The following is a 144179-nucleotide window of genomic DNA, read 5'->3' as shown; positions in this document are numbered from 1 at the left end:
GAGGGGTGTGAGGATGAGGGGTGTGAGGATGAGGGGTGTGAGGATGAGGGGTGTGAGTGAGGGGTGTGAGAGTGAGGGGTTGTGTGTGAGGGTGAGGAGGTGTGTGAGGGTGAAGAGGTGTGTGAGGGTGAGGAGGGGTGTGAGGGTGAGGAGGGGTGTGAGGGTGAGGAGGTGTGTGAGGGTGAGGGTGTGTGTGAGGGTGAGGGTGTGTGAGGGTGTGTGAGGGTGTGTGAGGGTGAGGGTGAGGGGTGTGAGGGTGAGGGGGTGTGAGGGTGAGGGAGTGTGAGAGTGAGGGGGTGTGAGGGTGAGGGGATGTGAGGTGATGTGAGGGGGTGAGAGGGTGAGTGAGGGTGAGGCGGTGTGAGGGCGAGGGGGTGTGAAGGCGAGGGGGTGTGAGGGCGAGGGGGTGTGAGGGTGAGTCGGTGTGAGGGTGTGTGTGGGGTGAGGGTGAGTGGGTGAGTCAGGGTGAGAGGTTGGTGAGGGTGTGTGAGGGTGTGTGTGAGGGTGTGTGTGAGGGTGTGTGTGAGGGTGAGGGTGTGTGAGGGTGAGGGTGAGGGGGTGTGAGGGTGAGGGGGGTGAGGGTGAGGGGGTGTGAGGGTGAGGGGGTGTGAGGGTGAGGGTGTGTGAGGGTGAGAGGGTGAGAGGGGGTGTGAGTGTGTGTGTGAGGTGAGGGGGTGTGTGAGGGTGAGGGGGTGAGTGAGGGTGTGTGAGGGTGAGGGGGTGTGTGAGGGGGTGTGAGGGTGAGGGGTGTGTGAGGGTGAGGGGTGTGTGAGGGTGAGGGGGTGTGAGGTTGAGGGTGAGGGTGGGTGAGGGTGAGGGGGTGTGAGGGTGAGAATGAGGGGGTGTGAGGGTGAGGGAGGGTGAGGTGTGTGAGGGTGAGGGGGTGTGAGGGAGGGTGAGGTGTGTGAGGGTGAGGGTGGGGGTGTGAGGGTGAGGGGGTGTGAGAGTGAGGGGGTGAGGGTTAGGGGTGTGAGGGTGAGGGAATATGAGGGTGAGGGGATGTGAGGGGGTGAGAGGGTGAGTGAGGGTGAGAGGGTGAGGGTGTGTGAGGGCGAGGGGGTGTAAGGGCGAGGGGGTGTGAGATAAAGGGGGTGTGAGGGTGAGCGGGTGTGAGGGTGAGTCGGTGTGAGGGTGTGGGGGTGTGAGGGTGAGGAGGTGTGTGAGGGTGAGGGGGTGTGAGGGTGAGGGGGTGTGAGGGTACGGGTGAGGGGGTGTGTGAGGGTGTGTGAGGGTGAGGGGGTGTGTGAGGGGGTGTGAGGGTGAGGGGTGTGTGAGGGTGAGGGGGTGTGAGGGTGAGGGGGTGTGAGGTTGAGGGTGAGGGTGGGTGAGGGTGAGGGGGTGTGAGGGTGAGAATGAGGGTGTGTGAGGGTGAGGGAGGGTGAGGTGTGTGAGGGTGAGGGGGTGTGAGGGAGGGTGAGGTGTGTGAGAGTGAGGGTGGGGGTGTGAGGGTGAGGGGGTGTGAGAGTGAGGGGGTGAGGGTTAGGGGTGTGAGGGTGAGGGAATATGAGTGTGAGGGGATGTGAGGGGGTGAGAGGGTGAGTGAGGGTGAGAGGGTGAGGGTGTGTGAGGGCGAGGGGGTGTAAGGGCGAGGGGGTGTGAGAGCGAGGGGGTGTGAGGGTGAGGGGGTGTGAGGGTGAGTCAGTGTGAGGGTGAGTCAGGGTGAGAGGTTGGTGAGGGTGTGTGAGGGTGAGTGTGAAAGGGTGTGAGGGTGAAAGGGTGTGAGGGTGTGTGTGAGGGTGTGTGTGAGGGCGAGGGTGTGTGAGGGGGTGTGAGGGTGAGGGAGTGTGAGAGTGAGGGGGTGTGAGGGTGAGGGGATGTGAGGTGATGTGAGGGGGTGAGAGGGTGAGTGAGGGCGAGGGGGTGTGAGGGCGAGGGGGTGTGAGGGCGAGGGGGTGTGAGGGTGAGTCGGTGTGAGGGTGTGTGTGGGGTGAGGGTGAGTGGGTGAGTCAGGGTGAGAGGTTGGTGAGGGTGTGTGTGAGGGTGTGTGTGAGGGTGAGGGTGTGTGAGGGTGAGGGGGTGTGAGGGTGAGGGGGTGTGAGGGTGAGGGGGTGTGAGGGTGAGGGGGTGTGAGGGTGAGGGTGTGTGAGGGTGAGAGGGTGAGAGGGGGTGTGAGTGTGTGTGTGAGGTGAGGGGGTGTGTGAGGGTGAGGGGGTGTGTGAGGGTGTGTGAGGGTGAGGGGGTGTGTGAGGGGGTGTGAGGGTGAGGGGGTGTGAGGTTGAGGGTGAGGGTGGGTGAGGGTGAGGGGGTGTGAGGGTGAGAATGAGGGGGTGTGAGGGTGAGGGAGGGTGAGGTGTGTGAGGGTGAGGGGGTGTGAGGGAGGGTGAGGTGTGTGAGGGTGAGGATGGGGGTGTGAGGGTGAGGGGGTGTGAGAGTGAGGGGGTGAGGGTTAGGGGTGTGAGGGTGAGGGAATATGAGGGTGAGGGGATGTGAGGGGGTGAGAGGGTGAGTGAGGGTGAGAGGGTGAGGGTGTGTGAGGGCGAGGGGGTGTAAGGGCGAGGGGGTGTGAGAGCGAGGGGGTGTGAGGGTGAGGGGGTGTGAGGGTGAGTCGGTGTGAGGGTGTGGGGGTGTGAGTGGGTGAGTCAGGGTGAGAGGGTTGTGAGGGTGAATGAGGGTGTGTGAGGGTGGGGGGGTTGTGAAGGTGAGGGGTGAGAGGGTGAGGGTGAGGGTGAAAGGGGGTGAGGGGGTGTGAGGGTGAGAGTGACGGGGGTGAGGGTGACGAGGGTGTGAGGGTGAGGGGTTGTGTGGGGGTGAGACGGTTTGAGGGTGAGGGTGAGAGGGTGTGTGAGGGGGTGGGTGAGGGTGTGAGGGTGTGTGAGGGTGAGGGTGGGGGGGTGTGAGGGTGGGGGTTTTTGAGGGTGAGGGGGTGAGAGGGTGTGTGAGGGTGAAGGGTAGAGGGTGTGTGAGGGTGAGAGGGGGTGTGAGGGTGAGGGGGAGAGAGGGTGTGTGAGGGTAAGGGTGAGGGGGGTGAGGGGGTGTGAGGGTGAGGGGGGTGTGAGGGTGAGGAGGTGTGTGAGGGTAAGGGGGTGTGAGGGTGAGGGGGTGTGAGGGTAAGGGTGAGGGGGTGTGTGAGGGTGTGTGAGGGTGAGGGGGTGTGTGAGGGGGTGTGAGGGTGAGGGGTGTGTGAGGGTGAGGGGGTGTGAGGGTGAGGGGGTGTGAGGTTGAGGGTGAGGGTGGGTGAGGGTGAGGGGGGTGAGGGTGAGAATGAGGGGGTGTGAGGGTGAGGGAGGGTGAGGTGTGTGAGGGTGAGGAGGTGTGAGGGAGGGTGAGGTGTGTGAGGGTGAGGGTGAGGGTGGGGGTGTGAGGGTGAGGGGGTGTGAGAGTGAGGGGGTGAGTGTTAGGGGTGTGAGGGTGAGGGAATATGAGGGTGAGGGGATGTGAGGGGGTGAGAGGGTGAGTGAGGGTGAGAGGGTGAGGGAGTGTGAGGGCGAGGGGGTGTGAGGGCGAGGGGGTGTGAGAGCGAGGGGGTGTGAGGGTGAGGGGGTGTGAGGGTGAGTCGGTGTGAGGGTGTGGGGGGGTGAGTGGGTGAGTCAGGGTGAGAGGGTTGTGAGGGTGAATGAGGGTGTGTGAGGGTGGGGGGGGTGTGAAGGTGAGGGGTGAGAGGGTGAGGGTGAGGGTGAAAGGGGGTGAGGGGGTGTGAGGGTGAGAGTGACGGGGGTGAGGGTGACGAGGGTGTGAGGGTGAGGGGTTGTGTGGGGGTGAGATGGTTTGAGGGTGAGGGTGAGAGGGTGTGTGAGGGGGTGGGTGAGGGTGTGTGAGGGTGAGGGTGGGGGGTGTGAGGGTGGGGGTTTGTGAGGGTGAGGGGGTGAGAGGGTGTGTGAGGGTGAAGGGTAGAGGGTGTGTGAGGGTGAGAGGGTGTGTGAGGGTGAGGGGGAGAGAGGGTGTGTAAGGGTGAGGGGGTGAGGGGGTGTGAGGGTGAGCGGGGTGTGGGGGTGAGGAGGTGTGTGAGGGTGAGGGGGTGTGAGGGTGAGGGTGAGGGGGTGTGAGGGTAAGGGTGAGGAGGTGTGAGGATGAGGGGGTGTGAGGGTGACGGAGGGTGAGGTGTGTGAGGGGGTGTGAGGGTAAGGGTGGGGGTGTGAGGGTGAGGGGGGATGTGAGGGTGAGGGGGTGTGAGAGTGAGGGGGTGTGAGGGTGAGGGAATGTGAGGGTGAGGGAATGTGAGGGTGAGGGGATGTGAGGGTGAGGGGGTGAGAGGGTGAGGGTGTGCGAGGGTGTGTGAGGGCGAGGGGGTGTGAGGGGGTGAGAGCGAGGGGGTATGAGAGCGAGGGGGTGTGAGGGGGTGAGAGCGAGGGGGTATGAGAGCGAGGGGGTGTGAGGGTGAGTCGGTGTGGGGGTGTGAGTGGGTGTGGGGGTGTGAGTGGGTGAGTCAGGGTGAGAGGGTTGTGAGGGTGAGTGAGGGTGGGGGGGTTGTGGGGGTGAGGGGTGTGAGGGTATAAGGGTGAGGGTGAGGGTGAAAGGGTGTGAGGGTGAGGGGGTGTGAGGGTGAGGGTGACAGGGTTGAGGGTGACAAGGGTATGAGGGTGAGGGGTTGTGTGGGGGTGAGGCGGATTGAGGGTGAGGGTGTGTGAGGGTGGGAGGATGAGGGGGTGAGAGGGTGTGTGAGGGTGAAGGGGAGAGGGTGTGTGAGGGTGAGGGGGGAGAGGGTGTGTGAGGGTAAGGGTGAGGGGGTGTGAGAGTGTGAGAGTGGGAGAGTGGGAGTGTGTGAGGGTGAAGGGTTGTGTGAGGGTGAGAGGGTGTGTGAGGGTGAGGGTGTGTGAGGGTGAGGATGAGGGGGTGTGCGGGTGAGGGGGTTTGAGAGTGAGGGGGTGTGAGGGTGATGGGGTGTGAGGGTGAGTCAGGTGAGGGTGTGTGGGGGTGTGAGGGTGAGGGTGAGGGTGGGTGAGATGACTTGTGAGGGTGAGAGCATGTGTGAGGGTGAGTGAGGGTGAGGGGGTGTGAGGGTAAGGGTGAGAGGTTGTGAGGGTAAGGGTGAGGGGTGTGAGAGAGTGAGGGGGTGTGAGTGAGAGTGAGGGCGTGAGAGAGTGAGGTGGTGTGAGTGAGAGTGAGGGGGTGAGGGAGGGTGAGGGGATTTGAGGGGATGTGTGAGGGTGAGAGGGTGTGTGAGGGTGAGAGGGTGTGTGAGGGTGAGAGGGTGTGTGAGGGTGAGAGGTTGTGTGAGGGTGAGAGGTTGTGTGAGGGTGAGAGGTTGTGAGAGGGTGTGTGAGGGTGAGGGTGTGTGAGGGTGAGGGTGAGGATGAGGGGGTGTGAGGGTGAGTCTTGTGAGGGGGTGAGGGTGAGTGAGGGTTGTGAGGGTGGGTGAGGGTGTGAGGGTGTGTGAGGGTGAGGAAATGTGAGGGTCCAAAATAAATGGTGGCAGGGCAGACATCATAAGACAGAGAGAAGAGACTGCGTGGTGACTGCGTTGGTCAGTTTCGGAATCAGGAGGGGCAGAGTCAGCACAGTCTGCGAGGGATCAATGTGTCTAGAGGCAAAGCATAGCGGATGTAGCATTGCAGCTAGCAAGTCGAGTGTTTTCAAGCTGAGTGTCCCTAGAGAGATGGCAACACAGCAACAGCATTTGAGGAGCAAGGCTACTGTAAACAAGCACGGTAGGCTTTCACTTTCATCCAGAAAAAAAACCAAGAAAGGTGCAGAGAATTCTGAACAAAGCGCGGCTTCCCCGCGAAATGGATGCAAAAAAACCAAGCTCTCTGCATTGCTGTGGCGGGGGGGGGGGCGTGGGAGCGGGAGCGCATTCCTTTGAAGTCTGATGGGGGAGCGGCTTGGGAGTGGATTCCTTTGAAGTCTGATGTAGAGGCCGATGGTGTTTGATGTGCACGCGCCTGCCTCACACGAACTGTACGCGATCCGCAGGCTAGGTAGACTTTTCAGACTGCTTACTATAATCTCGCCTATTCAATCCCTAACAGGGATAGAATAGTCGAGACCTAAAAATAGGAATTCAAGCTTGGACCAGGTTGCGCCGGCTGGAGGAGGAGGTGGGCCCTGAGGACCTGGAAGAACCGTGGCCTGACGAGTTAAATTGCACATCTTTCGTACACACCATGCTAACGTTTTCTTTTTGTGTTTAGACGCATGTATCTGTTTCGTATCTTATATGTAATTCTTGTACTCTGAAGTCCTTATGTAATGTAACTGGTTCTATTGTAAAGCGTTCTGACACCTTCAGGTATTTTACGCACTATATAAAAACACATAAACCCAGTCCTGGGGAATGTGATTGACTTCACCTGGACATTAAAGTGTGCAGAGCTTTAAGTGGAATGAAAAAACTGGGGGCTTGTTTCCAAGGATCGTGGCCGATGTAATTAAGGGCGTGGCTTAAAAACTTGTAAGCTCAAAATCTGTGGTTAACAAAGTGTCCTGCCCAACTGGTATTTTGCTGCTTCTGTCATTGCATTCAAATATATAATACAACAAGTAACAATACACCTACATCAAGCCAGAACTGTTCACTTTGTCAAGGGTTTTTAATTGCCTAAGACAAGCAGCAACTATGGCTTCGTTGTACAGAACATTGAAAATGCTTCAGTTTTGAAATGATGAGACTGAAAGCGATTCTTTGAAATTACATCACACGCAGTGAAGGGTGGTACTGCTTAAGAGTTAAGATTTTTTTTCACCCTCCAGGTAAAGGCAAAAATAAAGAGCCCAATAGCTACCCATCTCAGAACCTGATTTTTAGGAGTGCCTGTGCTGAACACCGGCAGGACCCGGCCAGCTTAAAGCCATGTGTGGCACTCTGGTGCACCAATGTTATTGTAGAGAGCCGCTTCCCACCGCTGAGCCTGTGCTGTCCCCCAGGTAACTCTCACTAGCGGTCCGTCCCCTGTCAAAGTGGCAGGGCGGGTCGAAGGAGGGGGGATTTCCGGGACAAAAAAAACGTACCTGAACACAGACACCCACCGCATCACATTTTTCTGGGCACAGGCTCCCAGACTGCACTCTGGCCAATCATGACACTGCAGGAAAGGCAACTTTTGCTCCCAGGCTGACTGGGAGCCTGTGCCTGCTCTCTCCAGCAGCACAGCTGGGGCTGGAGAGAGATTCACTGCTCATGAGGGTTTGGCGGGCCTAAAATGGTAGGCCAAACCCTCATGCGCAGTTAAGTGAGTGCACTACCCATCTCCACCAGCAGTGTCATACCCCTGGAACCACCCCCAAGACTCGTCAGAGTCCTGGGGCCGGGTCCAGGGGATTAAAATAAAACGATAATAAAACTGGTTTAAAACCCGTTTTTTTATAGTTTTATTTGAGTGTGGTGGCAGGGGTGGCTGCACTCCTCTGGACTAATGGAGGGGCCGCCACTGCTCAGTTGGCCAGGCTCGGTAGTTGACAATCGATTAGATGCGGCAATGCACAGTGTTGGCAGTCAGTAAGTCCTATCGCACCTCACATCAAATGATCCCCTCCATGACTCAGATTGCCCTCAGTGTCGAGAGGGTAATGAAGGATTTGTGAGCTCAGACAGGAGCTCTCAATTTAGGTGGCCGCCATGATGGTTGCCAAGCCATTCCCCCTCTTATATTTATTTTTCCAATCACTCATTCACATCCTCCCATTCCTTCTGTTATATTTTTAAAAAGCAAATGATAGCTAAAGTAAGCTCCCAGCAGCCATCTTGCCTTCAACTCTTGATTTAACATTAAATGGCCATAGTTGTGTGTCTGCATATAGGGGTGCCTAAGCAAGCTCCTTTAGGCAGTCTACGCCCCGCAGTCAGCATTCTGCACTTCGACTTGCAGCTGCATTGATTTGGTTTGGGCATTATTTTCTTATGTCCCAGCACAGTTTGAACCATACTATTATTATTATTAAGGGAAATTTATAAAGCGCCTGGTTACGCACAGATGGCGTGTCCCCGCGCTGTGGCGAGTGGGGTTAGCAGAGTCGTGCCGCAAGGTCAGCTCGGCCTACTGTGTGTAAAGGTGGGTTTTTAATTTCTTCCTGAAGCCGAGTTCAGATGGCTCCAGGCGGAGGTCCAGTGGCAGGGCGTTCCAGCTTTTCGCGGCCAGGTATCTAAATGACCTACCTCCCATGCGTGCCTTTTTTATCCTGGGGACCTTTAGTAGCCCTACACAGGAAGATCGCAAAGTACGCGCAGGCGCGTACCGGGTGATCAAACCCTGAAGGGGAGCTGGTGCCTTACCACCCAAGATGCGGTGGCATGTGCAAAGGGCCTTAAATTCGACCCTGCTCCTTACTGGGAGCCAGTGAAGGGCCTGAAGGGCTGCCTTGGATGCTGATCTCTTGGGGAATTTCAGAATCAGGCGAGCCGCTGCATTCTGCAACACCTGGAGGCGGTTAATCACCTTACTGGTGGCTCCCAGATACAGCAGATTGCCATAATCCAGGCGCAATGTGACGAGGGCATGCACCAGCGTCCTGCGGGCTGACGTGGGGAGAAGATCTAATACCTTCCGCAGGCTTTTTAGGACACTGAAGCAGACCCCCACCAGACGGCCTATCTGGGGTCCAAAAGACAGGTCTTCGTCAAGCCACACTCCCGGATTCCTGGCTTCTTGACAGGGTATAGGGACCTCCCCTAGACATGATGGCCACCATGCCGATGACCAGACAGATGGGCTCCCACCCACCACGAGCACCTCAGTCTTGCTGCCATTTAGCTTAAGACAGTTGGTGGACATCCAGGTAGCCAATTCCTGCATGCAGGCCCTGAATCTGTCCACCGCAAGACCGGACGTGCGCGACAGGAAGATGACCAACTGCGTGTCATCGGCATAGGACACTATGTGCAGACCATGGCTTTCAGCGATGGGCGCCACCGGGGAGACATAGAGATTAAATAGGGTTGGGCTCAGGGACGAGCCCTGAGGCACGCCCTGGCCCAGGCCAATCTCCCTAGAATAACAATCACCCCGGCAAACCTGAAAGCCTCTCCCTGTCAGGAAGGACTGGATCCATTCAAGTGCAGCTCCTGATATCCCACCATTATTCAGACACTGTAGCAAGATGGTATGAGCTACAGTGTCGAATGCTGCACTTAGATCCAGTAGGATGAGAGCCATAGTCTGGCCCTCATGCACCCCCTGACGTAAGGTCTCCACTGCCATCAGAAGCGCTGATTCAGTCGAGTGGCGGGGACGGAAACCAAACTGGGTCTCGTGCAGGAGGGCAGCCTCTTCCACGAAATCCATCAGTTGTATGTTTACCGTTTTCTCCGCCACTTTAGCCAAGTATGGTAGGAGGGAGATTGGCCGGAGGTTCTCCAATTTTTCGAAGCTGATGTTAGGCTTCTTTTGAAGAGGTAGCACCACCGCCTGTTTCCAATCTCTGGGCACAATCTTGGTCCTGAAGGAAACGTCCAAAAGATGTCTGATGTATGGTTCCAGCACTGGCAAGCTGTCGGCTAGCCGTTTGGGCGTGGTGGGGTCCCGCGGGGAGCCTGACTTAACAGACCTACAGATCTTCAAGAGAGTCTCCAGGGATGGGGTGACGAAGTTGGTCAAGATGTGTCTATCCCCCCAGTCCCTCGGGGTTTCCACAAACTCCGACCCTATGGTAGGATGGCTAGGGAAGGCCGAGTAAATTTTCGATACTTTTTCGGCAAAGAAGTCCGCAATCCTATTACAGGATTCCACTGAACAATCATCTGGAGCAGTGGAGGGTATCCCGCCCGAAAGAGTTTTATATAGCAAAAACAGTTCCTTCGTGGAGTTACCAGCTTCCATAATCCTAGTGGCATAGTGTGCCGCCTTGGACTTCCTAATTAGCCCGTGATAGGCGCGCCTCTCAGTTAGATAGATCACCTTGGCATCCGTGGCAAAAACCCCTTGCCACTGCCTTTCAGCCCGCTTCAGTGCTGCTTTAGCCACTCGAAGCTCATCACTATACCACGGGGCTGTTTTTTGAGTGCGGCCACCCAATTTTGCAAGGGAGAGTGGGGCAGTGCAGTCAAGTGCCTCGGTGATGCGTTTACAGAGGTTGGTATTAGCTGTATCCGCATCATCCCCCCCAGGGCTCCCCCCTCTGGTAAGTGCCACACTGAACTTAGCCTGGGAAAAGGTGGCCCATTTCCGCCTAGGGTGGTACAGTGGTGCTGGCTCCGGTAATCTAACCCCCGGGATGCGTATGGAAAAAGGTACTAGGTGATGGTCCGACCAGGGAATGGGAATGGAAGTCAGGGCGTCTACTTCCCCCCAGTTGACGAATATGGGGTCTAGCAAGTGGCCCAGCTGGTGAGTGGGGCCACTTACTATCTGATTCAACTGAAGTGACCCCAATGCCTGGCGGAAATCCATGGCTGCTTTATCCGTGGGGTCCTCTAGGTGCATGTTGAGGTCCCCCAGTACCAAAAACTTGTCCCTACGCAGCGCAGCCTCAATAATGCCTTCTACCAGGCTCTCCCCAAACCTGGCCATGGGGCCAGGGGGTCTGTAGATCAAAAGACCTCTCAACGTGTAGCCGTCATTTACCTTAATGGTAAAGCTACCCGCCTCGCTGTTCAGGATGGGGGAGTAGTCTAGGTGGCAACGTAGGTGTTGCTTGGCTACAATAGCAATGCCCCCTCCTCTTCCGATAGGTCTGTCCTGCCTAAGCATTGTGTAGCCTTCTGGTAACGCCTCCAGAGCATCAGAGGTAGAGCACTCGTCTAACCAAGTCTCTGTGAGAAACACAAGATCCCACTGCTTCTCAGTGAGTAGATCGTAAAGATCCAGCTTGTGTTTCCGCAGGGAGCGTACATTTAGCAGACCGCAGGCCAGGTTGTGGTGCTTACGGCCCACATCCCTGTCCAAGTTGTAGGAAAAGTGGCAGTACTCGCAGCCCGTATTCTCCTCCACTCTCATACTATGTAAACATGGGCTGGTGGTGGTACTGCGGAGAGCCATCAGCTCCCTTCTGCTCCACTGTAAGTGCCCCCCCCCGTAGGGGATCACAGGCACAAATATGGTGACAATCACATAGAGATGCTGCAACATGCACCTCCAGACAAGGAACCCTTCTGGTTCCTTCCAAGGTTATTAGCATCTGAAGTATTTTGGACCCCTACCATGCCATTCAGTTCCTCGGTATTGAATGATAAATCATGATTCCACTTCAGACTCCAGGCAACCAGCTTTGAAACATGAGTCTTTGAAGTCTGGTATATCTATGAGATGTACTTTGGATGAAAGTGCAGCACGAGCTCTAGTAGTCGACTAGCAGTTACTAAGACTGAGACCATAGTCGACCCTAAACGTTTTCCTCTTGGACTGTGCCGTCCTCCTTCGCTACTAATTACTGAAACCCTGTACTCCCGTTAACGGAACACTGAGCCTGTGAACTAATCGTTGTCTCCTTGAATCATTACACTGGGTTTTGCTGGGATCTCTTATTCATTTTGTAGCCATTCTTTATTCGAGTCCATTTATAGTGTAATATCAAATCCATCTTTTAATTTGATGTATGTGCACCTAGACACGTCTTCATCAAACATAATGACACACTTCCCATTTTCGTTTTTGCTACCTTTTTCTTTTTAGAAACAAAACAACCCCGAAGGCTCCATTATCCCACCCTTTCTTGAATCCACAAGTAAACAGTGGGTCAAACACTCTCCAAACTAATCTCCCTGGATGAACTTCCATTTCTTGAATAAAGTAGTTTAAAAAAAAATCTAATAGCTTTATTCGAGAATTAAATGATGTTCATAAAAGCATGCACAATTCATTTTTGAACGTAATAAGTAATATAAATCTAACCATGTCAGTATTAAAAGACATAAATAGATCATTCTGATAGTTAAAAAAAACTCAATAATAGATAATACGTTCCATTAGAAGGGGACCCCCTACCTCCCTCATTCAGAAAAGCATGGACTTCCTTACATAAAGAGCATTTTTTTTAAAAGATACGAATGATAAGGCAAATTTCGGGTGTGCTCAACAATTGCAAATACAATAACGCGGGTCTGCACTTGGACTGACCCAAGCGCCTCAGGACAGTAATAAGGTAGATAATGGTAAAAGTATAGTAAAACTTAGAAAAAAAAGTAAAGGTAAGGAGGCTCTGGGGGGATCTTTCATCAAATGGGCAAATGAGTATGGACGAATGATCGTACTGCCCCAGGGGAAAGCAAAGATAACATCTAATGAACTTCATCCTCAATCTAGATAGTCACAAAATCCAGTATGGCTCGAGTCCTAAAGTTGTTTGAATTAAAACGTATTCCCCATTCTGGGTCTTGAGCAACTCCACCCCTCCCTTTTCCGCTTCCTCCTGTCCAAATAAGATCTTTCGATCCAAGTACTTATCCATTTTAGATAATTAGTTTGGCTTAGAGAAGATGGAATGTCTGCCCGGAGTTAGACATGCTGACTTTATATAATCCACCCAGGGAATGCTGTGGCCCATCTCACAGGACAATTGTCGATCACCTCCCTGTTGAATGAAGCGTGGAGGTTACACTGAACTAAGCACCACAGTAGTATTAGGGCCAGATTAATCTGATCTTCCACACAATCTAAACCAAGCTCCTGATGGTTAGCCTAGGTGGGGAAGCTGGGAAGGAGGCACAGGAACTGTCTGCAGGCTTTATTCTCCTCAGTCTGCAGGCCGATTACAGTTTTGTAAACCCAAAAACCTGCCCCTTAGGTTACCACAGATAAGCACCTCCTCCTACACACTTCTAGAAGAAGCGCAATGGGTGCTTACAACGGTTGTAGCCCAATTGACCACAAACCCCACAGTTTGAAAAACATCTGCTACCCTTTGCAATACATGGTGACCAAGTAATGTCTGAATCAAAGATAACTCCAATATCGGAGAACTCACTGATTCTCACACCTGGGTTGCCCTGGATGGTCACGGATCTCATTTTAGTGTTCCTCGGTCCACAAACCATAACAAACGTTTTGGTGGAATTAACCTCCAGATTCAACGTGGCCTTAAAGGCGATGTAGCCATCCAGGAGGGTTCTAAGGCCAATAGATCTTCTAGCCAATACATTGGTGTCATCTGCATATGTTAACATGGGGACAGGCCTGTGCAAAATAACAGGCACATCGCAATTCTATGCAGTCAAGACATAATCTAGGCTGTTTACATATCATAGCAATAGAATTGGGACAAGAACGCAACCCTGCAACACCCCAAAACCCAGGCCAAACGATTTGATGCATTCTTCATTTTCCCCATATCTGACAGAGGCTGTGAGGTCATAATGGAAGGCCCACAAAAAAAGTCCACCAGTCCCTTATTGTAATTGTAATTGCATTTATATAGCGCTTACTACCCCTGACGAGGCTTCAAAGCATTTTTTCGGCGGGTAGCACGCTACTCCAGGACCCACAGAGGATTAGCGTTGAATTAGTATAGTGAAACATGGAAGTACATTTTAAGTGGTGGATAGGTTAATCAGTTATTTGGAATGATAGCAGAAGGATAGAGTAGGACAAAGGTTTGTATTTATTTATCGCTCGCTTGTTGACGCATGCTATTCAGGGAGCCTATAAAGGATTAGTGGTGAATTAATATGGTGAAGTATGAGGTAATTTCAGTGGTGGATATTAGTCTGTTACTTGGAGTGAGAAGGATAGCGGATGGATAAAAGGGGAAGAAAGATTTGCATTGATATAGCACTTGTTACCCCTGATGGGTGTTGAAGCACTTTTTCTGCGAGTAGCACGCCACTCTGGAACTCATAAAGGATTAGTGTTGAAAATTAGTATAGTATAAATATGAAGTAATTTGAGTAGTAGATATGTTATTCAGTTATTTGGGCAGTATATTAGTATAGTTGAATATGGAATATGGAATTTGAGAAGTGAACATGTTAGTCTGTTAATTTTGATAGAAAAAGGATAGTGGAGGGATAAACGAGTGAAGGTTTTTTTTTTTTAAAGTCAACTGATGGAAGGATCATTATATATTTGTTAGTGGTAAAAGGTGGACTGTTAGGTGTAATTACAGCAGGGAGAGTGTGTCTGAGTGGGATGTAGTTATTTATGGTGTTGATTGGCGTTGTGTTAGTAATGAGTGTATTGGTTAGTGGTATAGGATAGAGTTGTGTACTGTTTGTGGGTGATGGTGGATATGTGTGGTAGTTGGGATAGTAGGGTGTGTAGATGTGGTTTGGTTGGGTTGGTGGTGCATGCTGGTACATTAATCTGTGCATAGTGTTGTGCGTGGTGTATATTTGGTGTGAGTGTGTTGCTCTGTTTGTGGTTGTGGATGGTGTGGGCTGGGTATTGTTAAATAAGAAAAAGGGCACCATTTCTGACCCTAGTCCCGACCAGTTTCGAACAGGCCCAAACAGGCAACTACCCTTGTCCTCTCCGCCCTTCGCTTGTAGTGTGTTTATCTAGGTACCTGTATCGAAATTCCTATTCTTGGCCCTTGTCCGGTTATAAATCAATAATATCCCTACAACGGCACAGAAACCCGTTTCATATATTAGTCATAGCGCATGCTGTCACATTAAGCAAGCACTATTCCTCCAGGCCCCTAGAAAGCACACCGAGTTCTTAAACAAATCCAAACCTCGAGTAACCTGGGAAATCCCCGCCTGCGATTGTTTTGATTCCGTTCGAGAACTCCTGTAGAGCACTGTAAGAACGACCAGTTCTTAGTGACATCTTTATTGACGTCTTATGTCCATTCTTACGTCAAACCCGGCACCTTTCAGGTATAAATATACCAACGCTGCCTTAAGCAAACACACGGTGGTGATGAACCTGGAGCAGCGACTACTTGCCGGAGAGCCCAGCTGATGCGAGAGCCCACGGACGCTGCCCCTCCCTTTTGACGCGCTGAGAGAGACGCTGTCTTTTCTCTTGCCGAGAAATCCAGCTTCCAGCGTTTCCAGCCCACCTTTGCGGGTGACTGGGATACCGAGTCCTGAGAAAGAGATACCAGCCCTCCTGCCTTCTAAATCCCAGGTGCTGAGCTGACTAACCCTTACAGAGAATTCTTGAGTCAGATCCTTGGCAAAACAAACTTAACTTAAACTGCTACTTACTTACTCCTTCCCACGTATTAGGCTTAGGTCAGGTACGCCGGGGTAGGCGTAGTTAGAAGCACCAGTTGAGTATGATTAGTCAATGTATCTATTTTATCCATTTTAAAGTATTATATGGCTAAGAAACCATATCCATGCTTTTACAGTATTATTTCATAATCCTGCTTTTACTATATGCACTTTACTTAACTATAAGTATTGCAATTGTAGCGATTCATTTCTCTTGTATGAGAACAGAGACTGCTCAATAAATAACACCTTTTATTGAAAACGCCCGTCTCTTCTTTTCTCTACAATCTGGTGAAACTAAGTACGCACGTATTGACTGAGTGAAATAGCTGTCTTTTGTTTTCACACGACTCTAAAGATACAATCTTAATCAGGGAGAGCAAAGTTATCATGTTTTATGGTTGTCAGAAACTAAATCCCTTCTTGTCTATCCAGGGAGGTTAAACTCCTCCTCGCCTATTCGAGAAAGTTTCTAGTGAACTCTGAGCTAGCTGGCACACAAAACTTAAGTCTAATATAGTCAGTAAAAGACCTAGTTAACCTCTGTCCTACGTCTACACTACTGAATATATTATTCCAATGCGCAGAGCCTATTGGGAATATAGGAACTACACTACATGGCGCCCAACGGTTTGGTAAGGCGATAAATCTAACGCAAGGCATTAGAGTAACTCAGTCGTGCTTTTTCACACAGACACTTTCTCCCATAAATACTCCAAAGACGTCTGGAGTGGGTAAAAGGTTAAAATCAGCCGGAACTTAGTAGAAAGAGATGTCTATGTATAGTTTTTGGTTTATTCAACATTGAAGGATACAGTGTTCCAAAATATTGTGCACCTAATCTTTGTTTCCTTTAAACTTGATCTGCAACAAAAAACCTTCCTGTCAGTAAAATGTCAGACAGCGAAGGAGAAAGGGAGGCAGCTAGAATAGCAGCTCAACTCCTAGCGGATGACACAAGTCTCCTACAGACTGACCTGGATGCAATACTCATCCCGGTCAACATAAGAAAAACTATAACTATTAAACTTATAGAAAATGGACTGACATCGAGAGGTGGTACAGTCATATTCGTAATTGAGGCACACGAATATCGACAGACAGAGGTATTCTATTCATGGATAAACTTTCTAGCAGCAAACGCTGTCACACGTGTGTTCCACTATTACAAAATAGAGGAACCTCCGGATGACTACACTCCTTTCGAGGAGGGGGAAATCCCATTAAAATACCAAGAGCACCTGCTCTGGTTTAAAGGCGCCCTAAAACATAATAATCACATCACCAGGCTCGGTCCACTAGGTAGACCAGGAGCAACGTGGCCGGTTCTAGCCAGCTACACACCACATCCTGACATTAATAAAATGTCAAGCGAAGAACTCTTAGTTAAAATAAAAGAATTAACACAGGCATATAGAGACTTGGTTCAATTTGCAACTGAGGATATAACTTTCCTCCAGAAGTTGAAAGAAACAGATATAGCAGAACAACCATTTGAACTTGCCAGAATCATAGAAAAATCCTATGAAGAACTAGGAAGAGATAGTTTGGGTGGGAAACCAGTAAAACCCCAACTAACTGAAAATCCTGAAAAAGCATTTATTAAAAATAATCTAAACACTCCAAAAAAGAGCTGGGATGGAAATAGACAATCCACTCCCAAAGAAAAAAGATTCCAGTCCAGAGGAAAGTCTCCTCGGCGGAGAGAAAGATCTCCGGACCAAGGACACAAGTCTCCCCAGAGGGAGCCCTCTGAGAAAAGATACAACCTTAGAAATAGGGATAATTTGAAGAAACCTGATAGATATCAAGATACTGATACACGTCCCTCTCGATCTTTTCAGACTTCCTCGCAGAAATCGGAAAGAAGAGGACGGTCAGAACAAAGGGAAGAGCACGTCAAGTCCAAAGACAAGGAACCTGCTCATCAAAATAAAAAATTACAATTTTCAAAAAAGAAGGTAGCCAGTATCAAAGTAATCAAACATGCCGAAGATACTGAGGACACAGCTGAAAAACGGAGAGTGGGCTCAGACAATGCTAGACAGCGCAGCAGAAGTGAGCATAGCTCGCAAGATCCTGATGAATCATCTGGAGACAGTGGGCACGAATGAATACATTCAGGTGGAAACTGCAGATACCAGAGTTAGCAAACCTCATAAAATATACGAAATAACATTAGGTATAGAGGGGGATAAGACTAGGAAAATAAGGGGTCTATTTTGGGATAACCTCTCCAAAGGCTATGACATCCTTTTAGCTGAAAAAGACTGGCCACCGGAGTTTGTCAGGGAGTGCCCTCATGGCGATGAAATGATTATGCCTGCCTTCTCAAATCACATTCCAATTCATAAAAAATATACACTTGCAAGAAAGTGGGCAGTAGCCCAGGCTCCTGCATTATATAAAAACCATGTAGGATGGGATGAGGACTCTCCTCCTCACAAAATCCAGTTAAAATCTCAACCAACTGCACAGAGGCAGTACCCAATTAAGCAAGAAGCTAAAAAACAGGTCAGGGAGATCTTAGATCAACTTGAATACCAGGGGGTGATTGAAACATGCACCTCACAAATGAACAATCCTTTGTTTCCTGTCTCCAAGCCAGACGATTCATATCGTCTAGTTTTGGACTACAGACATCTAAACTCATGTTGCAAAACTTTTGCAGTACAAAACTCGCACAGTGCAGCATTAATGAATAACACCGTGCGCAAAAAATACAAAACAACATTAGACATCTCTAATGGATTCTTTTGTCAAAATATAGCAACTGAAAGCAGATATTTGACCGCGTTCTCAATAAATGGCTCGCAGAAAAATTTCTGTTGTTTGCCCCAGGGGTTCAAGAACAGCCCAGGATTATTCTCAGCGAGAGTAACAGAGTTACTACAAATGTATGATGATGAGGCATTATCTTATGTCGATGACATCTATCTAACAGATGATGACTTGGATACTTACTTGAAAAGAGTGAACACCATAATACTTGGGTTCGCAGCAGAGGGTTACAAATTCAACTTTAAAAAGTCACGAATTGCCCATCTAACTGTCCTGTTTTTAGGATATGAATTATCAAGTGAAGGCAAAAGCCTGGCTGACAATTTCTTAGAGAAATGCGCTGTAATCCAAGCACCAAGAACGCTGAAAAACTTACAATCAATTCTAGGTTTCCTGAATTTCTGAAGAACGTACATTCTAAATTATGCAGAGAGGGTTAAACCCCTCTATGAACTAATAAGACCAGATTTTAAAACAATCAATTGGACTCAAAAACACACAGAAATGTTGAGATCATTGCAAACAGACATGTTAGCTAAAACAAAATTGCAAACACGCGATAACACACGCAACCTTGTGATCCGGGTCATCCCAGGAAGATGCGGATTCACATACCTGACCTCTAATGAGGGAGAAACGTTACCAATAGCATACAAATCACATTTGTACACAGAAGCTGAAAAAACATTCAGAATTAAGGAAAACATTGTTCATGCGGTTCAAACAGCTGCAGCAAAAGAAAGAGACCAAGCTGATGGCAAACAGATTACTGTTAGAACAGCAGAATCAGCCTTTGAGGCATTAACATGCCCATGTAATTTACCTACTGTGGCATTAAATCCAAAATGGATACAATGGGAAAATTCTCTTGCTACAGACAAAGTGAAATACTATTTTGATCCGGAAATGAAATTTTTTTAAAATCTAGAATATGAAAGAGAATATCCTCCGCCAATCGACATTCTGCCCATACGACAATACGCCTGTGTAATATATACAGACGGACATGCACAACCCTCAGTTTGGGGAAAGCAAGCCTATAACGCCACATGCGAGATAGTTAAAAGCGTGTGGCGTGGAGGTAAATTGAGACCTCAGGTAACAAAATCACACTCGGTAGAAAACAACTCAGATAAACAAACTGAAATAATAGCGTTAAAAATGGCGCTAGATAATGCGGATCGCGAATTCCCGATACTAATAGTGTGCGATTCATATTACTGCGTCAAATCATACAATAACGACTTGCAGAAATGGGTTCAAAACGGTTATAAAGATGACACAAGTGCCACAATAAAGCAAAAATCGCTTTGGGAACAAGTAGTTCTTTTACAGAAAGAACTACCAAAGACTCACGTGATACATTCATTGAGTCTTGAACGTGATGGCGTTCACGTTTCAGGGAATTCATTGGCTGAGACAGCCACAGCGGAAGCAACTAAATCGGCTTCCGTAGCTACAAAAAAGCGTTCAAAACAATACGTAGACGGGGAAACGATGCTGGCAGTAAAAACTTCATCAAAAGGCGACTGTTCAGCGCTACCCGTCCACTATCCACTCAATTATACATACATAATCGATGCAAACTCCGTTCCTTTTGCTCAAATCCCTGGAGTGGGGGATAGAGTGATTCCAAACACGAACAGGAGAGTCTTGTTAATAGCAGACGCACACATGGGTGAGGGTCTTAGACACCTTAAGATTAAGGAATCTCTGGAAGAATTACAATCAATATGCTGGTGGCCAGGAATGAGGCTGCAACATACCAAATTCGCTATAAACTGCCCAGACTGCAACAGAGATCGCAGTGGCTAACGAGACGGTGTATTGCCATGGCATTCCGCTTAAAGATAGGATAAGGCTATCGACATGCAAAACCCAGTAGGAATAATGCGTCATATTAACAAATAGAGACTAGATTCACTTAAAATGTAGACCACAGCTCTCGGCTGACGTCTGAACTGTTATAAAAAGATTTGCGAGTCTAAAAACGGCATATACGCAATGGGCATGCTACATTCTGACCAGTGTCCTGCTTTTAAGCTCTCGAGCTTGTGGGGAGGCAATGGCCAGCATGGGCATTGCATTGCGGGACTCTTATCACTTCCTTCCTGAGGGAGATGGGATGGTGGAAAGAAAAAACCGAGGCATAGAGCAATCTATAACGGCAAAGGTATTAGGTTCGGGGGCTGGGTGGGTCAAACATTTAATAAGTGTCCAACGTAGTCTTAATAATCTGCCAAGAAATTCTCTAAGAGGTTTCAGTCCGTACGAACTATTGTTCGGGACTAGAATGCTAACCCAGGACCTCGATAGTCAAACTTCAGTGGTAAAAGGAAACTGCTTTGATATCAAAGATCGTTTGGCTATTTTACAGGACTTAAACGAAACAAGAAAAAACCTGAGCAACATAAAGTTGAAACAACAGCCAACAGCCACTGAAGAGAAACCACCTGTCCCAGCAAGGCCTGTCTGGATTCCAAAGATTGGGGATCTGGTCAGAGAGAAAATCGCGGTGAAGAAGGAATTTGGGCCTTCTTACAGAAAAGCAGTACCTGTCTTAGCTGTCAACGGAACAAGATCAGTTGTACTACCGCCCCTTGCTGGTAAAAAGGAGAACCGAGTTGTATCCATCGACCTGGGTAAACCACAATCATGTGGCCGATAATAAGTAGTAGGCCAAGTGGACTCCCAAGAAATAGCAGAACACCAAAGTTTGCTACAAATCAAGAGGTTCAAACTGAGAGACTAATCACATTTGATAAACCTACAGTAAATCAACAAGGACTATGCAACAAAGCTATGGAACTTATGCCTCTTGAAACCCAAATTGCAACAATTCGTCAAGAAACACCAATCTACAATGATGTAGCCACAGACTATGCTAATGAAACAAAGAAAATTCCAAAAGCAAAAAGAAATCCAGAAGCAATTGAAACAATTGACAGAACTGCATCAGGCTACTTCATCAATTTCGATGACTTTTCTGAGGATCCGAGCGAACCTGAGGAACAGCCGACAACAACAAAGACTTTTAAAGACGAAGCCAAAGAACTCTCATCAACTTTCATCTTTCATCAACTCCAAGAAACCTATCTGATTTCTCCATGGATTGAATTTTGGGTGGTGCTAGGTGTATTTTTCCTCCTACTTTGGCTCATCATGGTACTATGCTTGGGACATTTCATTGAGGGAAAATGTTACAATGGACACAGCAAGTCAGAAAATCAACTTGGTCCTAAAGCCACACAAGTCTTCACACATTGAGAAAAGAGAACTTTCTTCAGTAAACTTCACAGCCAATCCTATAACCGGTGGGGTAGCATGGGACAAAACTGATTACGATATATATGGCCCGGTCGAGCTCTTGAAGTATCCACATCAATTTAAGATTTCTTTAAGTGACTTTGTAAAACCAAGCACATTTTCTGATGATTGGGACTTTGAAAGTATTAATGATATGATGTCAGACCTAGTTATGTCAGCTAAATTTACAGAACATGATTATTTGCAGGGTTCATCTAATTATGACCAAATGTACTGCTGCAACCACTATGCTAACCATTACTTGCATAAATCTGCTCAACCTAGAAATGTTTTTAATTATAATCAATGGGAACATTGTGCAACTCCACCAAAAGGCAGTTCAAAAACATTTTATGATAAATTTTCATACTTCTCAGGGTTTAACACAAGTGATGCAGAAACATTTTATTTCAAACTGTTAAATAAGACAGGAATGAAAACCATGCTGACAAACACAAAATTAATCTATTCAGAATTTTTTTTGGAAAAAATGAATACATTCGGTTTTGATTTCTGGAACAATAATATTGAAACAAAAACCATCTGGGGTACAAGAGATTGGCAGGTCCAAGGTATAGAATCATTATTCAGAGCCTGCATGATCCCAGAACAAATTATATTCTTGAATGAGACAATTCAACAGACAACCTGTCTTGGCCTAGCCAAAATTAAAGACTTAAACAAACCGTCTATTCCAAAGCCAACACCTGAAAGTAATAGCACTACAGATGTTGAGATAGACGTATCCCATATTTTAAACCAAAACAGAACACATCCTGATTGGAAAAAATGGTTGATCTGGCCCACAGACACAAATAACTGTCAAGACAGATTCCTGAACAAAATACAGGGGTTCAAATTGACCAGGCCAGACCCTAGATACTCCCAGAGACAACATCCAGGGATTGTAACAACATACAGTGTAGGAAAACTCTGCCTCGAATGGCTACAGATATCCACACTGGCAGAAATTAAGCAACACTTGACTGTACTTAAAGAAGGTGCTGACTTGCGTGATTTCATTATGGGACCACGCAAACACCGTCAAAAACGTTTCATAGCGGCCTCTATAAATGCAGCTTACAACGAAGCTTGGAAAGAAACTCAAATTGAGACAGCAGAGAAAATACGGGAAATTGACCGTATTAATTTGGAAAAATCACTTTCTGTTGTGGACAATGGGTTAATGTCTTCCAGAATATATTCACTGGACAGTATTGTATCATCTGCAATCGATATAATAGAGCAGGACTTACTAATGTTACAACATGGTCAGTCTCAATTGCGTTCTATTGTACAGCTTGGCTGGGCGTTACAAAATCTGCGTTCAGGCTACGTGCCTTGGCGTTTAATCAACACAACGTCATTATTCTCTATCTATAACCTTACTGATACGCAAATCAGCTTGGCACAAAAGGGGGCAGAATATACAATTCTGAGCATTGAAAAACTTGAGAGATTACCATTGACAATGTCAGAACGACCTGTCATTGAATGGATAATACACGGAATCATAACTATTCCGATAACAACTTTCCAATTTCGATACTGCCAAAAGTATATACAGGCAGGCCAGTATGAAAGGTTGGGTAAAGGATACATTAAGTCAACATGGAAATTACCTTACACACACACATGTTATAGTGAAAAAGGACAGAATATATTTCTTAGTGGTAATAATTGTGAAAAATCATTAAGTGGTATACTTCTGTGTCAGGGTATAAATTTGCATGGGGCCTGTGAGGGAACTTCAAATAACCTTTCATGTCACCAGCTTGGCACACCTGCAACTCGAATAGAGCCATTCTTTAGACGGCTTTCTAACGAGAGCTATGTTCTAATTGTGGACCACAGATGTGGTGGCCTGGTGCCAGGAAAAGCTTATCTAGTAAGCGTAAGTTCCATGGTCACTTGCTGTGAGCAAGTATTGTTCCCAAACGACACTCCAGACAGGGAGGGAAAAATTTGGCCCAGTTTGAAAATCTCTTCTATTCGAATTGATACTTTAAGCAGAATGAAGACTGTGCTTCTACAGACGCCAGTTCACTTGACGTCATCGAAAGAAACGTATGATCTCCAAGTTGCAAGGACAACGACAGAGATACATTCATTATTATCAACAAATTGCCCCCTACACTTCGCAGAAATGCTAAACGAAATCTTAAATATTTCTGATACGAATGGTATCGCGAGTGTATTTAAGCCAATTTGTTCGGGACTATTGACACCATTCAAAGCTGTCCTGGGCATTTTTCCTAACTTTGTCCATTCGGTCTTTGGCGGCCTTCCACTCCTGTTGGGACTCGTAGCAGGCATTTTATTTTTGATACTCCTGCTTCGTTATGGCAAGCCATGTCACAGACAAGACTCCAGCAACAATGGAAGAAACTTTCCTAGCTATACGCTATCGGGACCGCATAACTAAAGTCCTTGGATTAGCCCGGCTAAGAGATCTAAATATGACCTGGTTTCTTTCATTCAGACCCACCTGGCAGAATTGTATCTTACCTGTGTTAAGATGTATGCTATGCGGAGAAGAATGCGTGTTAGACACCTGTCTTACACTACAATCGGAAGTACCATTGGATACAGATACTTTGCTAAGTCCAGGAAAGGCTCATGCATCGTGTTGTCCCCAGCGGTTACCTATCCTGATGACGGCATTCGTGGAAACTTCACCACTGCGATTAAAGGGTAGTGAAGTACAAGATGAGAGCAGCATCAACCAGGTACAACCTTCTGTAAGCAATGCTGATCAAAACACCAATGAAAACGATCATGCGCCCGACTGCATGGTAGTGGCATTCTCCAACTTGGTCGAACTTTCACCTGAGGCGGTAAACTTTTTTTTTGAAAGTCTGTCTGAAATGATGTTTTCCCCCGAACCAAAAGAATAACTTTAAGCAAACGAGCACACAGCGTTCCCTGAACTCTGAATTCGGCCTTCAGCTTTGTAAAACAAAGCTACTGAGACTATTTGGACCTATTTTTTTCTTCTTCCCCTGAGAACGAAAACCTTTTTCCTGATTCCAAAATATTTACTTTTTTTTTGGCACTCATCTTCTGCTTAAGGTAGAACTATTCTTAGAGAACAGAGCTTCTATTTTTAGGAACTCTAGAGACAATATATTACCTCAACCTCTAGCATAATTACAGATAACTATATTTATATGTGATGAAGTGGTCTCGAACTTTTTTTCTGTAATAAGAGCCATTTCATGTGTAATTTCGCAAAATCATTCCGCTGATATATGCATCCTATTTAATGAATGATTACTCTGCTTGATATGTTGTACCTATACTCATGTTTCGTGTATTTCGCATACGCCATTTTACAATGCAAAAATGTATTTTGGGGTGGATCGGTATACACATGCACTATTAGATATGTTTACTATTGCTCAGATTAGTAATTATGGACATGAATTCGTGGAGTGGGTGTAGTGTGTTTATCTAGGTACCTGTATCGATATTCCTATTCTTGGCCCTTGTCCGGTTATAAATCAATAATATCCCTACAACGGCACAGAAACCCGTTTCATATATTAGTCATAGCGCATGCTGTCACATTAAGCAAGCACTGTTCCTCCAGCCCCCTAGAAAGCACAACGAGTTCTTAAACAAATCCAAACCTCGAGTAACCTGGGAAATCCCCGCCTGCGATTGTTTTGATTCCGTTCGAGAACTCCTGTAGAGCACTGTAAGAACGACCAGTTCTTAGTGACATCTTTATTGACGTCTTATGTCCATTCTTACGTCAAACCCGGCACCTTTCAGGTATAAATATACCAACGCTGCCTTAGCAAACACACGGTGGTGATGAACCTGGAGCAGCGACTACTTGCCGGAGAGCCCAGCTGATGCGAGAGCCCACGGACGCTGCCCCTCCCTTTTGACGCGCTGAGAGAGACGCTGTCTTTTCTCTTGCCGAGAAATCCAGCTTCCAGCGTTTCCAGCCCACCTTTGCGGGTGACTGGGATACCGAGTCCTGAGAAAGAGATACCAGCCCTCCTGCCTTCTAAATCCCAGGTACTGAGCTGACTAAACCCTTACAGAGAATTCTTGAGTCAGATCCTTGGCAAAACAAACTTAACTTAAACTGCTTCTTACTTACTCCTTCCCACGTATTAGGCTTAGCTCAGGTACACCGGGGTAGGCGTAGTTAGAAGCACCAGTTGAGTATGATTAGTCAATGTATATATGTATGTATCTATTTTATCCATTTTAAAGTATCATATGGCTAAGAAACCATATCCATGCTTTTACAGTATTATTTCATAATCCTGCTTTTACTATATGCACTTTACTTAACTATAAGTATTGCAATTGTAGCGATTCATTTCTCTTGTATGAGAAAAGAGACTGCTCAATAAATAACACCTTTTATTGAAAACGCCCGTCTCTTCTTTTCTCTACAATCTGGTGAAACTAAGTACGCACGTATTGACTGAGTGAAATAGCTGTCTTTTGTTTTCACACGACTCTAGAGATACACTCTTAATCAGGGAGAGCAAAGTTGTCATGTTTTATGGTTGTCAGAAACTAAATCCCTTCTTGTCTATCCAGGGAGGTTAAACTCCTCCTCGCCTATTCGAGAAAGTTTCTAGTGAAATCTGAGCTAGCTGGCACACAAAACTTAAGTCTAATATAGTCAGTAAAAGACCTAGTTAACCTCTGTCTTACGTCTACACTACTGAATATATTATTCCAATGCGCAGAGCCTATTGGGAATATAGGAACTACACTACACGCTGAGACGCCCAGGCTGACACGCCCTAAACCTGGCCTTTTTTGTAGCCCTAGTAATCAGGTGACCCCTTCAGCCAATGGGAACCCTAGCCCTAACACTATCCTATCACAACACTAGCCCTAACATCTAGAACCAATAGGAGACCAGGACCCAATCAGTTCAAAAACCCTGATCTCTACGTCCAATAAAGGCCTTAGCCCTACCAGTAGTCCCAACCCAAGTCCAAGCAGCCAATGGTACAGGTAGCCCTTGTGAGAAGTTGGCCTGGTATATGATGTTCACTATTCTAGTGAACACCTTACACCAGTCCAAACAACCCTTATGTTGATGGTTGTAAGTCAACCTTATAGACCAGCTATCCTAGTTTTAGCGTGGACAGAACAGTCTTAGGCTAAAAGACTCTTGAGGGCGTGTAAAGCCAGCTGTTTTACCATATGTAACCCCTTGAATATCAAATGAAAGGACACCACACAGGATATATATAAAATATATATGTATTTATTCACTAACACACTCCTCTGAACTCTTGAGGTCAGAGGCAAAAGCACATAACAAGTTACACTTAGACATACTTTAAATAGCACAATTTACAGTTAGGCCCTAGGGGCGCGTAAAACCATATATTAAGTAAGTGGTATAAGAACCACGACTTGGGAAAGGAGAAGGCCTAGGGCCTAGAGATTCGCTGGGGCTACACTATCTGACCCTTAGGTTAGGAGTAGGAGGCCCACAGGCGGCGTGTGCAGTGTCAGTACACTCACGCGAGAGTCAATAGAAAGTCATGGGGAACTTTAAAGGTAAGTAATCGAAGATTTAGGACACTTCCGGTCTAACTAGGAATGTACACCTAACAAAACTAGACACTAGGATAGTCAATCCCTACTGGAGCACCAAAGTACTCGCGTTACCTCACCCACGGGCTGCGGGTTCATAGGTGTCAAAGTGTGTCGGGTTTTCTCGTTGATTCCTATGGAGCCTTGGTAGAAGATGCTGCAGGTGACCAGGAGGAAGATGTCCGGGTGGATCTAGGATGAAGAGGACCTGAAAGCAGAGGGGACAGAGTCTAGGTCACTAGCCAGTGACCGGGTGGAACCAGGGAGGAACCAGACGTCGTCGAGGAGAAATCAGGTCCGGATGTCAAGCTTGTCGTTGCAGCGACGCGGACCGGGAGGCATCGAGGACGACCAGGTGCTGGAGAGGAGCTGTCCCACGAAGGTTCTGGCAGATGGAGGGGGTCGACTTCAAGATTGGAGCCAACAAGCCTAAGCAAAGGCAACTCACGCAGGATACACAAGGAGCTTCTGGTGCAGACCAGGAGGGTCTGAGGTACTTCACCTTTTCAGGGAAGCAAGTGCCAGTCTGGGGCAACCAGACCAGCGATGGATTTTCTCAAGGATCGTCGTCAGAGGGCTACTAGCCAACGGGCCAGCAACCGGAGAATGCGTCGAGCAGAACACAAGCAGAAGGGCCCCATGCAGATCTCGTGGAGTGTGGAGGGCTGGTCTTTGGTGCAAGTGGAGCTCGGTGTCGGGGTGTCTCAGTCCCCAGTGCACAGCTTCGAGGATGCCTCAGGAGCTGCGCGGGTTGCAAGTTGAAGACTTTCCAAGATGCCTGGTTCCACGGATTCCGACGCCTTCCACGAGGCTCAGCTGTGCTGGAGTCATGCAGTGGGGTCAGAGGAGTCCTGGAGTCGAGGTCTTGTCAGGCTCTGCGCTCGAGTTCAAAGCAAGCAGTCGAGTTGCTGGATGGTGCCTGGTTGCCCAGGGTGGTCACTCCTTGGCCACAAGGGAGATTCTTCAGTCTTCAAGTCGGTTTGAATGCCGAAGAGTCCAGAGTTTCGTATCAAAGTTTCATCAGGATAAATCTAAAGTCTCCTGGGTCAGCTCCTACCTTTATACAACTAAAGGGGGCTGGTTTACTCACTAGGTCCCTCCTATGGGTGGGACCAGGAAGGGGGGTGGTTACACCCCCTTTCCTTTGTCCAGTTTCATGCCAGAGCTGGGGCTGGAATGCCCCAGCACCGGTTTGAACTGGACTATGCATGGAGCACTTAGTGTGCCCCAGGCAGTGTCTGTTTCTTTTCAGCCCTCCCTGTCCCAATACACAAAATCCTGTCTGGGGTGGTGCTCGCACCTCTCCAGGCAGGAAACCTATTGTCCAGGCCTCCCTCGCGGGAAGGACTCCCAGCAGCAGGAGGTCAGACTTGTGTCTGTGGCAGCAGCATCCATTTTGTGATGCTGGGGCTCTGGTTAACTTTAACCGGGTACAGTAGTTTCAACATGTCTTCTCCCTCTAGAAGGGTGGAATGCTACCCCGTCGCCATAATTGGCGAGGGGGTAGTATTCCAAAGTGTATGACACCTTACACGACATGTTTAGATAAAGCCAAACCAAAGTTAGCATTTAACCGCGAGGTTCATAATGAACTTAAGAGTATATGGTATGGCACTATCATAGAACAGCTATAGGGACATGGTTCCAAAAGCTGCAGACAGGCTCAGCTCATGCTAGAGCACCATCTCACACATAACCAAGCACTCTGCCTCCAGGATTGTTAAGGCCTGCCATAGGAGTGACTTATAGGTTACTACGTGTCTATATATAAGGTAGGTATAGGGATACTATTCCTAAGCAAGGGGTGGTTACACAACCTTGCCCCAGCTGAGTGATCAGCCAGTTGTGTCAATTTAGGTGGCCAGCCAGGGGTGGCATAATGCATGCTGCAGCCCCTGGTAGGCCTTGGATGCACCTATGCCCTGGGTACCTATAGTACACTGTACAGGGGCTCAGAAGGTGACCCAATTCCCAATTGGAGATGTACCTAAGGTACATGGAATCCATTTTACAGAGAGAGCAGATAGCCTGGGGTCCTGAATAGCAGGATCCCAGGCCAACTAAGTCGAAAACCAGCTAAACACTAGGCAAAAAATCTGGGGTAACCATAGTCTGGTATCCACCTTCCTACAGCCCTAGTCCCTACTTCCAATAGAAAGCCTAGCCCTACTCTGAGTCCCACAACTGGTCCTACAACCAATCACACCAGAAGCCCTTAATAGCTACTTCCAATTAAAGGTCTAACCCTAGCCCTAGTCCCACCCTACTCCCAACAACCAATAACATAGAAAGCCCTAGTCCCAATAGAAATCTTAACCCTAGCCCTAGTCCCAACCCTGCAATGATTGAATCACAGACCGAGAAACCAATCAGAACCCTCAAATACCCAACCAATGAGGACATTAACCCTAACCCAAAAGAAACACCAGCTACAACCACCAATCAGTGTACACATGTCCCAACCACTAGCACACCATATAAGGTCCCAGCAACCTCAGACAAGGTTTGCTGGCCAGGGAGTTGGAAGCTGCTTGCTCCTGTTCAGAATCTCCTAGGAGACAGACAGGCTCAATCCACAACTTTGGACTTCACTAAAGGCTTCACTAACTCGAAATCTAACAATACTGTTTGAATAAAGCTTTATTCCCCCTGCTGGCCAAAAAACGAAGTGCACAGGCCCCAGTAAATACAGTTTAAACAGCTCACAGAAGCACACTCTGATGTAGAAAATCCCTGTTGCTTGGGGGGGGGTGCAGGGGGGCTGGCCTCACTGGCTTGTGAATACAAAATGGTGGCTGAGGGTGCACTGTTTGAGCACACAGGCCTAAGCACAGAGCAAAGGAGAAATTTGGAGGGAAAACAGATTTGTCACCAAGGAATGAGAGGGACAAACTACAGAGGTTGGACTGCAAATCCCACAATTCAACACACTAAATGAAAGCAATCATGGGCAGGGACAACCACACATTTAAAACACAACACAGGTGATAAAATATGTAATTACAGGCAGGCTAAAACTACAATTTTTAACTGTAACAGCCACAGGCATAGACAGTAAACACAAAGTGAAAATCGTTTTTTAAACAACTTTTTGTCTTGGGAAGAGACAGCACTAGTCTGTCTCCTTACCACTTCCTGGATTCTGCTCACTGCAATCTGGGGCACATGTGGGCTGCAACTCACAAGATGGAGGAGGCCCAAAGTTCAGACCTGACCACTAGGTCGAAAGTGCAGGAGAGAGCCATATTAAAGTACTTATAAAAATAATACGGTCTTGGTCAGATCCCTCATTCAGTCAACGAGCGCCAGTACTCACAGTCACTGGTCCAAGGCTTCCATACAGTCCTTGGCAAATTAATCTAGCATTGGCAGCTAAACCAATAGAATTTTTTGCCCAAACCTGACTCCTTGTGTGAGAATCTATTCATTGCCATTACCTCCCTCACTTTACTTTTCCACATACCTAGTCTTTCAGTTTTTAGCACTGACCAACCTTTTAAATAATTAGGCCTGATAAAATTCAAATTACACCGGCTTTAAATTGTAAAATTTTGTGAATCTTCCTTCACACTTGGTATGTGAGATCCGTGAAATTATGGTACATCACGTAATTATGCTGAAGTTACAGAAAAATGATAGCGGGGGATCAAGGGGACTACTAGAAGGACTAGAACACGAGGGCCTGTTGATTATGGCACTTGTGTTTTTTGCGCTATTTTGTTGTGCAAAATTCGTCTTTGCACGTATTTATGCTGGAATATAGCCCTAATTGCCAGCTCTGCATTTCATGTAATTACGCACAATGTTTCATAATTTTCTGAGATTGTGAGTAATTATGCGACCTCTACTAATAAAAGGAATTGAGCTCATCAGAGATGACACCTTAGGATTCATACCCAACAACCCCCCTAATTGCTGATAGGCTCTCCTTCCAAAATACGCTGAGTTTACAGCATTTGCCTCTGTCCGGAGGACAGTACCACAGAGACAGAATCTGAAGTCTTTCCCGTTTGCCTCACTTTGGGTTTTGGTCTCAGATTCTCAACCACCTGCTGGTTTGCCTCTCTTTGTACGCAGGTTTCCAGAGAAACTAAAGTAGAGGGCGGCGATATTATACCAAGGGTGGCATATTGTAGCATTTTCTCTGCTGCATTAGTCATTTTCCAAACAAGAGTTCATAGTGACACTTTTAAAGCCAGGCCTTGAGCCTTCAAGCCAAAGATTCCGTCATGCGGTACATTTTGCCCTATTCTTTTTTAAACAATTTCGTTAAACGAATGGGGAAGTCGGTTTTTTTCGCTTATCACGTTACCACAGCCTGGAACACACTTCCTCTACCTTTGAAACCACCTCTCATGAAAAGTTCATTAGAAAAAAAAAACGTTCCAATTCTAAGATGGCTGCCCAGCTGATCTTGTCTGTCAGCACCATGAGACCTAATGGTGACCGAGCCCTCTATGAAGCTCAACATGCTTATATACTGCTCGCTCTTGCTATCCTTAAGAGATGATAGAACAAAGAAACCAGTGGTAAATGTGAACACCCTTTACAACCAAGCGCGTTCACTATCCATCATACCATGGGTGCACATCCGAATATTCATAGCAGCAGTCGGGAGGTGGTTACACTTAAATAGTAAGGTGTAGCTCGAATCAGAAATGAAAGAATGATGCAAGTAAAACGTTGCAAAGTGCAGGGATTATAAGGTGATGTACCGCACACAATACACAACGTCTAAAATGACCAATGTATTCTTGCCTATTGAGGGGCAGGTGATATTTCAGTTTCTTTAATGTTTTTTTGCGCCCGTAGGCTGACCCAGCGTAAGCTTCAATTGTTTTTTTGGCCTCATGAGATGCTTTTTCATTTAGCCTGTTCCTGGTAATATTTACTACGAAACAAGTAAGACGATATCAATCCACTTTGTTGCGCACCATGTCCCTCTGATGCATTCTCAAATCTGGTGCAAAAAGGACCAGGTTAGTAACAGAGGCATACGCAGAGTAGCGTTACATCTCAAAGTCCTTTCCATGACACGTGAGCTCATCGGTGTTGAGGCGACCTGGCACTGTCATTCTGATCACAGGAGTTCCCCAGGGGCTGTTACAAAGGCCCTTGCAGCCCCCGCTCACTTGTGGGCCCCCTCAGCAGAGTACCCTGGTCTGAGAGCTCATTAGTGAGTCTGGGGGGCGCTTCATGTACTTTGCAGGGGGCCCCCCTCAAGTTTCGTTCAGCCGCTGGAGTTCCCACACTGGGAGTGGCAGTTGTAACAAGAATGTTCCATGCGCAGAGGTGACATAGCAGATGTAGCCAAGTAGTGTCTTTTAAGTTATTTATTAAGTCCAGAAGAACAGTGGTAGCAGCCCACCAGGAGCCCCAGCCAGCTGCTCAGCCCATCTTCCAACTGTCAACACTCACACCAGGCACCCAAGCATTCCACTCATGTCATTCACACCAACATTCCATACAGAACACTCACACTAGCTGAGCAGCTAGGAACTAGGTAAAAGGGAACATATTGAATTGAACAGGAAGATACTACACAGCTCCTTGGTGTGACATTCTGGTGCGCGATCAGCACATTATTGTCCTGTACTGGGCCAATTCCGCAGACCTTCAGGTAAACCTGCAACAGGCCACAGCAGCTTCAAACTGCGCACGCCTAGGCATACTTCTTTGGGTACACCTGAATCAACTTCCTTGTGTGTCTGAAAATATTATAATTAGGCCAGTCTTTCATTTTGGGGAGCACATCAACATGGAGCCTGGAAAATCCTAGCCCTTCTTTTTCTCCTATTGGGTACCAAAGTTCTTTACAATTGGGCCACTACATTTGTGCTGGTTTGAAGTCTGGCTGTACTCACGGCATGTAGGTATCCAACCAAGAGTGAGGAGAGGGGCTTATAGTCAGCACTGTACTAGGGGATTTGAACGGCACCTTTCCCTTCTTATACTGTTCCTGGTTCTGTCCTTGAGTGGAGTATTTCTCCCAGGAAATCTCTCTGCTTATTCTACTGGCACGCCATAGGGCCAGGGCAGTCATCTTTGTTGCTGGTATCATTTTCTTTATTTCTGAACTGCTTGTGTGGATAGACGCCCTCCACTGAGTCGGCACTGGCAGAAGTCCAATCAACAGTTCTTAATTTGTAAAAAATGAATTAAATAAGGTCCAGGGCTCAAAGTTTTATTTTTTAACAGCTCTGCCGAATGCAGGGTTGATATGTTTTCTTTTTGGTTCTCTTTCTTCTGCAGATAATGAGGCATGTATTGAACCTATTTCCATGGTTTCTGCTGGAGCACTGGTACTTCCTCCTGGTACTCTGCCCCTCCACCCCCCGAAAAAAGGGTCTTTCTGTTCTACGTTTTTCCCCTCTTTGTTCGGTTAACCGATGAACCAATCGTAACGTTAAATTAATTAAATCCATACAATTGGAAGGTTGGGGGTCTATTTGGGTCAAAACGTCTTTTAAGTCGTCCTTCAATCCCTGATAAAAAAGGGCTACCCTTTTTTGTTCCGGCCATTGTGTTGCTGCTATTAACCTCTGGAAAGTGTTGATATACACCACTAGCTCTCGGGACCCTTGCTTTAAATCTAGTAACTCTATCTGCCTAAAGAGTTGTAGCCCTTCGGTCAAATACTTTTTCTAACTCAACGCGGAACTCATCCCAGTCATATAGTAATGGGTCGACCATTCTTACTAATGGCACCACCCATAATGCCGCGTCACTTGCCAAGTAGGATATCATAAATGCCACCCGAGCCTGGTTAGTGGGAAAAGCTTTAGGACGACAATTAAAGTGCAACATCACTTGGGTTAGAAAGACCTGAACCTTGTTAACTTCCCCATGATACCGTTCAGGGGTGCCAACGGAATAGAAGTGGGGATTTCCACTGAAATAGGGGGGATCGACTGAGCCCCTCCTCTATTAGGCCATGCACTCCAACCGCCAGATCAAGTAGTGGAAAAATCAAAGGGATTTCTTTGGAACCTGTCAAATCTGTCCTGTAAGGCTGCAGTTTCAACTCTGGATGCAACTTCCTCTTGTTGGACTACGGCTAAGACTGCTAACATATCTTTTAAGGTGGCCTCTTATCCCAGAATCGATCAGGAGTACCATATTTCTTGGGCAGATTATTCTGTCATATTGTATCCTTGTAGCATTCTCTGGATCGATTTGTGGCTTGTGAGTCCACCCCTTGAAAGTCTCAATTCTGAATGGTATAAAAGCACAGAAGATTAAGATGATCAAGTGAGGGAAGGAAAGGAAGGGAACAGCGGGAAAGGACACCTGTAAAAATAAGTAACACCATGAGCCGTAATCCAATTTAAGTCACAGTCTGAAGTAATATGGACCTCACTCTTATTACCTGTAAAGCAAATGAATTGTGTCCTGTAAAGGACACACAATAGAATGTTCATTCATTTTCTAGTCATGTGTTGTCGGGAGAAGTCACGCTGTAATAAAGGACTAATATCTTAAGGAATATGTGTGCACTAGTATTCCACCCATCACTCCGTAATATACACACTTAGCAGAGATATTCTCAAACTTACCGATTAAAAATGTGCCACGTGTCACAGGGGATGAATCCAATATGATCTCATAACCCCACTGTTAAGAAAATAGCAAACAGAACAACTGTGGTAAATAAATAATTAATTACCGGTACTATTTTTCAGTATAAGCAATAAAACAGGTAGCTCAATAAATAAGAGTCAGGATTCGAGGTATCTTGAGTCTTCAGGCTTTAATCAGGCATAAGAGAAAAGGACAGAACAGCCTGGAAGCACGGGACGGCAGCTGCACGGGAAGGGACAAGGGAAAACTGGGTAATGGCAATTGGCTAGCAACTTTTAATATCGGTGTACAATATATATACTTAAACAAATACATTACATTCAATACAGTAGGCGTAGCAGTAGGCGTGACTCGTAGCAGTCGCGAAAGATAAGGGCAAAATGATGTAACAAGAAGGCGTGTACAGGGCGTATACATAGACATGTGATGTAAACGTAACAGAATATGTCATAAATGGGGCGGAAACATGGAGGGGGCTACCTGAGCAGCTGGGACCTCTAACCTAGTGGTGCGCGCAAACGGGCAATGACGTGTTACCAGAGAGAACTGGGGGCTATGACTTCTGCGCTAGAAGAGGAGACTAAAGTCTGGAGTGTCAGAGCGACATGTACCCAAGGCATATCTGGTATCTGGTGTTTAGAGTACATATTGATAGAATTCAAAAGTTATCAGGGCAAAGGCTACTAGACATTAGGACTGATGCGTGCATAATTCTACATGTATTGTGTGTGCGAGGAATATTCTATGAATATTAATACAGTATTTCTCTTACATGGAGACAGAAAGGCTAGACCATGACGGAAACTATTGATGCGATTCAGTAGCTTAGGAATGCAGAGAAGGAGGGCTGGACTGATAACTGGAAGCATAACATACTCTTGGCAGACTGGGAGGCAGAGCCAGGCCGGGCCGGGCACTGTGAGGCATGAAGTAAGCTAAGGGTCAGGGATGCAGGTGGGGGCTGTATCGCTCTTCGGAGAGGGTTCAGAAGACTGGAGCTGAATCTGAGTCCGGGCCCTTTTGAGGCCTAGAAACGGGGACAATTCAATGAATTAACGTGCACACTGTAAAATGTGGCAACGTAGGTTTTACATAGGCCTAATATTCGTTGTTTTCACGAAGACTGGAAACTGACATACTAGAGATAGACACAACTATAATTGCGTCTTTAATCGATCAGAGGGGAATACATGCATATCGATCATGCACATATAGCATAAGATGGGGAACACGTAGGCACATACAACATGGCAAAATTTACTTTTCCACATTCCCTCCTTGTGCCCTACGTTTCCATCAGGAAACATCAATATTCATGATACCATCTATCATTTCATATAGCATCATTTGCTCGTCTCGAATTGTCTTGGAACGGGATTTAGGACTAGGAATACAAGAGGTAGCACACATGCCGCAAATCGCAGGGCCACATTGTATACAGAGGCAGCAACTGAATATGATCATTACTGCAATACCCAGGAATGACAATACTTTCCATCCCCAGGCAGATATAATACTCCAGAGCCAACCGGACCATGTCCAGGTGCCTGGATTCTGGTGTAACTGATGGGCAATTTTATGAAGTCTGGTTATAGCTGAATAAACAGACGGCACGTTATTAGGAATGAAAATGCAACAACTAGATCCGATGACTCTACATGCTCCTCCTCTATCGGCCAGTATGACGTCAAGAACGAGACGATTTTGGAGCACGACAAATCTCATAGCAGATTGCTCTTCAGTTAAGTTACCTAGAGCAGAAGTAGTCTCATTCACTACTGCTTCAAGGGTTCTGGTTAACCTACGTATTAACTTACTATTCTGGACAGGTCCTATAAAGAAGAAGAAACCTTTATTAAAGTCTTGATACTGTTCTAGAGTAGTTTCAGTTTGATCGACAATTGGGGACTCGATCTCCCTTCTAGGTCTGACGTGTACTAGATGTGTGTTTCTGTGATAATCAGATGGGGCTAGAAAAACTGGTGGCAGTAGGAAGGCAATGTAACATGTTCCATCCCAATCGAGGGGCAGACGAACATATGCGGTCTGACCACAAACAAAATAAGAATGACGTGAGGCTTTGAAAATAGATTTCCCACTGTCACTGTACTCGACAATAGTAGTACAATCACTATGTCCTATATGTGCGGAACCATTCTTTCTGACACATAATTCGCCTTTGACTGGTAGTACTGAAATAGCAGGCAAATCTGGAGTAGTATCAGACTGAACATTCAGGACCATAAAATTCGAAGAATAATTACCTAAATCATATACTTCATTTTCTAGATCTAACCCTGTTCTATGGGAGAGACCTTGCTTGTCTGGAAAACATGTTCTATTCAGAAGGGACATATCATTTGAGGATGATGTTAACGTGGACCATGCTCCACACGAACCATTATGTGAAAACGGATAAGGAAAGAGTGTCAGAACTCCCTTCGGAGTCTGGAAAGGGGGGAGTCGACCACACACCCAACAATTAGTGGCATTGCTGGTCTGGTGTGAATAATGCAACATCCGGATGAATGTATTATTTCGCATAGCAAGACGATAGGATAGCTCGTGAGGAGGCAGATCACTAAATGTGTGCTCTACTGTAGCATTAGAAAACATATTTACATGTGAACTTGGAAAACATAAATGTAAAGCATAACTTGTGCAGGTAACCATAAGACTCACAAATAATAAAAAACTTAGAATAATGATACATCGTTTAGAGTTTTGACTAACTCTCTCATTATGGGGGTCTATCTCATACATGTCAGGAACCTGTCTAACCGTTTCACCCGAGAGGGACTTAGACAATTAAACTGGCTGACTTATTTTACTAGACCGGAGTTTCTGTTTATACTCCTGTTGCGGAGTTTTCTCTAACAAGGGAATTTTGAGTTCAGAGTCAAGTTCAGAGTCTGTTTTTAGGCAGTCTTTTGGCATGAGGCAGTCCTTAGCAAAAGTCTTTTCTGGTAGTCCATGGAATTTCTTTATGTGGGTCAGGTGGACCCATCCTTTTCTCCCCTCGAGCTTTACTGCGGTCCTTGTTGTTAGTAAAATGAGGCGGGGCTCCTTCCAGCGGGGCTCCAGCGGACTTGAACGATCAAAATTCCGCACCAACACCAGGTCGCCTGGAATGACTTCATGCGGTTTCACCTCGGTGTTGTCTGGAAATGCGGCGGCAACCTGTGAACGACAAGAGTGTAGGGCAGACATCAAGGAAGCTAGGTAATCTGTCAGCATATTACTGGAAACATCGGTAATACTGCGGGGTCTAGGTGTACCCCACATGTTTGGGGGGCGGCCGAATACGACCTCATACGGGGACAGACCTGATCTGGAATGTGCAACCATCCTCATAAAAAATAAAGCAACTGGCAGGGCAACTAGCCAGTCTACACCTTTCTCTTTACATATTTTGGCAATGCGAATTTTCAACGTCTGATTATGTCTCTCTACGAGACCGGCTGCTTCAGGATGGCGCACACAATGGAACTTCCACTGGTACCCTAACAGAAGGGAAACATGTTTCATAAGTTCAGATGAGAATGGCTGGCCGTTATCAAAATACACGACCCTAGGGAGTCCATAGCGGGGAAAGAATTCACGAACCAACTGCCTGGCAGTAGTCGCGGCTGTGTAATCTGGAACTGGATATGCTTCTGTCCACCTGGACAAAGCGCATACAACTACGAGGACATACTTGAAACCTCGACATCGCTCCATCTGAATATAATCCATCTGGAGGACTTCAAAAGGGTGGTCAGGAGGTTGGAATCCCCCTTGTTCCACCGGGACACTTTTACCTGGATTGAACTGGCAACATATCATACAGGTACGGACTTTCTGCTTGGCTGCAGCTCGTAAGTGCTTGTTGAACCAAAGGTTCTGAATACTGTCTAACATAGCTTTTTCTCCTAGATGTGCTGGACTATGTGCGGTATTGATAATGACTTGAACCATAGAGTCGGGGAGAAACCATGTGGCTTTTCCCTTCGTCAACCATCCTTGATCTGTCTGGACCCCTCCTTGTTCGGACCATTTCTTGATTTCTTCGGGAGTAGCATGTAACTGTATGTCTATGACATCTTGTGTAGGGTCCTTAACTGTCATACAAGTAGTCGGATCTGAAATGAGTGTCTGTGTCGTGTTAACTGGAATGTCTGGGGTCTGAGCTGTAAGCTTGGCTGTTCGATCTGCTAGATCGTTACCTTGGGAAATGATGTCAGTAACTTTCGTATGTGCCTTGCACTTCATGATAGCGATAGCTGTCGGTAAATGTATTACATCTAACAGAGCTTGAATGAGGAGACCATGCTGAATCTTGGTTCCATGAGAAGTCATGAAACCTCTCTCCTGCCAGAGCACTCCAAAGTCGTGTACGACTCCGAATGCGTAACGTGAATCTGTATATATGTTTACTTTCAGGTTCTTGGCACGTATGCAGGCTTGGGTCAGAGCAACTAGCTCTGCTGCTTGAGCAGACAGGGTGTCAATACGATGTGTTTCTATAACTTCAGTTTCAGTAGTCACTGCATACGCGGCTACTAGTTCTCCTGTACTAGTTCTCATACATGAACCATCCACATAAAGTGTCAGGTCGGGGTTAGGTAATGCAATGTCTGTCAGGTCTTGTCTTGGCTTTGTCATAGTGTTGACAACTTCCACACAGTCATGTGTGGCCGGATTTGAAGTAACTGACGGTAACAGTGTGGCTGGATTTAGAATGTTGCAGCGTCTGATTTCTATGTGTGGCTGGAACAGTGTCAGTTCATAACCTGTTAAACGTGCAATGGTCAAGTGTTGAGTCTGGGTTCGGTTTAAAAGAACTTCCACGGAGTGTGGAACTTGTACTGTCAGGGAATGTCCTAACACTATGGAATCACTTTGTCTGATTGCTAGAGCTGTGGCTGCAACTGACTTGAGGCACGCAGGCAGAGCCTGGGCTACTGGATCTAATGTGCTCGAAAAATAAGCACAGGGCTTGTACTGTCCTGCTTGATCTTGTGTGAGAACAGATAATGCAGTACCATCACGTTCTGTAACAAAAAGTGTAAAAGGCTTACTGTAGTTGGGTGTCGCTAGAACAGGTGCTTGACATAAGGCTTTCTTTAATTCATTGAATACAAGTGTATGTTCCTGGGTCCAAGGGAGGACAGTCGATACGGCTGCCTCCTGTGTCGTTAACTGTATCAGTGGCTTGGCTAGAAATGCATACTGAGGAATCCATTGTCTGCAGTAAGAAGTGAGGCTGATAAAAGCTCGTACCTCCTTCTGTGTCTTGGGCTGTGGAAGACTCGCTATTAACTGGATACGGTCTGGTGTCAACTGCCTACCCCACTTGGACAGTAAGTGTCCTAAGTATACCACTTGCTGGACACAGAATTGTAATTTGGAAGGGGACACCTTGTGCCCCTGCTCGGCCAGAAAATACAGAACTGTAAGTGACGCTCGCTCGCAGTCACGTTCAGAACGGGCTGTGATCAGTAGATCATCGACATACTGGAGCAGGGCAGTGTCAGATGGCATGTGAATATTGTCTAGTTGTCTCTTAAGTGCTTGACTGTAAATACTGGGACTTTCTGTGAAACCTTGAGGAGCTCGTGTGAATTTATAGCTCCTTCCATTTAAACAAAAACCAAAAAGGTACTGGCTGTCTGGATGAATGGGGACACTGAAAAATGCGTTCTTGAGGTCAATAACAGTGAAAAATGTAGCTTCAGAATCAATGGCTGTTAGTAGGGAAGAAATATCTGGGACTACTGGATACTGGGGTATGATACACTTATTAAGCTCTCGAAGGTCAATCACTAATCGATATACTGGAGGTGCATTTGGATCAGTACGTTTCAAGACCGGAATGATAGGAGAATTACATACATTGGAGTCAGTTTCTACAACCACTCCTTGAGCAATAAGCTCGTCAATAATTTTGGTTAAGGCTGCTACAGCCTCAGGTGGCAATCTGTACTGTCTGATTCGTGGCAAAACTATACCTTGTTTGAGAGTCACACGATGGGGTGTGATGTGCATACAACCTACATCAGTTGGACCTTGCGCCCATAAATGCTGTGGTACATTCAGTAATCTTGGATCAAAATCACGTAATACATAGTGACCTTTAAAGTCACGCAAAAACAATCGGACTCCTTCTGGGGAGCAACAAATTACTGCACCTAATTCTTTTAACGTTTTAAGGCCTAACAAATTTTCTGGACATGATTTCGTAAGTAACAAATCAGTAGTTCGGGACAATGGACCAACTTCTAGGGAAACTGGTTTCGAAATTTCATTAACAATCGGCTTTCCTGAAAATCCAAGGGAGACATTTTTAGAGCCTGAGAGCGGAGCCCCTGGAACCTCGTCATGACTGATAGTAGTCCTACTTGCCCCTGTATCAATCAAAAACTTTCTGTCTTTCCCTAATACTTGACTGTGTACATAGGGACCCTCTTGATCTACAGGTATCTCGATGAGAGGCAAGCCTACCTCCCTCTCTAGGCTGTTTCATGAATACTGTTGATACTCTGGATACTCTGACTGGGCATACTGGTACATCTGCTGTGTAACATGCTGTGTTGCAGCGATAGGCTGCGGTGCTGGAACTGTCTGTTGTGCATTCTGGGGTGGCTGAGAAGTCTGTGAAACTTGTTCTTGTCTAGGCGGACGTGGTCTTTCTTTAGTTTTACCAGTGGCTATGTTGTGTTTCAGAACTGCACACTCGTTTATAAAATGACCTGGCTGTTTACAGTAATTGCAAGTCCCTTTAACGGGAGCTGCAGGATGACTGGCTTGATTCGGACCCCTCTTCTGACTGTCTTGTGGAACAGATTGTGCAACTAATACTTTCATTTTCGTATCTTTCATACGTCTCCTTTCATGTTCTTGCTCTTCCCTGATTCTATTCTGGTGATACTGGAGCATCTGGAGCATTTGTGACGGAGTATTAGCTTGCCAACTACTTTCGACTTTCAATACTCGATTTTTAACTTGTGGACTTGAATTCTCGACTAGTTTGGTAACAAATAGATGAGGGTACGATTCACTACTCGTCTTTAGACCACTGTTAATAATGAAACATTTTTCAAATCTAGAATAAAAATCACTAGTGTCTTCCTCCTGTTTCTGATTACAAGCTGAGATTGCATCCCAATCTTCCTTTTTCGTGGCTAGTAATCTTGGCAAAACCTGGATCAATAACTCGGGCAATTCTTTAACTTTACCTGGTACTCGTGATTTGTCTTCAGCTTCTAGAGCTGTCCAATCTATCTTTTTCTCTCCCACCTCCCATTCTTTTTCCTTGAGTTTTTCATATACCCCTGCGGGCAACAGGACCTTTAACATTTTAATAATATCAGGATACGTGTATTCTCCCATACGGAGCATGTCTTTTAATTCTCGATGGAACCCTGCTGGATCTTTATCGTGACAGGGAATTAACTTTTTCATCTCTAAGAGCTCCATCTTTGTGATAGGGGTGTAAACAAATACTCGTTCTAGATCACCACCCGTTGTCCTAACTGGGTGTACTTCTCGTAACGGATGTTGTCTATCTATGTAAAATGATTTACTTTCTGGAGGTGAGACATGAACAAAATGCGGATTCAGAAACGTTCGATATTTGTGGCGCTGTTCTAGAATGATACTAATTAAATCAGTACCTAGACCTCTCCATCTATACTGGAGTAACTCGTTCAGAACATCATGTAACGGACCTGGATCAGAATGCTGTCCCTCATACAATGTAATGAGGTGCTGGATCATATACATACCCACCAGTCGCTGCTCGGCTGGGGGCAGTTTCAGAAACATTTGTGCCACTATTTCGTCTGGAAAAGTGGTAGAATCAGTAGTCCATCGGACTGCTGATCGAGCTAGTTCTTGTTCATGCATTGTACTCAGTTCACTATAACCGATTCGTGATTTCAGAATGTGATCGGTAGCTTGAAATACTTGCTCAAGAGAACCTTGTTCTGGTGCTGGAGGAGGGAAAACTTTCTTGTGATCTAGGCATGAATGTCGGTCGGGAAGTCTAGTTCTACCTACATACGCTATTCTGGAGGGATTCTCGTCGTCTACCTCTTCAGTAGAAGAGTTGTCTTCTTTCTCGCTTACTTGTGCTGCTTTTCGTTTCTCGTGTAACTTTATTATTTCCCTACGGATCTTCTTGTACATACTCTCTATACAGTTCTGTGTCTTGTGTCTTCCCTCGGCTATATGGTCACTCCACCTGGTCAGGACTTTCATTTCTTCCGGATCTTTATCCGGATAATCTTGTTCTCTTATTAAACAATTAATTAGAAATTTTAAAAGCATGAGCTGAATCTCGACTTTTCTTTGAGACATGGCCTCGCCAATACTTCCTGGATCTGCTCCTGTACGGATGAAACGATATATTCTGTCTAGATAACCTTTCATATTCGGTAGGGTGTCCAAATATTCGGTCACCCGTCTTACACGCAATGAATACAGGACCATATCATCATCGCCTGGGACTGGATCATAATGGCATTCGGTAAGGGCTCGCTTGATATCGGCGACTGACTGAAGTTTGGGCGAACGCTGTAACGCTCGTGCATGTAGCTCGAGTAGCGTGATACGTCTGGGTTGAGGCGGGGTTCCAGGAGGACTTCCCCCCGTGGCCCCTAGACTAGAATCGTCAACGGGTACTGTACGTGCTGGGAGAGTGACTGATGTAGCGGGTACATGTACTGTAGGCTGGACCGGGGGTGCCGTAAAAGGTGCTGTAACCGGTGCCCCGGTGGCTGGAGGAACAGGAATTACATTATTTACGGGAGCTGGCGGAACAGGATTTGCATATTCTGGGACTGTGTCGTCCAAATAGGACGAGAGAAAAATATCAGCTGCGGTTGGTTTGTGACGTAACTTAATCGGAACTAATGGCGGCGGAAAATTACATGGTGCTTCCGGGGTTGCTTTCGGCAAGCCCTCGGCAAGAAGAGGATACATACCCTTAATAAGGGCATTTCTCTGTCTGTCTGACTGTTCGGCTTTAACTCGTTCACCTACTTCGATTAATTCCCTTTCTTGGGCTCTTTCGGAGGATTCCCTACTTAATTCTGTCTTTCTGATTTCTTTTTCCGTTCTTCTGTGAGATTCTTTGCGCCATAACTCGATGGCATCTTTCTGGGACTGTCTGGATTTCTTTTTCCATAATGCTTCTTCTACTCGCATGATGCACTCGGCATCCCACGTACCTGATACAGGCCATCTATATTTCTCTTCTAATTCCTTGGTGTACTCCACCCATAAGTCTAGATATAATATGGCACTTTACGCCATGCTTATGATACATAAAATGACCTGGACTGTCCCTCGGCGGGACAGGAACTGCTTCCTCTAACAATCCCTTTCTGGTTTTTAACTGACGTAACTTCGAGAATAGAGGCATAGTTTAGGCTGAAGTCTGGACACAATGCAATACACGGTAAACACAATAATAACTGGAAAAACAAATCACTCATACCACGACATTGAAGACACATGAATTAACATTTAAATTAACGGTTCGGACAGAACACTTGAATTTCTTGAGAACAGAACTTACTGGAATGACTAGATGCACTGCTAAAACAGCACGAACTTACCGGTCCCATAAAGAGACACGTCAGGACCCGCATCCACCTAGGTGGACACTTCGTGTTGGATCTGTGTACCCAAACCCACGGACCAGAGACAAATTAATTGACCCTGTCTAGATACTACCCCAGCAACGGTACTCACCGGGCAGCAAGAACGGAAGGCCTCGGACTGGACTGGACTGCTACGACGACGGACTACGAACTTCGGACTTCAGTTACAGGTGGGCCTCCGGATACCTCGGACCTTGGACTCTCGGCTTGGGCTCTGGTCGGGACTCGCCGCGTTCCTCACCGCCTCGTCTGGATGCTGGACCGCAACCTCCGTCTCCTCCGTGGGCCTGAGGGATACTTGAAGCAGAAATATCTGCACGTGCACGGTATGGTTCCGTCACGGCTGCAGATGATCAGGGGGCCTGCGTGGCTTCTCCGGCGCGTGGGGAAAGGGCAAGTACCTGTTCGGGCGCCATTATGTGGTAAATAAATAATTAATTACCGGTACTATTTTTCAGTATAAGCAATAAAACAGGTAGCTCAATAAATAAGAGTCAGGATTCGAGGTATCTTGAGTCTTCAGGCTTTAATCAGGCATAAGAGAAAAGGACAGAACAGCCTGGAAGCACGGGACGGCAGCTGCACGGGAAGGGACAAGGGAAAACTGGGTAATGGCAATTGGCTAGCAACTTTTAATATCGGTGTACAATATATATACTTAAACAAATACATTACATTCAATACAGTAGGCGTAGCAGTAGGCGTGACTCGTAGCAGTCGCGAAAGATAAGGGCAAAATGATGTAACAAGAAGGCGTGTACAGGGCGTATACATAGACATGTGATGTAAACGTAACAGAATATGTCATAAATGGGGCGGAAACATGGAGGGGGCTACCTGAGCAGCTGGGACCTCTAACCTAGTGGTGCGCGCAAACGGGCAATGACGTGTTACCAGAGAGAACTGGGGGCTATGACTTCTGCGCTAGAAGAGGAGACTAAAGTCTGGAGTGTCAGAGCGACATGTACCCAAGGCATATCTGGTATCTGGTGTTTAGAGTACATATTGATAGAATCCAAAAGTTATCAGGGCAAAGGCTACTAGACATTAGGACTGATGCGTGCATAATTCTACATGTATTGTGTGTGCGAGGAATATTCTACGGACAGTACCTGTATCCAGGTATACTGCACTGTGTAAGAAAAGTAATCTGTAAAGTAATCTACTTGACATTCTACTCAATAGCCAATACAAAGTATACGCACAGTTTATCAAAAGCATTGCATTACTAGTATCTCTGCTGTAATCAAATCAAAGTGCATATACAATTGCAATTGCAAGTTTAAAAACTGCATTACTATTGTAAAGTATTTATTGCTTACCTGTGCCAGGCTTGCTTGGTTCTAGAAAATAAAATAACTAAAAGAATATTTTTTTACAAAACCAATTGGTCTGAAGTTCAGTCTTGGAGTGTGTGTTATCATTTGCTGATTGAGTGTGTACAACAAATGCTTAACACTACCCTCTGATATAGCCTTACAGCAATACCACAAATAGAGACTAAGGTGCTATCTACTTTTACCTCTGCCTATCTTTGGGGTTCCACTGGACTCTGTGCTCACTATACCTCACTTTGGTATAGTATATACAGAGCCAGCTTCCTACAACAACCAGAAGCCAGAACTATTGACTTTGTCACTAATTGCCTAAGACAAATAAGCAGCAACTATGGCTTTGTTGTACAGAACATTGAACATGCTTCAGTTTAAAAATTATGAGACTGAAAGAGTCTCTTTGAAATTACATCACAGGCCTCTGTGCCACTCGTTTCCCCCTGTTTTTTGTGACCTTTTCTGCCCTTTCTGCCTCTGTGCCACTAGTTTCCCCCCGTTTTCTGTGACCTTTCTGCCCTTTCTTGGGACCTTTCAGCCTCTGTGCCACTCGTTTCCCCCTCAATTGTTGTACCCTTTTGCTCTCTATTTCCTTCGTCGCCCCTCGCCGCTGCATCCCCTGCAGCCCTGCCCCCCTGACTGCCCATTCACTGCCCCCACCTCCCACCTCCCAGCTGCTCCTCCCTCCCACTTTCCCATGTAGGCCGGCCGCTGCGCGGTGAGGAGAGCGACCCTTGACCCTTCCAGGTAGGTCGCTCCCCTTCCGCACAGCACCACCTGTGTGTCCCTGCCCCAGCTGCCGCTGCTGAGGAAGTTTGAGGCCCTCCTCCACCCACAGGCCGACACCTGCGCCTCACCCCTGGTGGCCAGTGGTAGGCCGTAGGTTTGCTCATCCTCCATTGTATTGCCTGTATTTTCTTTCATTGCTCCCGTTGTAATGACTGCACTTTCATTGTTGTGTCTGTGACTGCTGTTGTCTTCTCCCCCACTGCCTGTACGTGGTCTGTGCCCGTTCTCTCCCTCTGTTCCCCTCGCTGCCCCCATGTCTCTCTGCCCGGTTTCCCTTCTGCTCCCCTCGCTGCCCCCGTGTCTCTCTGCCTGGTTTTTCCTTCTGCTCCCCTCGCGACCCCCGTGTCTCTCTGCCCGTTTTTGCCTTCTGTTGCTTAGCTGCCCCTGTTTTTTGTGACCTTTCTGCCCTTTTCTTTTGATCTTTTGCCTTCTGTGCCACTCGTTTCCCCCATTTTCTGGGACCTTTGGCCCTTTTTTGACGTTTCTGCCCTCTGTGTCACTCGTTTACCCCTCAATTGTTGTGCCCTTTGCCTTCTGTTTTCTTCGTCGCCCCTCACCGCCCCCGCCGCTGCGTCCCCTGCAGCTCCGCCCCCCGACTGCCCATTTTGCTGCCCCCGCCTCCCGCCTCCCAGCTGCTCCGCACTCCCACCCCCCATACATGCCGGCCACTGCTCGGTCGTGCCGCTGGCACGCGGCAAGCGTGTCTGCGCCCGTCCGCGCCTGGACCGTGCCCAGCGCTAGCACCCGCCATGATGACCGCCGCCACTATGACGCCAACACTCTGCACGCTCTCAACCCCGGACGGACCCACAACCGCTTCAAGGCCGCCCCTAAACGCACACACGGTACCTTCACCTGCCGGAACTGCAGCTACACCAGCCACAGAGCCGACAAACCACCCGCCAAGAAAGACCTCCACCACCTCCGATGCATACTACTGAACACCCGCTCCGCACGCAAGAACGCCGTCGAGCTCTGGGACCTGCTCAACACAACCTCCCCGGACGTCGCCTTCCTGACAGAGACCTGGTTGAACAACTCCTCCGCACCCGACATCGTCATAGCCATCCCAGGCGGCTACAAGATCACCCGCAGAGACCGCACCAACGGAGTCGGAGGAGGAATCGCCATCGTCCACAAGAACAGCATCAGGGTCTTGACTAGCACAGATGACGCGCTCAGCACCGCTGAACACATGCATTTCCAGATCCACACAGACCCCAACTCCACCCTCATAGGCACCCTCGTCTACCGACCCTCCGGATCCCGCCCCCAGTTCAGTGACTCCATCGCCGACTTCATCAGCACGCACGCCCTGACCTCCACCGACTACATCCTCCTTGGAGACCTGAACTTTCACCTTGAGAACAACAACGACAACAACTCCACAACCCTGACCGATAACCTCGCCAACCTCGTCCCAACGCCCACCCACTCCGCCGGCCACACGCTCGACCCCGTCTTCTCCTCAAGCCCGCACGTCTCCGTCAGCCACACCACCATACTCCTCTGGACCGACCACCGTTGCATCCACTTCACCTTCCAGAAACCCACCACACACCACCGCACCCAACAGATCCCCCGCCGCTGCTGACGCCGTCCGCAACCACCACCACCTCATCAGGGCTGCCAAGAACACCTCCTTCAAAGACCGCCTCGACAACAATGCACACGACAGAAAGGAGCTCTTCAACATCGTGAAGGAACTCTCTAACCCCAGCTCCAACACCAACGACATCCCGCCGTCGCCAGCCCTGTGCGACTCCCTCGCCACCTTCTTCCACCGCAAGATAGCAGACATCCACGACAGCTTTAACACCCAGACAGCCCCAACAGACAGCAACACAACAGACCCTCCGCACACCATCAACCACGTCCCCTTACTAGCCTGGACCAGCGTGAGCGTCGTTGACACCATCAAGACCATGAGCACAATCCACTCCGGCTCTCCGTCAGACCCATTCCCGCACCACGTCTTCAACAAAGCAAGCAGCTCCATCGCACCCCATCTATGCAACGTCATCAATCTCTCCCTTGAGACCGCAACATTCCCAAAGAGCTGGAAACACGCCGAGATCAAGGCCCCACTCAAAAAACCCAAGGCAGACCCAAGAGACCTCAAGAACTTCCGACCCATCTCTCTGCTCCCCTTACCGGCCAAGGTCATTGAGAAAATCGTTAACAGACAGCTAACCCGATACCTCGAAGAGGACCGAATCCTGGACCCTTCCCACTCAGGGTTCCGCAGCAACCACAGCACCGAAACCGCCCTCATCGCTGCCACCGACGACATCAGGACCCTGCTAGACAACGGGGAGACTGCAGCACTCATCCTCCTAGACCTCTCAGCTGCCTTCGACACCGCCTGCCACTGCACACTACGTGCACGCCTCCACGCCGCAGGGATCCGAGACAAGGCTCTGGAATGGACCACCTCCTTCCTCTCCGGCAGAACCCAGAGCACCGTTCCGAAGCCTCCGAGATCATCTGCGGCATACCCCAAGGATCCTCCCTCAGCCCGACACTGTTCAACATTTACATGGCCCCGCTTGCACACGTCGCCCAACAGCACGACCTCAACATAATCTCCTACGCCGATGACACTCAACTGATCCTCTCCCTCACCAAGGACCCCATCACTGCCAAAGCCAACCTCAATGTAGGCCGTCGCCGACTGGATGAAGATCAGCCGTCTGAAGCTGAACTCGGACAAGACGGAGGTCCTCATCCTCGGCTCCAACCCATCAGCCTGGGACAACTCCTGGTGGCCAACAGCACTGGGGGCAGCCCCAACCCCCACCGACCACGCACGCAACCTGGGAATCATCCTCGACTCAACGCTCTCAATGACCAAGCCAGTCAACGCCGTCTCCTCCTCCTGCTTCAACACCCTCTGCATGCTCCGCAAGATCTACAGATGGATCCCGACAGATACAAGAAAGACAGTCACCCAGGCCCTCGTCAGCAGCAGACTCAACTACGGAAACGCCTTCTACGCGGGAGCCCCAACCAAGCTCATCAATCGACTACAACGCATCCAAAACGCCTCGGCACGACTGATCCTCGATATACCACGACACGGCCACATCACCCCCCACCTGAGAAACCTGCACTGGCTCCCCGTCAACAAGAGGATATCCTTCAAGCTCCTCATCCACGCACACAAGGCACTCCACAAGACCGGCCCAGCCTACCTCAACAGACGGCTCTTCTTCTACACCCCCAACCGCCAGCTACGCTACGCAGACCTCTCATTCGCCACTGTCCCGCGCATCCGAAGAACAACCACCGGAGGGAGATCCTTCTCCCACCTCGCCGCCAAGACATGGAACACCCTCCCACTGAGCCTATGACAGACCCAAGACCTGCTGACCTTCAGGAGGACACTAAAGACCTGGCTGTTCGATCAGTAGCAGCCCCCACCCAGCGCCTTGAGAACCTCACGGGTATGTAGTGCGCTTAACAAATGACTGATTGATTGATTGAGTAAAGGGTGGTACTGCTTAAGAGTCAAGATTTTGTTTCACATTGCGGGTAAGGGCACAAATAAGGAGCCCAATAAGTACCCATCTCAGCACCTGATTTTTAGAACTGCCAGTGCTGAACACCAGCAGGACCCGGTCAACTTAAAGTCCTGTGTGAGGCACTTACCGTAGACAGTGGCTTCCCACTTCTCCTCCACCGCTGAGCCCTGTTGCCCCAGGCAGCTCTCAGTTGCAGTAGCGGTCCATCGCCTGCCAAAGTGGCGGGCGGCCGAAGGAGGGGGGATTTCAGGGACAAAAAAAGAAACTTACCTGTTTACTGTCACCCGCCGCATCGCATTCTTCCTTTTCTGAGCACAAGCTCCCAGACTGCACTGCGGCCAATCATGACGCTGCATGAAAGGCAACTTTTGCTCCAAGGCTGACTGGGAGCCTGTGTCTGCTCTCTCCAGCCCCAGCAACACAGCTGGGGCTGGAGAGAGATTCACTGCCCATAAGGGTTTGGCGGGCCTGAGACGGCTGGCCAAACCCTCATGCGCAATCAAGTGAGTGCACTACCCATCTCCACCAGCAGTGTCATACCCCTGGAACCACTCCAAGACTCATAAGAGTCCTAGGGCCGGTTCCAGGGTATTAAAATAAAACGTTTTTTAAACCAGTTTTATTATTGTTTTATTTGAGTGTGGTGGCAGGGTTGGCGGGGCTCCTACGCCCTAATGGAGGGGCCACGTTTGATCAGCAGGCCTGGACCAGCAGTTGACAATCGATTAGATGCAGCATCGGTGACTTAGACTGCAATGCACAGTGTTGGCAGTCAGTAAGTCCTATCGCACCTCACATCAAAAGAGCCCCTCCATGACTCAGATTGCCCTCAGTGTCGAGAGGGTAATGAAGGATTAGTGAGCTCAGACAGGAGCTCTCATTTTTAGTGGCCGCCGTGAGGGTGGCCAAGCCATTCCCCCTCTTATACTTAATTTCCCAATTACTCATTCACATCCTTCCATTCCTTTTGTTATAATATTTTTAAAGGTCAAATAATAGCTACAGTAAGCTACCAGCAGCCATCTTGCCTTCAACTCTTGATTCAACATTAAATGGCCATAGTTGTGTCTGCATATAGGGGTGCCTAAGCAAGCTCATTTGGGCAGTCTATGCCCTGCAGTCACCATTCTGCACTTCGACTTGCAGCTGCATTGATTTGGTTTGGGCATCATTCTCTTATGTCGCAGCACAGTTTGAACCATACATCAACCCTTCTGGTTCCTTACAGTATATTGAAACTTTATTGTATAGTTAATTAAAACCATTACAAAAATACAAATATGATAATATGCTAAAACACAGAAAATTTGGGGGGCGTGGCTACGAGGGCGAAGATGGTGGACGTGGCTTGCTAGAGCTCCCACCAGCCCGTTATTAATCCGACCATTTATCCTGGCCTCCGGACCCATTTCCCACCTCACACCGGTGGCCGAGGTAGTGGCAGGCAAAGGGTGCCCTCCGGTGTCACAATCTGGGTTCCTGGAACTTCGGTGGCGGCGATAGCGGCGGCGGCGCCCCGGGGCCTACACACATCGTGGACGGCCGGGGCCTCGATTTTGGCGGTCCCCGGCCGGGAGCTCCCGAAGTCAACTGGCTGTAGCGGCGGTGGGGCCCGCGCTTCGGGGTCCGGGCCGGCAGCGGAGCGGTGGAAGGAGGTGCGACGAGGCCCTACAGTGGAGGAGGGTGTGCAGGCGTCACGAGAGCACTAGGAGGGGACTGCGGCCTACGCCGATATCCCGAAGCCGGGGCCTCGAGTCTGGGCGGCCCCCCCCAGTCGCCGGAGGTAAAGCGCGGCTGAGACTGAGCAGCAGCGGGACTAATAGTGGTGCGGGCCCCCCGGAGTGAGCCCCTACGCACTCCCTGGCTTGGGAGTTACTGGACCTACCTGATTTCCTGGTCTGGGGCTCCGCCCGACATTTGATCCACCTAGAGGTAGTGCCGGCGACCTGGTGTGCAGGCAGAGACTGGTGGCAGTGGAGGAGGTGCACACGGTCTCCATCTGGGGCCCCGAGCGACTGGCTGGGAGGCGGTGGGTCTGGAGCCCACGAAGAGACCCGATTGACCGCCCTGGGGTGGCAGATAGAGGTGTGGGGGGACCCCCAGTTATCTGCGGCGAGTATCTGGCAATGGCTGCACAGGATTGGAGCCACATGCACCGGGAGGTGTAGCTGGATTGGTGTTGCGCAGATCTCGTCGGTCCCAGACCGGAGCTGCGTGCAGACCCACGGCGTCCCTGCGCTGAAGTGGGCGACTGAATCGTGGACCCTTATACCCGGGGGCAGTGGAGGTTATAGGGAGCAGCGTACCTGAGGTCTGAGGATTGCCCCGTGGAACCCTGCAGGTGCCCCCCCCCGTGGAGGACCGAAGCGGGTTGTGAGAGGTGTGGAGGCGGGGAGGCCAGCCTGCACTGTTTCCTTAGCGGTTATTGGAGGCGTGGGATTTCTAGCCGAGCAGACCTGCGACCGTTCCGAAGGCAGGAGCCCCGAAGTGTGCCAGAGCATGACCAGAGGGGGGGGTGGACCTGCCAAGCAGGGGCCCATTGACAAGTTCACGGGACCAAGTGGGAGATCCGGAGCGTCTGGTGGCCAAGGGTCGGGGCCAGACAACACAGCGCTCATGGCGGCCATTACCCAGTCCAGGGACATGCTGGATGCCAAGATTGGGGCGGTTGGGGCGGACATGACCCTACTGCGCCAAGACCTGCGCAACGCGGTGGCATAAATAACAGAGACAGAATCTAGGATCTCGGTGGTGGAGGACGACGTTGGGACCCTGAAGCGGAAAATGGCGGCGATGGAAAACATTCAACGGGGCCTGGCGCTCCGTGTGGAGGATGCCGAAGGGCGGGCGCGCAGAAACAACCTTCGCTTTGTGGGTTTTCCGGAGGGTTGTGAGAAGGGCCACATGGAACAGTTTCTATCTCAGTGGTTGGAGAGTTGGCTCCCCCCGGATGTCCTATCCCGCTGTTTCATGATTGAACGTGCTCATAGGGCCCTGACACAGAAACCGCCGGCGGGAGAGAGGCCCAGACCGGTAATTGCTAGAATCCTGAACTTTCACCACAGGGACACTATATTGCGGGAGGCACGGGCCAAGGACTCCCTTCTCTTCGAAAACCAAAAGATCATGATCTTCCCTGACTACACCAGGCTTGTACAACAACAGCGGCACTCCTTCATTGCCGCCAAGGCGAAACTTCGAGGTCTAAAAATTCAGTACTCCTTGCTCTATCCGGCCGGCCTTCGGGTGGTTTTTCAATCCCGTACTCATTTCTTTGACACACCGGAGGATGTTTACAAATGGACTGATGAGATGGTGAGCGTCAGGCCCCATGCTCAACCTGGTTTAAACCCGGGACGCTCGAGAGACTCGTCCCAGGACCGAGGGGACCAAACTGCCCGAGCCTCAAGGAACAGAAGGTCTCGATCCAGGAAACGATCTGCCTCTAGAAGTGTCCCTCCTGTGACTGCGACTGGCGACTCCGATCAGTCTGGAAAGGGCTGATGAGAAACTATGGGGCTGTGGGCCCTGTGGCTGATGCCGTGCGCTCCGACGGAGAGGAGCTCTATCGCTGTATTCTACTGTATTGATGTTTGACTGCTGCGCCTCCTGCTACGGCTTGTTGTTTGACTGTCATTGTGTGGGGTGGGGGGGAGGGGTTCGGGGTGCTCCTGTATAGGGGCCACTTGTCTCCTACGTTAGTGGGAGTTGTCTAGGGAGGGGGGGTTCATATTGTTTGCAGGGGTAGTTGGGATCCATTGGTATGGTTGGCCTTGGGCGCTCTGTTTTGGGCCCGAGGATGCCCATGCCGCGACAGATACTTCAGAGTTCTATGAGGTATAGGGGTGGGAGGCAAGGGGGGATGGGGGGGTGGGGTTGGAGGGACTTGGTTGGGAACGAGGAGGGGGGAGGTTGTTGTTGTTAAGGGGTGTAGGGGTGAATGGGGGGGATTGCGCGTGATTTCTAAAGCTTTGCTAATGACTGTGATGTGTGATTGGGCGTGGCACCGGTGGCCCGATGGGGTCGTCCTATTCGACTATGGCTGATGCACCGCTTCCGGGGCTCCCTAGGGAGTCCATGCATGTGATAACTTGGAATGTGAGGGGGATGCTTGACAAGATCAAACGGAGGGCGATCTTGCGATGGGGGAAGAGGGAGGCTGCGGATGTACTTTTGTTGCAAGAAACTCATATGATGGGGACGAAAGTGCTTAGCCTGCAGAGGTTTGGTTATCAGCAGGTCTATCATGCCGGGTTTTCGAGGGGGTCCAGAGGGGTTGCTATATTGGTGCATCGCAGGCTGGCCTATGTCCATGAGAAACAGTGGTCTGACCCACAGGGTCGGTACATTTTTATTAAAGGGATGGTAGACGCTGAACCAGTGGTTTTTGGCAGTATTTATGCCCCTCCCCCATTGCAATGGTCCCTGTCTGAGAAGTTGTTTGCGGTGTGGGCGGACATCCCGGAGTCCTTAGCAGTGCTGGGAGGTGATTGGAATGAGGTGATGGATGTGTGTATGGACCGTCGGAGATTGCAGGGGATGTTGACAGCGGCTGCCCCTACCCGGTTGAATGCGATGGTGGAGGGGATGGGCTGGGTGGAAGTGTGGCGCCATATGCATCCCCAAGTGCGAGATTTCACGTATGTATCGGCAGTGCATGGGTCGTTCTCGCGACTGGATTATGTGTTTGTGCCCAGTGCGTTCCTGAATAGGGTGTGGGAGGCAGGGATCCTGCCTAGAGGGTTATCTGACCACTCCCCGGTAGCCGTTAGGATTGGACTACATAGGGCACGCCAGCCGTTCCGATGGAGAATGTCCTCATGGCACCTTCAACAGGCCGATTACCTCCAGCACCTGAGGGGTGCGATTGCACATTACTGGCAAGAGAATCTGGTGGAAGGTATGGATGCAGTAGTGGTTTGGGAGGCCATGAAGCCCACCATAAGAGGGGTTGATATTGCGTGGTGTGGGGCGGCACGTAGACGACGTCGTGAGGCCATCACGGAGGCGGTGGCGCAGGTGGACACTCTAGAACAGGAGTGCTGGGGAGGTCGGGACGCGGTGGCGGTGAGGTTGCTCCTGCAAGCGCAACAGTCATACACATCTGTGTTACTGGACGAGGCGCGTCAGGCGTGGATGGCCACGCGGAGCAGAGTCTATCAATGGGGAGATAAGTCCTGTACCATGCTCCATAGACTCTGCCAACGTACCTTCCAGCCACTTACACTGCCGGGTCTCACCGATGGGAATGGCGTGGCATTATGGACCCGGCTGAACTGGCGGCGACCTTCGCCCACTACTATATGGAGCAATATGCTACGCGGGACTGCCTATCGGAAGACGCGATTGATAAATTTATTGGAGACTTGCCCCCGAAGACAGTCTCGGATGAAACCAGAGCAGCACTAGACCTTCCTCTGACGGTGGAGGAACTGGGAGACGCGCTGGGACAGCTCAACACGGGGAAGGCGCCTGGACCAAGCGGCTTTCCGTGCGAATTTTATAAGACATTCCAACTCCAATTGGGGTCCCATTACAGGACCGCACTGGAGGCGGCGCGGTCGCAGGGTAGACTGCCAACTGACTTGCGACACGCCAAAGTTGTGGTCTTCCAAAAGCCTGGCAGACCTCCTGACAGGCCGGACTCCTATCGCCCTATCTCCTTGCTCAATATAGAGGCCAATCTGCTGGCTAAGGCCTTGGCGAACCGCCTCCTCCCGTATGTAACTGACCTAGTCCATCCGGACCAGGCGGGTTTTATGCCCAATAGGGCGACACGGCATAATATCAGGCGGGCACAGGCGGCAGTGGATGCTATTGGGGCCAAAGGAGGACGGGCGGCCCTCCTACTAGCAGATATAGATAGAGCCTTTGATTCGGTCAGTTGGACCTACCTGTTCGCGCTCCTGCCACACCTCAACCTGGGCCCGGTGTTTATCTCCTACGTCAAACTGCTCTATACCGATATCACGGCGTCTGTGCGTGTCTCCGGGGCGGTCTCTGAGAAGTTTCCGATAGGCCGGGGGACCCGACAGGGTTGTCCGCTCTACCCATATTTATTTGCATTAGCTATGGAGCCGCTGGCTTCATGGGTTCGTATAGACGCGCAGATGCGGGGCTTTGAGTGGGGTGGAAACCTCACCGACAGGATTGCACTGTACGCGGACGATGTCCTCTTCTTTCTTACAGACTTGCACAGATCGGGCCCCCGGGTCTTGGAGATAATGCGCATCTTCGGGGAGGTATCGGGCCCGTGTTTGAACCCGCGTAAGTCCACTCTGTGGGTGTTGGGCGATGGGGTAGTGACAGACCCATGGGCATCGACATTGCAGGTAGCGGCCGGGGGATTGAAGTACCTAGGAGTGTTCCTCTCCGAGTCCGCGGACGTTGCGTGGGAACGCAACGTGGTACCGGTATGGGAGAAGGTCCAGACGGATGTCAAAACGTGGTCTCGCATGCCTCTTACCATCTTTGGTAGATCTGCGATTTTCAAGATGGTCGCACTCCCGCGCCTCTTGTACCAGCTGCAGAACCACCCCCACCATATTGCTCCCCAATGGTTTAGGCAGGTTAACTCCGTCCTGAGTCGATTTCTATGGGCTGGAGGGGCAGCCAGAGTGGCATTGCGGACATGCTTCCTGTCCACTTATTGTGGTGGCCTGGCTATATCGGATCTATTGTCTTACTATCAGGCCCCCACTTGTTGGTACTTAACGAATGGTGGTATGGGAACAGAAGGGATCCGGCGTACGCTCTAGAGCGCTCGTTGATGGGAGACAATACGTTGCACACGATCCTATATTCGGCCAAGTTACGGCGCGTGCTGCCGTGTACCACGCGAGTGGTATTTGTTGTGTGGCGGCAAGCGCTGCGTCGCATGGGTTGGTGGGGCAGATTGACAGCAGAGACTCCGTTGTGGAAGAACGGGGGGCTCCCCGGGCTGGCCTCATTAACGGGGTTTGGTGGGTGGGACGCAGTCGGGATCTCGTCACTAGGACACGTACTGACCGGCGTCACCCTCAAATCATTCCAGGAGCTCAGTACTGAGTTTCAAATGCCCAAGACCCAATTCTTTCGCTATCTGCAGTTTCGCCATGCACTAGAGCCTAGCATTGTCGGCTTGGAGTCGTTGCCGGAGTTCAGCCCAGTGGAGGCGAAAGTCTTCATGGGTGACCTTGGCGATAAGAAAGTGTCCCGAATCTACCAGACGCTGGTTACGCACTGCTCCTCCTCCCTACTCCCCCTTAAAACTGCATGGGAGAAGGATGTTGGACCCTTGGACGAAGATGATTGGAGGGAGGCGCTAGAGTCCCCGAGAGGGACGGCTATAGCGACAAGACTCAGGCTCATTCAGTTCAAATACTTACACAGGGCCTACTACACCCGGGAGCGATTGTGGAAGGCGGGTTTGATAGTGTCTCCGGAGTGCCTGCGCTGTGGAGTTGAGAGGGGTACGCTGCTGCACACAGTGTGGTCTTGTGCTGGCCTGACCAGATTCTGGAATGGTGTCTGGAGTTGTCTGTCGGAGGTTTTGGGGTGGGATCTTCCCCGCACCCCCCGATTGGGGCTCCTCCATGTACTAGAAGGGGTAGGTGGAAATACATACAAGCGCCACCTGTTGCTACTGGGTTTGGTTGTTGTGAAAAGGGACTTGGCAAGGGCGTGGAAGGGAGTGAGAGCCCCCCCCCCATTGTGTGCATGGAAGGCAGGTCTGGGCTACTTTATGGGGCTAGAGCGCCCGGTGTTTGAGGCCAGAGGATGCCCCCGTAAGCATTATAAAATCTGGAAACGGTGGGCGTAGTATAGGGGATTGCTTCTGGACCCTCCAGCGGAACAGGAGGATGGTCTACAGGTGGAGGTGGACCCTCGGGCCTAGGGGGTTGCGCCATACCGAGCATATTACGACCGAATGCGGACAGCTTACTGTAATCACGTGCATGGGGTTAGGGAGGGATAAGGGGTGGGTAGACGGGAAGTTGGGTGGTTGGGGTAAGGGGGTGGGGGTGGGGGGGGGGGGTTTGTGCTTTTCTCTTTTCAATGATTGGGCCATGCAATATAACTGAAATGTGTCAAGATATTTGGTGGTGATCTCCTGATTGTGGGGAGCCACATATATGCCTTTCCATGCTCAATCAATAAAATTTGTTGTGAAAAAAAAAAACACAGAAAATTTACACTAATGTGAGAATGATGAAATTTAAAAATGGAGGTAAAAACATGTCTTTCTGGGGTGAAGAATAGCAGTTCCAAGTTCAAGATTTTGCCAATGTTCTTTGCTTTTTCTCAAAATATTCAATAAATTTGATTGACCTACAAATGAATTGCGGGTCTGTAGTACATAATGTTTGTATAATCGCAGACCTACAGGTACGTATTCCAAACTGCTTGAACTTGGCTTTCAACCAATTCCGACGTTCCTGTATGAGAGCCGGGCAGATGCATTCTGGTTCCTTACAGGGTTATTGCCATCTGAAGTATTTTTGGACCCCTACCATGCCATTCAGTTCCTCGGTATTGAATGATAAATCATGATTCCACTTCAGACTCCAGGCAACCAGCTTTGAAACATGAGTCTTTGAAGTCTGGTATATCTGTGAGATGTACTTTGGATGAAAGTGCAGAACGAGCTCTAGTAGTCGACTAGCAGTTACTAAGACTGAGACCATAGTCGACCCTAAACGGTTTCCTCTTGGACTGTGCCCTCCTCCTTCGCTTCTAATTACTGAAACCCTGTACTCCCGTTAACAGAACACTGAGCCTCTGAACTAACCGTTGTCACCTTGAATCATTACATTGGGGTTTGCTGGGATCTCTTATTCATTTTGGATGATAGTTGTTTGTAACCATTCTTTATTCGAGTCCCTTTATAGTGTAATATCAAATCCATCTTTTAATTTGATGTATGTGCACCTAGACACGTCTTCATCAAACATAATGACACACTTCCCATTTTCGTTTTTGCTCCTTTTTTACTTTTAGAAACAAATCAACTCCAAAGGCTGAATTCTCCCACCCGTTCTTGAAACCACAATTAAACAGCGGGTCTAACACTCTCCAAACTACTCTCCCTGGATGAATTTCCATATTTCGATTAAAATGTGTTTTCAAAATGAATAGCTTTATTCGAGCAGTAAATGATGTTCATAAAAGCATACACAATTCATTTTTAAACACAATAAATAATAGAAATCTAACCATGTCAGTAATAAAAGAGAAAAATGGTTCATTCTGATAGTTGAAAAAAAACTCAATAAAAGATGAAATGTTCCATTAAAAGGGGACCGCCACTTTCCTCATTCAGAAAAGCATGAGCTACCTTACAAGAAGAGCATTTTTAAAAAGGAACGAATCATTAGGCAAATTTCGGGTGTGCTCAACAATTGCAAATATAATAACGCAGGTCTGCACTTGGACTGACCCGAGCGCCTCAGGACAGGAATAAGGTAGATAATAGTAAAACTTACAAAAAAAGGTGAAGTGAAGGAGGCTCTGGGGGGATCTTTCATCACATGGACAAATGAGTATGGACGAATGATCGTACTGCCCCAGGGGAAAGCAAAGATAACATCTAATGTGTTAGGGGTTTGAGACCTGCAGCGAGAGTTAGGCATTGACATGTGGCTAGATGCAAACCCCATGTCTCTTTGACCTCATTCCCTAAGAGCCGGCAGAGATTAAGAACTTTAGAGACGGTCCCTAACTAACGTAAAGGGACGCTCTACCCGTAAGCCGACGCTTGGCTTACTTCCGTGACTACGCCCCCTTCCTTGTTCCTGCTTTGAGCTTACGCCATTACCCCTAGCGTCTCGCTCGTTCCCCTGTTCCTGCCCGACCTGTTAAGAACCCTTCACCTCCGCTTTCTGAGGATTACTTTGGAATTGGAGCGGAGATCTTTTTCACATCGCGGACCTCCCCGCGTAAGGTGGTGCTCGCCCCCGGCTTGCGAGAAAAGCCGGTTCTCCTTCTTTCCGCGCCATTTGGTGCACGTCCCGGCTGGTGAGAGAAACCGATTCTATTTTCCCCGCATTGGTGTGCACAGCCTTATTGCACAGCTTGTGTCCGACTCGAGAAGTTGATTCATCGTCCCCATTTGCTCCTGGCTCATAGTAAGAAATCCTGAGTCATTTCGACTCGCCCTTTAAAGATTTCTTCTTACCTATTGTGAGAGTGCTGCTCCGCCAGGTGCTTGGTCCCGGGCCGGGCTTCGCCTCTCTTGAGTGAGTAGATGCTCCGCTCTTCGTTGCCCCAGAAGAGCCGGCCATTGCTCCTCAAGTCCCCGTGTTACCCCCTTTATTTCTCTTTGTATATTTCCTTCGGTCTGAGTGTCGTGTGAATGTGATACTGAGTAGTCCATCCCAGAGTATCAGGACTCCTGCTTCCTCGAGTCCGTTGCCTTACCCACTACCTGCTTCAAGGACATTCTGGGACATAACTGGGGTAAGTGAACTGCGATGCTAATCACATGTCAATGTAATTGTAGGTGAATGTTAAGCACAGTGTATTGGTATCCTCATATTGTTTCCTTGCAGCTTCCTTGCGACCAGACCGACCTGTTTCCCTCCTGTGATTCCGCTCCATGTATGGGGAGAGTGGTGGACACTCCTTGGAATTTTCCCCCATACTTTTAGAGAACAGCCTATAGGAGCGTATGCTACACATCATTCCTGTGGTTATTTTTTGGAGGTTAAGGGGATTTCTCTTCACTCCTGTGGACCCTTGGCGCCTGGTTCTTGATTCCCGACAGAAAGCCAAGCCCGCGTATTTTTGTCCACCCGAGTGTAGATGAATCCTGACGGTACTGAGATAGCAATGGACACTAGGATACACACCCCTACAATGGAAGAATTAGCGGCCGCGGTAGTAGATCTCCAGGCTGAAGTACGGAGACTACGTCAGGAGAATCAGAGATTACAGGAAGAAGCCTTACAGTATAAAACACCTGACTACCGAGATACAGGCACTATCCCTAAAAGCCGAAAGAGTTACATCCAACCCGCTAGATTCACTTTACCCTCATCTCCCTCTGGAGCAGAAGCTAGAGTAGAAGGAGACATAGCCCCTGTACAGGTAACTGTTCTTACTCCGAGTCCTGTTCCTCTAGCTATGCCTGAAAGGTTTTCGTGTGACAGTTCTAAATTCAACGTATTTATGAACCAATGTCAGCTCCAGTTTCTGTGTAAAACTGCATCCTTTCCAAATGACTCTGCCAAAGTCGCCTTTGTTATCTCTTATTTGGCAGGCAACGCAGCAGAATGGGCGGTTCCTTTGATAGAATCCAATGATCCCCTCTTGAATGATTACCAGTTATTTCAAGAAAAGATGAAAAGTCTGTTTGCCAAACACACCTATATGCAAGCTAGTGACAATGAACGTTTGAATCTCAAACAGGGGAATAAAGATCTCTTGTCCTATATAACCAGCTTTAATAGGCTTGTCGCAGAAACCCACTGGCCAGAAGATAAAAGAACTTCCTTATTTTATTGAGGATTAGGTGATGAACTTAAAGACTTATTGTCACAGATTGTAAACCCCCCTGAGGACTGTCCCTCGTTCATAGAACTCACAGTCAAGTTGGACCATCGGTTGCATGAGAGACGTGGCGAGAAAGTACGAGGTTTAGGACCCAAATATGTCATGATCCGTTCTGAGAAAAAGGAATCTAAAGACTACAGAGCCCATGCAGATAGGCAGTGTGAGAGGTCCCTTAAATGTCGAAGAAAAGGAAAAAAGACGCAAAAACAACCTCTGTTTGTATTGTGGCAAAGGGGGACATTATGCCAAAGAATGTCCTGTTAGACCCAAAACCCCTATGAGAAAGATCACCAGTGGCTCTCAGAAACAGGAAAAGTAATGCACTTGAAGAATGAGGAGATCGCTTCTTCAAGTGATAAAGTGCATCAGATCTCCCCAGATAAACAACTAGTGGCAAAACATTTCACGCTACAGGTCACCTTTATTTACACGGCACATTGTAGAGGTGATATGTCCATACTTCTTGATTCAGGAGCCACCGGTAATTTTTTTTATATAAAACTGGCACAACGGTTAGGCTTCCCTTTTATCCCGAAAGAGCACCCTGAACCCATAAGAGCGGTAGATGGTACCGAATTATCATCTGGGTTAATCATCTATCAAACACCACCTTTGGTTATGGTATTGGGCAATGGGCATTCAGAGCACATAATGTTTGATCTAATTGATGCTCCCAATTTTGGCGCTATTCTGGGTATCCCCTGGTTACAAGTGCACAATCCTTGTATAAATTGGGCCACAAGGGAAGTAGTCTTGCAATCTCAATACTGTCTTCTTCATTGTTATCGAGAAGCAAGAGAAGAGGTTCCCCCGTTACAATATGCCATGCAAACGGTTGCAGCGGCCTCTTGCGTTCCGGACATATATGCCGAGTTTCAAGAGGTGTTCAATGAAACAGAAGCCACCAAACTACCCCCTCATCGCAGCTACGACTGCCGCATCGACTTAATTCCTGGGGCAGATTTGCCTAGCAGTCGTATCTATGCTCTTACGCCTTCCGAGACAGAATACCTACGAGATTATCTTGATGACATGTTAACCAAGGGGTTCATCCGTCATTCTACTTCTCCAGCCTCTTCTCCTCTTTTTTTTATTGACAAAAGAGAAGGGGATCTGGGAGCTTGCCTGGATTACAGAGCTTTAAACAAAGTTACCATAAAAAATAAATACTCTCTTCCACTCATCCCTGTTCTTCTTGACCAGCTAAGAGGAGCAAAAATCTTTACTAAAATAGACCTTAGAGGAGCCTACCATCTTATCCGAATTAAACAAGGGGATGAATGGAAAACAGCCTTCAGGACAAAATTCGGCCTTTTTGGGTATTGTGTAATGCCTTTCGGCCTCTGTAATGCCCCTGCGGCTTTTCAATATTTCATTAATGATATACTTAGAGAATACCTGGACATCTTTGTTATCGTATACATTGATGATATACTCATTTTCTCCCAGAACGAACAGGATCATATCGATCATGTAAAAAAGATCCTGAGAAAACTACAGGAGAACCAATTGTTCGCTAAATTGGACAAAAGCACCTTCCACACTAAAGAAATAGACTTTTTGGGTTTTATCATCAACCCGGAAGGAATAGTAATGGATCCCCAAAAAATTCAAGCCTTACTGAACTGGCCAAGTCCCTCGTCAAGGAAGTCCAATCCTTCCTGGGTTTCGCCAATTTTTATCGGCGGTTCATTGATCATTTTTCTGACTCTGTGGCACCCATAACCAGGTTGTTAAGGAAAGGGGTACCCTTTCTATGGTCCGAAGAAGCGGAACAAGCATTCCAGACCTTAAAAAACAAGTTCACCACTGCTCCTGTTATTAAATACGCAGACAACACCCAACCATTTTTTGTAGAAGCCGATGCTTCCCAATATGCGGTAGGTGGAGTGTTGTCGCAAAGAGACAAAAACACAGGACAACTGCACCCCATTGCTTACTACTCCAAAACCTTGTTACCAGCTGAGCAAAACTACACCATCGGAGAACGAGAACTATTGGCTATTAAATTAGCCTTCCAAGAATGGAGACATCACTTATTGGGTTCTCCTCATATTGTTACCATCTACTCAGATCATAAGAATCTCCAGTTTTTCAGAACGGCTAGAGCCCTTACTCCCCGACAAATGAGATGGGTGTCCTTTTTCAGTGAGTACGATTTTATCACCACTTATCGTCCAGGACCACAACAAGGCAAGGCGGATGCGCTATCCCGTTTGGGATACACAATAGAAAAGACTGGGATTGCTCTCTACCTATCATACATGTACATAAAATCATTGGTGTGGGAGACACAAATAAATCCTTCTTTGAAGAGCTAAAAGCCCAGTATAGTACCATTCCTCGTGTACAATGGGAAAAAAACGCAGCCAACACTATCGTGGATGAGTTGTACTACCATGAAAATAAACTATTTATACCCACCCAGGTCTTACAAAAACAAATTATTGAATGGTGCCATGACAGTGTTCTAGCCAGACACCCAGGAAGTGTGAAGACTAAGAATCTATGTCACAGATGGTTTTGGTGGGAGAACATGTCGCAAGATATCCAGGCCCTTGTTCAGGCATGTCCTACTTGTGCTAGACAAAAGGCGTCTCATTGTGCACCCACAGGGTTATTAAAAACCATAGCAGTCCCTTCTGCACCATGGCATTCGATCAGCATGGACTTCATTACTGAGTTACCCAGAGGTCAGGGTTACAATACCATATACGTAGTGGTTGACATGTTATCTAAAATGGCTCACTTCGTCCCCTTGAAAAAGATTCCTTCAGCCAAGGAATTAACACAGGTGTTTCTTGAGCAGGTTGTACGTCTCCATGGTTTGCCCTCTGTTATTATCTCTGACAGAGGCCCTCAATTTGTATCCAAGTTTTGGCAAGGGGTATGCTCTACTTTATCCATAGATCATAGGTTGTCAACAGCATACCATCCTCAAACAGATGGACAGACCGAGAGAACCAACCAAACCCTCGAACAGTACCTTCGCTGCTTACTCACAACTCTCTCTTCCACTTGGGTTCAAGCTCTTCCTCTAGCGGAATTTGCCTATAATAATTCACAACACTCTGCGACAGGCGTGTCTCCTTTCTTTTTTAATTATGCACAACACCCTAGAATGCTACCCTTAGTCCTGGATCGTAAGACAGCAAAAGTCCCAGCACTAGAGGAACATCATAAACAAATCAAAGACGTGTGGGAAGAAGCTAAAGGAGAATTACACAAAGCCAAAGAAGCCATGAAAAAACAGGCAGACAAGAATAGAAGAACAGAACCCACTTACACCGTAGGAGAGATGGTCTGGCTTTCCACTAAGAATCTTAGATTGGAAGGGTCAAGAAAATTCCATCCCAGATTCATAGGACCCTTTCCTATATTGAAAATTATTACCCCAGTCACCTTGAAACTACAGTTACCCCCACAAACGAAAATACACCCCGTTTTTCATTGCTCCCTGCTCAAAAAATACATACCTCCTGTAAACCCTGACACACCTCCCCCTCCTCTAACAATTCAGGGAGAAGAAGAATATGAAGTCCAGAAAATATTGAACTCCCGCAGAGTTAGGGGTAGACTGCAGTACCTGGTAGACTGGGTAGGTTATCCCCCTGAAGACAGATCATGGGAACCAGCAGAGAACATCCACGCTGCTAGATTGATAAGAGAATTTCACAATCTCCATCCCACTAAACCTCGACCTCTGAATAGGCCTTTGGGGAGGGGTACTGTTAGGGGTTTGAGACCTGCAGCGAGAGTTAGGCATTGACATGTGGCTAGATGCAAACCCCATGTCTCTTTGACCTCATTCCCTAAGAGCGGCAGAGATTATGAACTTTAGAGACGGTCCCTAACTAACGTAAAGGGACGCTCTACCCGTAAGCCGACGCTTGGCTTACTTCCGTGATCACGCCCCCTTCCTTGTTCCTGCTTCGAGCTTACGCCATTACCCCTAGCGTCTCGCTCGTTTCCCTGTTCCTGCCCGACCTGTTAAGAACCCTTCACCTCCGCTTTCTGAGGATTACTTTGGAATTGGAGCGGAGATCTTTTTCACATCGCGGACCTCCCCGCGTAAGGTGGTGCTCGCCCCCGGCTTGCGAGAAAAGCCGGTTCTCCTTGTTTCCGCGCCATTTGGTGCACGTCCCGGCTGGTGAGAGAAGCTGATTCTATTTTCCCCGCATTGGTGTGCACAGCCTTATTGCACAGCTTGTGTCCGACTCGATAAGTCGATTCATCGTCCCCATTTGCTCCTGGCTCATAGTAAGAAATCCTGAGTCATTTCGACTCGCCCTTTAAAGATTTCTTCTTACCTATTGTGAGAGTGCTGCTCCACCTGGTGCTTGGTCCCGGGCCGGGCTTCGCCTCTCTTGAGTGAGTAGATGCTCCGCTCTTCGTTGCCCCAGAAGAGCCGGCCATTGCTCCTCAAGTCCCCGTGTTACCCCCTTTATTTCTCTTTGTATATTTCCTTTGGTCTGAGTGTCGTGTGAATGTGATACTGAGTAGTCCATCCCAGAGTATCAGGACTCCTGCTTCCCCGAGTCCGTTGCCTTACCCACTACCTGCTTCAAGGACATTCTGGGACATAACTGGGGTAAGTGAACTGCTATGCTAATCACATGTCAATGTAATTGTAGGTGAATGTTAAGCACAGTGTATTGGTATCCTCATATTGTTTCCTTGCAGCTTCCTTGCGACCAGACCGACCTGTTTCCCTCCTGTGATTCCGCCCCATGTATGGGGAGAGTGGTGGACACTCCTTGGAATTTTCCCCCATACTTTTAGAGAACAGCCTATAGGAGTGTATGCTACACATCATTCCTGTGGTTGTTTTTTGGAGGTTAAGGGGATTTCTCTTCACTCCTGTGGACCCTTGGCGCCTGGTTCTTGATTCCCGACATAATGCACTTCATCCTGAATCTAGAAAGGAGGATCATGTCCCACATGCTAGTCACAAAATCCAGTATGGTGTTATATTCCATATAGGTACCCCAATATAGGCCCAGGTAACATAAACAACCTTTCACCTATTTTCGTCCCTACATTACATACATAACGGCTGCTATGACTGGCCCTTTACCTAGTTAAAGTACTCCTTACAGAACGAGGGGTTTTCCCTGAACAATAAGCCTCATACATTAAGCAGGAGGATTCAGGTTTCTCCGAAATTCAGCAGGACTATCATCTCCTGCATAATAACTATGTACAAGGTTCATTCTCTAAGTCATCCTAAGTCTGACAGTGGCACAGGCAGGTAGAACCCCTGGAGATACCTTTGGGTAGATAAACATCACATCTTGCTGAGACAGCCAGCGGAGATCACGACTTCCATGCCGACACACTGACGCGAGACGCTGAGATTCCTGCATAGAGGCACTCCAGCTCGCAGTGGTCTGAACATCCCTTGCGGGGTGTCCAACTCGAGACCAAGACGGGGTCCCACAGTCTCTCACTTCAGGTAATTGGGTTGACTTTATCCTAGAGGGATTCTTGGCTTTAACCCCTACACACATCTTAGGTACAGCTAGCCAGGATTGCATCGTAGGAGTACGCATTTTATTGTCATGTATTTTATATACTTGCTTGTATTCATGATTTTAGCAAGATGGTAGAAATGTACCATCCTTTCACCTTTCTAGTGCTTTTAATCATTTATCTCTGTTACTGTCTGATGATTGTTTCAGAACACATATTTTACACTAGAAGGACGATTGTTTAATAAATGCCTATTGAACACGTCCTTATCATTTATTCTGTGCATATCTCTGAGACTAAGTGAGCACGAGTGACTGACCGAAAAGTATTGCACTGTCTCCGCGATTCTGGGGGATCAGGGTTGTCATGTTCGATAGTTGCCAAGAACTATTCTCTCCTTGGTAAAGAGGATTTTCTAGTGGCACTGTGAGCTAGCTGGTATACAGGCCAACATGCCCGGTGGGGGTGTTTGGAATCAGTGCAAACACCAAGCCTGCAGTGTATGTTGTCTAATACGCACAGATCTTATATAGATTTATAAAAACTACACGACAATGGCTCGAGGCCTAAAGTCATTTGAATTAAAACGTATTCCCCATTCTGGGTCTTGAGCAACTCCACCCCTCCCTTTTCCGCTTCCTCCTGTCCAAATAAGATCTTTTGATCCAAGTGCTTACAGTTTTGTAAACCCCAAAACCAGTCCCTTAGGTTACTACAGATAAGCACCCCCTCCTACACACTTCTAAAAGATGGGTGCTTACAACGGTTGTAGCCAAATAGACCACAAACCCCACAGAGTTTGAAAAAACATCTGCTAGCCTTTGCAATACTTGGTGACCAAGTAATGTCTGAATCAAAGGTAACTCCAAGATAGGAGAACTCACTGATTCTCACACCTGGGTTGCCCTGGATGGTCATGGATCTAATTTTAGTGTTCCTCGGTCCACAAACCATAACAAAAGTTTGGGTGGGATTAACTTCCTGATTCAACGTGCCCATAAAGGTGATGTAGCCATCCAGCAGGGTCTAAGGCCATTAGATCTTCTAGCCAATACATTGGTGTCATCTGCATATGTTAACATGGTGAAAGGCCTGTTCAAAATAACATGCACATCACAATTGTATGCAGTTGAGACATCATCTAGGCCGTTTACATATCATAGCAATAGAATTGGGACAAGAACACAACCCTGCCGAACCCCAAGACCCAGGCCAAAGGATTTGGTGTATTCTCCATTTTCCCCATATCTGACAGAGGTCATAATGGAAGGCCCTCAAAAATAGTCCACCAGCCTCTTATATATCCCCATGGATTCCAGCATGGCCCAAAGATCAGACTTGACCACTAGGTCGATAGTGCAGGAGAGAGCCATGTTAAAATACTTAAAAAATAATAATAGGGTCTTGGTCCGATCCTTCATTCAGTGAATGAGCGCCAGTACTCATAGTCTCTCAGATACTGGTGGAAGGCTTCCATACAGCCCTTAGCCAATGATTCTAGCATGGGCAGCTAAACCAATAGGACTCACTGTGTGAGAACCTATTCATTGCCATTACCTCCCTCGCCCTACTTTTCCACCTACCTAGTCTTCCAGTTTTTAGCACTGACCAACCTTTTTAATAATTAGGCCCGGATAAAATTTTAATTACGCTGGCTTGCATTGTATAATGTTTTTAATCTTCCACTACACTTGGTATGTGAGATTTGTGAAATTATGGCACATCACGCAATTATGCTGAAGTTACAGAAAAATGATAGCGGGGGAATATGGGACTACAAGAAGGACTAGAACACAAGTGGCTGTTGATCGTGGCACTTGTGTTTTGGCGCTATTTAGTTATGCAAAATTCATCATTGCATGCATTTGGGCTGAAATATAGCACTAATTGCCAGCTCTGCATGTCTTGTAATTACGCATAATGTTCTGAGATTGTAATTATGCGACCTCTTCTGATAAAAGGAATTGAGCTCATCAGGGATGACACCTTAGGATTCATACCCAACAACCCCCCTAATTGCAGATAGGCTCTCCTTCCAAAATACGCTGAGTTTACAGCATTTGCCTCTGTCCGGAGGACAGTACCACAGAGACAGAATCTGAAGTCTTTCCCGTTTGCCTCACTTTGGGTTTTGGTCTCAGATTCTCAACCACCTGTGCTAAGACCTGCTGGTTTGCCTCTCTTTGTACGCAGGTTTCCAGAGAAACTAAAGTAGAGGGCGGCGATATTATAGCAAGGGTGGCATATTGTAGCATTTTCTCTGCTGCATTAGTCATTTTCCAAACAAGAGTTCTTAGTGACGTCTTCAAGCCAAAGATTTCCTCCTGCGGTAAATTTTGCTCTATTCTTTTTACAACTATTTTGTTAAACGAATGGGGAAGTCGTTTTTTCGCTTATCAAGTTGCCACAGCCTGGAACACACTTCCTCTACCTTTGAAACCACCTCTCATGAAAAGTTCAGAAGAAAAAAAAACGTTCTAATGCTAAAATGGCTGCCCAGCTGATCTTGTCTGTCAGCACCATGAGACCTAATGGTGACCGAGCCCTCTAGGAAGCTCAACATGCTTATATACTGCTCGCTCTTAAGAGATGATAGTACAAAGAAACCAGTGGTAAATGTGAACACCCTTTACAACCAAGCGCGTTCACTATCCATCATACCATGCGTGCACATCCGAATATACATAGCAGCAGCAGGGTTGGGTTGAATTGGGATTAAAAATCGGTCCGGGCCTGCAAAAAAAAAGTCGCCCACATTTGCATAATACATTTCCGCAAAACACTGCTTCGGCAAAAACCTTTTTTTTTTTTTTTTTAAAAAGGGGGGCGGTTTAAAAAATAATGCACTGATTAGTTTACAATGGTGAAACGCACCTGAAAACAAGGGAGGCCACTTCTACTCAGGCCCCCGCCCCTGCCCAATATGCATACATTAAATGACCGGCCCAGCTGAGAGAAAGGGAGTAACACCTCTGCCTGTTGATAAAAGGGAGGTAATGGACGCCCATCTGCCTCCAGAAATTCCCTTCCAGGTACCCACTGGGCCGCTGGTGGTATCAAACAACGCAGAAATCGCCAAATCGGATCCCCAAGCTGCTCAAAAAAAGCAGCCCACAGCTACAATTTGACACCGGCCCCTCTGGCATTGCCAGAGTGCCCACATTACCAATCCGACGCTGAACAGTAGTCAGGAGTTGGTTTTCCCTTAAATAATACGGACTAGATCCAATCAGAAATGAAAGAATGGCTCAAGTAAAACGTTGCAAAGTGCAGGCAGTATAAGGTGATGTACCGAACACAATACATAATGTCTAAAATTACCAATGTATTTTTGCCTATTGAGGGGCGGGTAATATTTCAGTTTCTTTAATTTTTTTTGCGCCCTTAGGCTGACCGCACTAAGCTTTAATTGTTTTTTGGCCTCATGATATGCTTTTCCATTTGGTCTGTTCCGGGTAATATTTACTACGAAAGAAACAATACGATATCAATCCACTTACTTCCGTTGCGCACCACCATGTCCCTCTGGTGCATTCTCACATAAGGCGCTAAAAGGACCAGTAAGTGAACGTTACATCTCAAAGTCCTCTCCATGACACGTGAGCTCATCTGTGTTCATGGGCGTCCGCGGGGATGGGGGGCAAGGGGAGGCACTTTCCCCCCACCACCCCCCACCCCCCGATCGCCGGTCCATCCGGGTGCTGGCCCAGTGACAATGTGGTATTATCACTCAGGCAGCACACGTTGCTGTAGCGGACGCCCATGTGTTCTTAGCAGGGAGGCCATCAACATTCCTTTTACGGACGCCTTTTGTTCCCTTAATTTTCACAATTACTGCAGGCTGTGCTGTTCGCCTGCGAGAAGTCCCAGGAGTTTCAACGTTTCTTGGGGCCTCTCGCACTTCTCTTTGAACTCTAGAGGCTGCAGCAGCCCCTCCCCGACCTCGAGCAGACTGTGGACAGGCCCATTGTCATTCTGTCTGCTGCTGATCATCACATAAAGAATGACAATGGGCCGTCTGCCTTTAACTTGCCTTTCAGACATCCTACCTGTGTTTTAAAAAAAAAAAAAAATAAAGAGTGTCAGCAAACACCGCCGCAGCAGCACGGCCAGACACACTGCTCTATGGGGGACGGGTGATTCACAACAAAGCCTCATTAACAAGTACATGGTCTTTTAAAGACCTGTGAAGTACTCTGGTGCAGCTGTGTGTGTGCCTGGGAAGCTGGGGTGAGGTGACAGAGGGTGACAGACCAAGGGTGACAGAGGGAGGAAGACAGAGGGAGGGAGAGAGGAAGGGAGACAGTGGGATGTAGACAGTGGGATGTAGACAGTGGGATGGAGACAGTGGGAGGGAGACAGTGGGAGGGAGACAGTGGGAGGGAGACAGTGGGAGGGAGATAGAGACAGACAGAGGGAGACAGAGGGAGAGGGAGAGAGGGCGACAGATAGGGCGGAAAAAAGAGGGAGACGGAGAGGGAGGGAGACAGACAGAGGGAAGAGGGCTACAAAGGGAGACAAGCAGACAGGGAGACAGAGCGAGATAGAGGGAGGGAGACAGACAGAGACAGGCAGAGGGAGGGAGACAGAGAGCGAGGGAAAGAGAGGGAGACCGAGAGAGAGGGAGACAGAGGGAGGGCGACAGAGGGAGACCGAGGGAGGGAGATAGAGACAGACAGAGGGAGACAGAAAGAGAGGGAGACAGATAGGGTAGGAGACAGAGGGAGAGAGACAGAGGGAGAGAGAGAGAGGGAGGGAGATAGAGACAGACAGAGGGAGACAGAAAGAGAGGGAGACAGATAGGGTAGGAGACAGAGGGAGAGAGACAGAGGGAGAGAGAGAGAGGGAGGGAGACAGAGGGAGGGAGACAGAGGGCGACAGACAGAGGGAGGGGGCGACAGAGGGAGGGAGACAGACAGGGAGACAGATAGCGAGAGACAGAGGGAGGGAAAGAGACAGACAGAGGGAAGGAGACAGAGAGAGAGGGAACGAGAGGGAGACCGATAGAGAGGGAGACCGATAGAGAGGGAGACCGATAGAGAGGGAGACCGAGAGAGAGGGAGACCGAGAGAGAGGGAGACAGAGGGAGGGAGAGGGAGACAGAGGGAGGGAGAGGGAGACAGAAGGAGACAGAGAGGGAGGGAGACAGAGGGAAGGAGACAGAGGGAGGGTGGCAGACAGAGGGAGACAGAGAGGGAGACAGAGAGGGAGAGAGAGAGAGGGCGACAGATAGGGTGGAAAAAAGAGGGAGACGGAGAGGGAGGGAGTCAGACAGAGGGAAGAGGGCTACAGAGGGAGACAAGCAGACAGGGAGACAGAGCGAGATAGAGGGAGGGAGACAGACAGAGACAGGCAGAGGGAGGGAGACAGAGAGCGAGGGAAAGAGAGGGAGACCGAGAGAGAGGGAGACAGAGGGAGGGAGACAGAGGGAGACCGAGGGAGGGAGATAGAGACAGACAGAGGGAGACAGAAAGAGAGGGAGACAGATAGGATGGGAGACAGAGGGAGAGAGAGAGAGAGAGGGCGACAGACAGAGGGAGGGAGGGAGACAGACAGACAGGGAGACAGATAGCAAGAGACAGAGGGAGGGAAACAGACAGAGACAGACAGAGGGAGGGAGACCGAGAGAGAGGGAGACCAAGAGAGAGGGAGACAGAGAGAGAGGGACCGAGAGAGAGGGAGACAGAGAGAGAGGGAGACAGAGGGAGGGAGGGAGACAGACGGAGGGAGAGGGAGACAGAGAGATAGGGAGACAGGGAGGGAGAGGGAAGGAGACAGAGGGATGGTGGCAGACAGACAGAGGGAGGGAGACAGAGAGAGGGAGAGGGAGAGCGAGAGAGAGATGGACAGTGTGAGTGAGACAGAGGGAGAGAGAGAGTGACAGAGGGAGAGAGAGAGAGGGAGACAGAGACACAGATATGGAGACAGACAGAGACAGATGGAGGTAGAGACAGGGACAGGGGCAGACAGCTAGAGACAGACAGAGACGGAGAGGGAGACAGAGGGAGGCAAACAGGGACAGACAGGGACAAATAGAGACCGGGACAGACAGACAGATAGAGGCAGAGACAGTAGTAGTAAGTTTATTATGCATGATTAATTAAAACCGTTGCATTCAGAACATTAAAGGTACATTTTAAAAAATATTGCATTAATTACAATTTAAGATAGAATACAAGGTTAAAAATGCTTTGGTTTTGTGTTTAAAAGATGTAAATATTGTTTACAACTGTGTTAGCACTGCTGGCGCAGACATGAAGGCCTGTGTAAGGTCAATTATGGAAACTTTCTTGGTTGACCAGTGGTGTGGTCCAGTTCTACATCTTCAACTCTCTGTAATGGGTCTTAACTGTTGGCAACAGGTTTTTTCAGTCTCAGTGCTGTCAGATCGAAGAATTTTGTAAGGCGGCAGTTTTGCTGCACTAAGGTAGGGTTAAAGCACAGCATCACTGCCTGCCTGCAGGACCTCACTCCATACTGGTTAAATATTGGTTTTAACAGTGTCTTTATAATGTCCTCTAGTTTCTTGCATATGATATGGATCAGAGACTCAGTGTCTTTCGCACACAGACAGCAGATCTGATCGCTCCCTCTTCCTTCCCACGGTGCCAAAGCAGACTGATCGGTCCGACTCCCAACCGAAGCCTTAGGAATTTTTCTTTGATCACAAGCTTGGATCCAACCTTGAGGTAGGGCTGAGGTTTAAGAGCATCATAATTGTTAAGCACGACCCAACCATGAGCTCGCTTGGATACCGCTTCCTTATCCTCTATTACCGATATGAGTCTTGTAGTTTTTGTGACTAGTCTTTTGAAAACCAAGTGGGCCATTGGGTTGTTCCAGGCTTCTGTCAGACCAAGAGCCTGCAAGGATTTCTGAAGGTAGTCATTAGCTGGCAGCTTTCCGGTACGGGTCAGCTCTTGCCAGAGTTGATAGTTCAGGGACCCTGTGTCGGCAGCTCTGATTTTGTGCCAGCTCTTTAAAAAGGCGCCCTGCCTTTCTACTTCCTGTTTTTGAAGACCGAATTCCAATCTTATTTGGGCAGGTGAAACAAATTTGGGGAGTTGGAAAATCGCACGATAGGAAGTTGCAATTGTGCAATCGAGGATAGCAGCGCCTCTTCCTGTCGTGGATTCGCTCCAATAGGTGACTGTTGGTTGAAGTTTCGCTCGCAGGACTTTTAAAAAGGGGTCGAGTGTTAAGTCTGGAAGCAGTTTCTTCAGGGGTTTTAATACCAAGCAAGTCATTACTCCCTTCCTTTTTAAGGATTCTAGCTGTGGTTTGAAAGAATTGTTTTTGTCTAAAAGCACTCCCAAGTATTTGTAGGTTGTTACCTTGTCCAGACATTTGCCGTCCAGGTGCCAGCGAGGATTTGACTTCTTGCGGTGGTTTACAGCCATAACTTTAGATTTTTTGAAATTTATTTTTAAGGCGTTCCGGTATGAAAAATTGTGGGTGGCATCTAGAAGGTGCTGGAGACCTATCGGGGTTGTACTGATCAGCACTAGGTCGTCAGCATAGAGTAGATTTGTCAGTGTCATGCCACCTAGCTTCGGGGCATGTGAGGAGCAAGCATCCAGTTCTGCCGGCAGGTCGGCCAGGAAGAGGCTAAAAAGCAGTGGAGCGAGGACACATCCTTGCTTTAACCCCTTTGTGGTCATGATTTTGTTTGAGATGTGCTTTCCAGTACCTAGTTGAATTCTTATCCATATGTTGGTATGCAGCTGTATGAGTTGATCTAGGAGGAGTAGAGGTATCCCCCAATCATTCAGCTTTTGCCAGAGCTTGAATCGGTCGACATGGTCGAAGGCTGCTGAGTAGTCTATGAAGCATAGGTATAGGGGATATTTACCTTGCTTTGCTGCATCCATGAGCATGGTTAAGGCCATAATGTTGGTTATGGTTCCTTGCCCTTGCCGGAAACCTGTTTGTGTTTTTGGTATTATGTTGTTTCTTGTGGACCAAGCAACCAAGACTTTGAGTATAATTCCTGCATAGTATTTTGCCTCGGTGTCTGTCAAGGCTATCAGGCGATAGTTGTTTGGATCGGATTTTGCTCCTTGCTTAAATATAGGACTGATGATTGAACCTCTCCATGACTCTGGGATTGCTTTAGTTCTTAATGCCTGTCCTATTACTGGGACTAGTGCATTGCTCCAGAAATCAGAGTCCTGTTTGTATAACAATGGAGGTATGCCATTTGGGCCCGGTGCTCCTGCCCGTCTGCCTCTAGATATTTGCTTGCTTATTGCTTCAACTAGAGTTCCTTTTTGAATGTCTCCTGTACAGGATGTCAATCGTAACTTGAGGGGGGAGCTGCCTCTAGCTGCGGCGGATTATGCGGTTCGATGCCCACATCATTTAGACGATTGGAATTACTTCCCACCCCAATTAGGTTTAATGTGTCCACGTAAGTCGATGAAGCCAATGCGACTGCTGTTTCTGGTTCATGATTGTTGAAGTGTTTAAGTAAATAGTCTGTCCAGGTGACTTCAGTGATATTGGAGTTGATCCCATGATGGATTGGGATGCTGCAGTTTGTTTACTGTTTGCCAAAATTTGGCACTGTTTTTCAGGTTTGCATCGTGTATAAGTTTCGCCCAAAGATCGTTGTCCTTTGTTCTTTTTTCTCCCATCTCCTACGTTTTAGTGAGGTCTTTAGCTCACGGAGTGTTTGTTGCAGTCTCAGATTGTTTGGAGATTTACGCTGATGATTTAGAGTGCTATTTATAGTTTGCTTTAGTTTTTTAGTGATAGGACTATTTTGTGAGTCAATAGTTGGAGCTGCCACTTGCCGTTGTTTCAAGCCATTTTTACGTGAGTATTTGTCACCTAGAGTTTTGAGAAATATTTCCCAGCTTTCTGTTGGTTGTATTGAATTGTCTTGACCTTGGTTATATAAAGCTTTGGCACATGCTGCTATTTCATCTATATTGGTGGAGTTGCACCGTATTCTTTTTAAGTTAGATGTTTCCTCCAGCAAGATGGATTTGCAGATTTCAGGAGTTTGGCTTGGTCTTATTTGAAGACTCAATTCTTGTGGGAGGTGGTCACTAAATACGTTGCTGCCGATCTTGAAGGTGGCGATTTTGTTAAACAAAGTCAGAGTTGTGAAGGTGAAGTCTATGTGTGATGATATTGTAGAGGAGTGGTATGTGGCTGCTGGTGGGCTGTTGTCCTTAAACCGTCCGTTCAAAGCTCTCGTATTTAAGAATTCTAGGCCCCTTAGTAAGTTCTTTGCAACCCTAGGTGGCTTGGTGGACTGAATTTGGCCTTGTGTTGGTATTCCCCATGCACTTGAGAGTTCCTGCGTTGAATCTTCTTCCTTAGTATACAATAAGAGGTGCATGTTGAAGTCGCCAGCCAAAATTATGAAGTCTGTTGATTCTTCTTCCATAACTCTCTGCAACTCCAGTAGCAGCTCCTTAGCTGCCTTTGATTTTTGTTTTGGGTGCATGTAAACGTTTATTACTATAATATCCTCTTTGGACTGATTAAGCTTGAGTGTTAACTTTGTGCCTTGGATTCCGCTAGGTGGTGTCAAATGTATGGTAACAGGGAGTAGCTCGCCTATTTTGGTTATTGAGGCAAGAAGTTGTAAGCTCCCCGAGCGGCGGCCAAAGGCAGATGCCTTTGTCGCCGGGAGTGAGTAAGTGGTGTAGCCTTGCAGGTCAAATGGCTTATCTTCCCAATTCTCTTGTAGCAGAATGATGTCAAAGGAGGTCAGGTATTTTATGAACTCTTGGTCTTGCTTTTTGGAGGCTAGGCCATTGATGTTCCATGCACATACCGCAATTCCGGCGCGTTCTAATTGTGAAAGCGTTGCTGTATCTGGCACCTGTCATTTTGGACATGCCAGTGTTGTTTGCCGATGTATCACAGTCCAATTGTTAAGCTTTGAAGGGGACAGCGAGTCTGGGGGGCCGTGGATCGATTGCAGTGCGATTGTCAAATTTGCCTCAGTTGTTGCACTTGGTTCTCTGCTTCTTGCTCCTTTCAAGATGAGTAAGTCATCTGGCAGAGACAGGGAGAGACAGATAGAGGCAGAGAGGGAGATGGAGAGGGAGAGAGAGACAGAGATGGAGGGAGAGAGAGAGGGAGGGAGAAAGAGGGTGATAGAGGGAGGGAGAAGGAGGGAGACAGAGCGAGACAGAGAGAGAGGTAGACAGAGAGAGAGGGAGACAGAGAGAGGGAGAGAGATGGAGGGAGAGGGAGACAGAGAGGGAGGGATACAGAGAGAGGGAGAGAGAGAGAGGGAGACGGACAGAGTGAGTAAGAGAGGGAGAGAGGGGGGAGGCAGAGAGGGAGGAAGGGAGACAGAGACAGACAGAGATAGAGACCAACAGAGGCAGATGGAGGCAGATACAGGGAAAGCGACTTAAAGCTAGCGCCTTAGTAGGGAGTGATTTGGAGTATGGTCCAAGAAAAGTAGATTAAGTGAATGTTGCGCTAAGTAAAAAGAAGCCAATCCAAGTAAAGAGCAGCCAATCGGAGTCTATTTGTTTTTGATGACCCCTTGCTGCCTTTGACGTACCAAGCCATTTATAAAAATTCTGACTGAGGCTCGCTGGCTAAGGATTAAAGATGGATTTATTAATACAGTACCAGTGCCAAATTGAAGCCTGTTAAACACTGCCCTCAGCTAAGTACTCTTTAAAGACTGAGCAGGCTGTGTTTTACCCCATAGAATTTCACCAAGGCATTTTTCTATTTTTGTTGAGTTTGTTTTATTACTGCCTTTACCTGTATTCATTTACATCTGAGTTGAGCCACAGACACACCTTTGTAATTTACCCACATGGCGAGACCGCTGTGAGCTTTGTTGCCTTTGTTAATGGAGAGACTGTCAGATTCGACTGACAGGGTCTGGAGATCAGTGAGGGCCTGTAAGCTTTTTATCTGAGGAGATCCAACCATGGGCGTCTGCAGAAATGTTTCCAGGGGGGGCAACATTTTAACTTCATCACCATGATAGAGCACAAGTGTTAAATACATTAAAAAAATCTAATAAGGCAAAGAGCTTAAATAAACCAAGGAACCCATAGGGGGAAGAGAAAAATCTTGTGAGGCGCCACAGCAGACGACCTGGTAACTACAATAAAACAGAGGGAATAACTAAAACTGGCCAGAAAAAAACAAAAAAATTCTAAATCAGGTTGATGTGGTTTTAGAGCATGGGTACTCAGGCAGAGACAGTCAGAGAGACGGAGAGGGAGACAGAGGGAGGGAAACAGGGACAGACAGGGTCAGATAGAGACATGGACAGACATAGGCAGAGACAGGGACAGACAGATAGAGGCAGAGAGTAAGAGAGGGAGACGGAGACCGAGACGGAGAGGGAGACAGAGGGAGAGATGGAGGGAGAGAGATAGACAGAGGGAGAGAGACAGACAGAGGGAGACAGGCAGAGGGTGACAGACAGGGTGACAGACAGAGGGTGACAGAGGGAGGAAGACAGAGGGAGGGAGACACAGGGGAGACAGAGGGAGGGAAACCGAGGGAGGGAAACTGAGGGAGGGAGACGGAGGGAGGGAGACGGAGGGAGACAGAGGGAGGGAGACGGAGGGAGGGAGACGGAGGGAGGGAGACGGAGGGAGGGAGACAGTGGGAGGGAGACGGAGGGAGGGAGACAGTGGGAGGGAGACAGTGGGAGGGAGACAGTGGGAGGGAGACAGTGGGAGGGAGACCGAGGGAGGGAGATAGAGACAGAGAGAGAGGGAGACAGAGGGAGAGAGAGGGAGGGGGACAGAGTGAGAGAGAGGGGAGGGAGAGGGGAGGGAGACGGGAGGGAGACAGAGGGAGAGAGAGGGAGGGAGATAGGTAGAGAGAGAAAGGGAGAGAGAGAGACAGACAGAGTGAGTGAGACTGAGTGAGACAGAGGGAGAGAGAGAGTGAGAGAGAGAGATAGAAAGAGGGAGGGAGACAGATAATGAGAGGGAGGGAGGGAGACAGAGAGAGAGGGAGGGAGAGAGAGAGAGAGAAAGCGGGAGAAAGAAAGATGTGTGTATGCCGGGTCTGGTGGCTCAGTGGACGAAGGCATCTGCTGCAGGGGCATGTGTTCAACCTCCTGGTGTCTGTGTCCCTCATTTCCGCAATGCGGGCTCTAGGCCCAACACTACACTGGCGAGCGAGGTGGGTAGTTAACCCCGCATGCCTGCTGCTCTCTTTCTTCGCGGGTTAGGAAAAGAGCCCAGCAAACGACATTCTCGGCGAGCTGTCCACAGCCACTCGTGACCGCGGGGGAGACTGTGCCCCTTGTGTCACCGATCACCGCCTCCTAGACCCGGGAGGATGAGAGTTGCCTGCACATCGACTCTCTCATACTACGTGCCCGCACAGAAGTCGAAGCTGTGCTGAGGGAAAAGCAAGCCACCCGGCACATGCACCGACATCGTAGGAGAAGTCCCGGTAGCGCCCACGAACGGCTGCCGCTGCAGCAGTGATGCCAACGAACCAGCCCGACAGCAGGTAAGTGGCCCAAGAAGCACAACAGAGATATGGCGCCAATAGCGCTGCATGCGCTGAAAGCACCCAAGACTCTGACTCTCGGTATACTCCGCCCATACCCTGAGGCACCCACGGGCCGTCCCGCCCGACGTCATTGCACCGACACCCTCAAGAAAAGGGACACAACACAGTGCAAATATTCACGGCGCTGCCAGCAGCGGCCTGAGACAAGAGGCGCTCACCCAATTTAAAGACTGGCGTGGCTGTACAGCCTGGATGCCCACTACCCTGCTCTCAATCCCTGCATCCTTGCTGCTAGGATCAAACAACCATCAGCGCACCAACCGGCACTCACCTCTGAACCCTAGCCAAAAACGACTTGCGCCGATTCACGGTCTCCCCGTTGCTGCGCACAGGAGTAAGTGCGGCACCCCGGGAGACACCTGCAGTGGTGTAACCTGTGAAGGAGAAGGGCCTGTGCCCAGCTTCACCGGCAGAGCGTGATCCCTACTCCACGCCAGGCCCCGTCAACTCCCTGAAATCAGCCTAAGTATTGGCAATGCCACCTGGCTGCCAGAAGCAACGGTGCGTTTGCTCTCAACAGCAACCAACAAGTACTGGCAATGGTCGGTTAGCCCCCTACAAGCACAGGCTGCCAGTAAGTGTCCAGGCCCAGCACCGGGGGCTGCCAAAGACCAGATCCCAGCACCAACAGCTGGGGAGAAGCGTAGCAACCCAGCAGCCACTGAAATATACTCACCACGCGAGCTCCAGCATCAACCTCGTGTAGCCTGCCTTCGAGAGTGAGAGACTGTTGCAATACAAGCCCCGAGCACCGGCAGCGCCATCTAGCTGCACCTTGCCCAAACTGCACTCGACAAGGCAATTGGGAAATCAACCAGGGAAAGACACACACTGTCTGCAAATGCACAGGAGCACTGGCCAAAGCGGACACATGCTTACACCACTGTCAGGCTTAGTCGTTCCTGGTCTTCGGAATTGTGCTGAAGATAAATGGGTTCCACCTCCCGACGTCCCTGGTGTCTAGCAGAAAGCATACAGATCACCAAGGCAGTCGAGCGAGGGAGGGAAAGGAAGGGGACAGCGGGGAGGGAGAGCTGTAACAACAATACAAGTACGCTAAGTATCCTCACAATACAATAGTATCATAACATAAGCGTTTCCTTCCTTTACCTACAACTACAGTATACTTCAGATCCTACCTGGAAAGGAAAAAGGTGGTGGCCTCAAATACCAGAAGAGATAAAGGAAATACCAGGGACCAAACCTATCACAAGGAAACAAAGAACAGACTGAGAACACTTAAGTGTTGATCATGTAACATGTAACAAGCTTCTTCTCATCCTACCAGCATGTGTCCGGTATAGTTCTCAGGTCCGGGGCTTCCTTGTATCCCCTGGGAACTCTCTTTTGAAGTTTGAGACAAAATCAAAAGGTTGTGGAAACAAAACAAAGATGTGGGCAACAGGACGTGTTAATACTTCTTAAAACGATCTGTTCCCAATGGTAGTAGATAGCTCTTATATATATATATATATATAAGGTTTTTGTTGCTGGATGAACTGATTCTGTAAACAGCAGAGCCAGAGAAACAATCAGGTCTCCAAACAGGTATCAGTAATAATTGGTTCCTTCTATCAGTCTCTTTCTGCAGTTCGAAGGTATACCACAAAAGAACAAGGGATAATAGTTCATACCCTGATAGTTCAAGTATATATTGTTGCGCAATGTTGAATCTCACGGTCCTGGAGATTCCGAGTCGTAGTATGCCACAATAATGAAACCAGTTCGAGGAGGCAGAGTCTCCTTGAAGGCACCAATGGAAAATACTAACCGAGGAGGGATTCTCACCTCGCGCTAGTTCGTAGTAACAACAGATTTGTACCCAACCCAACACGGGGTACAAAGGAATGAGTGCTGAGAGTGAGTTCTAGCACTTACTTGGTCTGTAGCTGAAGGCTCGCCACCTTACCGGTTCACTCGGCGAGAATAATCGGCAGCGTCTGTCTCCCTCGCTGCTAGTTTATTTCCTGGTTGTGCGCGATGACACGCGCCACGCCCCTTACGTCACGGGCATGCCGGGAAACGTAGTTTTCTGGTCTTGCGCTCTACGAAGGAATCACAACAGAAGCAGAGACAGCAGCACTCGAATACAGTTCATGACAATACATCCCCCTTCCCGAGGGCCGCTGACCGGCACCAGGCTTACCCGGGTTCAGACGGTGAAACCGAGCCACCAAACGGGGGGCATGAACCTCGCGGGCCCGCACCCACGAATTTTCCTCAGGCCCATACCCCTTCCAAGAGAGCAGATACTGCACCCTACCCCTCACCAGCCTGGAATCCAGTACCCTCTGAACATCGTACTCATAGTCCTGCTGCACCCACACCGGTGAAGGTGCACGACGCACCGGACACTGCGAGGGTTTAAGGAGAGACACGTGGAAGACAGGATGTATATTGAGGTGCGCCGGTAAGCGCAGCTTCACCGCCACAGGGTTGACGTGTTTCAACACACGATACGGACCAATAAACCTAGGGTTAAAAACACTATGCTTCTTGAACCGTATATGCCTGGTGGACAACCACACCCAATCCCCAGCGCTGTATAAAGGGCCAGGCCTGCGTCGCTTGTCTGCCTGAACCTTGTACCTACACTTTGCTCTGATAAGATTCGCACGTGTGGCAAGAAGAATACGGCGAACCCTCAGAACCCTTTCTTTTACGTCAGGCAGCCTGGCATTGGTGTTGGGCAGTAACATAGGATTAAACCGGGGATGATGACCATAAGAGCTAAAGAACGGGGTGTGGAGTGTAGATGAATGCTGTGTGCTGTTGTACGCTATTGCCGTCACCCACAACCAATCCACCCAAGCATCAGTGTTTTCCTGCACATAGCAACGTAGGAATTGTTTGAATGTCTGGTTCAGACGTTCAGTTTGCCCGTCAGTCTGGGGGTGAAAACTAGTGGAAAGGGTAGAGGTGATCTGTAAGGCTGTGCACTACGTTTTCCAGAAGCGGGCGGTGAATTGTGTTCCCCTGTCTGAGACTATGACCCTGGGGAGCCCATGCAATCGAACAACGTGAACCAGAAGTATATGTGCCAACTGTCCCGCTGTGGGAACTTGGTTACATGCTATGAAATGACCCATCTTTGTGAGGTAATCAATCACTACCACGATGGCTGTTTTGCCCTGGTCTTTGGGAAGTGCCACAATGAAATCAACAGAGAATCTTTCCCAAGGCAGTTCAGGAGTGGGCATAGGAAGCAACAACCCTTGGGGTTGCTGCCTATCAGATTTCATCTGGGTGCATTTGGAACACTCTTTCACCCATCTTTCCAAATCAGTACGTATAGAGGGCCACCAGAATTGCCGCAACGCCTTCTCCAACGTCTTGATGTATCCGACATGTCCAGCACAGGGCGAGTCATGGCACCATGAAAACACTGTTTTACGCAGAATGATGTTAGGAATTAACACCTGTGACCCTTTCATAGGTATGCCATGTTTCATTTTCCAGTCCTTATGGTGTCTAAGCCAAGTTCTCCACACACAAGTCTGTGTTCCTTGTTTGACTTTCATCAAGAAATCATCTGTATGCGTCGCGCATACCACCTTGGAAGGGTCAATGATGGCTCTTTTCGGCGTGATGGCATGCAGCGTTGGGTACTCCTGGCGTGTCAAGGCATCCGCCTTCTTGTTGTTCACCCCTGGTCTATAGGTTAACAGAAAATGGTATTCCTCAAAAAACAGCATCCAGCGTAATTGTCTTGGAGTAAGGTGACGGGTGTCTCGCATGTGTTGCAGGTTCCGGTGGTCTGTGTAGACGATGATTCGGTGACGGGCTCCCATAAGCCAATGCCTCCATTCTAAAAAGGCGTCTCTTATAGCAAAGAGTTCCTTTTCTGCGATAGTGTAATTCATCTCAGCAGAGTTGAGTTTCCTGGACATAAATGCTATGGGATGAAGCTGCCCAGTATCTTCCTTTCTTTGAGACAGCACCGCCCCCAGTGCGACCTCTGATGCATCTGCTTCTACCGTAAAGGGTAAGTCGGGATTGGCATGTACAAGAACAGGAGCTGAAGTGAACGCGCTCTTCAACTGGGTGAAAGCGTTTTGGGTGTTTGCGTTCCACGTGAACGGAACATTCTTCCTGGTAAGACGAGTCAAAGGAGCCACCATTTCAGAAAATCCTCGTATAAACCTTCGGTAAAAATTAGCGAAGCCCAAGAGGCTTTGAACGTCTTTTACTGTTTCTGGTTGGGGCCACTCTTTCACCGCTTGGACCTTCCTGTCGGCCCTCACTTGCCCTGATGGTGTAAGCATAACCCCCAAGAACTCAACCGTGGTGACATGAAATTCGCGCTTCGTGATTTTGAAATATAACTGGTGGTCTTGTAGTGCCCGTAAGGTGTTTTTTACATGTTCAACATGTTCTTCAGTAGAGTCTGAGTAAATAAGAATATCGTCAATGTAGACGACGACGTATCGGTCCAGATGTTCTCTCAAAACCTCATTCAAGAAGAATTGAAATGCGGCTGGGGCCTTACAGAGCCCAAAAGGCATTACTAGATATTCATAGAGCCCGTACCGCGTTTTGAAAGCCGTCTTCCATTCGTCACCTCGTCTAATACGAACGAGGTGGTAGGCCCCCCTCAAGTCAAGTTTAGTGTATATCTTCGCCTGTCGAACTTGTTCCAGTAGAACAAGGATCAAGGGCAGCGGGTATTGATTCCTCACGGTTATGGCATTAAGCGCTCTATAATCAATGCAGCATCTCTTCTCCCCGTTCGCCTTCGGTATAAAAAATAAAGGGGAGGCAGCAGGGGATCTAGATGGTCGGATAAAACCTGCGGCAAGGTATTTGTCCAGGTAACTGCGAAGATGTTCATTTTCCGGAAGAGTGAGGGCGTATATTCTGCCGCTAGGAATCACTGCACCCGGGAGAAGGTCGATCCGACAATCGTATTCCCGGTGAGGCGGGAGAACCTCGGCCTGCGAATCGCTGAACACAGTTGCGTAGTCTCGATAAACAGCGGGTAGAACCACTTCTTTCTCAGCTGCTGTGGCTATATGTTGCAAGGAGGCAAGTTCACTGGATGGCTTGTTCTGAGGTAGAATACAATGAGAGACACAGTATTCAGATTCGAACACCACCGTACCTGAGGACCAATGTATCGACGGTTCGTGTGTTTTCAGCCATGGGAGGCCCAATATCACCCCGTATTGAGGGGCTCTGATGATATTGAACGACATGGATTCTTGATGGTATCCCTCATAGGTAAGTGCATATGTAAGGGTATGTTGCTTAATGGGGCCGGCTTCCAATTCCTTTCCATCCACTGCATATACAGTCTCTGGGAAGTCTTTTGTTACTAGGCCTAATCCCAACTGAATGGCCACATCATAGTCCATGAAACACCCCGTGGCTCCTGAATCCACCATAGCTCTTATCTCCTTTTCGCCTGCATTTATCATCAGAGACATAACAATGAAAACGTGGTGCTTTTCTTGTGCATTAGTCGGAGTTAACGAGGGTATAACTTTCTTGCTCGAGGGTTCCCCTTCTTCCACCCTCAAGCTTTGGAGTTTTCCGACCCTGTTCCTGTAGCACCAGCAACTGTTTGTCCAGTTCTGTATCTCCCAGTTTTCGGTTTAACCGGGCAGTCCCGGAGATAGTGTCCCTTTTTCCCGCAGTAAAGGCATAGCCCCTGTTTTCTTCTATGGTCTCGTTCACTCAGCGTCAAGGAGGCCCTTACTGCGCCTATCTCCATGGGTTCGGCAGATGTAGTCGGTTTGTCGCTTTGTCCCGTACATTCATATGGCGGTGGAGGGCGGTCTTTCATTTTGTGCTCTCCTTTTCTGTCTCTCAATCTATGATCTAGCCGGAGAGTTAGTTCTATGAGTGCTTTACACGTGCGCGGCTGAGGATCGATGTGGGCCAAAGCGTCTTTCAACTCATCATTGAGTCCTTGATAGAATACAGCCGATTGTTTGGATTCGGGCCACTCCGTCTCAGCTACCAACCTCCGGTAGTGGTTAAGGTAGGTCAGCAGGTCGGACGTACCTTGCTTGAGTTGTAAAAGGTCTCTGTCGGCTGAAAACGTTTCCGCTCTTCTGTCGAAGGTTTTTTCGAATTCAAGACAGAATTCATCCCAATCATACAATAACGGATCTTCCCACTTCACTATGGGAACTGCCCACTGTGCTGCATCTCCCCCTAAATACGAGATAATGAATGCCACCCGAGCTTGATTGGTGGCAAACATCTTGGGTTTGCACATGAAGTGCAGCAAGACTTGAGTCATGAAGACCTGCACCTTCTTGTTATCACCCATGAAGCGCTCTGGGGGAGCCAAAGGGATTTGGGCAGGCATTTCTACAACCACAGATGTCTGGGGGGCTTGAGTCCCACTAGCGCTAAAGGGGTTTCCCTGCAACCTGTCGACCCTGGCCTGCAATTGGGCAGTTTCAGCCCTTGAGTCGGCTACCTCTTGTCTAGACGCAGCCAACTCCGTCTGCACCAATGCCAGGGCTGCCATAACATCATCAAGGCCATGATCCCACTTCAGCACAATCAAGAAGACGGTAGTACTTGGGCCGATTATTCTGTCAGGCTTAGTCGTTCCTGGTCTTCGGAATTGTGCTGAAGATAAATGGGTTCCACCTCCCGACGTCCCCGGTGTCTAGCAGAAAGCATACAGATCACCAAGGCAGTCGAGCGAGGGAGGGAAAGGAAGGGGACAGCGGGGAGGGAGAGCTGTAACAACAATACAAGTACGCTAAGTATCCTCACAATACAATAGTCACATAACATAAGAGTTTCCTTCCTTTACCTACAACTACAGTATACTTCAGATCCTACCTGGAAAGGAAAAAGGTGGTGGCCTCAAATACCAGAAGAGATAAAGGAAATACCAGGGACCAAACCTATCACAAGGAAACAAAGAACAGACTGAGAACACTTAAGTGTTGATCATGTAACATGTAACAAGCTTCTTCTCATCCTACCAGCATGTGTCTGGTATAGTTCTCAGGTCCGGGGCTTCCTTGTATCCCCAGGGAACTCTCTTCAGAAGTTTGAGACAAAATCAAAAGGTTGTGGAAACAAAACAAAGATGTGGGCAACAGGACGTGTTAATACTTCTTAAAACGATCTGTACCCAATGGTAGTAGATAGCTCTTATATATATATATATATAAGGTTTTTGTTGCTGGATGAACTGATTCTGTAAACAGCAGAGCCAGAGAAACAATCAGGTCTCCAAACAGGTATCAGTAATAATTGGTTCCTTCTATCAGTCTCTTTCTGCAGTTCGAAGGTATACCACAAAAGAACAAGGGATAATAGTTCATACCCTGATAGTTCAAGTATATATTGTTGCGCAATGTTGAATCTCACGGTCCTGGAGATTCCGAGTCGTAGTATGCCACAATAATGAAACCAGTTCGAGGAGGCAGAGTCTCCTTGAAGGCACCAACGGAAAATACTAACCGAGGAGGGATTCTCACCTCGCGCTAGTTCGTAGTAACAACAGATTTGTACCCAACCCAACACGGGGTACAAAGGAATGAGTGCTGAGAGTGAGTTCTAGCACTTACTTGGTCTGTAGCTGAAGGCTCGCCACCTTACCGGTTCACTCGCCGAGAATAATCGGCAGCGTCTGTCTCCCTCGCTGCTAGTTTATTTCCTGGTTGTGCGCGATGACACGCGCCACGCCCCTTACTTTACGGGCATGCCGGGAAACGTAGTTTTCTGGTCTTGCGCTCTACGAAGGAATCACAACAGAAGCAGAGACAGCAGCACTCGAATACAGTTCATGACAATACATCCCCCTTCACGAGGGCCGCTGACCGGCACCAGGCTTACCCGGGTTCAGACGGTGAAACCGAGCCACCAAACGGGGGGCATGAACCTCGCGGGCCCGCACCCACGAATTTTCCTCAGGCCCATACCCCTTCCAAGAGAGCAGATACTGCACCCTACCCCTCACCAGCCTGGAATCCAGTACCCTCTGAACATCGTACTCATAGTCCTGCTGCACCCACACCGGTGAAGGTGCACGACGCACCGGACACTGCGAGGGTTTAAGGAGAGACACGTGGAAGACAGGATGTATCTTGAGGTGCGCCGGTAAGCGCAGCTTCACCGCCACAGGGTTGACGTGTTTCAACACACGATACGGACCAATAAACCTAGGGTTAAAAACACTATGCTTCTTGAACCGTATATGCCTGGTGGACAACCACACCCAATCCCCAGCGCTGTATAAAGGGCCAGGCCTGCGTCGCTTGTCTGCCTGAACCTTGTACCTACACTTTGCTCTGATAAGATTCGCACGTGTGGCAAGAAGAATACGGCGAACCCTCAGAACCCTTTCTTTGACGTCAGGCAGCCTGGCATTGGTGTTGGGCAGTAACATAGGATTAAACCGGGGATGATGACCATAAGAGCTAAACAACGGGGTGTGGAGTGTAGATGAATGCTGTGTGCTGTTGTACGCTATTTCCGTCACCCACAACCAATCCACCCAAGCATCAGTGTTTTCCTGCACATAGCAACGTAGGAATTGTTTGAATGTCTGGTTCAGACGTTCAGTTTGCCCGTCAGTCTGGGGGTGAAAACTAGTGGAAAGGGTAGAGGTGATCTGTAAGGCTGTGCACTACGTTTTCCAGAAGCGGGCGGTGAATTGTGTTCCCCTGTCTGAGACTATGACCCTGGGGAGCCCATGCAATCGAACAACGTGAACCAGAAGTATATGTGCCAACTGTCCCGCTGTGGGAACTTGGTTACATGCTATGAAATGACCCATCTTTGTGAGGTAATCAATCACTACCACGATGGCTGTTTTGCCCTGGTCTTTGGGAAGTGCCACAATGAAATCAACAGAGAATCTTTCCCAAGGCAGTTCAGGAGTGGGCATAGGAAGCAACAACCCTTGGGGTTGCTGCCTATCAGATTTCATCTGGGTGCATTTGGAACACTCTTTCACCCATCTTTGCAAATCAGTACGTATAGAGGGCCACCAGAATTGCCGCAACGCCTTCTCCAACGTCTTGATGTATCCGACATGTCCAGCACAGGGCGAGTCATGGCACCATGAAAACACTGTTTTACGCAGAATGATGTTAGGAATTAACACCTGTGACCCTTTCATAGGTATGCCATGTTTCATTTTCCAGTCCTTATGGTGTCTAAGCCAGGTTCTCCACACACAAGTCTGTGTTCCTTGTTTGACTTTCATCAAGAAATCATCTGTATGCGTCGCGCATACCACCTTGGAAGGGTCAATGATGGCTCTTTTCGGCGTGATGGCATGCAGCGTTGGGTACTCCTGGCGTGTCAAGGCATCCGCCTTCTTGTTGTTCACCCCTGGTCTATAGGTTCACAGAAAATGGTATTACTCAAAAAACAGCATCCAGCGTAATTGTCTTGGAGTAAGGTGACGGGTGTCTCGCATGTGTTGCAGGTTCCGGTGGTCTGTGTAGACGATGATTCTGTGATGGGCTCCCATAAGCCAATGCCTCCATTCTAAAAAGGCGTCTCTTATAGCTAAGAGTTCCTTCTCTGCGATAGTGTAATTCATCTCAGCAGAGTTGTTTCCTGGACATAAATGCTATGGGATAAAGCTGCCCTGTATCTTCCGTTCTTTGAGACAGCACCGCCCCCAGTGCGACCTCTGATGCATCTGCTTCTACCGTAAAGGGTAAGTCGGGATTGGCATGTACAAGAACAGGAGCTGAAGTGAACGCGCTCTTCAACTGGGTGAAAGCGTTTTGGGTGTTTGCGTTCCTCGTGAACGGAACATTCTTCCTGGTAAGACGAGTCAAAGGAGCCACCATTTCAGAAAATCCTCGTATAAACCTTCGGTAAAAATTAGCGAAGCCCAAGAGGCTTTGAACGTCTTTTACTGTTTCTGGTTGGGGCCACTCTTTCACCGCTTGGACCTTCCTGTCGGCCCTCACTTGCCCTGATGGTGTAAGCATAACCCCCAAGAACTCAACCGTGGTGACATGAAATTCGCGCTTCGTTATTTTGCAATATAACTGGTGGTCTTGTAGTGCCCGTAAGGTGTTTTTTACATGTTCAACATGTTCTTCAGTAGAGTCTGAGTAAATAAGAATATCGTCAATGTAGACGACGACGTATCGGTCCAGATGTTCTCTCAAAACCTCATTCAAGAAGAATTGAAATGCGGCTGGGGCATTACAGAGCCCAAAAGGCATTACTAGATATTCATAGAGCCCGTACCGCGTTTTGAAAGCCGTCTTCCATTCGTCACCTCGTCTAATACGAATGAGGTGGTAGGCCCCCCTCAAGTCAAGTTTAGTGTATATCTTCGCCTGTCGAACTTGTTCCAGTAGAACAGGGATCAAGGGCAGCGGGTATTGATTCCTCACGGTTATGGCATTAAGCGCTCTATAATCAATGCAGCATCTCTTCTCCCCGTTTGCCTTCGGTATAAAAAATAAAGGGGAGGCAGCAGGGGATCTAGATGGTCGGATAAAACCCGCGGCAAGGTATTTGTCCAGGTAACTGCGAAGATGTTCATTTTCCGGAAGAGTGAGGGCGTATATTCTGCCGCTAGGAATCACTGCACCCGGGAGAAGGTCGATCCGACAATCGTATTCCCGGTGAGGCGGGAGAACCTCGGCCTGCGAATCGCTGAACACAGTTGCGTAGTCTCGATAAACAGCGGGTAGAACCACTTCTTTCTCAGCTGCTGTGGCTATATGTTGCAAGGAGGCAAGTTCACTGGATGGCTTGTTCTGAGGTAGAATACAATGAGAGACACAGTATTCAGATTCGAACACCACCGTCCCTGAGGACCAATGTATCGACGGTTCGTGTGTTTTCAGCCATGGGAGGCCCAATATCACCCCGTATTGAGGGGCTCTGATGATATTGAACGACATGGATTCTTGATGGTATCCCTCATAGGTAAGTGCATAGGTAAGGGTATGTTGCTTAATGGGGCCGGCTTCCAATTCCTTTCCATCCACTGCATATACAGTCTCTGGGAAGTCTTTTGTTACTAGGCCTAATCCCAACTGAATGGCCACATCATAGTCCATGAAACACCCCGTGGCTCCTGAATCCACCATAGCTCTTATCTCCTTTTCGCCTGCATTTATCATCAGAGACATAACAATGAAAACGTGGTGCTTTTCTTGTGCATTAGTCGGAGTTAACGAGGGTATAACTTTCTTGCTCGAGGGTTCCCCTTCTTCCACCCTCAAGCTTTGGAGTTTTCCGACCCTGTTCCTGTAGCACCAGCAACTGTTTGTCCAGTTCTGTATCTCCCAGTTTTCGGTTTAACCGGGCAGTCCCGGAGATAGTGTCCCTTTTTCCCGCAGTAAAGGCATAGCCCCTGTTTTCTTCTATGGTCTCGTTCACTCAGCGTCAAGGAGGCCCTTACCGCGCCTATCTCCATGGGTTCGGCAGATGTAGTCGGTTTGTCGCTTTGTCCCGTACGTTCATATGGCGGTGGAGGGCGGTCTTTCATTTTGTGCTCTCCTTTTCTGTCTCTCAATCTATGATCTAGCCGGAGAGTTAGTTCTATGAGTGCTTTACACGTGCGCGGCTGAGGATCAATGTGGGCCAAAGCGTCTTTCAACTCATCATTGGGTCCTTGATAGAATACAGCCGATTGTTTGGATTCGGGCCACTCCGTCTCAGCTACCAACCTCCGGTAGTGGTTAAGGTAGGTCAGCAGGTCGGACGTACCTTGCTTGAGTTGTAAAAGGTCTCTGTCGGCTGAAAACGTTTCCGCTCTTCTGTCGAAGGTTTTTTCGAATTCAAGACAGAATTCATCCCAATCATACAATAACGGATCTTCCCACTTCACTATGGGAACTGCCCACTGTGCTGCATCTCCCCCTAAATACGAGATAATGAATGCCACCCGAGCTTGATTGGTGGCAAACATCTTGGGTTTGCACATGAAGTGCAGCAAGACTTGAGTCATGAAGACCTGCACCTTCTTGTTATCACCCATGAAGCGCTCTGGGGGAGCCAAAGGGATTTGGGCAGGCATTTCTACAACCACAGATGTCTGGGGGGCTTGAGTCCCACTAGCGCTAAAGGGGTTTCCTTGCAACCTGTCGACCCTGGCCTGCAATTGGGCAGTTTCAGCCCTTGAGTCGGCTACCTCTTGTCTAGACGCAACCAACTCCGTCTGCACCAATGCCAGGGCTGCCATAACATCATCAAGGCCATGATCCCACTTCAGCACAATCAAGAAGACGGTAGTACTTGGGCCGATTATTCTGTCAGGCTTAGTCGTTCCTGGTCTTCGGAATTGTGCTGGAGATAAATGGGTTCCACCTCCCGATGTCCCCGGTGTCTTGCAGAAAGCATACAGATCACCAAGGCAGTCGAGCGAGGGAGGGAAAGGAAGGGGACAGCGGGGAGGGAGAGCTGTAACAACAATACAAGTACGCTAAGTATCCTCACAATACAATAGTCACATAACATAAGAGTTTCCTTCCTTTACCTACAACTACAGTATACTTCAGATCCTACCTGGAAGGGAAAAAGGTGGTGGCCTCAAATACCAGAAGAGATAAAGGAAATACCAGGGACCAAACCTATCACAAGGAAACAAAGAACAGACTGAGAACACTTAAGTGTTGATCATGTAACATGTAACAAGCTTCTTCTCATCCTACCAGCATGTGTCTGGTATAGTTCTCAGGTCCGGGGCTTCCTTGTATCCCCAGGGAACTCTCTTCAGAAGTTTGAGACAAAATCAAAAGGTTGTGGAAACAAAACAAAGATGTGGGCAACAGGATGTGTTAATACTTCTTAAAACGATCTGTACCCAATGGTAGTAGATAGCTCTTATATATATATATATATATATATATATATATATATATATATATATATATATATATATATTCACTGAAAAAACCACAGGTTATAGACCATATATAGTTAGGAATTAGCATTTAGAAAACCTTATTTTACTCACACAAAACCATTGAAATTCCATATATAGTTAGTTGCACTAACTATATATCGTGCACCCGCAATCCACTGCTGATGATGTCACATATTACATCATTCATGACATGGTCAGTGACATCACTGATGACATCACTGATGACATCTCAAATGACATCACTGATGACATCACTGATAACAACATCCAGTGATTTTTTGTTTCTATAAAGTTTAAATATGTCTTACATATTGAAGAATGAGTGGATGTGTAAGTGTCTGGACGAAGGATTTAGTAGGTGCATGACTGACTGTATGAGTGAGTGATTAAATGTGTCTCACTGACTGCATGGGTTAGTGACTAAACTGTCTTAATTTGTGCATCATTATGTCTGTTGTTCTGTAAACTGCTGCATGTGTTGATCAGTAGCTATATGAGTAACTATATGGGTTATTGATTGATTGCCCAAGTATTTGTATGGGAGACTGAGTGTGTGTGTGGCTAGCTGGGAGGTGTGTGACTCTGTGCAGATCAATCTGTACTTGTATCAATGATTGTATAAGAAGGTAAGTATGTGTTATTATATGTTTGAAAATGTAAGGTGCTCTATGTTTAACTGTATAGACAAGAAAATGGAAGTGTCATTGATTCTTTACAGGACTGACTAGGTGTGTGAGTAACTCCATGGATGAGTGGCAGACTGTGAGTGTCTGTATAGGTGTATGAGTGCATATGATAGTGTTGTAAAGATGAGTGATTGTATGTATGAATGATTGTATGGGTGAATGAGTGAAGGTGTGTGTAGACGTAGCAATCAGTGAGTGCGTATGTAGTAACTAGTATTGGTGTGTCAATGGTTTCAAAAATTATACTCTCTTTTTAACACTGGGTGAAACAGAGGTTATATTAAAATGTGAGGAGATGCATTGTATTGTCACATGAATGATATCATCAGTGATGTGGTCATTGATGTCTAATGAGATGTCATCAGTGATGTCATCAGTGATGTCATTTGAGATGTCATCAGTGATGTCATCAGTGATGTCACTGACCATGTCATGAATGATGTAATATGTGACATCATCAGCAGTGGATTGCGGGTGCACGATATATAGTTAGTGCAACTAACTATATATGGAATTTCAATGGTTTTGTGTGAGTAAAATAAGGTTTTCTAAATGCTAATTCCTAACTATATATGGTCTATAACCTGTGGTTTTTTCAGTGAATTTTCAAGGTTTTGTAAATGCTAATTCCTAACTATATATGGTCTATAACCTATGGTTTTTTCTGTGAATTTCATTGGTTTTTTAACAGCTAATATCTGTAGCTGTAAAATGTATTCTTCTTTAAATCCAAAAATATATTTTATATGTTTATGAATAATTTTTTTTTTTAATATATTTTTTTCTTCGTTCCCGCTTCGCGAATCGGGAAGCTTCCCGTTAGCTGACCTTGATGCCGCGAAATAGACCGCGAGCCGGTAAACGTTTCTTTACCGCAAGTGCCGCGTTAGAAAACAACATCGTGACGCCTCCCGTCCGCATGACGTTTCACGTTGTCGCGTGATACGTCATATGACGTGCTACGTTAGCGAACTGGTACGCGAAGCGAGTCGCAAAGCGCAGGTTTCTGGAAGCAAACCGGGAGGCCCTGCAAAGCGCTTAACGTAAACACAGCAAGTCATGTGACTTGGTAATAACACTTTTCATTGGTTCATTTCACTTTTGGTTTCCTAATGATGTAAGACTAGGTCATATAATCTAAAATGAACACTTTTGATTGGTTGAGAACTCTTGTTTTTCCCAAATGATGAAAATCCCTCCTTCTTTCCTCACTCTGACTTTCATCATTGTGAGAGAAAGACCCTTTGTGATCACTGAGCAATGGCTTCTTTAGTAGCTTCAGCTGGTGCTTCCCCACCACCTCCACCACATCCAAGGAAGAGTGGACCACCTGCTCAAGTTATAATTCAACAAGAAGAAGAAGAAGAGGAACAGGACGACGAGCACGAAGAGAGGCAGTTTTTGCCTGAGCAGCCCAGGACGTCTCACCGGAAAGAAAACTTCATTTGGCAATTTTTTAAAATTCCCAAAGGTCAGAAAAAAGTAAATGCAAGATACGTAACTTGCCTTATATGTCAAGATAGACTGTCCAGAGGAACCGAGAAAAAATACAGTTTCGGAAACTACACAATGCATCGCCATATGACTAGGTGGCATCCTAACAACTACAGTGCTGCACAGTTTCGGAACGACCTAGATAATCTCCCTATTATGGCCAGAAGATCTGTTGTACCGGAAGTAACGGGACCAGAGGGCAGGGAGATGGTGCCAAATATACAAATGAAATTTGGTGAAGTAAAACACACCTGCGTATTTTGCGATGGATTCATTTCCTACGGAGAAAAAAGCATCACTCTGATCAACAGAGCTATTGACTATCATATGCAAGTTTGTACGAAACGCCCAAAATAATAAATACTTCTTTTTTTGTTTTGTTGCTCCTGTTGAGCCCTTTACAATGAATCGTTTTCATTGCCCCCTCCAAGAAAAACCCCAAAAAATATAAAACTTCAGAAAAATTCAAAAAAAGTAAAAAAATGTTCCGAAAAATAATAAAAAAAATATAAAACAACAAAAACAATAAAAAAAAAGTTCTTTTCAGAACTACCTCCCCGTTATTAAAAAATTGGTACAATATTTGGAACTGTGCCAACCTCTATTTCTCTTAGTTCGCTTCCCAGTTCGCTCGCCGGTACGCGAACTAGAAGCGAACCAAAAACAGTAAGTATAAGGGAAGGAAACAGACACTTATGTTAAAAGAAAGACAGCTATAGGGGAGTAAACTAGAGATACTATTACCCGTAATCCACTGCTGATGATGTCACATATTACATCATTCATGACATGCTCAGTGACATCATCAGCAGAGGATTGCGGGTTTTTTGGCAACGTGCCTTATCCACGGTTTAATAACGCTGCCTTTTGCTTTATATAAGTTTTCAAATTGTATGAAATATATACCAATAGGTCGTTATGAACCTTTAGGTAGTGCTTTTCTTCATGAGGTCTGGTCGCTTCCATACACATACAGATGTTTCAAAGATGATCAAGAAGTTTATCTGAATGGAGAGGAATGCACTGAGACGCCAGATCATTCACTAATGTGTAGGCACATACAGTTACACGGTTCATGCAACAAACACCGACCAAATATGGCTTGCGTGTTGCAAGGCACGCCAGTTCCTGCTATCATCCCCACGTTCAAGTTGTTGGAAAATGGTAGTTATTTGATGCTCAATAATGAAGATTGTTCTGAGTTAATTGAAAAGGGTCTGCACCTCTGTACGGGTGTTCGCTATGTGAAGCACGAAAGTTTCACGGGCCGAACTCAAGGCCACCTCTCTCTGAGACAAAAGAGCTCTTATTCTTGCCATGCCGTTGAAATCTGTCCCAAGGTTGGTATTTGTGGCCAGATTGAAAACTCCCTATGTTCATGTGTGGGAGGAAATAGAACATTTCTGCAGCAAATAACCCGTTCACTTACTGTTACGATAAAAGGAATACTTTTAATTCAGATTTGCCTTTCAATTTCAGCAAGATGGTTCCGACTATCTTTAACGCATCCTCCACAAAGACCCTGGCGCACTTTTTTAAAGTTGTTACCAGTGGTCTCGTGACTTCATTTGAGAAAATCTTTGGAGTCATCCCTGCTTCCTTTCATTCCATTTTCTCCACTCCGGTTCGTGGATTGGCATTTTTACTTGCATTACCAGCGGACGCTCTTGTGCTTTTTTACATTTTTAAATATGGATGTCCCTCCTATGCAACCTCCCACCCTGCAGCTGCTGACACTGTTCCGCAATCGCATGCTAGAATATTATGGCACAATGCCGTTGGCGATATTAAGCACGGCATATGGATTATCTTTTCGATTCTCCTACTTCACCTGTGTCCAGCCTGTATTTCACTGCCTGACCTGTGATTTCGATTGGGCCATTGATTTGTGTCTCTGCGGACCGGTTTCTCCTGACGTCGACTTTAATCAGCTGATGACTCCTATCATTACTCACGAGTTGGTTTGTCCTGGCGAAAGGATTATGGCTGTGGCATTGATGCATGGACTACTTGGTCCCTGGAATTTACTGGCGGCAGCACAGTCTTTCTTGGAACAGAGCTTTCTTGAAAACCCACCGAGCTGTCCTCTGATGGTGATAGAGGATCCGGTGCTGGGAGAGCACGTATGTTCTTTTCCGCTTTTAAATTGGATGGCTGAACTGTTTTCGGATGAAGACAGTGACTTCCTATTGGAGGCTGTTGCAGCTTATTTTGCATACACAGTTATGTCATAGACCTTTTTCATGTTTGATATGCTGAGTACTAGCATTTCATTGACAATTCATTGACTTATTTGTCAAGTTTTTATTATTTACCTTGCCTATTGGCTTAAGACTCGATAAAGTACTTGGCTGTTTTATTTTTCTTTAGCATTAAATTTTCCTAGTTTTTAATGCTTTACCTTGCGGACCGTCCACATATAAACTTGCAATCTGCTCTCATGAGATGGCACTTCTATCATCTTATTCAGTTCGTTTCCGGATCATGGGGAGGTGTCATCTAGGTCCTGGATATCTTTACACCGTGTTAAGTTAGCATGGGCTCATTACCGGTTTAAACGCCATTTTTCCTTTTTTGCAACTTCTGCACACGACACTTAGTTGTTGCTTTAGCTTTCCACCTAGTAGTTCATCGTGGTTTACATGAGAATAATATGTTATTGCTCTACTATCTGCTTTGCTTGTTAAACTATATCTGTACAGCGAGTGCTAAAGTTTCAAGACCAACACGATACAGAATTGTTATGAGGTCTGATCTCCACGACTTCATACTCATAACATAAGTGCAACTTCTGCCAATTCTGGGCATGAGGCGAGTTTTATATTGCTTTGCCGAACACACATACACAACAGTTGATGCGGTTCACATGAAGAGAGAGCTGGTGTATGCTGATGTGATTCCTTCAAATCTAAGACACTAAAGTATGGGCACGCCCTAAACCAACACAAAGAGACCTTCTTAGCAAATAATATAATATGTGTATTAGGGAGGGTGAGATATAAGCAGCCGCGGGCCGTGGAGGGAGTTACGGTGAGGCAGGGAGGCGGGGAGGGGGAGAAGCAGGGTGGAGCCCTCTCTACCTTGCCCCTCCCCGCCTCCCTGCCCCACCGTAACTCCCTCCACGGCCCGCGGCTGCTTATAAGTGTTGCTAACTCTTATTCATTTACAGCATGTTAACATACTGTCACCATTCGCTTTTTATGTACTAGTAACTATGCTGGTAATTTTGCTACTGATAATATGTGTACTTGTATAATCTAAGATACTACGCCTGAGAAGACGGCATTAGTAAATAAACATTTCAAATACACATGTGTTCTTCTTAACTCCATGTTCTGGTTTCTAAGAAATATATAACGACCGACTGTTCATGAGTTCCACGTATCCTGAGGTACTATAAGTTCATATTCTGGATTGTCTAAACATTGAGAGTTTGTTATATCCAATGTGACACTGTACCTAGCTTGCTAAGGGGTTTTTGATTACTAACGTGAGTTTTGGGACACCCTAATTCGCCGAGGTTCCAATCCTCTGTCCACAGTTCTGTGTGAGAACAGAAACCCTGCGACAGGGGCACCCCCGACCCTTGCTGGAGCTTCATCACACTTGCGATACAACTCCAGCAATGCGCCACCTTTACGGCACAGATACATCACGCATCTGTGCTGTTTTTGCCCCATGATGCGCCGCATTGTAAATGCAGCACACCATAGGTGACGGAACAGCGGCACAGAATGACTAACACATCCCTGGTGATGCGCCAGTCATCATAAATGTATCCCTATGCTTCTTATCTTGTTAGAGATGAACCGCCATATGTATCATCAAAGTTTTTTGCATTTCCTAAATAGCGAACTTTAAGGAATAAATAGCGATTCTTTACCATTCCTAGTTTGCGATTAGCTATTTGCTAATTACAAATTACCCATTCATTTCCTTCATTTCCATAGGGCGGTTGGACTCACTTTTAGCTCGAACGGCTGAATGGATTTCCACGAAACTTGGCAAAATTGTAGGGACTGGTAGCCCGATGTGCCTTTGCTATGTCTCAAGATATATGCTCCAGTGGTTTTTACGAAAATTAACTTTGAAAAATATATATTGGGCTACATTGGCCTATATATATGTTGGAGCCCAAATGTAGCCCAATGTAGCCCAATGAAGCCCAATGTAGCCCAATGTAGCCCAAAGATGGCCGCCAGACACACAAAAAAACAAATGTAGCCCAAATATCAGCCAGATGTAGCCCAACTATAGCCCAGTGACAGAATGACCAATCAGCTTCGCAAACCTCCGTTACGCGAAGCGGAGCGCTGTTACAGATATATATCTTTTTTTGAACGTTAATTTCTCAAAATCCACTGGAGCACATATATTGAGACCTAGCAAAGGCACATCGGGCTACCAGTCCCTAATATTTTGCCAAGTTTCGTGCAAATCCATTCAGCCGTTCGATTATTATTATTATTATTTTTTTTTGCCCCGCGGGGCCCTTTTAAAACCTCCACATCAAACCTAGGGGGTCAGCGAGGATCTACTATGCCCCCTTATAGTTATTTCCCCCTTTGTTTTGACCTCCTCTTGTCTCTCGATCCTACCGAGAGACAAGATGGCGGCCGCTACGGACTTTTTGGAATGTTGACAGACGCCGGAGAACCAATCAGCTTCGCTTCACAAAGCTCCGTTGCGCGTAAAGTACGCGAACCGGAGCGCTGCCTGGTCCGCTGTTACAGATATATATCTTTTTTTAAACGTTAATTTCTCAAAATCCACTGGAGCACATATATTGAGACCTACAAAAGGCACATCGGGCTACCAGTCCCTACAATTTTGCCAAGTTTCGTGCAAATCCATTCAGCCGTTCGGGCTAAAAGTGAGGCCAACCGCCCTATGGAAAACTCAATGTTAAAAACACGTTTTGGGACCCCCCTTTTTTCTCGGCACCCCCTTGACGAACCCCCCCCAAATTTTCAAGGGCTGCTCAGAAACAAAATGTGCCATTTTCCTGAAAATTTCAGCCAATTCCGTCCACAAACGCCAAAGTTATTAGACATAGAATTTTCAAAAAACCCATAGAGAAAAAATCCTAACTATATATACCTACTGGCGACCGCCAGTAGGTAATATATATATATATATATATATATGGTTTTTATTGCTGGATGAACTTATTCTGTAAATAGCAGAGCCAGCGAAACAATCAGGTCTCCAAACAGGTATCAGTAATAATTGGTTCCTTCTATCAGTCTCTTTCTGCAGTTCGAAGGTATACCACAAAAGAACAAGGGATAATAGTTCATACCCTGATAGTTCAAGTATATATTGTTGCGCAAAGTTGAATCTCACGGTCCTGGAGATTCCGAGTCGTAGTATGCCACAATAATGAAACCAGTTCGAGGAGGCAGAGTCTCCTTGAAAGCACCAACGGAAAATCCTAACCGAGGAGGGATTCTCACCTCGCGCTAGTTCGTAGTAACAACAGATTTGTACCCAACCCAACACGGGGTACAAAGGAATGAGTGCTGAGAGTGAGTTCTAGCACTTACTTGGTCTGTAGCTGAAGGCTCGCCACCTTACCGGTTCACTCGGCGAGAATAATCGGCAGCGTCTGTCTCCCTCGCTGCTAGTTTATTTCCTGGTTGTGCGCGATGACACGCGCCACGCCCCTTACGTCACGGGCATGCCGGGAAACGTAGTTTTCTGGTCTTGCGCTCTACGATGGAATCACAACAGAAGCAGAGACAGCGGCACTCGAATACAGTTCATGACAACCACAATCACCCTTGCATACCTGCTACTCTCCACTAAAGTGACACGTGTGGGCCATGGACAAGGAAGCCCTGCAGCACAGCCAGGTGAACGCTTCACCCGCGCCCCACAGCACCTGCAGCAGCAAAGGTAACCTCCCCACATTGTAGACAAGAACCACTCGGCCCGCAGCTCGAGGAACGAAGGGACATTAACTACAGAAGCGCTGCCCAGTGGCCACCAGTGGCAGTGCAGCAGTCCCAGCTAAACTGTAAAACGAAAAAAGAAAGAGAAAAAATACAGAGACCTGCGTGGTGCGAAACGGCCACAGCATTGCTCTTGATGTTCTCGCTACCCCACCACATGTAACTACAAGGGGAAGGAGCCAGCCAGGATAACCCCTGCCTACCTGGTACGAATCCAAACACAGCCCACATAGAGAGAAACGGCCTTTACAAGGAGATACATTGCATAACCTCCAATGCCCAGCAGACTCTGAGGCAACCCTGCACAGGAAGCGCTTCTAGCCAGCACAGAAGCTGCCCTGTCCAGCACAGCATGGTGAATATAGCGCCACCCTTCCCTACTAGCAACAGTCAACATGGCAGGCAAGTCAAGTGCAGGAAAAGGGGCAAAATGAACTGCTTTTCAAAAGTCAGCCCAAAAGAAAACTATACACAGACTCAATCAGCGGTGCAGTGGCCCAAATGGCCACGCATGGCAAGCGGCCCGCCCCGACAGGCAAGTTCCAGCAGTGCTCGGCACGGCATGGTACTCCCTTAGGAGTAGTCTCTGCCTTTCTACGCCCCAGGACCCTGGCAGTAGAAGAAGGGGCACTGCCTGCCACCCCCGGCAAAACACAGGGAGAGACTGACAAGCTCCACGGAGAGCTGCTAGAAACCCGGAGCCAAATGCAAGCAGTACCACATAGGATAACCTCAGCCAGCGAGGTAGCTATCCTCACCTTCAGCACAGAAAAGCCTGGTGCAGTGCACGTGCCACACGTGGCTGCCCAACGCCACCACCAGTGAAGACGTCGCATCTTCCGCTCCCCACTGGTGCACAATCGGCAACCACCCCATAGGCACCCCAGGTGCCAGAAGAAAGCGTCCAAGTAAGAGACCGAGCACACAAAGACCACGCAAAGCCAGAAGCGTGCAGAAAGCAGCCCAGTGCACCTGATTGCACAGACAGCACCCAGGAGACATCTCTGCACAGAAGCACTGCTGAATGCAGGTAGGACAGCACCCACATCTCCACGGCCCCGGCGAAGCCCTGCAGTAGGCCGAAGACCACCCACGGTGTCTTCCCTCACACTGCCTCAAGATGGAGTCGGCCGTGACCCAAGACCGGCAAGAGAGGAGTCGCACACCCCAAGTGGCAGGCCGCCACAGCACCATGCACTCCAACAAACAGCGACACAAGACCAGACGTCACGTCGCCCAGCGTGCAAGGAACCCGTCTCAAATTGACTAGTCCAGACAAGCATGCCGGAGCGAAGGCAGAAGCCGGCGCCATGACCGCGCCGCCTCGGGGTCCAAGCACAACTCCCTCGAAGAAAAGAAGAGTGAAAGCCCTGTCACCCCGAAAACCGGATGAGCACAGGTGGGCTGAACAAACCGAGAAAGGGAGAAGACCGAGGACTCACAGCAATCCAAGAACACACCCTGACACACCAGACAGCCACCAAGGCGGACCGACATCCCTGGATACAGCCTCATAGGTGAACCGAACGTAAGCCGCAGCAATCGCCAACCGCGTCTCATCCTAAGGCTTCCTCAGGCGACCGTCCGTCCCTGACCGTCAGCAGTCTAAGTCAAGCGCATCCCTGCTCCTGTCCGCAGATGTCACAGGTGAAGATCAGCACAGAGTGTCCGTCCTCACACCGCCTCAAGATGGAGTCGGCAGTAGCCCCAAGCCAGGCAAGAGAGGATCCCCACACTCTACGTGTCAAGCCGCCACAGACACTCCACCTCAGCAAGGCAGAGGCACATGGCTGCCAAGTCCCTCTGGACATCCAACACTCCCAGCAAGTCACCACCACCTATCATCCCGAGTCACCACTTGGCTGGAAACAGCCATCAGCACCTGCGTCAAACAACACCACTCCCAGAAGATTGGCGAACTGGAGTCCTGCATCGTCGCCACATCAGCTGACAAAAGAAACCAGAGACACCTGTGAACCTGGCCTACACCGGAACCGCGGCTGTGAGCGCAAGTCTCGGCCAAGACTCATCCACCCGTGAGAGTTGTGCGTGTGACTAAGTAACGGCTCCTCAGCGGTCCTGCAGCTGCCCCAGACGGCACACAAGCGGCCCCCAGCGCAGCCCTCCTACAGTCCCGCAGCAACTCCGACAGCGGGCCTCCCCAGGCAGGAGAGCGAGAAGAGACATTGCCCCACCAACAGGTTACCGGTCACAGCCAAACAGTTCAAAAGGGACAACCGGCCCAGCGACACATCCGTGAACTCTCACTCGGGACTCCATCCATGTTCACGACGCAACCCACTAAAAGGAACTGTTTAGAATTCCCCACAGACCATCACCGATGTCATCAAATTGGAAGCCATGCAAGACATGTCATCGCCAGCGAACCGACGGTATGCAGCGGACGTCTCTGGGCCAGCGGTCATGTCCTGAGCCTCTCAGGTTAAACTACTGGTGCCCGCCGAGAAGGTTCTGCTGCAAGCAAAGTCGCCAGCCCATGTCTAATGTTGTCCTGCCACCTGACTCTAGAGACTGATGGACCCTGTGGTATCCAGTTAACTGTTTGTTTTATCCCCACAGGTTGGACTAACACTTTGTTTGTTCCTCAATAAAGTTGGGGAGGAATGTAATGTCCTGCGGGACACGTTCTAGTTTTCCGCAGGAAGCTAGACACACTGCACCCCCACACTCATCCATCACGGGTGTCACGAGTGACGTGACCCTGCTAATAAAAGGGCCCCGGTGTACGTGCTCGAGGCCAGTTACTACTGTAATTCTCCTGGTGTCTGTGTCCATCATTTCCGGAATGCGGGCCCTAGGCCCAACACTACATATCCAGGAACAATGCAGAAAACACCCAAATCGGCCCTCCAGACTGCTAAAAAAAGAAGCCCACAGCTGGAACTAGGTCACCAGCCCCTCGGGCATTACCCAAGTGCCTGCTTTACCAATCCGACGCTGCTCCCTCCCCCTTAATGGGCCCCCTCAGCAGATTACCTTTGCCTGAGAGCTCCTTAGTGAGTGGGGGAGGGGCTTCATGTACTTTGAAGGGGACCCCCCTATAGTTTCGTTACGCCACTGGAGTTCCCACACTGGGAGTGGCAGCTTCTTGGCGTGCTGGTGCGCGATCAGCACATTACTGTCCTCTACTGGGACGATTCTGCAGACCTTCACGTAAGCCTGCAACAAGCCACAGCAGCTTGAAACTGCGCGCGCCTAGGCATACCTTCTTTGGATACACCTGAATCCACTTCCTTTTTCCACATACAAAACAATCAAAATTGCAACTGTGTGAGTCTGAAAATATTATAATTAGGACAGTCTTTCATTTTGGGGAGAACATCAACATGGAGCCAGGTAAATCCTAGCCCTTCTTTTTCTCCTATTGGGTACCAAAGTTCTGGACAGTTGGGCCACTACGTTTGTGCCGGTTTAAATTCTGGCTGTACTCACAGCATGTAGGTGTCCAATCAAGCGTGAGGAGAGGGGCTGATCGTCACCACTATACTAGGGGATTTTAACCACACCCTTCCCTTCTTATACTGTACCTGGTTCTGTCCTTGAGTGCAGTATTTCTCCCAGGAAATCTCTCTGCTTATTCTACTGGCAGGCCATAGGGCCAGGGCAGTCATCTTTGTTGCTGGTATTATTTTCTTTATTTTTGAACTGCTTGTGTAGAAAGACACCCTCCACTGAGGAGGCACTGGCAGAAGTCCAATCAACAGTACTTAATTTGTGTAAAAAAAAAAAGGTGCAGGGCTTAAAGTTGAATCTTTTTACCAGCACTGCCAAATGCAGGATTGACATTTGATTAATCTACCACCAGACACTCCCTTCCCCTTCCCCTTATCTCACTTTTACAAGTATTTTTTTACCCCAGCTTTCTTCCATTGTCCCTCTTTTCCATTCTTTCTCTTCTTTCTGCAACACCAGAACTACTACCACTCAGCAGCAAATGGTGATATCAACTTCTGATGGGAGAGTGGCAGTGTTGGCCTGGCCCTAGGGTCAGCTTGGAATCACAGTTAGGCCTTGGTGTAATGTTCCATTACGGATACAAGAAGAATGAAAGTGGCGCTGGGTTCTCATAACACAGAGAAAACATTTGACAGTACTGGAGGGGTGGGTGGGTCCAGGCAGCGAGCCAAGTGTAAATTCAGCACTTATCTTAACTTGTTACATTTCTTAATGGCCTAGACTGTCCTAGCTCTACAGTTCCCAGGCCTGCCTTGCCCCAGCTCAGCCACGAACTACCCCTAGCTACAATTATTCATGGTAGGCTCAAACAAGGTGCAGAGAATATTGTGAGGAATGTCTGAAAGTGTCACTGTCCCCCAAGGGTGCACTAACCTTGAGAGCGAGATCCAGTGGGAGCGATGGCTAGTTCTCGAAGCCCCCCCCCCACACTGTCCCACCGGAGGAGAAGCAGACTCTTTCCAGCGGAGCAGGGCCGGAGGGGCTGGGGAACAAAAAGACCGGGATTGTAGGGGAAAAAAGGAACGTCTGCCGTCAGCTTCCTGATACTCCTCAGGAACGCGTCTCTGGCAGTCCCTGCAGGTGGGGGGAAGTAACACAAGAGACAGGTAAGTTTCCACTAGCTCTTCATCAGATAGAACCCTTCCCGCAACCCCCTCCTGCCCACCTACAGAGGAAATCACGCGGGGATAGCGAGGCTCTCTACCTGAGAGCGTGTGCTGTAACAATGCCAATCCGAATGGTAATGGTGCAGAGTGAGGGCGTAGTGACAACGGGACCTCGGTGAGCTGGGAATCCGTGAGCCACCCCGGTTCCTACCGTTAACTAGCCCTCGGCCGGCAGTGAGCGTGGTAGTCCAATAAACAAACACCCTCGAAGGGGTTGGGCTCTGTAAAAGAGCGGGACCTCGGGGAGCTGGGCGTCCGTGAGCTTCCCCCGGTTCCTACCGCGTTATTTCCGAAGGCAGGTACCCCCTCCTATCCAGCAAAGAAAAGACAAAACCAAAGAAAGTAAGCGGCAACACAGGTGCGCCTATCAGGCGCGTGCAGCGGCACCTCGAGGCGCTTCCTTCAGCGTCCCGGGTACCTTCTGCAGTCTCGAGGGGTAGGTTGTAGCACCGCTACACCTACGCAGGAAAGATGGTGCCGGCAGGCGCGGGAGGGCGCGCAGGCAAAGATTCTTCGGGTGGCGTCCGGCGAAAGCAGGCAAGGCAGGACGTTTCTGAGGCAAGATGCATGAAGAGCCGTCTCCAGCTCCAACTGACGGAATCAGTGACAAGCACCGGATCCTCTGGTGGCCGGCATTATATAACCGCCCGTCTTCCAGGCAACAACCGGTGCTCGTCCAGGTGTTTGCTCGGAGACGTAGTTCTCTCAGCCCTACTAAACACGTCGGACTGTGACAGAAAGCGTGAGCAGCTCAGAAGATAACATTGGAAAAATACAGCTGTTGAGCTGCCTGCATTATTTTTTTAATTATGTGCACCACCACAGCCCAAGTGAAAGAATTTTATAGAACCGGCCCTGTAAAATAGGAATGGTGCTGAGCACCGGAAACTACTGGCACAAATTAAGCACTGCAAGCCAGTGCTCAGACCAGCAAAGTGCTTCTGGACCATTTTATTATCACTCAACATTGATTGGACAACATGCTTGTCCCTGTACCACTAGCACAGATATTCTCTTGGGAAAAAGTAATTCCAGAACCATGAGGAATTGGTGGTGCTTGGGGTCATCTCACACAAGAAGAAAGGAACTATCATTGTTATAGGACTGAGGCTTACATTTCAAGGAAAATAATGTTATGCCAGTATTTGCCTCCAAAGTAAAATACAGAGGCACTGAAGTAAGGAGGCTACTTTTTGTGCGCCATACCTTGTAGTGTCCAGTGAGTTTTTAATGACAGAACCGTGAGATGCCCTGTTTAATGTGAAAATGTAATGCAATGGTGTGTGCACTTATTTCCCCCCATTGTAGAAATGCGCCCTGGTGAAATGACGCATTTAAAATGGATGCCATGGTTGTGTGTGGTGCCACCTGACTGCAGTGGGTTAGCGGTCTAGATGTTCGGTACCCAGCCATCCCAGCTTTTGGAGGGAAAGCCTGGCACCCAGGGTGCTCTACTCCTCCCCCTGAGCCAGTTAGAGCCAGTTCCCCAGAGGCTTCTAGAAGCTTCTGGCACTGCCTGGAGGGTGGGGTGAGGGGCGTATAAGTACGGGGGCTGTGCCACCATGCGCTGAGTCAGAGCAGGGACAGGAACGTGAGGGGACCTGCTGCCAGGGGATACCGCCACTTGGGCCTGTGTGCTGGACCCTGCACCTAACTAACACCCCTCTGCCAGGGCTAGTGGAAGCCCCACTGCTGGAGTACAGGCTGCTGTACAGGAGGAGGGCCACGCTACAGTGGAGGATGGGTAAAGCCTACCGCCCTGTCTTGATGAGTTCCCACTGACTGCTGACCTGGCCCAGTAGTGCCTCCTGCTCTGCCACCAGGCCCCGGAAGAAGGAGCACCAGCCTAGGTCCCTGAGGCTGCTGGGGCCTGGCGCCACCCGAGCGCTACATCTAAAAGACCCTGAAGAGGAGAGTGCTACATTGGGGCTGGACTGGACCACCCCAGGAGGTGAGGAGCTTTACCCTGGGGCCCCAGAGGTTGTTGATGGGACCTGGCGCCTCGTGGGCGCTGCATCAGAAGTGCCCGGGGAAGAGGAGTGTCCGCCCTCCTCAACGTTGGGCTGTAAAAGTGCTATACTGAGGGATCCTACAGCGCTGTGTTAAGAGGACTGTGCCCCCGAGGCGCTGTGCTGCGAAAGCGCTGCTTGGCCTAAAGGAACTGTCTGATTGTGAGGCCCTGCGGGAGCCTGCCCCGTGTTTTGGCCGCCTCTGAACCCCTTGAAGGCGCTGCTGGAGCCTACCCGCGTTTTAGCGCGCTTTTGGCAAAGTGAATCTGGCGGGTGACTACCCCGCATATTGCCTCGTTTTAATGCCCTTTTCATGGGTGCCTACCCCGCTTCCTAAATAATTCATAAGCGGGTGCCTACCCTGCATGTGCGCAGCAACGGGCGCGCCTTGAAACTAAGCGGGTGCCTACCCCGCATTTAGCCAAACTTTAATACAGGCCGGAATCACCGCCGCGACCCAGGGATTCGCTGTGGGCTGCCGCTCTGCCTGCGGCGACTCGGAAGAAGAGTAGAGGGAGCGACCCGGAAGCCAGGCCGAGGCGCGCCAGGCTAGAGCCGTGGCCGCAGCCCGAGAGGAAACAGCCGGAAGCCAGCAGCGGCGGTGCGGGCTCCCATGGTGACGAGGGAGCCCCGTGTGGACCAAGGAGCCAGGCGGAAGCCTACCCCGCGCTGGCCCAGAGCCCCGAAGACGTCCGCAGCCCCGGGGAAGCAGCGGGAGACGGCCGCGCTGAGAGCAGGAGCCTACCCCGCCTCCGCTCGTGAAGAAGTGTCCGCGGCTGTCTGGTGAGGGCGGAGGGGGGCCTCGAGGCACATTGTCGGTGCCTGCCCCCTCCGCGGTGAAGTCCCAGCTGCCCAGAAGGTGTTACTGCCAGCGGGGCTCCCAGGTGGAGACAGGGAAGCCCCGCGCCTGCCGCCAGCCCGCAGGAGAAGATGAGTCATCTCGAGGAGCCCATTGAGTGGGGCTCAACTGGTGGAGGGTGTGGGCAGCTGCAATGAGGGGGCATTCCTGACCTTTAAGTACCAGAGAAGGGGCCTCCCACGGAACAGTGTCAGGCCAGGACTGCCTCGATACGACTGTCCCGCCGGACAGAAGGCAGGCGCCATCGTTGGGGGCCTTGTTAATGTGAGGGCCTCACTACCCAGGATGCCTGACATGTTTGGAAGGGGCTATGAGGGAAATGCCTTAATGCTTTATGCCCCCGGGCTAGGTTTGTTGTCTGCAGGCCCACGGGGATGCTCCAGGGGTTTATGTTAATGAAAGAGGTGCCCCTGTTAGAATGCATGATGTTTAAGCCCTGATGCCCACATGTTAATGTATGAAATAAAGCCTGCTCAAGAGGTTGTGGCACCTGCCAGACGTTAGGTAGGCCCCGTGACTGTGGGAGGACGTCTACCCCTGTCCTAGGCCTTTCTGCTAAGAGGGTGATGTCTTGTCTAATGCCATGCATGATGCCCATTGGGTTTAAAAGTGTGGACCATGTTTTTGGGTCTCAGGAAACTACCCTAGGTTCACCTGGTATTCCCTGCTACGTGATAAGGCCCCATGCTCATAGGATTCATGCCTGATATAGTTTGGTGTACCTCCTGTTGCCTCACTGCTGTTGATTTTGGGCATAGGGGGCTCGAGGCTACTCTGATTATGCCTGTCTAGGCCTGGTGTTAATGTTGTACGCCTATTGTCCATTTTGCAGGAGATGCTAATACACGTCATACTGGGCTTTTACGCCTAATGGTTTACTTTATGCTGAACGTCCTGCTACGAGGTTTTATGGCAGATGTTGGTGCCTGATGTTCCATGTCAAATGGTAATGATTTGGTTTTTTTTCCTACAGCCTGGAAACTGATTGGCGCAGCATTGTGATTACTGTTTGCTTTTGCGTATTTGGGACAATACAAGAGTTATTCTTTTCCAACCAAAACTGGTGTTGTGTCTCTTTTTGTGGTGTGCCTGGTGTGTCGTCTGTGCGTACTGCGTGGATGCTTCACACATGTTGTCAGGAGTTTGGCCTGCCCGCTCTGCACCATGCTACCCCCCGTAGAAATGGTTAACCCATTTCTAACAGTACACAATTTAAATGCAATAGTACTTCAGTAAATAGCACAATATACACTGGGCCCCAGGGGGGACCAAATCATATATTAAATCATATATTAAGAAAGTGGTATAAGAATCACGACTTAACTAGACACAAGGCCTAGAGCCTGTAGAATCGCCGGCACCCCAAGGAAACACCCACGGTAGTGACACATGGGACGCACGGGGGACGTGTGCAGTGTGAGAACACAGCCACGAGCTCCGTTAGCTTCTATGAAGAAAGTCGCGGTTGGAAGTTTAAAGATAAAGGGCACTTCGGAGAGGACTTTGAGCAAATCCCTTTAGACTTAAAGGGTTCTAGGGCCAACACCCACGGGAGCACCGGAGCACTCGCGTTACCTCACCCAGATTAGCTGAGTGCATAGGTGTCAAATGGTGTCAGGAATCGTCGTTGATTTCAATGGCGATCTGCTGCAAAGTGCTGCTGCCGTGGAGAAGAAAAGTGTACGGTGTGATCCAAGCCTGGATTGAAGATGTGAAGAACATGAAAGCAGAGGGGACAGAGTCTGGGTCACTTGCCAGTGACCAGGGGCACGATAGACGAATGCTCACCGATGTGGGGTGTTTCAGGTGCGAAGAGGTGAAGCTTGACTCCGCAGCCACAAGGACCAGGAGGTGTCGACAATGACCAGGAGCTGGATTTGAGATGTCCCACGAAGGATGTCGAGTGCTGCGGCATCGGTGCTCCGATTGAACACAACAAGCCTTGGCAACAGCATCCCACGCAGAAAGAGAAAAGAGGCTTCGGTGTGGACCAGCACGGTCCAGGGGACTCCCCAAGCAATGGAGCGTCAGGACACGTCTGGAGCAACCCGGGAAGCCCAAGAAAAGTTAAAGTTGCCTTCTCAGGGACCCACCAGTCAACGGACCAGGGATCGCGAAGGCACCTCGAGAGAAAACACAAAGGGCCGGCTCACGGAACACTCGTGGAGTGTAGGTCGTCAATCTTCGGTGGAAATGCTGCTCGGGGACTGGGCTACAAGTAACCCAATGCACAGCCTCAAGGATCGTCAAGAAGCATATGCACTTGCAAATGTGCACGTGTCCAGGGATTCCGGCTCCACCGTACCCACGAGGGCTACGGATTTCAGCTTTGTTGGGGACTTGGGTTGGCCTCTGGGAAGTCTGGGAACCCACCTCCTGTGTTGCAAATTCTTCAGAGTCCATCGGGAGCTTTGGAGATGCAAATCGGTCAGATGCGTCTGGTGCCTGCCACGCAGGGGAGTAACTCCTTTACTACAAGGGAGATCCTTCAGTCATCTAGCGCCTTGTAGTTCATCGAAGTTCCAGGATTCAATATCAGAGTTTCGTCTAGGTTAATCTAAAGTCCTGTTGCCAGGGGTTCCTATCTTATACCCAAGGAAGGGGTGGGACAAACTCTGGGGACCCACCTATGGGAGGGTTTTGGAAAGAGGGGTGGATACACCCATTTCATTTGTCCAGTTTCGCGCCAGAGCAGGGGCTGGTAGCCCGTGCAACCGGTTTGAACTGGGATATGCACAAGGGGCACTAATTGTGCCCCCAGTGCTGACTTCAAAGCACTCTTGGAGTGCACCCACCCAGGCCCAATACACTAAAGCCTGTCTGGGAGGTGGTGACACCTCCCTGTGACAGGAAACCTATTGTCCAGGCCTCCCCTGCCAGAGTTTCGTCCAGCAGCAGGAGGCCAGACTCGTGTCTGTGGCTGCAGCATCCATTTTGTGATGCCAGGGTTCTGTTAAGCTGGTACCTGGTGTACCGTTTGGCCATGCTTCTCCCTCTACAAGGGTGGAATCATACCCCCGCCACAAGGACTGGAGGGGGGTATGATTCCAAGGTGTTTGACACCAAACACGACATGTTTCCTTGCAGCCATTCCAAAGTTAGCATTTACTGCGAGGTTATAATGCACTTAAGAGTATATGGTCTGGCTGCATCACAGAATAACCACGGAGAATAGATTCCCAAGGCTGCAGAGGGGCTCTGCTCATGCATGGGCACCCTCTCACACAAAACCCAGCACCCTGCCTTCAGGATTGAGAAGGCCTGCCATAGGGGTGACTGATAGGTTTATATGTGTAGTGATATAAGGTAGATATAGGGAACCTATATCTAAGTAAGGGGTGCATACAACACCTTACACAGGCTGCTGTAGCAGACCTGTGGGTCATTTTGGAAGGCTGCCCAGGGGTGGCATAATACATGCTTCAGCCCATGGTAGGCCTCTGGGGTACCTATGCCCCTGGTACCTAATGTACCATGTACTACGGACTCATAAGGGTACCCCAGTAATCAAACTGGAGTGTACCTAAAGTACATGGAATCATTTTAGAGAGGAAGCAGCTAGGCTGGGGTCCTGGACAGCAGGGCCCCAGCCAGACTAAAGTCGAAAAACAGCGAAACATCAGCAAAAAGTGGGAGTAACTATAAGAAGCAGATCCTACTCTCCTACATAACCCCCCCAACCCCAAACACAGGGACATTAAACTAACCTTGACCAGTTGAGTCTTCATGTTCTAAGTGGGAATATCTGGAGAGTCCATCTGCATTGGCATGGTTACTCCCAGGTCCATGTTCCACTGTATAGCCCATCCCCTGTAGGGAAATGGACCACCTCAAAAGTTTGGGGTTTTCACCCTTCCTCTGTTTTACCCATTATAGGGGCCTATGGTCTGTCTGAACAATGAAGTGGGAGCCAAACAAGTATGGCCTCAGCTTCTTCAAGGCCCAGACCACAGCTAAGTCATCCTTCTCATTGGCTGACAAACGTTTCAATCTGGGGGTCTGCCTTCTGCTAATAAAAGCTACTTCATCATTCAATTGTGATAACACAGCCCCTACCCCCAACTCAGATGCATCTGTTTGAACAATGAATTCTTTGGAGTAGTTAGGACTTTGCAGAATGGGAGCAGTGCACATGGCCTGCTTCAGGTCATCAAGTGCCTTTTGACAACTAACTGTCCACTGAACTTTCTTTGGCATTTTCTTAGAGGTTAATTCATTCAGGGGGTCACTATGGATCCATACCCCTTGACAAATCTTCTGTAGTACCCAGTCAGGCCCAAGAAAGCTCTCAACTGAGTCTGGGTAGTTGGAGCAACCCAGTCCAATATGGTCTGGATTTTGCTCTGTAATGGTTGAACCTGGCCTACACCCACAAGGTGGCCCAGGTACACAACCTGACTCTGCCCTATCTGGCATTTAGTAGCCTTGATAGTTAGGCCTGCTTTCTGCAGGGCCTCCAAAACATTTCTCAGGTGGACCAGGTGGAGCTAAAGAAAACAATATCATCTAGATATGCTGCACTATAGTCTCCCAGGTCTGTCAGGACTTAATTCACTAACCTTTGAAAAGTGGCAGGTGCATTCTTCAAACCAAAGGGCATCACCACAAATTGGGAATGCCCACTAGGGGTAGAAAATGCTGTCTGTCACTTTGCATCATCAGCTAGTCTGATCTGCCAGTAGCCAGCTGTCAAGTCAAATGTGCTCAGAAACTTGGCTGAGGCCAAAGTATCTATGAGCTCATCTGCCCTGGGTATTGGATGGGCATCAGTTCTAGTGACTGCATTGAGACCCCTGTAGACTACATAAAACCTCATCTCTTTCTTACCACCATGGGTGTGAGGTTTGGGCACTAAGACTACTGGACTAACCCGAGGGCTATCTGAGGGATCAATAACTCCCAAATCCAACATCTTCTGGACTTCAGTCCTGATACAGTCCCTGACATGGTCAGGTTGCTTGTAAATCTTATTTTTAACAGGCAGACTGTCCCAGTGTCCACTTCATGAGTGCATCAGGTAGTCTGACTTGGAGTTTAGGGAGAACATATGCCTATACTGATTAATCACCTGTCTGCAATTAGCTTTCTGCTGGTCAGTGAGGCTGCCTGCCAAGGCTACACCACTTAGTGACTCATCATCAGGATTCTGTGAGAGCAGGTCAGGGAGTGGATCACTCTCTTCCTCTTGTCCCTCATCAGGAGCCAGGAACAAGCCCATGTCTGCCCTGTCAACATATGGTTTCAGTCTGTTGATATGGAGTACCCTATGGGGGCTCCTGGGAGTTCCAAGGTCCACCAAGTAGGTAACCTCTCCCTTCTGTTCAACAATTGTAAGGGGGGCACTCCACTAGTCCTGAAGGGCTGCTGGGGCCACAGGCTCCAACGCCCATACTTTCTGCCCTGGCTGGTAAACAGTTAGCACAGCTTTTTGGTCATGCCAGGCCTTTTGCAATTCCTGGCTAGCATCAAGGTTTTTGGTGACCTTCTTCATATACTCTGCCATCCTGGAGCGGAGACCAAGTACATAGTCCATAATATCCCGTTTGGGAGGTTCGAGAGGTAACTCCCACCCCTCTTTCACTAGACACAATGGGCCCCTAACAGGATGTCCAAACAGAAGTTCAAAAGGGCTGCAACCAATCCCCTTCTGAGGAACCTCCCTGTAGGCAAAAAGAAGGCAGGGCAAAAGGATGTCCCATCTGTGCCTAAGCTTTTCTGGGAGCCCTTTAATCATGCCCTTTAAGGTTTTGTTGAATCTCTCAACTAAACCATTGCATTATGTGTGATAGGGTGTGGCGAATTTGTAATTCACTCCACACTCCTTCCACATAGCAGTCAAGTAACTAGACCTGAAGTTTGTACCCCTGTCTGATACTACCTTCTTAGGGAAACCCACTCTGGAAAATACTCCCAGGAGGGCCCTTGCCACCACAGGTGCTGTAGTAGTCCTAAGGGGGATTGCTTCTGGGTACCTGGTGGCATGGTCCACCACCTCCACCAGTATAAACCTGTGCCCAGATGCTGACTGAGGATCCATGGGACAAACTATATCAATCCCCACCATCTCAAAGGGAACCCCCCACCCCAGGTAGTGGTATCAGGGGGTCCTTTGTGGCTTGACAGGTGACACAGGAGTGACAAAACTCCTTGGTGTCTTCAGACATATGTGGCCAATGAAAGTGAGGGACAATTTTGTCCCAAGTCTTGTTTTGGCCCAGGTGTCCTGCTAGGGGAATATCATGGGCTAGTGTTAACAGGAAGCCCCTAAACGTCATAGGTATGACCAACCTCCTGGTGGCTCGAGGCTTGAGGTCTCAACTCTCTGAGTATAGGAGTCCATCAGTTTTGAAAAGAAATTATAGCAAACAATTAATAAGACAATGCCAAGACCTCTCATTCATATACTCGTGTGTATAGCTACGACATTCACACAACCTTATAAGTTTGTGATCACAAGGAGATGTATATTGAGTTTTTAAAAAAATCTTTTATTTTTATTTTTTAGCAAAATTTGTCTGATTATTTTGAGTGTCCTATATAGGCTCTTTAAATAGATGATTATAATACACAATTCAATAATTCATTTAATGAAGATATACACATTTAAAGACAAAAATATTTTTTGAAAAATATGAACACATATCACAAAAACTAACAAAGACAATTCGGTCAATGGTCTATTGTAGTGGGCAAAAGCGGTGAGTGTTGGCACTACGCGCGTTTCGGCATTCTGCCTTCATCAGGTGACCGTCATTCACGTGTATATTGTACAGGACAACAAAGACTTTTTATCCGAAAATAAGATATCACTATATAGATCGTGGTGCGATTCCTTTGAAGATTCTTATGGATTATCACGCCGTTTTAAAAAAGGTTTTCTTGTACAGAAGATGTAAGATTTATGACACTCAGTCTGCACTTTTTTTCTTTCTTTTTTCTCTCTTCTCCAAAGGCCTATGTTCAGAGGCCCTTGAGTGGGAAACTTTATCTGTGGCACTTTTCCTAGATATCCTGGAGGTCTTGAAACGTCATGGTTTGGGAGGCCGGCAAATGTAGTTTTGTAATTTTTTTTCCTTTTTGCTTTATTTATGAAGCAGGACAGTTTCCCCGTATTTAAAACCGAGGATGACGTATATGATATGGCTTTAATGGATACACCGTGCTTCGTTTTACAGGCTGATAGATTTTGGCCAGACTTCCCCTCGACGTGCCGGCGTGATAATCCATAAGAATCTTCAAAGGAATCGCACCACGATCTATATAGTGATATCTTATTTTCGGATAAAAAGTCTTTGTTGTCCTGTACAATATACACGTGAATGACGGTCACCTGATGAAGGCAGAATGCCGAAACGCGCGTAGTGCCAACACTCACCGCTTTTGCCCACTACAATAGACCATTGACCGAATTGTCTTTGTTAGTTTTTGTGATATGTGTTCATATTTTTCAAAAAATATTTTTGTCTTTAAATGTGTATATCTTCATTAAATGAATTATTGAATTGTGTATTATAATCATCTATTTAAAGAGCCTATATAGGACACTCAAAATAATCAGACAAATTTTGCTAAAAAATAAAAATAAAAGATTTTTTAAAAAACTCAATATACATCTCCTTGTGATCACAAACTTATAAGGTTGTGTGAATGTCGTAGCTATACACACGAGTATATGAATGAGAGGTCTTGGCATTGTCTTATTAATTGTTTGCTATAATTTCTTTTCAAAACTGTTTTTGCCCTACCTATAGCAAATTTAATTTACGTAGGGGTCCCCTGTTTTCCAAACTATAGGAGTCCATCATCCCAATAGATCCTATGGGTTTCACTAGCATTCCCAGCAGGCTCAGCAGCAGCCTGTTGTCTGAGGGGTTCAAGAGAGGGGCAGCTCAGCTGCTCCTGGCTCAGATATGCCCTGGAAGGGCCCCCTAACCCCAAAAACTCAACCTGATCAGGCTCAAGCTCATCTGGGACAGTTCCTTCTTCAGGACTAAGATCATCTCCCTCAAGAGACTGATCTGTACTCTGAGTCAGGGGAGGAAGGCACTGCCTTACCCCTACTGCTCCTCCTTTTGGGAGGCACCTGGTCCATTCTTACTGAATCCAGGGCCTGTTCAGTGTTAGACATGTTGGCCTGTGACCTAGTCACAGCAAACACATGTGCAAGGATTCCTAGCATTTCTGCATGAGTCCCGAGCTCCACGTCAGCCCAAGCTGAAGTCTCTAAATCATTGTCAAGCAAGCATTCAACAGGGAGGTCTGCACTTACCACAACCTTCTTAAGGCCAGTTACCCCTCCCAAGGAGAAATTAACAACTGTCTAGGAATGGTCTGTCCTGACATTGCTAGCATTGGTCACTTGGTACATTTCACCAAGTATGATCTGCTCAGGAGCCACAAGATCTTGGGCCACCATTGTGACACTTGTTCCTGTGCCCCTGAATGCCAAAGCCTCTTTTCCAGTTTATCAAAGGCTGCTGTCTGTATTTGCCCAGATTACTGGGACTGACAAAGGGGGATATATCCATGCCTCCATCACAGATCAGTACAGCCTGAGTTGGAACTCTGTCTAGGCCAGAGTCCATCTCAGAACCCAGGGTTAACCCTACTACACCTTTATTCTGAGTACCACCACTTGGAGATGAACTAGGGGGAACAGTTGACTTAGGGGCAATGGTGTCTGGAGTTGAGTCTTTGTACTTGGTACAATCACTAGTCCAATGGGTTTTCTACTTACAGATTTTACACCATGGTTTCTTTTGGCCTTTTCCTTTGTTAGATTGGGACTCCCCACCAGATGCAGATTTTTAGGGACCTTGAGAAGACGTCTGGTCTTTACCCTTTTTCCTACCCTTATCAGAGTTCTTAGAATCTTGCTGGAGTCACCTTGGTTCTGAACCTTCTGCCTCACCCTGCTTCTGACCCATTTGTCTGCCTTCTGACGCAATTCTTGGGGAGAGGTCAGATCAGAGTCCACCAGGTACTGATGCAACAGCTGATTTTGGCAATTATTAAGGATCTGCTCCCTCATGATTAAGTTGTACAATCCTTTATCATCACACACCTTACTGCCAAGTAACCAGCCCTCCAGAGCCTTAGTAGCACAATCTACAAAGTCAACCCAGTCTTGAGTCTGTGCCTTTTGGGTGTCTCTGAACTTAATCCTGTATTGCTCAGTGGTTAAGCCAACCCATCAATCAGAGCACTCTTCAAGACAGAATAATTATCAGCATCCTCTTCTCTTACAGTGAGGAGCTTGTCTCTGCCTTTGTCTGCAAAGGAGAGCCACAAGATTGCTGCCCACTGCTCCCGAGGGACCCTCTCTACTTTACAGGCCCTCTCAAGTGCAGTTATCCATTTGTGGATGTCATCCCTACTCTGGTAGGGAGGGACAATCGTGTTCAGGTTCCTATAGTCATGAGTATGTTCTCTACCTCTAGGGACACTGATGCTGCCACCATGGGACTCTAGTCCCAACTTTTTGGAAGCTCTCTGGAGCTCCAGGGATTCCCTGTCTAAAGCCACCTGCTCTTTCCTGATTCTGAATGTTTCTTCCTCAAATGCAAGCAGTCTGAAATTTCTATCATGGGAGGACTCCCTCTTGTAGTAGGCTGAGGTCCTATGAGAGACAGAGGTCCCTACAGATGAACCAGAATGGTTAGATTCCTGAGAAGGAGATCTAGACCTTCTAGGTACACTGCTAACTCTACCTGGAGGGGTGAATAGAGGACCACTAGGGTTCCCTTCTTCATCCGCAGGAAGAACTTGGTTGTCCAGGTTAGAATCATTCTGATCCTCCTGGTCAGCATCAAGGTCGAGGTCTAGGATGTTTTCACCTCCTTGCCTGTCCTCGTTTGTTGTCCCGCCCACTCTGCCTCCCTCATCAGACCCTGGGGTCTTTCTGAGATCATCTAAAAGCAATACCTCTATGAGGCTTTGAGTGTCTGGGTGCCTCCCTGTCTTCAATTTCCTAGATGTACACATGTTCCTCAATTCTGAAAATAGGACATGGTCATACTTATTTAATCTGAAGCCACTGGCTTCAGCCCTTGAAGACATACTAGTGAGGTGTTGTGTCTGCACCTACCTACTCTAGTGGGACTACTACACTCTCTCTTGAGTTGTAGAAAGGGTGTGCTGGACCCTTGACACACAAATTCAGTAGAACTTACTTTGTTCTAAACTTGATTTATATGTACCTATGTACCTATAGTGGTTTTCAGTTGGTCACTCGAGATTATCTGATAACGCAATAGCAAGCTTGAATCCAACCGCTGCACACCAATGTGAGAAGTTGGCCTGGCATATGCTGTTCACTAGTTCTAGTGGGCACCTTGCACCAGTCCAAACAACCCTTATTGATGATAGGTTTAAAGATAATCTTTATTGAAAGCTGTCCTAGTGGTAGCTATGGAGAGCAGCCTTCAGGATAAATCTTGAAGGAGTGTAAAGCAGCTTGGCTTACCAGATTGTAATCTCTTGAATGCCTAAATGAAAGGAGAACCACACCAGGTATAAATAAAATATATGTATTTTATCAGTCACATATTCAGTCAGATATCGCTACGGCGTACAATCAGGGAGATTCCCCCTCCCTCCCTCCCAGTCCCCAACAAATAACTGAACCCCTCCCTCCTCCCTGTAGTGTTGCTGATAACTGAAATCTACTCCTTCTCACCAGGCCTAAGCACCATGCCAAACAGCCCTTGGAGGAACCCCCCTAGGATGTTCATCCCTTTTACTGCAACATATACTTTACCATGTATGCGCCTCCCTTTGAAAGACAATATTCCTTCAAAGTACCCAAGGAGTTCTATCTTCCTTCCCTCGTATCATACAGGAGAACGGTCGGGGTAGCAACTTTTGTCAGACCATGAACTCTGAAGGAGCTCTTGAGTTATCATAGTGATCCTTGCTTTAGAATCTACCAACAATTTCAACATTCTATCGCTGACTTGAATTTCAACAAAATGTTCTACACACTCACTGGGATCACCCTTTTTACATCATCAGACAAAACTAACACCATATCTTGCATTTCATTAACTAATTCATCAGAGCCACTACCCTTTTCTCCTGAAACCACTATGATTTAAACTTTTTCACGTTTTTTGGTGCTTGACAAACTTTAGCAAAATTGCCTATTTTCATCATAAGTGACAAGTTACATTCCTGGCCGGACAAGCCCTTCCATTTCTACTGTGAGATGAATTACCATACCTTAAACCAATGTTAGTTTGTTTGAAAAATGAACTAGACTGATTAAAGGAGACAGATTGTGGAAACCTCTTCTTGTTGGCCCCTTCATCTCTATCACATACGGGCATTACCTGCTCACCTCTCTATTCTCCAATTCCTCTGCTGACTTAAAAGTTTTTCGATGCTTTTAGCAATCCTTATAGTGTCTGCTAAATTTGGGTTGCCCAAAGTTAATAATTTGTATATTCGTATATATTCTTGTCAATGTAGTGACTGATATATTGATTGTGAATAAGCTGATCAGAGAAGTTTTCAAATTGACATTCAGCCACCAGGCTACGTAATGATGAAATATACAAGTCAACGTCTTCATTTGGTTTCTGAACTCACTTGAAAAACTTGTGTCTGGAGACCACCAAACTTGGTGGCATATCAGACCTACTTGCTAAGCATTTTACAGTTCCTTGAAAATCATCAAGATCTTCTCTCTCTACGACTTCTAAATCTGGCAAATGTTTAAAGATGGAACTTCCTTCAAATCCAATGGAATGTAACAATAAATGTTTTTTGCGTGCAGCTCTAAACCTTGATGCACCAATGGCCCCTAAATACATCTCAAATGCATCAAACCATTGTCTCCAAGGTATTGCTGGATCCCCAGGAATGTCCAAAAATGGAGGTGGCTGATTCACAGATTGCATGTGATAACATACACCAAACTATAGCCCAGCTCGGTAAAAGTAAAAAAAGTCCACATTTGTAAAGCGCACAATCACCCGTAAGGGTCTCTAGGCGCTGGGGGCCGTTGGGAAGATTAAGCGAGCTATTGCCCAGAGTCACATGGTGCTGGGCTAACCTGCCGCCGGAGCCCGGTAGAAACAACATCTACAGGAATGCTCTCAACGACACCGCTTATGTGGAATACGTTACAAAACCACACACATTCCGTGGTGTGGACTTCACTGTGTGCCCCTCTACTGAAACGTGAAACAATATAACCAACCCGCACCAAAATTGCTTCTTATTCTGTGAGGAACTCTGTTAGAAATAGAAATAAAAGACACCCACAGCACCTAGAACCAGAACCCAGAATGGTAGGACAAGCTTACTAGTGTAATAAATCAGCAACTAAATGCAACCACTCCAGAACAGTACTGCACTTTCACAAGGTTAGTTTTTTGTCTACAACTTTCACCTTATTAATCTTATTTTTTTAATTTAGGACAACAAACTAGTCTTGCGCGACTTCTTGTCCTTAATGCATAATAGGTTAAGTGAGCCGGATGTCCATTGCCTCAACTGGTAACCAGCCCAATGCATGCAGCTCCATACTATTTTAGCGCAGATGACAGTCCAATGTAACTGTGTGTTACTGAAACACTGAATTGAGGCTGGACAGTGCGATTGCAGACACCACAGGCCAGGTGTTGCTGTGCCGCACCGCACACATGCCAAGAAAGAAGGCGGGATTGTGCACCTTCTAATGTAAAATCTTTATGCTGACAAACTGAAGATAAGGCAGTGAGGAGCACCGCTCTGCGTCTGGGAAAAAAAGCTCACCGTCAGTTGTCCGCAAACAGTGTACGTCAGCTTGCTCACACTGGTGCCTCATCGCGGATCGGAAACATTCGAGTTACGTTGCGGCTGCTGTAACAGACACCACTTTGCTTTCTCTGCCGCACACTGCCATCACGTCCAGACAAACCTGCATGCTAACATCTCGGCACACCCCTCAAAGGATTCCTGAGGGAGGACGACTAGCACAAAGACCAGTAAGTAGATCCGCTTCACGATTTGTAATGTGAAGGGTGATTTTTTTCTCCACAGCTCATCGCCACATTTAATTTGTAGTAGGGGTGAATAAACAGAGTATGAAGGCGAGGATTTAAACCAGATTTATTCTTAAGTAGAAATCACCCTGAGTTGCTGACGCAGCAATAATCAGCTTAAGTCTCTTGTCACCCAACTTTCTGCTCCACACGATCTCTGTCATGTCACAGAACAGGCCTCGAGACAGACAGGGTTGGGTGGCAAGATAGAAAGAATACTACAAACTGTCTCCATTGCCCGACAATCCATTGAAAATTAAAGTGAATACTTGGGCGACATTGATGCCACTAACAAGTCAAGGTTCATTTGTAGCAGCAATGAAGCATAAAAGAAGAAATGTACAAGCACCCATTCATGTACTTCAAGTTACGGCGTCAAGCACCTGTTTACTCAGCTTCAGCACAGGTGCTGATATGGGACTGATATCTGTCAACTATGACATGCATGCTCATCACAAAATAGTAAGTTAATTCCCTTAGTTGTTTCACGGGTTGGGAAAACTGAAGACTTTGAAAGTCCAAGGGGAACCATTTCCTGAGAAATCAGCCAGCAGAGGGAGAGCCCACCTACCCGCCATCTCGCCGCAGCGGAGACCGATTCCGCCAGTGACGGAGGAGAAAGAGCCGAGTCCCCCCTGCCGCCGCAGCTCAACATCTTCGCGGAAGCAGAGCGGGGGGACTCCAACACCCAGGAGCCTGTGCGGGGGCGCGCGATAGTGACGCGCAAGAAGGCGGCCGGAGGCGCCTAAAACAGCGGTGCCTCCGTAGCGCCTTGGGAACCATTTCCTGAGAAATCAGCCAGCAGAGGGAGAGCCCACCTACCCGCCATCTCGCCGCAGCGGAGACCGATTCCGCCAGTGACGGAGGAGAAAGAGCCGAGTCCCCCCTGCCGCCGCAGCTCAACATCTTCGCGGAAGCAGAGCGGGGGGACTCCAACACCCAGGAGCCTGTGCGGGGGCGCGCGATAGTGACGCGCAAGAAGGCGGCCGGAGGCGCCTAAAATAACGTCACCACCTCCGCGTAGCGGGACACAGCGCCGGGCTAAGCCCGGGCAAAGGGCGGGCCCTCTGTGGCCCTCAGAGGCCTGCAGAGCCTGGCCTTGGCCAGACACCCTGTCCGATTGCTAGCAGCCCAGGTACAGTGAGACTTGTAAACTGTAAGTTGATAAGACATTGAATATATATACCACCGTGAGCCTGTAGGACAGTGATATTCCTAGACTGGTAATTGTAACCAGGGAAAATTTCTTCACCTGCTGTTTTGTTGAATATCATTTGGGCTCGCTATGAACTGCCCTGAGACCAGAAGTATGGCAGCTGCCGGAGTTAAGAAACTGACCGGTACCCTAGATGACTTTATTGTCCGTACTAATGCACTTATTGACGAAGGGATTATATTGATGGACAGAAGGGTGTCTCAAGATTTAGCTATGGCTAAGCGTTCCTCTTTAGGCCATATTGCACAAGCTCGTACTCCTAATAATGTATCTGCTTTGAACACTCTTGTAATGGTACATAAGGAAGGGGGCTGTAACGTGCCAGGCTCCCAGGAAGATCTGGAGGCAACCCCTAATCTCTCTCTGTTAGCGGATAGTGGCCCGGCCACTAAGGAGATTGTAAACATAACTACAGCTAGTGCCTTAAATGAAAGGGGCAGGAACGAGGGGGCAATCCCCAAACGGAAGATTAATAAACAAAAGTCTACCAAACATACCACTCGAAAAGGGAAAAAAGCCCATATTGGTAAGAACCAGGATCCAATTTATCTGGACCAGACGCCCTCGAATGTGAGCACCAATTTAGTTGTTCATACTCACACCAATGACATCATGGGAGGGCCTCAGGCAAAAGTGGGCTTACCATTAAGTCTACCTGATGAAACTGTTTTAGATAGTAGCTTGGAGGGAATTTTGGATCTTACTGGTGAAGATGATAATCTAGCTAGAGGTAGCGAGGACAGTAGTAGCCTAAACATGGTGAATAACAACATTCTTGAAATGCTAAAAATCCTCCTAGAACCAATTGAGGTTAGGTTACGCTGTCTGGAAACTATACTGAGTAATATTCATAAAGACATCAGCGCTCCTAGCTTTAATTTGAATAACAAAGCTCCACAAGTAAAACCCACAACGAATAAGCTGCCCACAGCGGCTAAAAGTGTTCCCACCGTTAATCTGCCTCCAAAACCCACCACTAATCCACTACCTAAACCCATACCAATACCTAAAGATCCCATTATAACTGATAGAGTAGTGCCACTTACACAAACTCCCAAGTTACAACAGGACAAAGATAACTCAGAAAAAAGAGAGGTGCGTAGAAATATACACCTACCCCTAAAAGCTGCACCATATGTTGTGGTTCTCACTGGAGTACCTCAATCGGTTGCCAAATCAAACGAAAATAATGGTGGGCTTGTAAATAAAACAATATTCTGGTTAAATGATAACTACCCCCTCCCCCCAGCCATCAAAAGTAACATTCTGATGGTTGAAAGGGCCCCATGGGTTGGGTACAATAAAAAAAGGACACACGGTGATTGCGTTGTGATAACATTCGAGAATCCACGCACTGCCGAATATATCACAACGAGGCCACCAAGAAACCATGGCTTGTCCATTGTGGCTAGGGCACTATCATACTTTTACCCTGAGGGTGAACACCCGGATAATAGGTGGAGTTGGATTAGGGACAACCGACATCAAGGTGGTAATAATGGTCAGGTTTTTGAAAACACCTATTATAATACACAGTGGGATGAGAGGCATGAGGACGGTTGGAATGTTGTGAAACACAGAGGGAGGCCTCCTTACTTTCGTCCACAAAGCTATGATCCAGGATGGCCAGGCAATCTGCAATTCCCCCCAATCTTCCCGTGTTATAACCGGTTTGATTGCTTGGAAGCAGTGGATTGACTCCCCAAGATTAAGGTAGAAGCTCAGAAGACAACTAAACCTGTGGACTTGGGTTTGATAAATCTCCCAGGGCTTGAAGAGACACAAGAAACACGAGTGGGGGATGAGACTTTACAAGGGACCCAGGTTAGACAAGTTGGGGTCACTACAGGCACCCCACCTACAGAAGAATACTGCAAGGTGATCTTCTGGAATGTGGCAGGGTTAAAGCAGAAGATTTCTAACCCATCCTGGGATGATGCCATTACCGACGTGGGTATATTAGCCCTTCAAGAAACTTGGGCTACCGCGCCGATACATCTTAATGGCTATAAAACCTATTTTACCCCTGCGATAGGGGGAGTACACGGAAGACCCAAGGGAGGGTTGACTGTGTATATATCTAATCTTCTAGTTTATGATAAAATCTCCTTTTCCCCTGGATCCAGTTATTATCAAAAAATAGCGATAGACACAAGGATGGGTCCAAAGATGGTTCTTTTTAACTTTTATAATAACTGTTCAGGTAGCATGATTAAGGACGTACTTGCTACTCTAACTTTAGATATGCAGTATGAACTTGATATGAGTAAAAGGGGCGAAGTTATGTTATTATGGGGGGGTGATTTTAATTGTACTCTCTGCAAAAAGGGTCAGAAGGGTATTTGCGCTTTAATGCTGGAACAGGATATAAACCTGACGCATTTTGAGCATACCCTACTAGGTGACTTATTAAATGAGATGATTTTTAATTTTGATTTTGGGTTTTCTAATGAGTTAGCCCATCATACAATGTCTTTCGTTCCAACTTTTGTTGGGCGGGGGGCTTTATCTATTATTGATTTTTGTTTGTGTACGCAAAGCTCTGCGGGTAGATTGATTAGCTCGAGTATTATGGACTTACCACTGAGTGACCACCTTCCACAGGTATTAAGAATGGAGAACCTTTTTGCCATACACGATAAAAGAGCATGCCCCAACCAAATGGTCCAGGATGTGATGTTGGGTGCCCAAAATGGTTATAACCTTAAATGGAGTAAAGTGGTCCCGGTTGATTTTTTGTCCAAATTATTGAATAAATGCTTGAGTAGCTTTTTGATCTGCTTAGATGAACATGCTGAGAGTAGCGAAATAATAACCCATTTTAATATCATCTCTACTACAATTAAGGAAGCACTGTGGGTTGCAAGGAAAAATTCCCTAAAGTCAAATAGGAAATGGTTTGACAACAAGTGCACTAAAGCTTTAACAAAGCTTAGACAAGCGATTCATAAAAGACCACGGGATGTAATCTTAATCAGAAATTTAAGGAGGGACTATAATACTGTATTAAAGGACAGGAAGGCCTTGATAAAAAGGGAGGCATGGGACAACTTATGTGCGGCGTCACAATCAAAGGATCCGGCTGCGTTTTGGAAGGTTATTAACACCCCCCTCCTATATGAACAAAAACCACGCATGGAAATTGCCGTTTCAGAACATGAGTGGGTGGCTCACTTTTCCTCCCTTTATAGGGCCGTGGAACCAGTCCTTGACATAGGTCAGGACCTTGCACTGTTAAATTTAGATACATCTAAAGTCCTGGTCGTTACCCTTCCTGAAGTTCTTGCGAGCTTGAAGGCGACCAAGGGGGGTAAGGCGGCTGGACCAGACGGCATACCTGCTGACCTCTATAAGGCTAACACCGAATTGTGGGGGCCATTGCTAGTCCAGCTTTTTAATGTTGCTTTGGCAAATAGTCTAACTTCTACTTGGTTTACATCGGTCATTGTCCCAATTTTCAAGAAAGGGGACAGGCTAAACTGCACTTGCTATAGGCCAATTTCCTTATTGGACTCTTCTGTAAAAATTTTGGGGAGAGTGGTTTTAGTTAAATTACAAAGCTGGGCTGAAGATAATGGGGTGTTAAGTGACTTCCAATTTGGGTTCCAAAAGGGCCTAGGGACTATAGAGCAAGGGTTGAATCTGTTTACCTTGCAACAGAAGTACATAAAGGTTAAAAAACAACGTCTATACCTCACATTTGTTGATTTATCATCAGCTTTTGACTGTGTGTCACACAATAAACTGTGGTCAATTATGGCTGAATTGGGGGTAGACAATGCCATTATATGCTTTCTGAGAGATCTATACTCCGGGGCCACGGCAAGTGTCCGATATGGGAAAAATGGTGAATGTAGTAGACAATTCGGGATTGGTCGGGGTGTCCGCCAAGGGTGCGTTTTAGCCCCCTTTTTATTTTTGTTATATATAAATGGTATGGAGAAGCACCTCGTGCAGGAGGGTAGGGACATGCCTATGGTGGGTGGTAGGCCTGTTCCTGCCCTGATGTACGCTGATGATGCTGTTTTGATGGCTCGCACCCCAATGGCTTTACAAACCTTGGTTACATCTTTTAACAGCTTTATGCTTGGTTTAGATTTGAAAGTTAATTGTTCTAAAACTTTGTCTATGAATTGTGGGTCAAGAACAAACAAGCATTCAAAGCCAATTTTTATTAATTCCAATCCCTTAGAAAGGACCTCCACCTTCCCATATCTGGGGATATTGTTCCATGAAAGTGGCTCATGGACTTCTGCAATTCATGCTAGATCTCTGCTATTTTCTAAGACTATTATGGCCCTAAAATGTTTTATGAAAAAACTTGGAAAAAAACCCATAAAGGAGATTTTAACTGTTTACAATGCGACTTGTTTATCTGTAGTTACCTACGGATCAGGATTGTGGGGTTACTCAAATATCAGTTCAATTCAAACCATGGAAAATAAGTTTTTACGTCACATTCTGTCCGTGCCCGAAAGTACTGCAACGATGATATGCCACGCTGAATTGGGAGTACCGTATGTTACTGAAACCATCAAAATTCAGCCAATCCTCTGGCATAGGGTTTGGACTAATGATGAATGTGTGGTAAACCGGGCTATTTTAAAGGATATTTTAGCATTGGACAATATTAATGATTTTAAATGGATATGCTATGTCAGAAGCTTTTTTGAAGAATTAAGTTGCCCCCAATACTTTGAGGATCCACCTTCAATGTCATGCATATCTAGAAGAGAATTGAAAAATTTGTGTATGTCGTTCCTCAGGGAAAAAAGGTATATAGTGGAGGCGAGAAAAAAGACTGTTTCTGCTCATCAGGATATTTTATGTGGAGAGAAATTACAGCCATATCTATCATTGTATATGTCCAATCATGAACGTTTTCTTTTGACCCGGTTTAGATTTAACATTGTTTTTAGGACATTATCTTTCCCTGTGATGAATTGCTGGTCGAAAGACCTATGTTTCTGTCCATGTGATGACGTATCCCCACAATCAGATATACATATATTATTTTTTTGTAAATTTTATACCTTTTTTCGCAGAAAACTTATCATCCCTATTCTTAAAGATTTAAATGTATATAGATGCCGCCTAGCTTTTTTAGAATGTCAAAAAATTGAAACTATTTTTATGGTAGCTTCACTTGCCGAATTTTTAAAATCAGTTTTTAAGTGTCGAAAATTAATTCAAATGGATTAATTTTTTATGTTAAAACACATGTACTTATTTTGGTATCTTCTTTTTCTTTTAAAAATGTTTACTTATCTCCTTGTAAATTGTACCTTTCATGCTACTTTTATGGTTATTCTTCTTTTTTAACCGAATAAAGTATTTTTGAATCTTGAATCTTGAAGTCCAATTATACATTAATGAGGACATCCATCCTATGGCTCAAAGACACAGACAAATTGCCTTTCACCTACAGGAAGCTGTTGAAAAAGAACTTGAATCCTTACTCAAACACAATATCATTGAGCATGCCACTGGTCCAATCCATGGATTTCTTCCATAGTGGTAGTACCCAAAAAGGGCAGTGAAGGCGCTGTACTCATCTGTGTTGTTATGCGCCAAGCGAACAAGGCAAATCAAAGAGAACAACATTCAGGTCCGCACATTGGCAACATAACACAATTGAATGATGCGAAGGTGTTCTGTTGCTTTGATCTGAATTAAGGATATCATTAGTTGGAACTCGAGGAGCATTGCATGTTCATTGCAACCTTTCCTACACACGTTGGTCTGTTCCATTAAAAGGGACTAAGGGACCAATTACGATGGCAGTCAGTTGGACCACCGCCCGCTATGGCGGCGGTCAGGAGACACCCGACAAACAGGTGGCGGTCCTACCGCTGAATTACGATGTGACCGCCATGTCTGAGGTCGGGTTGTGCTCCGTATCACGGCAGATTGTGCTGTGGCTAAGGAAAAGGGCCGCAGCACAGGCTGCTGTAATAAGGAGCACCTCCTGCACATCCATGGACCGTGTGTCATGCACCATATCATGTATGGCACACGGTGCATGGAGGTGAGTGGGGGCACTACATTTGCCTCAGGGCCACTTCACAGTGACCCACAATGGATGGGGGCCCTATTTGGGGGCCCCCATATCCGTTTCCGACAGCCTTTTCATGGCAGTCTTTCCACCATGAAAAGGCTGTCAGAAAGGGATTTCATAAACCTAACTGCGGTTCCTGCTTCGGCACCGCTGCCCATCAGGGATACAAATCTGACTGCCGCCCGATGGGATCACAAATCTTGTTGGAGGTGGGGGTATTTCCTCCGTCTGCAGTGGTTCCAACCGCCGGAATTGAACTGAAGGGCTGTCGGTAGTCGGACCGCCACCGAGTCGGCTTGTTGGTGTGCGCTCCAATTGCCATTGTAATCAGTCCCTAAGTTTTGATGTGTCATCAGCTACAGAGCTATTCCAAGATGTTATTTGATGTATCATACAGCCTATCATGAATGCTTTCAATTATATTAGTGACATATTGGTTTTCGGAGCTACACAGAAGAAGCATGACAAGGCTCTTACAAAAGTGGATCAGTTGCTTGCTGATGCCGGTTCAAATTTGAATGCAGAGAAATGTCAGTTCCATAAGGTAAAGTTAAAATTCTTTGACAATATATTTTCTGATGGGGGTATAACACCTGATCCAGCTAATATTCACGTGTTCTCAACTGCCAGTCCCCCACAAGATGTTTCCATGTTACGTTTATTCCTTGGCATGGCCAGCTATTGTTCTAGAGCAAAACCAAAGGGGATGATGGACGGAGTGTTGAACATTGCAAGCACTCACCTCCAGTCAACTGATCTGGGTTTAATCCATCATCATTCTTTAGCTCACTCCGCCACCCCAGTTCAGACATGGCCATATGCAAATCAGTCTGACCCTGTGCCTCATGGGAACAGTCCGTAGTTTGAGAAACAAGGGTACCCCATAAAGTGAACCTGGGGTTGTAACATGTTGTAAGAAAACAATGGTTCGAGGCGGCCTAAAAGGTCCTGAATAACAAATTCTAATCTAGTAGTGAATCAATCTTAGGAGCAAAGCTTGTAGGGTAACATGTAAAAGAATATTTATTTCATATTCTCATGTAAAAATACGTTTTAGGTGCTTACATGAGTGACAGGGTGCATAATGTGACTTGAGTGAACAAAGTGGAAGTATACGAAATGTCACATAAAAAACAAGGTGTAATCCACAGAGCTATATACAATGGAGTATGGGAATTTCCTTGGTTGGGTCGACGACGTTTCGATCTTTAAGGATTTAAGATCATCATCAGGACATGGTGAGCTTTCCTGAAATTATCTCTCTAATAGCCCGACTAGGGAGTCCTTGTTGTTCGAGTAAGTCTCTTGGGAATTCTTAAGGAATGGATTTGAAGGTCAGTGTCATCTCATTCCTTGGTGTCTTTACTGTTTAAGGGTTTCTTGTCTTGGCACCACGTTCACTCGGAAGACGCCAGAGCAGCGAGGCAGGCAGGAACCCTAATCCAGCCACGCAACGCGGTGATTAACTCCCTGCGGGACCCCGTGTGAACAACTGATTAGAACCTACTGGAAAGCGCAACGAAAATACAATATTGACCCTGCCACCAGCTATAAGCGGGACCGCAGCTGCCACAGTGAACGTGGCGGCAAGACGAGAAACCCCTAAACAGTAAAGACACCAAGGAATGAGATGACACTGACCTTCAAATCCATTCCTTGAGAATTCCCAAGAGACTTACTCGAACAACAAGGACTCCCTAGTCGGGCTATTACAGAGACTAATTTCAGGAAAGCTCACCATGTCCTGATGATGATCTTAAATCCTTAAAGATCGAAACGTCGTCGACCCAACCAAGGAAATTCCCCCACTCCATTGTATATAGCTCTTTGGATTACACCTCGGTTTTTTATGTGACATTTTGTATACTTCCACTTTGTTCACTCAAGTCACATTGTGCACCCTGGCACTCACTCATGTGAGCACCTGAAACGTATTTTTACATGAGAATATGAAATAAATATTCTTTTACATGTCACCCTACAAGATTTGCTCCTAAGATTGATTCACTACTAGATTAGAATTTGTTATTCAGGACCTTTTAGGCCACCCAGAACCATTGTTTTCTTACAATATATCATGGGAACAGTCCAGCCCGAACTGCCAAGCCATGTCTTCCCAGGACCGGAAACAAGCATTCTGGGACCGGTTTCTGGCTAATCAGCTGTCATCAGCCAGGCTAGCTTGAATCCAGTGGCAAAGTGAGCAAGGGGCCCACATCTGGGCATACCCTGACAACTTAGGGCGAACAAAGGACACCCTTTCTAGATACATAAAAGACTTTTCCACTGTTAGTGCGCCATTAAGAGACTTGCCAAAAAATCTTTGGTCACATGAATGCGAGCAAAGCTTCCAGAAAATTAAACAAGCTATTGAGAGCGATACTGTAATGGCATATTTTGATCCATAGCTTCACACTAAGGTTGCTGCTGAAGCTAGCCCTGTCGGGTTGGGCCCCATCCTTACACAGCGCAGTGGACACCCGAATGCGCCAAGACTTATTGTGAGGTATGCAAGCCGAAGTTTGTCCCAAACTGAACGTGCTTATTCACAAGAAAGAAAGCTAATCAGTGGTGTGGTCTTGTGAAAATTTCCACGTATTCTTGTATGGTCATGATCATCAAGCATTTTTGACTATCTTTGGCAATTCAAAAGCAAAAATGCCTCCTCGCATTGACCATTGGGGTCAGCGATTGCAAAAGTACAATTATAGCATTGTGAATGATCCAGGGAAAGATCAGAACCCTGCTGACTACTTCTCACAACTGCCTCTACATTGACCTGGCACCCATTCTAAAAACGGCTAAAGCTCACATAAATTTCATCGTGATATCAAGCACTCTAGCTGCAATTTTGTTGGAACAAATTATCTCTGCCACAAGTCAATAGAGTGCAATTCTGACACTGAAAGACATTATTACCCATCAGCCTTAGTACCAGCACCCTCAACCACTTACCAGTGACAGTGAATATCAAAGTTTAATAATGTCAAAGATTTACTGTCTGTTACTCAGGAAGGTATTATTCTCAGAGATTCAATAATTGTTATACCAGAGAATCTGCAGCAACAGATAATTGAAGTAGCCCAAAAAGGACATAGTGGAATTGTTGCCACCAAAAGGCCTGTTGTCTATGCAACTGCCTGTCCTTGAAAACCACTCAATACCCGTTAAACATGTCACGGTTGTCAATGCTTGCATGGCAAATAATTGCTGTGGACTTCTTCGGTCCTCTTAACAACCGACATCTTCTGATGGTGACTGTTGATGAATACTCCCATTTTCCAATGATCAAAGGTCTCCCATCTATCATTCAAGAATGTGTCATTGAGAGATTAGACCGCATCTTTGCGACCTGGGATGTTCCTGCGATCTTAAAGTCTGACAATGGCCCACCTTTCAACACTTGTGCATTCAGAGACTTTTTCAGTCATCCTAAAGTGAAGCATTAGAAGAGCTACCTCTGTGGCAACAGACCAATGGCCTTGCCAAACGATCCAAGGGTACCATAAGGAAAGCTGTCCAGCGCGCTGTACTAGAAAAGCTCAACATGACAGCTGTCTTAAATTCAACTGTTCGAGCTTACCAAATACCCCTCACTCTATCACAGGTGAAAGCCCTGTAAACTTGATGTTCGGTAGAGCCAAGTACCTCAATGGACCAACAGAAGAGCAAATACTGAGGGAGAAACATACATGAAAAACTTGGATTGTAAGAGGAAAATGAAGGGCAATGCAGACAAGCGTCGACATGTAAAAGATGTCACGCTCACTAGAGGAGATCGAGTGCTTTTTCGTCAGCACAGAAAATGAAAGTCTGATGTTCCTTTCAACGCTGAACCATTTTATGTTGTGACCAGCAGTGGACACATGGTGCCTGCCCAACGTCCTGGGAAGTCCACTACACGAGACTCCTCGTATTTCTGCCATATGGCTCATCACTTGTCAGGCACTGATGTCATTGTAGATACTGGGTCTGAAAGGACAAATGAAGAACCCCTGACTGCTGCTGTTTCTCCATCACCAGCGCCAGGCATGGACATTTCTACTGCCTGTCCCTTAGCTACCGAAGATATGGTTGGGCTGTGTGTTCCAAGCACAGGAAACCAGACTTATAACAACTTATAGCAGTCAGCACAAACAAATAAGAGCAATTATCAATTCCAACTGGCCTATCATTAGAACTGATGTAATTTTAGGAGATCTTATTCCACTTGAGCCTTATTTAACTTTCAGGAAAGCTAAATCTTTGCACAATTCATTGGTCAGAAGCAGTCCGGAATTACCATTCAGGGACTGTAAATCCCCAAAAACCTAGCTAGCCTTGAAAAATGGATTTTATAAATGCACTTCTTGCCGAGAGTGCATGTTTGGCATCAATACAACCCAGTATTCCTCCATATCTGGTCCAACCATCAACTAACTCAAAGGGATATACAACTGCAGCACTAAATTTGCAGTATACGATTTAACATGTGCCTGTGCTCTACAATATGTAGGAAGTACTAAATTGCAGGTACATGTGCGAATTCTACAACATCTTAGGGCCATTGTGAATTCCGACATGTCCTACCCAGTGGCTAGGCACTTTAAGACAGTCCTCAACAAGGATCTGAGCAGTCTTAGGTACTTTGTCATAGGGGCAATCCCCCCTCTCAGAAGCGGAGGGAATAGAGAGAAACTCTTGAGGAGGTTTGAGTCCAAATTCATCTTGGAGCTGGACACACGTACTCCTAATGGACTCAAGAATGGGGAGGAATTACACAATTATCTTTAAAACTATGGGAGTGGAGCATTAGCTCCTTTTTCCCCATTGCAGTTATATTTAATTTAATGCACAACTTGATTCAATTTCATACTAGATCCTTACAACATCAGGAAAGAGGCTCTCTATTTACATCTTTTAAGCATATATCCACCACTCCCTTGTTGATGCATGAGCTCCATGTAATTTCAGTCATCTAGAATTCCACTTGTCGAATAGAATTAGCAGGGAGTTAAATTATAGAATAGGGTCACCCCTAATTAAACATTTTCACGGCTACCCTTCCCGGACAGGGTCAATATGGGTTTTTATACTTTTTGGAACACTATCGCACTTTTTGTTATTCTCTCTGGTACTATGGGTCAGGAGCACACAGGTCAAATCATCATATTTCAGACTGGTCTCATTAGCTTCAAATACACGATAAATGTTATCGACTACAGCATACTGAATAGATTTAGATTCGACATCAATGATGGAATAATAGAGTATTATTCAACAAAACACAGACACGGTATACCTGCACTAAAGCACTTTAATATTTCTATAATATGAGAGAGGTACAACATTCACTCAGGTACTATATGCATTTCTGCACTAATGTAGGATCCGATGAGGTGATATGTACTATAGCAACAGTAGCCAATGCACAGCTATATGGTGTGTCAAGATGAAATAAGGTCGAGATAAACATGATCAATGCATTTAAGCAAATATTCAAGGTTTTATGAAATTTGCACTTAACCAACAGTTGCTCGAATTTTACATCAGGATGTGTTTTTTTCAATTATACTTTTTGAACAATTCATATATGTGTTTTATGTTGAATCAAGTGAAATTTATTTCATGCTTACACTGCAATGCTTTATACTTGCATGCATTTTTAAGCGAAACGACCATGACAGTCTGTTTTTTATGACTATGCCTGTTTTCTATCACGTGGTGTATATTGCACTTTAAATTTTAGAACTGAAGTGTACCTTGTTATGTGAGCAAGCCCAGTGAGGTGGGTGAAATGCGTCATCCTGCCATACTATCTTTAATAAAGCAATTCTAACAGCACGAAGTGGAGTCTGCATCCCCGTTTCCTGTGAAGCAGCGCGGTGGGGATTCATTACTTGTATATATATATATATATATATATATATATATATATATATGCAAACACAAGTTTTGGCGTTTGCTCCAGCCTCCCTCAGCAGCGGGCTTCCTGGCGGGATCACCACTTCCCAAACATCCGCACACTCCTGGTCGTTTAAAGCTCGTAAATCAGCAACACACCAGAGCCGGGGCCCAAATGTTAGTTCAAAGTGCTATATTTATTGGCACACGGACAAACCCTACGCGTTTCGAGGCTTGCACCTCTTGCTCACGGGTACAATGTTTTGGTGGCCATTCCATTTTAAAGTGATACAGACATGTTTTCTTACGTGCACGTGACAAAAGAACATGAAAGAGTTACTTTGTAGTATTCACAGTCCCTCGTTTACCAATGGATGGTTGCTGTTGTAATAAACACATTTCAGTATTGGAACAAACATGAAAATAAATCCGCTTTCACAATTAGTAATTAAACAAAAATTGCAAAGAAAGACATTTCATGAAAAAACTGCCGTTTGAATCCCAAAGGGCTTTTTCAAAACCACTCGTTAAAAGAAATGTTTCCTCCAATAAATGGGTTAAAGCAGTGTTCATAAGTTCATGAATGCTAATCTCTCGCCCTAGTGGGCCAAATGATCAATAACCTGTTCCTTAAATATAGGAACACAAGTCCACAGTTCATACTTGAAGGTGTCTAGCCCCAGTGGGCACGCTTGTTCCAATTGTTTTGTGTATTTTCAGCATACCTGCAATTTCAAATTCAAAGGACAATGCATCAGAGATTTACTCGATCTAGTCAATACGTCACGTACAAAGTATACATATTAAAAATTTAAAAACAAACAGAATGCAGTTTGTAGGAAAGCAGACAAAATACATTTTATGATTGTAAATGTACTGATAATTCTTCCCCCATATTATGTCCAAAGGGCTGTATGGTATTATACCGGATGATGTATTTGGATTCCAGTTTGCGCAACTCTAATAGCCTGTTACCACCCCTTTCATTCCTCGTCACACAGTCAATGACATAGAATTTTACCAGATTGGGGTTTTGTTGATGTTCAGCTGCGAAATGTCTAGCCACAGGATATTGTGGATTTGCATTTTTGATGGCACGAAGATGTTCAAGTGCCCGCAGTTTTGCTTTTTTAGTCGTCATCCCAATGTAGAACTTATCACATGGGCATTTAAGGGCATACACTGCATATTCAGTGTTACAGCCTAGCATTTTAGTTATTTTGTGTTCTGCCTGATTACTGCAGATTCTGACACGTTTGCACTTGTTGCTGTTTTTGCACGCCTTGCACTTGGTGCAGGGAAAAAATCCAACCACTTGGGGGGATTTGAAAGGTTCTTTTATTGTGGCCTTACTGAGAGAGTCTTTCAGCGATTTTGCTTTTCTAAAGGTGAGTGCAGGATTCTCACTTAGAACTTCACTGAGATCCTGATCAAGTTTAAGGATACTCCAGTGTTTGTTTAGACTTTTTCTTAATCGCCAAGTTTGGCTGTCAAAATTCGTGATAAACCTGATCTGTTCAGATTCTTCACGCGTTTTAGGTATTAACAAATCAGTTCTTTGCATTGTCTCAACCTTGGTTATAGCTTGTTTAATTACTTTGCCACTGTACCCTCTTTCCTTAAACCTTTGGCTCATGATAACTTTTTCTGCCTCAAAGCTTTCCTGTGCACTACAATTGCGTTTAGCCCTGATCAGTTCTCCCAATGGGATGCTTCGTATTAAGTTTGAAGGGTGGCAACTTTTGGCGTGGAGCAAACTGTTCCCCGCAGTGGGTTTTCGAAAAAGAGAACTAGTTAGTGCCCCGTTGATAATCTCTAGATTCACATCTAGAAACTCCAATTTTTTGGTACTCATGTAGCTGGTAAATTGTAAGTTCAATGAGTTATTATTGAGGATGATCTCAAAATCATTTGCTTGATGCAAAGTCCCACTCCACACACAGAAAATATCGATGTAGCGTACCCAGAGAACTACGTGGTCAGTAAAGTGGGAGATGTTATTCACCACTTGCTCCTCCCACCAGCCCAGGTACAACCCAGCTTCGCGTGTGGAGTGGGACTTTGCATCAAGCAAATGATTTTGAGATCATCCTCAATAATAACTCATTGAACTTACAATTTACCAACCACATGAGTACCAAAAAATTGGAGTTTCTAGATGTGAATCTAGAGATTATCAACGGGGCACTAACTAGTTCTCTTTTTCGAAAACCCACTGCGGGGAACAGTTTGCTCCACGCCAAAAGTTGCCACCCTTCAAACTTAATACGAAGCATCCCATTGGGAGAACTGATCAGGGCTAAACGCAATTGTAGTGCACAGGAAAGCTTTGAGGCAGAAAAAGTTATCATGAGCCAAAGGTTTAAGGAAAGAGGGTACAGTGGCAAAGTAATTAAACAAGCTATAACCAAGGTTGAGACAATGCAAAGAACTGATTTGTTAATACCTAAAACGCGTGAAGAATCTGAACAGATCAGGTTTATCACGAATTTTGACAGCCAAACTTGGCGATTAAGAAAAAGTCTAAACAAACACTGGAGTATCCTTAAACTTGATCAGGATCTCAGTGAAGTTCTAAGGGAGAATCCTGCACTCACCTTTAGAAAAGCAAAATCGCTGAAAGACTCTCTCAGTAAGGCCACAATAAAAGAACCTTTCAAATCCCCCCAAGTGGTTGGATTTTTTCCCTGCACCAAGTGCAAGGCGTGCAAAAACAGCAACAAGTGCAAAAGTGTCAGAATCTGCAGTAATTAGGCAGAACACAAAATAACTAAAATGCTAGGCTGTAACACTGAATATGCAGTGTATGCCCTTAAATGCCCATGTGATAAGTTCTGCATTGGGATGACGACTAAAAAAGCAAAACTGCGGGCACTTGAACATCTTCGTGCCATCAAAAATGCAAATCCACAATATCCTGTGGCTAGACATTTCGCAGCTGAACATCAACAAAACCCCAATCTGGTAAAATTCTATGTCATTGACTGTGTGACGAGGAATGAAAGGGGTGGTAACAGGCTATTAGAGTTGCGCAAACTGGAATCCAAATACATCATCCGGAATAATACCATACAGCCCTTTGGACATAATATGGGGGAAGAATTATCAGTACATTTACAATCATAAAATGTATTTTGTCTGCTTTCCTACAAACTGCATTCTGTTTGTTTTTAAATTTTTAATATGTATACTTTGTAAGTGACGTATTGACTAGATCGAGTAAATCTCTGATGCATTGTCCTTTGAATTTGAAATTGCAGGTATGCTGAAAATACACAAAACAATTGGAACAAGCGTGCCCACTGGGGCTAGACACCTTCAAGTATGAACTGTGGACTTGTGTTCCTATATTTAAGGAACAGGTCTTTGATCATTTGGCCCACTAGGGCGAGAGATTAGCATTCATGAACTTATGAACACTGCTTTAACCCATTTATTGGAGGAAACATTTCTTTTAACGAGTGGTTTTGAAAAAGCCCTTTGGGATTCAAACGGCAGTTTTTTCATGAAATGTCTTTCTTTGCAATTTTTGTTTAATTACTAATTGTGAAAGCGGATTTATTTTCATGTTTGTTCCAATACTGAAATGTGTTTATTACAACAGCAACCATCCATTGGTAAACGAGGGACTGTGAATACTACAAAGTAACTCTTTCATGTTCTTTTGTCACGTGCACGTAAGAAAACATGCCTGTATCACTTTAAAATGGAATGGCCACCAAAACATTGTACCCGTGAGCAAGAGGTGCAAGCCTCGAAACGCGTAGGGTTTGTCCGTGTGCCAATAAATATAGCACTTTGAACTAACATTTGGGCCCCGGCTCTGGTGTGTTGCTGATTTACGAGCTTTAAACGACCAGGAGTGTGCGGATATATATATATATATATATATCTATATATATATATATCCAAGCTCCAAGGTACCAAACAATCCCAGGGCACTCGTGGGCGGGTGCTTCAACACGCCGGTACCGCGTGTCTAAATCCAAGCTCAGCAACTCCGTTTAATTCTCCAAACAAAGTACAAGCACGGAAATGGAAATATAGATATATGTATCTATGTGTTAAATATATTTTTATTTTATTTTACTGAGGGAGAGATGCAGTGTCATGAGAGATTGTAATGACGGAACCTTTGTAGCTCTTGATAGACTTTGTAGAACCCCGGTGTAAGCATTAGAGCGTAGTGAATTGAATGCAGGTTTAGAATGTTGAATTTGCAGTTAAATGCAGAAGAATAAAGACGTGGTATACTTAGCTCTGTGTGTGGCGTAATCATTGGCGAGTTCCTGGGCTGGGGAGGACGCTACATACTTAACGGCCCTATGTCTCCTTACCTAGGTGTTGCCAATCGCACCTCCTTTACTGCTGGTGGTGTGATTAGTGGCAGACATTTGTATTGTCCTAGTTTTGTGGAAAAGTAAATTTTGCCATGTTCTGTGTCCCTACGCCTCATCCATCATATGTTATGTGTGCATGACCAATATGCATATGTTATTCCCCATGTCCGATTAATGACGCAATTCCAGTTGTGTCCACCTCTAGTATGCCAGTTTCCAGTCCTCGTGAATACTACGAATATTAGGCCTATGTAAAGTTATGTTGCCACGTTTCTCAGTGTGCACGTTATTCCATTATAAAGTCCCCGTTTCCAGGCCTCAAAAGGGCCCGGACATCAGATTCAGCTCCTGTCTCCTGAAAGCCTCGCTGAGGAGCGATACAGCCCCCACCTGTATCCTCGACCCTTCACTTACTTCCTGCCTCGCAGTGCCCGGTGCAGCTTGGCTCTGCCTCTGAGTCTGCCAAGAGTGTGTTATGATTCCAGCTATCAGTTCAGTCCTCCTCCTCTGCATTCCTAAGCTACTGAACTGCATCAATAGTTTCCGTCATTGTCTAGCCTTTTCGGCTCCACGTTAGAGAAATACTGTGTTAATGGTCATTTAATATTCTTCATCACGCACTACATGTAGAATAATGCATGGTCCAGTCTTAGAGTCAAGTTAGCTTTTCCCCTCATGACTCCTAGTTTATATCAACATGTTCCCTAAACATCAGATACTAGATAGGGTTTAGGTACATGTCGCTCCGACCCTCCAGACTCAAGTCTCTGCTCCTAGCACAGAGTTCGTAGCCCCAGCTTCTCCTAGTAACACGTCATTGCCAGTTTTCGCGCACCATTAGGTTAGAGGTCCCGGCTCCTTAGGTAGCCCCCTCCTATGTTTCCGCCCATTCATGACATGTTCTGTTACGTTTGCATCACATGTCTATGTATACTCCCAGTTACACCTCTTTTTACTGTTATCTTTCGCGACTGCTACGCGTCACGCCTTCTGCTCCACCCACTGTTACGCCTACTGCAATGTAATGCTATGTGTTTGCGCTATGTATATAAGTCAATGTATTGTTATTAAAAGTTAGAGCGCTCTCATCCCAGACCTAGCCCCAGCAGCTGCTGGGTCATCCTATGCAGGTTGTCCTGATCCTGTCCTTATGCTGTAATAAACCTGCAGAAACTCCTACTACCTCGAATCTTGACTCTTATTTTATTGAGCTATCTGTTATTCATTCATTCATCCAAAAATAGATCCGGTATTATTTATTTATATACCACATAATGGCGCCCGAATAGGGACTTGCCCTTTCCCCACGCGTCGGTGAAGCCACGCCGACCCCCTGACCCTCTGCAGCCGTGACGGAACCATACCGGCCACGTGCAGATATTTCTGCTTCAAGTATCCCTCGGGCCCACGGAGGAGACGGAGGAGGCGGTCCAGCATCCGAACGAGACGGTGGAGGAACGCGGCGAGTCCCGACCAGAGCCCAAGCCGAGAGTCCAAGGTCCGAGGTATCCGGAGGCCCACCCGTAACTGAAGTCCGAAGTCCGAAGTTCGTCGTCGTAACAGTCCAGTCCCGTCCGAGGCTTTCCGTTCCGTGCTGCCCGGTGAGTACCATTGCTGGGGTAGTATCTAGACAGGACCAATCTAAATTGACTCCTGGTCCGTGGGTTGGTGGTGCCCAGACTCACAAACGAAGTGTTCACCTAGGTGGATACGGGTCTTGATGCGTCCCTTTATGGGACCGGTATGTTCCGTACTGTTATAGCAGTGCATCCAGTAACTCTAGTCTGTTCCGTTCTCGAGAAATTCTGTTCTGTTTCTGTTCTCAGTATTTCAGGTAATATTCTGTCCGAACTGTTATTTACAATGTTCTTCATGTATTTTAATGTTGTGGTATGAGTGCGATGTGATTTCGTGTTTTCATTGTGTATTGTATTGTGCCCAGATTACAGTTCAGTCATGCCGCTCTTTTCAAGATTACGTCAGCTAAAAACTAGAAAGGGTTTATTAGAAGAAGCAGTTCCTGTCCCGCCCAGGGACAGTCCAGGTCATTTTATGTATCAGAAACATGGCATAAGCGCCATAATGTATCTAGATTTATGGGTAGAGTATACTAAACAGTTAGAAGAAAAGTATAGATGGCCCGTATCGGGTACATGGGATGCCGAATGTATCATGCGAGTAGAAGAAGCATTATGGAAAAAGAAAGCCAGACAGTCACAGAAAGATGCCATCGAGTTATGGCGTAAGGAAGCTCATAGAAGAACCGAGAAAGAAGTCAGAAAGTCAGAGTTAAGTAGAGAATCCCAGGAACGAGCCCAAGAAAGAGAATTAATCGAGATAGGTGAACAAGTCAAAGCCGAACAGTCAGACAGACAGAGGCATGCCCTCATTAAGGGTATGTATCCTCTTCTTGCCGAAGGTGTGCCAAAAGCGACCCCAGAGGCATCCAGTAATTTCCCGCCACCATTAGTTCCGACCAAGCTACGTCATAAACCGACCGCAGCTGATATTTTTATTTCGTCCTATTTGGACGACACAGTCCCCGAATATGCAAATCCTGTCCGCGCTCCGCCTATCCCTGTAAATCAGGCACTTCCCGCTCCTCCAGACACCGGAGTACCTGTTACGGTACCCCCGGTCCAGCCCGTCATACAAGTCCAGCCCACGTTACAATTACCGACCCTGCCAGGACGAAGAATGTCAGTCGACGATTCTAGTCTAGGGGCCGCAGGAGGAGGTCTTCCTCAAACCCCGCCGCCACACAAGCGTTCAACATTACTCGAATTACATGCTCAAGCGTTACAGCGCACGCCTAAACATCAGTCTGTCACAGAGATCAGGCAAACCCTTAACGAATGTGTCTATGATCCAGTTCCAGGCGAATATAATATGGTTTTATATTCCTTACGTGTAAGGAGAGTGACCGAGTATCTAGTTACCTTGCCGAATATGAAAGAAGATCTAGACAGAATATATCGTTTCATCCGTACAGGGGATGATCCAGAAAGTATTGGCGAGATTATGTCTCAAAGGAAAGCCGAGATCCAGCTCATGATATTAAAGTTCCTGATCAATTGTCTAATAAGAGAACAAGATTATCCGTCTAAAGATTCCGCCGAAATGAGAATCCTGACAAGGTGGAGTGATAATATAGCCGAGGGTAAGCACAAGACCGTCGGTGCCATGGAGAGTATGTACAAGAAAATTCGTAAAGAAATAATAAGGTTACACGAACAGCGTAAAGCAGCACAAGTAAGCGAGAAAGAAAGTATCTCTGATCCTGAAGAGGAAGAGAACGAGAATCCCGCCAGAATAGCGTATGTAGGAAAATCCAGATTTCCAGATCGCCATTTACGCCTAGAACACAAGTCTATTTTTCATCATCCAGCTCCAGAACAAGGTTCTCTAGAACAAGTATTTCAAGCTACCGATCACATTCTGAAATCACGAGTCGGTTACAGTGAATTAAGTACTATGCATGAACAAGAACTCGCCCGATCAGCAGTCCGATGGATTACTGATTCTACCACTTTTCCAGACGAAATAGTGGCACAAATGTTTCTGAAAATGCCCCCAGCCGAGCAGCGACTGGTGGGTATGTATATGATCCAACACCTTATTACTCTGTATGAGGGTCAACATTCTGACCCAGGCCCGTTACACGATGTCCTGAACGAGTTACTCCAGTATAGATGGAGAGGTCTAGGTACCGATTTAATTAGTGTCATTCTAGAACAGCGCCACAAATATAGAACGTTTCTGAACCCGCATTTCGTTCATGTCTCACCCCCAGAAAGTAAATCATTCTACATAGACAGACAGAATCCGTTACGAGAAGTCCACCCAGTCCAAGGGGCGGGTGGCGTAATGCAACGAGTGTTTGTATACACTCCAATATCAAAGATGGAACTCCTTGAAATGAAGAAATTAATTCCCTGTCATGATAAAGATCCAGCAGGGTTCCATAGAGAATTAAAAGACATGCTCCGTATGGGAGAATACACTTACCCAGATATCATTAAAATGTTAAAGGTCCTGTTACCCGCAGGGGTGTATGAAAAGTTAAAGGAAAAGGAATGGGAGGTGGGAGAAAAAAAGATCGATTGGACAGCTCTAGAAGCTGAAGACAAGGCACGAGTACCAGGTACCGGTCTTGGAGATAAATGTAAAGAATTACCAGAATTACTGATTCAAGTTTTACCCAGATTATTGACAACTAGGAAGGAAGACTGGGATGCAATCTCAGCCTGTAAACAGAAACAAGATGAAGATATTAGTGATTTTTATTCTAGATTCGAGAAATGTTTCAGTATTAATAGTGGTCTCAAGACAAGTAGTGAGTCATACCCTCATCTTTTCGTTACCAAATTAGTCGAGAATTCAAGCCCACAAATTAAAAATCGAGTTTTGAAAGTCGAAAGCACCTGGCAAGCAAATACCCCGTCCCAGATGCTCCAGATGCTCCAGTACCACCAGAATAGAATCAGAGAAGAGCAAGAACACGAAAGAAAACGTATGAAAGACACGAAAATGAAAGTGCTAGTTGCACAATCTGTTCCTCAAGACAGTCAGAAGAGGGGTCCGAATCAAGCCAGTCATCCTGCAGCTCCCGTTAAAGGGAACTGCAATTATTGTAAACAACCAGGTCATTTTATAAACGAGTGTGCAGTTCTGAAACATAACATAGCTACTGGTAAGACTAAAGAAAGACCACGTCCGCCTAGACAAGAACAAGTTTCACAGATTCCTCAGTCACAGAATGCACAACAGACAGTTACAGTACCGCAGCCTATTGCTGCAACACAGCATGTCACATCGCAGATGTACCAGTATGCGCAGTCTGAGTATCCAGAGTACCAGTCATATTCATGAAACAGCCTAGAGAGGGAGATAGGCTTGCCTCTCATCGAGATACCTGTAGATCAAGAAGGTCCCTATGTTCACAGTCAAGTATTAGGGAAAGATAGAAAGTTTTTGATCGATACAGGGGCAAGTAGGACCACAATTAATCATGCCGAAGTTCCAGGGGCTCCGCTCTCAGGCTCAAGAAATGTTTCCCTTGGATTTTCAGGAAAGCCAATAGTTAATGAGATATCAAAGCCAGTCACTCTAGAAGTAGGTCCATTGTCCCGTACTACTGATCTGTTACTTACTAAGTCATGTCCAGAAAACCTATTAGGCATTAAGACACTGAAAGAATTAGGTGCAGTTATTTGCTGTTCCCCAGAGGGAATACGTCTGTTCCTACGTGACTTTAAGGGTCACTATGTATTACGAGATTTTGATTCCAGATTGTCTAATGTTCCGCAGCATTTATGGGCGCAAGGTCCAACTGATGTAGGTTACATGCAAATCACACCCCATCGTGTGACTCTCAAACCAGGTGTAGTGTTACCCCGAATCAGACAGTACAGATTGCCACCTGAGGCTGTAGCAGCCTTATCCAAAATTATTGACGAACTCATGGCTCAAGGAGTAGTTGTAGAAACTGACTCCAATGTATGCAATTCTCCGATTATTCCAGTCATGAAACGTACTGATCCGAATGCACCCCCAGTATATCGATTAGTGATTGATTTACGAGAGCTTAATAAATGTATTATTCCTCAGTACCCAGTTGTCCCAGACATCTCTTCCCTATTAACAGCCATTGATTCCGAAGCCATGTTCTTCACTGTCATTGACCTCAAGAATGCATTTTTTAGTGTTCCAATTCATCCAGACAGCCAGTTTCTTTTCGGATTTTGTTTAAACGGAAGGAGCTATATGTTCACACGCGCTCCTCAAGGTTTCACAGAAAGCCCTAGTATTTACAGTCAAGCACTTAAGAGACAACTAGACAACATTCACATGCCAACTGACACTGCCCTGCTCCAGTATGTCGATGATCTCCTGATCACAGCCCGTTCTGAACGTGACTGCGAACGAGCGTCACTTACAGTTTTGTATTTCCTTGCCGAGATGGGGCACAAGGTGTCACCTTCGAAGCTTCAATTCTGTGTCCAGCAAGTGGTATACTTAGGACACTTGCTGTCCAAGAGGGGTAGGCAGTTGACACCCGACCGTATCCAGTTAATAGCGAGTCTTCCCCAGCCCAGAACCCAGAAGGAGGTACGTGCCTTTATCGGCCTTACTTCTTAT

Source organism: Lissotriton helveticus, chromosome 6 (assembly GCF_964261635.1).
Source record: "Lissotriton helveticus chromosome 6, aLisHel1.1, whole genome shotgun sequence".
In the NCBI taxonomy this organism is placed as follows: Eukaryota; Metazoa; Chordata; class Amphibia; order Caudata; family Salamandridae; genus Lissotriton; species Lissotriton helveticus.
This window is presented reverse-complemented; position numbering follows the sequence as displayed.